This window comes from Castor canadensis, chromosome 1 (assembly GCF_047511655.1).
Source record: "Castor canadensis chromosome 1, mCasCan1.hap1v2, whole genome shotgun sequence".
Lineage (NCBI taxonomy): Eukaryota > Metazoa > Chordata > Mammalia > Rodentia > Castoridae > Castor > Castor canadensis.
Window position 1 is genome coordinate 202478231 of NC_133386.1, and position 134096 is coordinate 202612326.

At 53.9% G+C, this 134096-nt stretch overlaps 9 protein-coding genes and 1 non-coding gene across 34 annotated transcripts in view; 7 read left to right on the forward strand and 3 right to left on the reverse strand.

The window, feature by feature from the left end:
* The first annotated feature begins 7989 nt into the window (after positions 1-7989).
* LOC141416191 (U6 spliceosomal RNA) lies at positions 7990-8093 on the forward strand. Its single transcript, XR_012441017.1, has one exon. It is a non-coding gene; the product is annotated as a U6 spliceosomal RNA (small nuclear RNA).
* A 9180-nt stretch (positions 8094-17273) lies between these two features.
* Positions 17274-30331, forward strand: Scyl1 (SCY1 like pseudokinase 1). Of its 8 annotated transcripts, none has more exons than XM_074049004.1 (17): positions 17274-17464; positions 17821-17961; positions 18150-18499; positions 18932-19022; positions 19110-19265; positions 22556-22714; positions 23755-23862; positions 24417-24530; positions 26933-27088; positions 27647-27835; positions 27955-28030; positions 28293-28457; positions 28695-28837; positions 29457-29528; positions 29627-29833; positions 29918-29978; positions 30056-30331. In XM_074049004.1, the coding sequence occupies exons 1-17, from the start codon at positions 17354-17356 to the stop codon at positions 30199-30201; spliced, it is 2445 nt and encodes an 814-aa protein (XP_073905105.1). In that variant the 5' UTR covers positions 17274-17353; the 3' UTR covers positions 30202-30331. The 8 variants fall into 8 exon arrangements, with proteins under 8 accessions (XP_073905105.1, XP_020020494.1, XP_073905108.1 ...); XM_020164905.2 differs by having other exon boundaries at positions 30077-30331; XM_074049007.1 differs by having other exon boundaries at positions 29457-29522; positions 29640-29833; positions 30077-30331.
* On the reverse strand, positions 30230-45408 carry Ltbp3 (latent transforming growth factor beta binding protein 3). Of its 4 annotated transcripts, XM_020164904.2 has the most exons (28): positions 44669-45400; positions 42020-42349; positions 41670-41872; positions 41387-41492; positions 41108-41200; positions 40829-40951; positions 40242-40400; positions 39964-40146; positions 39265-39281; positions 39122-39194; positions 38899-38997; positions 37052-37177; positions 36816-36947; positions 36586-36714; positions 36243-36365; positions 35955-36077; positions 34280-34402; positions 33958-34077; positions 33150-33278; positions 32719-32886; positions 32451-32534; positions 32100-32228; positions 31862-31999; positions 31627-31767; positions 31318-31479; positions 31157-31237; positions 30944-31075; positions 30230-30840 (listed from the first exon to the last, which is right to left on the reverse strand). In XM_020164904.2, the coding sequence occupies exons 1-28, from the start codon at positions 44994-44996 to the stop codon at positions 30689-30691; spliced, it is 3906 nt and encodes a 1301-aa protein (XP_020020493.2). In that variant the 5' UTR covers positions 44997-45400; the 3' UTR covers positions 30230-30688. The 4 variants fall into 4 exon arrangements, with proteins under 4 accessions (XP_020020493.2, XP_073905102.1, XP_073905103.1 ...); XM_074049001.1 differs by lacking the exon at positions 31627-31767 and having other exon boundaries at positions 44669-45408; XM_074049002.1 differs by lacking the exon at positions 34280-34402 and having other exon boundaries at positions 44669-44861.
* Positions 45409-59649: 14241 nt separating this feature from the next.
* On the forward strand, positions 59650-61167 carry Znrd2 (zinc ribbon domain containing 2). Its single transcript, XM_020164768.2, has 4 exons — positions 59650-59745; positions 59839-59990; positions 60120-60204; positions 60787-61167. Exons 1-4 carry the CDS (start codon positions 59724-59726, stop codon positions 61128-61130), a joined length of 603 nt encoding a protein of 200 aa, XP_020020357.1. The 5' UTR covers positions 59650-59723; the 3' UTR covers positions 61131-61167.
* Positions 61168-61311: 144 nt separating this feature from the next.
* On the forward strand, positions 61312-63595 carry Fam89b (family with sequence similarity 89 member B). Its single transcript, XM_020164766.2, has 2 exons — positions 61312-62386; positions 62787-63595. Exons 1-2 carry the CDS (start codon positions 62096-62098, stop codon positions 63063-63065), a joined length of 570 nt encoding a protein of 189 aa, XP_020020355.1. The 5' UTR covers positions 61312-62095; the 3' UTR covers positions 63066-63595.
* Positions 63596-65387: 1792 nt separating this feature from the next.
* On the forward strand, positions 65388-81324 carry Ehbp1l1 (EH domain binding protein 1 like 1). 10 transcript variants are annotated; one of them, XM_074049037.1, is made up of 22 exons: positions 65388-65787; positions 68683-68740; positions 68955-69050; positions 69398-69451; positions 69544-69722; positions 69801-69943; positions 70393-70428; positions 70520-70585; positions 70674-70836; positions 70977-71718; positions 73183-73359; positions 73839-73996; positions 74081-74129; positions 74584-75264; positions 78376-78552; positions 78891-78960; positions 79081-79136; positions 79222-79345; positions 79586-79685; positions 80525-80598; positions 80679-80793; positions 80881-81324. In XM_074049037.1, exons 1-22 carry the CDS (start codon positions 65684-65686, stop codon positions 80978-80980), a joined length of 3522 nt encoding a protein of 1173 aa, XP_073905138.1. In that variant the 5' UTR covers positions 65388-65683; the 3' UTR covers positions 80981-81324. The 10 variants fall into 10 exon arrangements, with proteins under 10 accessions (XP_073905138.1, XP_073905127.1, XP_073905142.1 ...); XM_074049026.1 differs by having other exon boundaries at positions 70977-73359; XM_074049041.1 differs by lacking the exon at positions 73183-73359.
* Positions 81325-81700: 376 nt separating this feature from the next.
* Kcnk7 (potassium two pore domain channel subfamily K member 7) lies at positions 81701-84583 on the reverse strand. The gene is made up of 3 exons (XM_020164903.2): positions 84207-84583; positions 82321-82719; positions 81701-82109 (listed from the first exon to the last, which is right to left on the reverse strand). Exons 1-3 carry the CDS (start codon positions 84523-84525, stop codon positions 81904-81906), a joined length of 924 nt encoding a protein of 307 aa, XP_020020492.1. The 5' UTR covers positions 84526-84583; the 3' UTR covers positions 81701-81903.
* A 1551-nt stretch (positions 84584-86134) lies between these two features.
* Map3k11 (mitogen-activated protein kinase kinase kinase 11) lies at positions 86135-102140 on the reverse strand. Its single transcript, XM_020164900.2, has 10 exons — positions 100897-102140; positions 95888-96068; positions 95556-95704; positions 95274-95449; positions 94906-95149; positions 94306-94419; positions 93415-93550; positions 93228-93319; positions 87963-88328; positions 86135-86996 (listed from the first exon to the last, which is right to left on the reverse strand). The coding sequence occupies exons 1-10, from the start codon at positions 101636-101638 to the stop codon at positions 86659-86661; spliced, it is 2538 nt and encodes an 845-aa protein (XP_020020489.1). The 5' UTR covers positions 101639-102140; the 3' UTR covers positions 86135-86658.
* Positions 102141-103184: 1044 nt separating this feature from the next.
* Positions 103185-123592, forward strand: Pcnx3 (pecanex 3). Of its 5 annotated transcripts, none has more exons than XM_020164896.2 (35): positions 103185-104042; positions 104395-104582; positions 104804-104903; positions 105026-105065; positions 105166-105261; positions 105499-106626; positions 107085-107208; positions 107291-107469; positions 107911-108001; positions 108381-108516; positions 110163-110323; positions 111047-111200; positions 111438-111470; positions 111720-111891; positions 111996-112106; positions 112393-112484; positions 112627-112736; positions 112930-113035; positions 113143-113235; positions 113457-113607; positions 114330-114474; positions 114819-114996; positions 115981-116089; positions 116206-116335; positions 116795-116853; positions 116952-117167; positions 117888-118141; positions 120349-120579; positions 120765-120868; positions 121165-121312; positions 121413-121643; positions 121724-121998; positions 122337-122470; positions 122553-122851; positions 122928-123592. In XM_020164896.2, the coding sequence occupies exons 1-35, from the start codon at positions 103890-103892 to the stop codon at positions 123120-123122; spliced, it is 6126 nt and encodes a 2041-aa protein (XP_020020485.2). In that variant the 5' UTR covers positions 103185-103889; the 3' UTR covers positions 123123-123592. The 5 variants fall into 5 exon arrangements, with proteins under 5 accessions (XP_020020485.2, XP_073905119.1, XP_020020488.2 ...); XM_074049018.1 differs by having other exon boundaries at positions 110181-110323; XM_020164899.2 differs by having other exon boundaries at positions 110202-110323.
* Positions 123593-124481: 889 nt separating this feature from the next.
* Positions 124482-134096, forward strand: part of Sipa1 (signal-induced proliferation-associated 1) — a 12449-nt gene continuing 2834 nt past the window's right edge. Inside the window, exons 1-9 of one of the 2 annotated variants that reach the window (XM_020164890.2) lie at positions 124482-124617; positions 127270-128076; positions 128640-128767; positions 128850-129026; positions 131071-131245; positions 131838-131941; positions 132168-132325; positions 132414-133023; positions 133369-133643. In XM_020164890.2, the coding sequence (XP_020020479.1) occupies positions 127404-128076; positions 128640-128767; positions 128850-129026; positions 131071-131245; positions 131838-131941; positions 132168-132325; positions 132414-133023; positions 133369-133643 (2300 nt within the window). In that variant the 5' untranslated portion in view covers positions 124482-124617; positions 127270-127403. The remainder of the gene's footprint in view (positions 124618-127269; positions 128077-128639; positions 128768-128849; positions 129027-131070; positions 131246-131837; positions 131942-132167; positions 132326-132413; positions 133024-133368; positions 133644-134096) is intronic. The other variant, XM_074049054.1, reaches the window with a different exon arrangement.

Below are 134096 nucleotides of genomic sequence, written 5' to 3' on the forward strand. Positions count from 1 at the left end.
TACTAGAAAAGACTGTTAATTTGCTTGGAATTTAACAGACTATTAAAACCACAGCTAAGTAGCTCTAAGTTCTGCACTGATACAGTGACTAAAAGCATCTTAAACCAGTAAGAAAATAACATTAAGAATTGTAATGCCGGGTGGGAATGTGCATAACTGAACAAGTTTTTAGTGTCGGAGAGGGCTGTTGGGTGGGAATGCAAAAATTCTCTGCTAAGACTTTTTCAGGTGATCATAACAGATTTGGCCAAGGTAGCATCTTAGTGGAAGCAGATTCTCCAGTGTTCTTCAGTAGGGTTGAAAAGGTTTTTCTTTTCCTGAGGAAACAAAAGTTTGTTTCCTCAGGTTTTGCTTTTTAGCCTTTCCCTAGCTTTTAAAAAAAAAAAAGCAAAAGATGCTGGTGGTTGGCACTCCTGGTTTCCAGGACGGGGTTCAAATCCCTGCAGTGTCTTTGCTTAATGCTTGTTTTCAGGGCTTTCCATTTTCCTTGAAACTAGGCTCAGGAGGTGTGAGAGGTGTAGCAATGCCCTATTAACTATGAAGCCTTGGTGTTCAATTTGTCAGAACCCTGATTTGGTTGTACATAAATTCATATAAACAACTTCCTTCTCTTCCAGACCATCCCATGTGTCTAAAGTTTGGAGAAGCCTCACTGTTTAAGAACCATTGACTTAAAAATCTAAAATAAAAATTAAAGCTCTTGTCTGGGGTTGTGCCTCAAGTTGGTAGATCACCTGTCTAGCAAGTTCAAGGCCTTAAGTTTGAACTCTGATACTGCCAAGATATTTTAATTTTTCTGGAATAAAAAAATTTAAAGTTCTTGGTGTGGTTCTTTTTGTGATTTAAGATTCACTAACCTCAGGCTGTCCTCCAACTCATGGATCAGCTTCTATGTTGGGATTACAGGTGTGCGCCACTACATCATATAAACCAAGTTTGCCTGTGAAAAGATGGATGTGTGGGACTCCTTCCTTATTCCTATTTAATTAGTATGGGTGACCCTCATGTAGGGTGAGGGATTTAGGGGGAAGTGGTAAGAGAGTAGTGTGGGTAAGTTCCCTGAAAGCCCAGAAGCACACCCAAGGGAAATACTCCTTGATTTGTGTGCTGCTCATCCCTTGTCAGTGGCAGAAGATTCAGTTGGTCATTTGTTTTCCCTATTGCCTTATTGCCTGGTATTCACTAGGCTTGGTTATTGGCCTGGGTCCAAGGTGGCCCTCCCTCTTATGTAAGATCACCCCCTTGTCCTTCATCTTCTCAGTATTCCTGAGATGTTTGCTGCTGCTCCTGAAAAAACCCACTCCCTGGGGTGTAATATACACTCCAATAAATCAGCCTGTCCTAGAATTTAAGACTTGGACCTTTCTCAACACTGGGGAAACTGATGACAGCCACACATTTATCCCAGTGCAAAAAGGACGTCAACTAGTAGAGAAACTTGAATTCACCCCACCAAGACCTTGCGAAGGTGAAAAGCCATCTGTCAAAGCAGGAGCTGAATTTGAACCCTAGTCTATGGTGTTTCACCTGTTGCTGTAAATGTAGTGTGGAGCAATGGCACAGGCCAGTACCAAAAATCCCAGCTCTTCCCTTGGCACACTTGGGTTAGGGAGAAGCTGAACTAGACACTACTTGATACCCTAGCTAGGTGAAGGGACCAGTCTGTATTGGTGTCCAGCCTCAAGATCTTAAGGGAGCTAAGAGACGGGATTCCCTGGGGCCTCCATGCTTTCTGTTAGGCCAGGATTAGAAGTCCTGGAAACACCACAGATGAGAGCTACAGGAAGGGGCAGTAAAGTAGGCCAGAAGCTAGTTCCACACTGAGCACAAAACTGAACAAAGATTTTTCCAAAGAGGGGAAAAAAAGCCTCTTTCAAGAAAGGCTTGAGCTCAATCAGTACAAGTACACTCCAGGCTTGGCTTCTACCCCACCCCCACATAGGATTTGAACTCAGAGCCTTGTGCTTGCTAGGCAGACACTGCCACTTGAACTGTGCCTCCAGTCAGCCTCACTATGTAGCCCAAAATGGTCTCAAATGTTCCTCCTGCCCACAGCTTGCTGAGTGTTGAGATTCAGAAGCCTAGAAAACCCTGGCTCTTGGCTCTGACAAGCTGGGAAACTTGAGAATGTCCCCTATGTTTTTCAAGACTTCAATTTCCATTGTTAAATTAGGTTAATGCCTTGTTTGCCTGTTGTGACAAGGGCAATTGAACTGGAAACGGTGGGTTTAACTGCCATCTGGTGGATAAATGATTCACATGCATTGTCCTTTGAATAGGCCGTAACACATTTGTTCAACAAGCATAATTTTTTTTGACTGTGTGGGAATTGAACTCAATGACTTAGCTTGCTAACCAGGCACTCTTTCACACCTCCAGCCCTTTTTGCTCTGGTTATTTTGGAGATTGGGTCTTGCAGACTGTTTGCCAGGACTGGCCTCAAACTGTTATCTTCCTGATCTCATCTTCCCAAGTAGCTAGGATTACAGGAGTGAGCCACTGGCACCCAGCTTGCTTTATTACTTTTGAGATAGGCTTCGTGTTTATGCCCAGGCAAGCTTGATTCGAGATCCTCCTATTCATACTTCTGTTGCTGTAACTGCCCAGCTTGTTGGTGAGAAGGGATCTTGCTAACTTTTTGCTAGGGCTGACCTTGAACTGCAGTTCTGGTCTTAGTTTCCCAAGTAGCTGGGATTTCAGGCATGACCCACCAAAACCTACTGCCTCTTTCTTTTTTTTTTTTTTTTTTTTGAGACAGGGTATTGCTATGCTATGTGGCCCAGGCTGGCCTCAAACTTTTGATCCTCTTACTTCAGCCTCCCAACTGCTGAGACTACAGGCATTCACTACTGTGCCTACTTGAAGAAACCAGTTTTTTTTTTAAGAGCACTGTGTATGCTATTTATAAAATATTCTCAAAATGAAAACTAATCTGTGATCTGTGTGAGTCACTGATACCCTGGCTACCTGCAGCTTCCTGTACATCAATAAAACTGTGAAAGACAGGGTATGCATTTTTGTGTGGTGGCTCTGCCTATAGTCCCAGTACTTGGGAGGCAGAGATCAGGAGGATCACAGCCTGAGCAAAAAAGCAGATCCCATCTCAACCAATAGCTGGATATGGCGACGGGCACCGGTTACCCTGGCTATGAAGGAGCATAAATAGGATCATGGTCCAGGCAAGCCAGGCACAGACATGAGCCCTATTTGAAATAATTAAAGCAAAAAGTTTAGCATGGCTCAAGTGGTAGAGCACTTACCTAGCAAGCTCGAGGCCCAGAGTTCAAGCCCCAGTACCACCACAAAAAAAAAAAAAAAAAAAAATGGCAGGGTGGGCTGGCAGAATGGTTCAAGTGGTAAAGTGCCTGCCTAGCAACTGTGAGGCCCTGAGTTCAAACCCCAGTGCTGCCAAAAGGGGAGAGGGGTTGTACACACTCAAAAACAAGCACTTATCAAACACTGCCAAACCCTAAGAAGGTGCTAGAAATTCACAGGAGAACAAGTCTTGGATTCTTTAGCAGCTTCAAGTCTTGATGTAGAAGAAGTTTCAAGTAAAAAAATTGTTTATTTCTATCCAGCAATGTGAAACTCAAGTTCTGATCCTGGCTCCCATACCTACTGGCACATGCATTTGGGCAAGTTATATAACCTCCGTTTTTAAGTTTCCTTTGATTCTTCTGTTACAGAGGTTTAATACCTTCTCCAGGATGCTGTCCCCAACACTGAGGACCAGCTTACTCAAAGACTCTCAGAGCATTTCTTTTTTTTTCTTTTTTTTTTTTTTTTGCAGTACTGGAGTTTGAATGCAGGGCCTAGACCTTGAGTCATTCCATCAGCAACACCCCCCCCTTTTGTGATGGCTTTTTTCCAGATAAGGTCTCATGAACTATTTGCCCAGGCTGGCTTTGAATTGTGATCCTCTTGATGTCTGCCTCCTGAGTAACTAGGATTACAGGCATGAGTCACTGGCGCTTGGCTCTGGAGCATTTCTTGAGAATTGGGCACTGACAAGCGCAGATACAGTGCTCTACATCTGCAGGATGACTAGAGAGAGGCAGAGGGCCACCTGAGCTGAGCTTCAAAGAATGAACAGATGTGTGCCGTATTGGGGGAGGAGAGGGCACGTACCCAGGGAAGATATACTCATGTAACAAAAGAATCAAATAAGGCTTAAAGGGGTGACAAAATTTGCTGGGATTCTGAAGGTATAGAACCAGGGTGTTGTGGCAGTGAGCCTCTTCGGCAGGTCCAAATACCAGCCCAGGGAGAGGGAAAGCATGGCTTTAGGGCAGGCTCCCTGGTTTCTGCCTTTGGGGACTCGGGATGGGCAGCAGGTTGGGAGGTCCAGGGGCAGGTGAAAATAGGTGAATTTTGGACTGTCCAGTTTGGCCTGTGGATGCCTGAGTGGAGGTATCTGGTGGATGATTAGAGCAGACAGACCATAGCTCAGGAATGGTCCTTGGCTTCATTAGTCAGCTACATCAAGGTGGATTAGACCCTTTGGCATGAGCTACCAGCACCCTGATACAGTGACTTTTTTAAACCAAGAAATCCACTAAATTCAGTCTTATATATGGTGTTTTGATATTATGGTTCTAGGCAGAGACACACTGCTTTCTGAACACAAGTCTGGAACAATTAGAATCGTGGAGCACATTGGGCTGAACCCCAAGTTTAGCTCTGCCTGCCAGGAGAGAGCTGGAGAGAGAGGAAATGGGGACCAGGCCATGCTGGGCCCTTGCACGCCAAGGAGACTGATGCTCCCGTGAGTGAAATGGGGCTGTTGGAGGTCTTGGGTGGCAGAGTGATGTGACTGGTAGTCTTTGATCCCGTTGAGGAGGTGAGTCGTAGAGGGTGGATAGGGGAGACTGGCAAGGTAGCCACTGCAGGTGCTCAGGCACGAGAGGAGAAGGCATGGTGCGGTGGGGGACATAGTGGCAAAGGATTGCAGGGAATTGGAGCCAAAGTACTTGTTGACGGCCTGTGTGGGGAAGGAAGGGCTCTGACCTTGGCTTCTGGTCTGCTAAGGCTAGGCAGATTGGGGAGGAGCAGTTCCAGACATGTTCAGTGGGATGGAGCTGGGCTTGGTGGCTGGGTGGTGAGGGGGTATAGTTGGTGTGTAAGGCCCCAGACTCCAGATGCCCTGGGAGTACCGTTGCCTTGGCCAAACCACCTGCTAGGCCTTAGGCCTCAGCTTTAAAGCCCTGCCCCCTCCAAGCCACCCTCCTTTCCCCCAGACCATCTCAGTGCCTGTGCCCTACCACCAGTGCTGAGACAGAGCCTCCATGGCATATCTGCGGTTTGGCATCATAGACCCAGGGAGGGCGCAGGTCTCCCATGGAGGTGCTACTGATGCCCGGCAAACAGTGTGGCCAGGACAGCAGCCTGGCAATCCACAGGCCTGTAATTACACTGGCCTGTAATCTCACACAGCACATGTGCCAACCCACTCTCCCTATCTTGGCTCTTGGTATCTCCTCCTCCTCCTCCTCCAACCCACTTCTTTCATTTTCTCAGCAGGGAAGGAAACCCATACCTAGCTGTCCTAGCAGCCCAAGTGCTCTCAGAACATGGGTTCAGAAGAGAAGAGCCTGGATGGTCCTGGGCCCATCCTCAGCCCTACCCACCCCCACCCCAGGTCTGCCTTAACCTAAGAGAATGGCATGGCAGAGGTGGGGGCACAGGGTGGGGGGGCTCCCATTCCCAACATGAGTGGGATTGCCTTCTCCAGAGGAGTAATGTTATATGCAGAGATGGGGGGAGTCAACGAGTTCCTAGACTAGCCCTCCTTAGAACTGAGGTGGGTAACCTGAGCACCTGGTAGCCTAACCTGGGCCCAGGCAACTGAGAGGCACACACATGGCTAGTGCCATTCCCATCTCCAACCATGTGGAGCCAAGTTGGGTGGAGACAATGCTGTCCCTTCATCAGCATTGAAAAGATGTCATATATATATTTTAGGACATGTGATGTTTACTTTGTAACAAAATAGAAAAAATAAATACAAAATTTACTATTATTTGTACCTTATACATGCTAAAATTTGTTAGCAGGTAAACTGAATTACTTATTTAAAAAATAGCCTCTGCTTGCAGCTTCCACCTGGTCCCACCATGACCACCCTTTTGTAATTCCCCTCCCTAACTTTTAATAAACTCCATTATGCCCACATGTCCAGCCATGGATTCTTCCATGTGGGACACAAAGAACTTGGAAATCTTCTGAACCAGAGATTGCATTGTTGCTATTAACAGTTATGGGTTCTGGATCATAGTAATAGGCCTGAGTGTCAGCCCAACACCCCTACTTCCCACTTGTGACTCGGTGGGAGATAAATTCTCCTTGGTTTGTGTAACATCTTCTTCATATGTTTGTTATGAAGATGACATGAGAAAAATAAAATAGGAATATCAAACATTGAATATGTGCTCAAAAACATCAAAAAATAAATTAAAAAATATCAAGTAAGCTAGACATGGTGATGCATGCCTGTAATCCCAGCACTCAGGAGGCGGAGGCAGGAGGACCATGAGTTGAAGCCTGCCTGGGCAACATAGTGAGACCTCATCTCAAAAGATAAATAAATGAAGCCAGTATGTTGGCTCACCCTATAATCCTAGCTATTCAGGGGACAGAGATCAGGAGAATCATAGTCTAGCCACTCTGGGACCAGGTCTTATGTGTGTGTGTGTGTGTGTGTGTGTGTGTGTGTGTGTGTGTGTGTGTGTGGTACTGGAGTTTGAATTCAGGACCTACACCTTGAGCCACTCCACCAGCCCTTCTTTGTGATTTTTTTTTTTTTTTTGAGATAGTGTCTTGCAAACTATTTGCCTGGGCTGGCTTCGAGTCATGACCTCCTGAGTTGCTAGGATTACAGGCCTGAGCTACCAGTGCCTGGCACAAGACCAGGTCTTTATCTTTTGTTTGTTAGACTATTCAGATGCTTCCTATTCTGACTAGTTCTCTCTTTTACCTTGTTCAATTCATCATCCACAATTCTTTCAAGCTTAAGTTTAAAGAGTGTTGGTTTTGATATAAATATACTGCTTCACGTTCTGTAGGCACAGTCCATGGTGGAAGACAGGTCCCATCTTGCAGGTAAGCCATGCTTACTCACTTACTCACTGCTGACAATAAAGACTAGCAGGAGGAGGCAGGGAGCTGAGAATGAACGTAGGCAGTCTGGCACACATCCTCTTTCTCTCTCTCTGTCTCTCTGTCTTTCAGTACTCAGGGGCACAAGGTCTTCCACTTGAGCACTCTGCCACTTGAACAGTGCCCTAGGTCTTTTGGTTTAGTTTGATTTTCAGATAGGGTCTCTCCATTATGCCTGAGATCCTCCTACCTCCCCCTCCTGATGTGATTATAGCCATGTGTCATCAGGCCCAGCTTCTTCTTTCTTTTTTTTTTTTCATACAAAGCTTTTTATTATTTTTTTTTATTTTATTTTCATTAGTATATTATTGTTGTACCTGGGGTACATTGTGACATTTACAAAAATCCTTACAATACATTGTAGTTAAATTCACCTCTTTAATCATTCTCCCTTATCCCCCCACCCCATTCTTAGAATAGTCTCAACAGGTGTCAACTTTCCATTTTCACACAAGAGTACATAATATCACCCCCTTTCACACTCCTCCGCACTCTCCTCATACCCCCTCCTCCCACAGGTGCCAACTTCCAGACAGAAACTGTTAACCTTTCTTGTCCTTTGTTCTGGAAAAAAAAAATTGTTTTAGTTTATGTAAGATAGTTAGATAGGGAATTTCATTATGACATTTACATGTATACATGTATTATACCCTGAACTGGTTCATCCCCTCCATTGTTCTCCTTTCTACCTCAGTCCCCTTCTTTTTTTTGTGCTACTGGGGTTTGAACTCAGGTCCTCATGCTTGCTAGGCAGATGCTCTACCACATGAACCACTCTGCCAGCCCGTTAGCTCCCTTCTTACTGTGATTTCAACAGGTTAAATATTCTATACTGTGCTCACTTCGGCAGCACATACACTAAAATTGGAACGATACAGAGATCAGCAAGGCCCCCACACAAGGATGACATGCAAATTCATGAAGCGTTCCATATTTTTCAGGTTTGGCAGTAAAGGAGCTGAAGTGAACCAGACATACAGAACTATAGTAAAATCTTGAAGAGAAAAAAAAATTCTATAGTCTTTTTTTTTTTTTTTTCAGTGCAGGGGTTTGAACTCAGGGCCTACACCTTGAGCCATACCACAAGCCCTTTTTTGTGAAGGGCTTTTTTAAGATCAGATCTCAAGAACTGTTTGCCCCGATTGGCTTCAAACCATGATTCTCCTGATCACTGCCTCCTGAGTAGCTAGGATGACAGGCACCAGCACCCAGCTATATTCATTCTTGTATAGAAAATACATCAATCATATTCACCTTCTTTACTTCCTGTTTTTCCCCTCCCATTAGTGCCTTCATCTTAACATGACCTGTTTTTCAGTCTTGTTTTGGTGGTACTGAGATCTTGAACCCAGGGCCTCACACTCACTAGGCAGGTACTCTACCGATTGAGCCACTCCACCAGCCCTGTTTTGTGCTGGGTATTTTTGAGATAGGATCTCTCAAACCATTTGCCTGGGCTGGCTTTGAAACTTGATTCTCCTGATCTCTGCCTCCTGAGTAGTTAGGATTACAGATGTGAGTCACTAGCACTCGGCTTGTGTTTCTTTCTTGTCCTTTGTTGTTCAGGTGTCTATTCGTTGTTTAGTGGGATTTCTGCCTTGGTATTATGTCTATACATACATTATGCTTAAGTCAGTGTAACCCCCCTCCACTGCAGTTCCTCACCCAGTGCCCCTTATCCCATGTTGTTTAACAGTTTTTCCACTCACCATCTTAACATGACTTCTCTAGCCACTTGCAGCTGGGCGCAGTGACTGGGCTTATGACTGCTGGTGCCCAGGAGTCAGACCAAAGGAAGGCTTCCTGAAGGAGGAGGCATCTGAGTCAGGTTTGATAAAATGAGAAGACAGGAGGAAATTTGCCCCAGGAAGGGGCTCAGGGACTCAGGAAATGCCCAGGCAGGAGGTTGGAGGACTGCCTGTCGGTGGGTAGCCAACCTCTCCACATTACCCAAATATGACATGTACTGTGGGGCCACCCAGCTCTCCACTCAGCTTCTCTTCCCAAGCCCTTCCTCCCCTCGCCTTCGCCTTCTCTTGGCCCCTTTCCTCTCTTTCTGCTGCTTTGAAACGTATCTAATTTTATGTTTAGTCTTTTGGTGTTGCCTTTATATTTAAAACTAGGGCACCTAAAAACCCCACTAACGTGGGGGTGTGGACCCTCCTCCCCAAGGAAAACCCCAGCACAGCCCTGCCTTCTGCTGTGGTATAGTCAAGGATCTAATTCTCTCTCTCTTTTTTTTTTTTTTTTTTAGTACTGAGCTTTGAACTCAGGGCCAACACCTTGGGCCGCTCCATCAGCCCTTCTCTGTGATGGGTTTTTTCGAGATAGGGTCTCGAGAACTATTTGCCCTAGCTGGCTTTGAACCAAGATCTTCCTGATCTCTGCCTCCTGAGTAGCTACTGTCATTTTTTTTCAGTGAGAACTCTTTTAAATTTTATTTTTATTTATTTATTGGTAGTACTGAAGTTTGAACTAGGGGGTTGAGCAATGTTCCCAAGCCCTCCATCTTTTTTTTTTTTTGGTGATGGTATTGGGGCTTGAACTACCTCGTGAATCACTCTGCCAACCCTGTTTTATGTTGGGTATTTTTCAAGATAGGGTCTCGAGAACTATTTGCCTGGGCTGGCTTCAAACCCATGATCCTCCTGATCTGCCTCCTGAGTAGCTGGGATTACAGGCATGAGCCACCAGGGCCCGGCTAAGAGAATAACCAGTTGCTTCATATGTGTGACTGATTAGAATTACCAATCCTGGTTTCTCTGGTCACCTTTGCTTTTTTTGTTTTGTTTTGTTTTTCTTTCCCTTTTTTAGTTTTGAGACAGGCTGGCCTTGAGCTCAAGATCTTCCTGCCTCAGCCTCCTCACTGCTGAGATTACAGGCATGTACCAGCAGACCTGGTTTACCATTGGTTTTATTTATTTATTAATTATTATTGATGCATAACATTTGTGCATAATTATGGGGTACAATGTGCTACTTTGGTACCTGAATATATTATGCAGGAATTGAATCAGGATAATGATTATATTCATCACCTCAAACATTTACCATTTCTTTGTGGTGAGACCACTCAAAATCCCCTGAAGCCACAGAGCACAGATATTCAATGTAGCCACCACCAATTCCTACATTCACACTGTGTATGTACTGCACAAAGAGACTTGTCCTTCACATGACCTTTAGGGATTAAGTGGGTTCTCCAAAGATAGCCCACTACCACAATACCTCCTCCCTGTGGGGATGCTGGACTTCAGAATTTTGGGCCCATCTCTCACTGCCTACTTCAGAGGTCTTACAAATTGATCAAAAGCAGGTTTCTTCTTATAACCAAGCTATCTGGAAAACATTTCTTCAGCTCTCAATACTACATCTCACACCCTGGATCCCTGCTCTTGCAAATTCTGGGTTTTCCTCCTGCTCTCCATGTTATGTAACTCAACCAGGTTTCATTTTGCTTGTAAGAGCAGCTAAGGCTGCTCAAACGTCCAGCTGGCAGAGGTGGCCTCCAGCTGCTTAGCCTGAGCTCCTCCTCCTGGGTCTGAAGCAGGTGGAACACCAGCTGTGCAAGGCCCCTGTGATGTGGGACTGTCTCCTCAATTTTATTTTTGTGGAACTAGGGTTTGAACTCAGGGCTTCACACTTGTAAAGCAGGTGCTCTACTTCTTGAGCCATACTTCCAGTCCATTTTGCTGTGGTTGTTTTGGAGATGGGGATCTCATGAACAATCTGCCCAGGCTAACCTTGAACCTGATTGCAGCCTCCCAAGTACTTAGCTCCCTAGCTCCCTGTGGAGATTTTATATATATATATATATATATATATATATATATATATATATATATATATATATATATATATATATATGTATACTCAACAATTACATTTAGAACAGAGCATAATTTAAATAAATTAAAGTTTTAAATACTGTCTAAAATTAACTGGTTAACTCCTACATGATTTTCAACACTGTTTAATAGTAGTTTTTCTGTTTCATGCCTTAAATCTCATTAAATAAGCAGAAAGAATGATAATGATAGGCTCTTCCTAGGTAAGTCATCAACAAACAAAATGGTAGTAGTTCTTGTTATCTTGTAGTAGGTTAAGCAATAAATATTTTCCCTTGAAGTCTTTGGATCTCTGCTAGCAAAGCTTAAAGTTTCTATTTTATTGGAGAGGGAAGGGACCACTATAGACAAACAAAAGTTGTGTTTCCAAAACAAACATGCACAATGCATACATTTATGTAGTATCTATATAATTGTATACATAATAAAATTATATGGATATACAAAATATGTATGTATATGCATGTATACATGTATCTATCATGTTTCCTGTTTATAAAAGTAATTCACACTCATTGTGAAAACTTCACATACTACAACATAGAAATAAACATGTTGAATTGTATTATATTGTCAATATTTCCACTTTTTTTTTTTTTTGGAGGTGAGACTGGGGTTTGACCTCATGGGTTCGAGCTAGCAAAGCAGACATAGGCTCTACAGCTTGAACCATGCCCCCAGTCCTTTCCACCATTTTGCCTACCAAACACAGCAGCTTAAAATATTCAAGCTAATAGCACAGCAAGGAGAACTCCCTGTAATGTTCTTGTCCTGGAGGCAGCCACTGGCATTTGCTGTGTATTCCTCCAGGGTGAGGAGAATGTGTGTGCACATTTATAGTTACTGGACTTGTTATCACAATGATGTAACATAATTTTTTTTTTTAGTGCTGGGGATCAAACCCATGGCCTTGCACATGCTAGGCAAGTGCTCTAGCACTGGGCTCTACCTCTAGACCAATATAGATAATTTGTTTTGTGGTACTGGGGTTTCAACTCAGGGCCTACACTTTGAGCCACTCCACCAGCCCTTTTTCGTGATTTTTTTTTTTTTTTTGAGATAGGGTCTTGTGAACTATTTGCCCAGGCTGGCTTTGTTTGAAGTGTGATCCTCCTGATCTCTGCCTTCTGAGTAGCTAGGATTACAGGTGTGAGTCACCAGCATCCAGCTTTTTTTTTTCTTCATTTTTATTAGCATATATTCATTGCATAGGGAGGATTCATTGTGACAGTTCTAGATAGCCTTACGTTGTACATTTATTAAGTCGCCCCCACCATCTCTCCCCACACACCCTCTTCCTGTCCCTCTTAAAACAACTGCAAAATGTTTCATTGTTCTAGTTCTTCAACAATATTCTCTCACCTTCATCTCCTCCATTCACCCTCCCTCCCACAAGCACCCGTCCCCCAGGGTACCTATTTCACAATCCTGTCCTTCTATGTTCGGTATTTTCCAGATAGGGTCTCATGAACTATTTGCCCAGGGTGGCTTCGAACTGCAAACCTCCTGATCCTTGTCTCTTGAGTAGCTAGGATTATAGGCGTGAGCCGCCAGTGCCTGGCCAATATAGATCATTTTTTTTGCAACCTGCTTTCTAAACACTTTATAGAGCAAAGTAAACCCTAGCACTGGCTGAGCGATGACCTCAGGCCAGGCGATTCCCCCCTGTGGAGCCTCAGTTTCCTCCTCTGTAATATAGAGCTAATGATTCCACTCACTTAATCATTGCCTCTCAGCTCCAAATTAGCCTGTTCTGTGGATGGGGATCCGGGCGCTTCGCATTTTCCTTAGGTCAAGTGGCACAATGTTAAACTTTGCCAGCAGAGGGCGCTGAGAGGTGCTGCTGCAGAAAAAGTTTGCTTCTAGGTTTTGCCGAATTCCTCAGTTTATGGGGATGGGAGACTTCTCAGCTCTGGGGCCAGGGCAGCACCTGTCTCCCGCGGGACACTATGGCCGCCAGTATCCAGTGGCAGCTGCTTCCTCCAGCACCCCACGCCCACCTTGGAGTATGAAGTGTTTCTAGGGAGACCCTTCCCCACAAATAACGTTCCCTAGCACCTTAGAGGAGTATTTCCGTGGCCGCATTCTCTGCCATCCAACGACGCAGACATTCTCTCTCCACAGGGTCCGGCTGGGGTGGAAGGGGGCTCCTCCTGGCATCTCTGTCTCAGCCCTAGCGGCGGGGCTCCTTCTACCTGCTGTTCCTGTATTTTGGGCACTAGCCAATCCCTCATTACTCCAACTCCTAATGTAGTTAATTTTTTTATGTTAAACTTTTCCTATTTGAATGACGTGGTGGTTTCTCAGACTGACAGAGTTCCCTTCTCTATGGTGTTAAGACGATCAGAACCGCTTATTCAGGGAGAGCATTTCCTTCTGTGCTTGATACACAGGCAGGACATGGGCGGTATCACCACCACCACCAATTATCATCACCACCATCATTAGCATCACCATCACTATCACTACCACCATCGCCACTGCGATCATCCCCATTGCCACCGTCATCACTACCACCACCAGGTATCATCACCACAGCGTCACCAGCATCACCATCACGGAGCCGTGCAAATACCCACATCACAGCCTAATCATTAACTTGCTGTGGCGCCACAGATAGATTGGAATTACTTAACTCCCAGTGGACATTTGGGTTATTCTGACTTCCCATTATTACAAACAGTCCTTTTGTGTAGACAAAAGCCAGCATTTATTGAGCACTTAATAAACTGCATGTATGAACTCATGAATTCTCTCAATGTGCCTACTGCATTAGTTTCTTGTGGCTGCTGTAACAAATTACCACAAACTTAGTGACACAGAACAGCACCCACTCATATCACAGTCCAGCTGTTAGACGTGTCGCAGGGCTACGTTCCTTCTGAGGGCTCTAGGGAAGAGTCTGTCCTTGTTATTTTCCAGCTTTGAGAGGCCACCCACACTCCTTGGTTTATGACCCCTTCATCACTTCAACTTCTTGTTCCCATGGCCACATCTCCTACTACCTACTATTATCATCCCAAGTCCCCATTATAATGACCCTTGTGACAATTTCAGATGCCCTTGGATAATCCAGAATAATCTCAAATAATTCTCAAATTCCACATCTCAAAATCCTTAATCACGTTGGGAAAGTCTCAGCTCTTTTACCATGTAAGGTACCATATTCACAGGATCCAGCTATGAGGAGGTGAACATTTTTGGGGGGCATTATTCAGCCTACCACACCCATGGAATAGTTACTATTATTCTACCCATTTTACAGACAAGAAATCTGAGACACAAAGAATAAGTAACTTGCTCAAGGTCATACAGCAAAGCAAATCTAGGCAGTCTGGCTTCAGAATTCATGTTCAAATAATCACACAACCTTGTATAAACCTCCCTCCCATCCTCCACATCCTGTTTTATTGTTTTGCCATGGAATGTTCAATACAGAACATAACAATAAATATTCAGCTATACAAAAGAGTAGCCAGTGCTTCAGCACAAATAGGAGACATGGTTGTTGAGGGCTTTGGTTTTCTTTGGGGATTTTTGTTTTGACACAGGGTCTCACTATGCAGCCCAGGCTGGCCTAAAACTCTCTGTACTCCTACCTCAGCCTCCTGAGGACTGGGATTAAAGGCATTTGCCACCATGCTTGCTTGATTCTTTTGTTTTAGATAAATACTTAACACAACTTGGGTCTAACAAATGTTTGGTGCCTAGATCTGCTTAGCAGACCTTGCCTGAGGACCTAGTGATGTCATGGTTCCCCACTCCCCCCAGTAATCAATATGGAATCGGGGTGCCAATGGTAGAACATAATCACGATGAGTACTTTTTCAGAGCCTTCCCCAGCCTTCTACAGACATGATTTGGCCAGGACAATCATTGGAGTTTCTTGAAAGTCAGTGGTTTATAGTAAGTAGTCTACACAATTCTCTGAGTTTCCACCTTGAATATATCTGCATGTTTGAACATAGTTTTATATTTTCTTTTCTTTTTTTTTTCAGTACTGGAGTTTGAACTCAAGACCTTACCCTTACTAGACAGGTGCTATACTGCTTGAGCCAGGCCCCTAGGCCCCTCTTTCTTTGCTTTAGATATTTTTCAGGTGGTTGGTCCTGGGTCTGGCCTTGGACTGTGATCTTCCTACCTTGGGATCACAGGCGTGTGCTACCATATCCAGCTTTGAACATGAGTTTGCATAGAGTAATGTGTGAATGTGTGTATATGTGTGTGTGTGTGTGTGTGTGTGTGTGTGTGTGTGTGTTGTACTGGGCATTGAACCCAGGGCCTTGTGAGTTCTGAGCAAGCACTCTACCACTGAGCTATATCCCCAGTCCATATAGGACAAATTTTGAGAAGTGGAATTACTGGGGCAAAAGAGCTGCATTTACAAGTGTTTAACAGATATTGCCCAGTTGTCCTTCACATGGCAGTGCTAACTAATTCCCTCCAACAGTTTCAGAAATCTCAAATCCTTCTTTACCCCAACCCTCAGAGTTCGAGGACAAAAGATTGCTTAGATATACAAAACCAAAGAATTTTTACAACTTCTTATGAATTTGATTACCAAGAAATATTTCTCTTTCATGAAAGAAGAGGAATAATACTTAACTAATAATAACCACAAAATTATAATGGTAATAAAAAGAATAAAAACATGGTTACCAGCGGGGGCACCAGTGGCTCATGCCTAGCTACTTGGGAGGCTAAGATCGGGAGGATCAAGGTTCAATGCCAGCCCAGACAAATACTTTGAGAGACCCCCATCTCCAAAATAACCAAAGCAAAATGGACTGGAGGTGTGGCTCAAGCGGTAGAACACCTGTTTTGCCAGCTCAAAGTTTTGAGTTCAAACCCCAGTCCTACAAAAAAACAAAAACAAAAACAAAGAAGTATGGTTACCTTAACATGTTATTGGAAATTTTATTCCAGTGCTAACCATAATTCCTGCTTTGGTTTCCTCACTGAGACTTGAATATTCTCCTTCGTCAGAGACCTTTGTGGATCATTTTTCATCCCCCAGGCCATCTTCTGAAGATTTCTAGTTAACAGATCAGTTCCATCACTGAGCCTTTCTGATTGCTTCCTTTTAAGTAATTTATTTATTTATTTATTTCGTGGTACTGGGATTTGAAATCAGGGTATACCTGAGCTACTCCACCAGCCCTCAAGCTGTGATCCTCATGATCTCTGCCTCCTGAGTAGCTAGGATTATAGGTGTGAGCCACTGGTGCCCAGCTTTGGTCGCTTCTTTTTTATTTTGTATCCATGCCATAAGTCTTACAGTTTCCTTTTTTTGGTAGGATGGGGTTTGAACTTAGGGCTTCACACTTGCAGAGCACCTCCAGTCCCTGAGTAAGGCTCTCTCTTTCTCTCTCTTTTTTTTTTTTTTTGGTGGCACTGGGGCTTGAACTCAGAACTTCATACTTGCTAGGCAGGTGCTTTACTACTTGAGCCACTCCACCATTCCTCCTCCCTTTTTTTTCAGTACTGGGGTTTGAACTCAGGGCCTCAGCTTGCTAGGCAAGCGCTCTACCACTTGAGCCACTCAACTGGTAGCTGGGTGGCTGCCCCTGCCTTTTCTTTTTTTGTTTTGAGTCAGTTTCACAATGTAGCCCAGGGTGGCCTTGAACTCAATCCTCGTGTCTCAGCCTCTAGCTCCAGAGTGCTGGATTACGGGTGTGTGTACCACCATGCCTGACTGTAGCTGTGATTTCCCTTCTGTTCTGAGCAGCTGAACTGTGTCTGATCCCACTTCTGCACGCCTGTCTCACACAGATTCTTGCACGAGGAAAGAGAGGAAGCAAGTGTTTGTTAAGTAGCAGTTCTGTATTAGGTGTGGTGCAGATCACCGTTCACCCAGTTTATAGATGGGGAACAAAGGCTCCCAGAAGGTACAGGATCTGTGTGAGTTTCCGCAGCTGGTGAGGGGCTGAGTGAGGATTCAAACCCAGCTCCACCTGACTGTGGCAATCCCATCTGTCTCTTCTTAAACGCTTATTCTTACAACGCTGGGAAGTGGGCTCTATTACCACGCACCTTTTATATATAAGGGCACAGAGATTCGGACTTTGGGTGACCTGCCAAGACTGACCCTTCGGCTGCAGAGGGTTGGTCTAGACTCTGCCTTCTGACCTCTCGACCAGTCCCAGCCCCGGCTCCGCCTCTCCGGGTCAGGCCCCACCTTAGGCCCCGCCCCACAAGACAGACCCCGCCCCCTCCCTCAACCCGATCAGACCACGCCCTGTCTCCGCCCCCCAGCCCGGATAGGCCCCGCCCCCGCCCGCCCCGCTCCGGCTCGGGCGGCGGGAGGACCCGGAGCTGAGGCGCCCGAGCCCGCGGCGGCGGCCGGGACGATGTGGTTCTTTGCGCGGGACCCGGTCCGGGACTTCCCGTTCGAGCTCAGCCCGGATCCCCCCGAGGGCAGCCCACCGGGGCCCTGGGTCCTGCACCGCGGCCGCAAGAAGGTGAGGTTGGGCCCCTCTCCGCAGGCCGCGGCCGGCCTCGGCCTCGCCTAGTCCTCGCCGCCGGCCCCGCCGCGTCGCGCCCGGCTTGACGTGGTGACCGAGGCTCCGGTGCAACGGGCCGAGGAGGGGGGCGGGCAGTGCCAACGTGGCGGGCGGAAGGACAGAGGGACCGACGGCGGACAGGGCGGGGGTCACGTGGGACCCGGCTAAGTCCCTGGGGGGCTGACCTGGGAAGAGACCTGCCCAGAGGCCCTTTCCTTCCGTTCTGGGGACCCTGTCTGGGAGCTGGTGAGACCCAGGCTGGGTAGAGTGGACAACCAGTACCCCACAGCCCAGGCCGCTGTGTCCTCCCCCAGGCCACAGGCAGCCCGGTGTCCATCTTCGTGTACGATGTGAAGCCTGGTGCGGAAGAGCAGACCCAGGTGGCCAAAGCTGCCTTCAAGCGCCTCAAGACTCTCCGGCACCCCAACATCCTGGCCTACATCGATGGGCTGGAGGTACCTCCTGCCATCCTTCCCATTTCTGCCCCTCACCTTCTCCTAGACTCCCACTCCCTCTCCACTCTGCCTTTCTTTCAGTTTCCAACCCATGAGCCTCTGTAGTCCCAGATTTGATTTCCCATCTCCACTACCTCTCCCCCCATTCTACTCCCTGGCCATGCCCTGATACCCGTCTCCTTCCCCAGACAGAAAAGTGCCTCCATGTAGTGACAGAGGCTGTGACCCCCCTGGGAATGTACCTCAAGGAGAGGGTGGAAGCTGGTGGCCTGAAGGAGCAGGAGCTGTCATGGGGACTTCACCAGATTGTGAAAGCCCTCAGCTTCCTGGTGAACGACTGCAGCCTCATTCACAACAACATCTGCATGGCTGCTGTGTTTGTGGACAGAGCTGGCGAGTGGAAACTTGGGGGCCTGGACTACATGTATTCAGCCCAGGGTAATGGTGGGGCACCCCCCAACAAGGGGATCCCAGAGCTTGAACAGTATGACCCCCCGGAACTGGCTGACAACAGTGGCAGAGCTGTCAGAGAGAAGTGGTAGGTGATGGAGGCAGCACACCTCAATCTGCCCTTTGCTGGGGGCCCTTGCAGCCTCAGGATCCTAGACTAGCTGGCACGTCCCTGTGCCTGTTTCCTGCCTGACTGGGGAGAGAACCAGGGTCTCAGCAGTGGTACCCACTCCAGTGCTTCCAGAGACCTCAGGGTGGTCAGGGCAGGGTAGACACAGACTTCATTGCTGAGTAGTTCTGATTTTGAAAGCTGTGTGACCTGGGGCAGATGTCCTTGTTTCTCTGAGCCTTACTTTCTTAGTCCATTAAATGGGGTGGATGAAACCAGTTGCTTGGGGCTGATGGATCAGCTGAGGGACCCAACAAGGGCCGGCCATGCAGTGGGTACATGGTGCCCAAGGCAGGTTAGAGGCTGGCACTAGTGGGTGTGGGGCCCAAGCAGCTCTGGGTTACTGCACAGGTCAGCGGACATGTGGCGCTTGGGCTGCCTCATCTGGGAAGTCTTCAATGGGCCCCTACCTCGCGCAGCCGCCCTGCGAAACCCTGGGAAGGTAAGTATCTGAGCCCTGGCTGTTCCAGGCCCTTCCTTCCTGCCAGCCACCCCAACCCCTTCCCTGACACTGAGCCTTTCCCTACAGATCCCCAAATCCCTGGTGCCCCATTACTGTGAGCTTGTGGGAGCCAACCCCAAGTTACGTCCCAACCCAGCCCGCTTCCTGCAGAACTGCCAGGCACCCGGTGGCTTCATGAACAACCGTTTTGTGGAGACCAACCTCTTCCTGGAAGAGATTCAGGTGCGTGCCCCACTCACCTGGGCTTTGCCCTTTATTCCTCTCCACTGGCTCCCACCCCACTTTCAGGTCTCTCACAATTGGGCCCTCTGGAGGCATGGGCTGTGCAGTTATGTCCTTTGGGTGCAAAGCCTGGCTTCACCTATTCTTGCTGTGTGACTCCATGGCTGAAGCCCAGCCCTGATGACAGTGCCTGCTTCACAGGAGTACAGGAAGGAGTCTGTGACTTTACAGCACATGGTATAGTCCTCTTGGTGTCCAGGATTGGTTCCTGGACTCCAGAGGATACCAAAATCCACAGATGCTCAAATTCCTTATATAAAATGGCACAGTATTTGCATATAACCTCATTTTCCCGGGTTTGTTCTTTTTTTTTTGTGGTACTGGGGTTTCAACCCAGAGTCCTGTAGTTTTTATATCATCTTTAGATGACTTATAACACCTTATGCATGTCAGTGCTATGTAAACAATTATTATACTGTATTGCTTAGGGAATAATGACAAGAAAAATAAGTCTGTACATACTCAGTACAGACAGTATTTTTCCTCTGGCATATTTTTTATTTTATTTATTTTTTTAGGTGGTACTGGGGTTTGAACTCGTGCTTGCTATGCAGGCTTTCTACCTCTTGAGCCACTCTGCCAACTCCCCTGACATTTTTGATCTGTTGTTGGTTAGATCCACAGATATAGAGGGCTGCTCTGCTAGGGCACCTAGCAGCTCCATACAATGTCCCGGCTCAGGTCCCCATGGGTGCCATGCCCTGTTCTGAACCTCAGGGTCCATATCTGTATAAGGGGGAGTGTCACAGCATCTGCTGGCCCTGAGGATTGTCATGGAGAATGAAGGGGGGTCACCTTCTCTGACCTAGCCGTGTGATTCCCACAGGTGGCTTGTGAATCTGAAGTGGGACAGGAGGGTGACAGATACTCCAACAGACCTCAAAGGAGCAGAGTTGGGGGAATCTTGGCTAGTGTGGGGAGCAGGGAAGTCTGAAGGAGGATGGGAACTCTGAACTGCATCTTGAAGGAATTGCTGGAAACACTGGCCTCCTGGCCAGTGTGGAGGCAGCAGGAACTTTGTTACATGCTGTTCTTTTCACATGGCTGGTGCCACCAGGTTGCCCTTCCCCTACAATGTGTCCCACAGGGAATGGGCTATTTCTGGATGGCCTCCAGGAGACTGTGGGAGGGCAATACCCATGGGCCCCTCTTCCTGGTGTTGGGTACAACGGTGGAAGAACCCACACTCTTGATGTGTGATCTTGGATATAGTTTGGCCTCTCTGGGCCTTACCGTCCATCCCCCAACTTTGGAGTCACAGCCTGCCTCCCATGCTGGGTTGAGCTGCTCAGGTCCAGCCAGCTGTTCCCCCATCCCTAGCCAGAGATCACTTTCCACATAAGCAGCAGCTATGTGGGTAGGGATAACAGAGGGCACAGAGACTCTGGAATAAGGACTGCCCCCCATTTTTTTTTTTTTTTTTGAGACAGGGTCATACTGTAATAAGCCCAGGCTGGCCTTGAACTCTCCCATCCAAGTACTAACCAGGCCCAACCCTGCTTAGCTTCCAAGATCAGGCATGTTTAAGATGGTACAGCCATAGACTGGCCTTGAACTACCAATCCTGCCTTAGCCTTCCAAGTGTTGGAATTATAGGCATAGCCACCATGCCTAGTATCTGGTCCTTTTTTCTTTTTTTTTTTTTCTTTTGGTGGCACTGGGGTTTGAACTCAGCCTCCCTCTTGCTAGGAAGGTGCTCTTACCAGCTCTCTGGTCACTTTTATTTTCTAGACAGTCTTGCTATATATATAGCTCAGTCTGACTTCAAACTTGCTATGTAGAACTTGCTTTGTAATCCAGGCATTTTTTGGTCACTCTCAACTAGTGATCTTGACCATCAACTTTCTTCTTTACTCTTTTGTAAATGGGGGAATTATGCATCTCTCTCTTCTCTCTCTCTCTCTCTTTTTTTTTTTTTTAAACATTTGTTAGGCAGGTGCTCTATCACTTGAGCCACTCTGCCAGCTCTGTTTTGCATTGGGTATTTTCAAGATAGGGTCTTGTGAACTATTTGCCCTGGCTGGCTTCGAACCAGGATCCTCCTGATCTCTGCCTCCTGAGTAGGTGGTACATCTCCTTGAAGGGTATAATGCAGTAGAGGCTCCCTGACTACTTCTTAGGTGTGTATCTTTAAATAAGCTGTTTGCCCTCTCTGTGCCTCAGCTTCCTTATTGGTAACATGTGGATTGCATTGGTACCTACCTCATAAAGTTGTGGGGAGGACTACTGAAGGTACTACGTGTAAAGGTCTTAGCACACAATTTTCTCAGAAAGTTGGAGTTGGGATTATTACAGCTTAGGGAGGTTAGGAGAGCTGATGAAAAATTTTGAGCTGGTAGCCTGGCCCATTTTGGCCCAGGAGGGCCAGGTCTGGAGGGCAAATTGTACCTATTTCCTGTCTTCCCATGGTCCACTAGGAACTCCACCCAGCATGGAGTTGTGAGTGTGCTCAACCAAGCCAGGGCAGGAGAACCTTACCTCTTTCAGCCTCAGTTTCCTTATCTGGGTTTTGTGAGCAGTAGCGGTGATGCTGACAAAGGGTCTGGTCCCCCTACTTAATTCTCTTCTAGCTGTAGGTAGGTGGCAGAGATAAGAAGGATGGTTGCTAGTAGCTCATTATGTGTGTCAGACACTGCACTGGCAACTTTTTGTTTGGTTTGTTTTATGTTGAGGAAGGGTCTCAGTGTGTAGCCAGGCTGACCTCCAATTCTGTGATGCTGTCTCGGCCTCTCAGGTGCTGGGATTTCAGGCATGTACCACCATGCTGGGCTTGCTGGCAGTTTTTGGTTTTGGTTTTGTTTTTTTCCAGTACTGGGGCTTGAACTCAGGACCCAGACCTCGAGCCACTCCACCAGCACTTTTTTATGAATGGCTTTTTTGAGATTGGGTCTCTTGAACTATTTGCCCGGGGCTGGCTTTGAACCACTATCCTCCTGATCTCTGCCTCCTGAGTAGCTAAGATTACATGTGTGAGCCACTAGCACCCAGCTTGCTGGCAGTTTTTATATGAGTTTTCTAGTTGAATCTTCAGAACAACCATGTGAAGTGGTAGAATTACTCTCCCATTTTACAGATGGGGCACTTGCTAAAGGTCATAGGGCTAAGTGGGAGAGCTGGGCTTTGAACCTAGGTAGTTGGGCTGCAGAGCTCACAGCTTTGCTCCTGCTCCTGCCTCCCCTGTGGCTGGGTGCGTGTGATTAGACTCCTGGGCTCTGTCTTTGTTCCCTCAGATCAAAGAGCCAGTGGAGAAGCAAAAGTTCTTCCAAGAGCTGAGCAAGAGTCTTGACTCCTTCCCTGAAGATTTCTGTCGGCACAAGGTGCTACCCCAGCTGCTGACTGCCTTCGAGTTTGGCAGTGCTGGGGCCGTGGTCCTCACACCTCTCTTTAAGGTAAGCAGGGCCAGGAGCCCCCATGAGGGGGACCTGGAAGGTCTCAGGAGCCACTAAGCTTAGAGAGCTGGTCCTGCACATCCAAACTGCCAAGAGAAGGCCTTGAGGGTTGGGACAGCCCTGTCCTGGGACAGGCAGCCTAGTCAGGGAAGACTCAAGCTCATGTAAGGAGGAGCTTTCCGCCAGCATCCTGATGGTTCAGTAAGCCAGAGCCCCTGACCAGCTGCAAGGAGGCAGTGGAGACTTCTTGCCCTTGGGAGGAGAGACCCTGTGCCTCCACATTCTTTTTGTCTGCAGACCCCTTGCTTCAGAGTCCTGGTTCCCAGGACCCAGGGACCACCCACCTAGTACCCCATTTTCCTATTTTCTGTCCTGATCACTCAGCTCCCTTACTTCCAGGGACTGGATCCTCCCCCGTTCTTTAAACCCCTAGGCCACTCTCTCTCTCTCTCTCTCTTTTTTTTTTTTTTTTTTTTTTTTGCCATACTGGAGCCTACACCTTGAGCTACTTCACCAGCCCTTTTTTTGTGATGGCTTTTTTTGAGATGAGGCCTCACAAACTATTTGCCTGGGCTGGCTTCGAACCATAATCCTCTGGATCTCTGCCTACTAAGTAGCTAGGATTACAGACATGAGACACCAGCACCTGGTCCTAGCCTATTCTTACATGGACACCTGCCCTTCCCCACCCTGCCCAGCGAAGGAGACCCTTTCTCTTGAAGGCACTTACTGGAAGGGAGAAGACGGTCATCAAATTCTGTTAGGTGGACCCCACAGAAATTGTAGGCAGAATTCTGTGTGCTTGTGGTGCCTGATTATAGGGAGGGTCACGAAGCTTTCAGCACCCTCCCTAAAAGACTCAGAAATGTTAAGGCCAAGTATGGGCAGAGGAGGCTGCTGAAGATATGCTACCCTCCACTCTGCCATCACCCTATCCCTACCCTGGGGAACCAGCAAGAATCCTGAGTAAGTCCAGTGAGTTCCATGGTCATCCCGTCTTGAGGACATGGCTAAGTTCCATCTTCTGCTCCTTCCTTCAGGTGGGCAAGTTCCTCAGTGCTGAGGAGTATCAGCAGAAGATCATCCCTGTGGTGGTCAAGATGTTCTCATCTACTGACCGCGCCATGCGCATCCGCCTCCTCCAACAGGTGGGGGTCTTGGCCAGCCCCTGCCCTAGTCCACTCTCCCAGATCCCACCCTGGCTGCAGGGGAGGTACCTGCTTCACCCCCAGCCCCAGGAAGGTGGGTGGAGTTCCTGCCTTGGCAGTACAGAGCCCCAGAAACACCTGTCCTGAACATCTACACAGGTGAAGGGCCAGGGAGGCCAGGCTTTCAGAGGTACAGCTGGTGACAGAACTTATTACAGCCTTGGTAATGCCCCTTATCTCCTGGCTTAATCACTCTGGCCCTCTAGGGCAGGAATACAGTCTCCTGTCAACTCCAGGGCAACTGGGAGTATCGGATTGTTGGGATCTAGGATAGAGGACCCTGGTGAGCAAACAGGAACTGGTACCCGTCTCCTAGGTACTAATCCCTCCCCAACTGTCAAAGGCATCAGCTCTCCTGAGACCAAACATAGGCAGGAAGGGGCTCAGGAAGCTGACTTAGCTGGTCAGTGTCTTTGGAAAACCAAAGCCAGAGGGGTCCTGCACTGGGGGTTGGAGGGGCCGTCTGTGTTCTCACACCTCACTCTGGGCCACAGATGGAGCAGTTCATCCAATACCTTGATGAGCCTACAGTCAACACCCAGATCTTTCCCCATGTTGTTCATGGCTTCCTGGACACCAACCCTGCCATCCGGGAGCAGACAGTCAAGGTGGGTGTGGCCATGCCCAGAGTGTCCACCCCTGGTTTTCCAAGGCATGGAGGGGGGCTCTCCAGGCCACAGAGGCCTTGGTTTCAGCCTGTGAATATTAAGCTGTAGGAGGGGCTGTATGTACACATGCATGTCAGTCCATGCTGGAGTGCAGCCTTATAGCCCATGGGGGCACTGCAGGGGCATGGCCTACAGTACTTTCAGCAGGTGCACACTGAGATGTTCATTGCCCGGCCTGTGCCCTATGCTGAGATATACGTACAAGGCAGTCCAAAGCCCCTGTCCTTGAGCAGGACAGAGAGTGGACCTGGCAGACAGTAGAATTAGAAAATGGGTATTATGTGAGAAAATGAGCAGGGCTGTGTGGAGAGGGGGGTTTGCAGTTTTAAAAATGAGAATACCTTGATCTATGAGGTGACATGAAAGAAATGTTCTCTGCAGAAGGAATAGCAGATGCAAAGGCCCTGAGGCTGGAAGCTGCCTGGACTGCAGAAGTAGCAGTAAGAGATTTAGTGTGGCTGAAGGGGGATGGTGGGAGGTGGAATCAGCAGGGTAATGATGGGGTGGGGATCCTAGTGCCTTCAGTGGAAGTGAGGCCAGAGCCACTTGGAATGTGGAGCACGGGAGTAGCAAGGTCTGACTCATTTTAAAAGGACCACTATGTTGCTGTGTGGAAGGAAGTTGGGACACTGTTAGGGGCTGTTGCAGTGGCCCAGATGAGAGGTGGTAGTGGCAAGTAGTGGGTGGAAGGAAGGTGCCACATTCTGAAGACGGAACTGCCAGTATTTGCTGAGAGTCAAGGATGGCTTTGAGGCTTCTGGCCCTAGCTACTGGAAGGTTCTGAAGGTTAAGTTGCCATTTACTGAGAAGACTGAGGAGCAGGGTTGTAGGAAGAGGTGGGCCCTGGCTTGGAGGACTCTTCTTGACAGCCAGGTGATGTCCAGCTGGCCACAAGCAGGTTATGCATTTGTGAAGTTTAGGGGAGAAATCTGAGCTAAGGGTACACACTGGGGACTGTCAGCTAATAAGGGGGTATCTTAGCTTTCTGTTGCTGTGACAAAACACTGAGATAAACAACTTTAAGGGGAGGGGAAAGAGTTGTTTTAGGTCACCGTTCCAGAGCTTTCAGTCCATTGTACTTGACTCCATGTGTTCTGAGCATGTAATGAGGCAGTGACTCACCTCATGGCAGACTGGAGGCAGAGACAGAGGAAGGGGCCCCCAAGGACCCACTCCCTTCAACTGGGTTCCACTTCCTAAGTTTCCAACACCTCCCAACAGCCCATCAAATTGTGAACCAATGCACCAGTGGCTCTTGTCTGTAATCCCAGCTGCTTGGAAGGCTGAGATTGTGAGGATCACAGTTCAAGTCCAGCTGGAGCAAATGGTTTGCAAGACCCCCATCTCCAAAATAACCAGAGCAAAATAGACTGCAGGTGTGGCTCAAGTGGAAGAGTGCCTGCTTTGCAAGTGTGAAGCCCTAAGTTCAAACCCCAGTTCCATCAAAAAAAAAAAAAAAAAGTATAAAAAAATTGTGAACCAATGAATGGATTAATCCATTGAGGAGAACAGAGCACTCATGATCCAATCACTTCCCCAAAGCCCCATCTCTGAACATTGCTGCATTGGGGACCAAGCATTCAAGACATGGGCTTTTTGGGAACATTCCAAATCCAAACCATAACAGGGACATGTAAAGCCATGAAATGGGTAAGAGTGTTAAATATAAAAGAAGTCAGCTGGGTGCCAGTGGGTCACGCCTGTAATCCTAGCTACTCAGGAGGCAGAGCTCAGGAGGATAGTGGTTCGAAGCCAGCGTGGGCAAACAGTTCTCGAGACCCTATCTCGAAAAACCCTTCACAAAAATGGGGCTAGTGGAGTGGCTCAAGTGAAGGCCCTGAGTTCAAGCCCCAATACTGCAAAAAAAGAGGCCAAAGGATTGCCTCTGAAGACTCTGTACTTTTAAGATTCTGAGTGACCAGCAAAGTAAGAGGAAGACCAGAAGCAAAAGCTTCAAGGTGGAGAGAGAACTTGGGGGTGTTAGAACTGCTGAGAAGTCAAGTGTGATGAAGCTAAAGAACTGGACATTTAAATTTGCAACTTGGAGGTTATTGGTCACCTCAATCCGAGCCCATTTGATAGAGTGGGGTGTATTGGTATAAAAGTCTGAGTGGAGCACAGGCAGGAGAGAACAAAGGAAAAACAGACAGGAATACAGACTAGGTGCTTAAGGGGAGGACAGAAACGGGGATCCCCTTCCCCAACTTGCTGGGGAGGGCAGGCCCAGGCGGGGTGTGTTTGGCAGGCTGCTGAGAGCCAAGGGCCACCAGTTGCCTTTGCATTCTCCCTGGAAGCCATTCTTGCCCTGGCTCACAATACCCACTGTCCCCTGCACCCCACAGTCTATGCTGCTGCTGGCCCCAAAGCTCAATGAGGCCAACCTCAATGTGGAGCTGATGAAGCACTTTGCAAGGCTGCAGGCCAAGGATGAGCAAGGCCCCATCCGCTGCAACACCACAGTCTGCCTGGGCAAAATTGGTTCCTACCTCAATGCCAGTGTGAGTGTCCTGCACAGCTGCCATAAAACCATAGCCTTCTCTGGGGCTAGGCCCACCTTGTATGGTGGGCCCTCATCTTCCCAGAGACCTCACCCTGGGCATTACCAACTGAAGTTTGAGCTCCCAGAGGTAGGGTGGGCTGTGCCAGGTCACACAGCCGGTAGGGGGTAGATCTGGGATCTGAATCCAGGTCTGTCTGAACCTTAACCAGATTTTGTAAACATCGGCTCATGCTAGGCCTAGACAGTTAAGGGGACTACATGACCAAACCAGGTCAGCAGGGAAGAGGAAGAAAGGCTCATGCTCCAGCCCCAGAACAGCTGCTGTTCTGGCCCTACTGCCCTGAGGCAGCATGGAGCCCAGCAGTCTGGGAGATAAAGTTACAGGTAAATTCTCTCCATTTAAGTATATATGATAAATTCACACTTTTTAGACCCTGGGGACCCCACAGATGGCCCATTCTGGGAAGTAATAAGACGTGGTGGTTCTGGGCCCAGTGTTGACCCTACACTCAGGAGTCCTTTCTCCTATCTTTCCCCCCATCCTTCCCTGCCCCAGACCAGACACAGAGTCCTCACCTCCGCCTTCAGCCGGGCCACTAAGGACCCATTTCCACCATCTCGAGCTGCGGGTGTCCTGGGCTTTGCTGCTACCCACAACCTCTACTCGATGAATGACTGTGCCCACAAGATCCTGCCTGTGCTTTGCAGCCTCACTTTGGATCCTGAAAAATCTGTGCGGGACCAGGTGAGGCACAGCTGGTGCTAGGCCGTGGGGCTGGGGGTTTGAGGGATGTCCAGGTCCTGGCTGGCCTGGCAAGCTCTCAGACCCTGGAGCCACAATCTCTGCCCCTTGCTACCTCATAGGCCTTCAAGGCCATTCGAAGCTTCCTGTCCAAATTGGAGACTGTGTCAGAGGATCCTACCCAGCTGGCAGAAGTGGGTAAGTAGCCCATGCTTTTGTTCCCTCTCTCCCCTGCTATGTCCTTGACTATCATCTTGTATGTCCCACCCCCAATGGGGTATCTGAGAGCTAGAAAAACTATCGAATAGACTTGACCCTCCCCATTTCATACCTGGGAGGGCCCAGGCCTGAAGAAGGGAGGGGGCCACTACAAGTCACTCTATTTTAGAGCTTGCCTTTCTGTCACCTGTCCATGGAGCCTGAGGTACCCATACCTGCTTCTCTCTCCCACACTGACCAGAAAAGGATGTCCATGCAGTCTCCAGCCCTGGAATGGGAGGAGCTGCGGCCAGTTGGGCAGGCTGGGCCGTGACTGGGGTGTCCTCCCTCACCTCCAAGCTGATCCGTGCACACCCTACTGCTATGCCAGCTGAGACCAATGTGCCCCAGAGACCAGTGCCCGAGGGTGAGTGGCCCAGCCTGGCTGCATCAGTGCTGAGATGTCTATGAGATACTGACACCCAGGAGCCACTGTTGCCAGCCTCCCCCTGGGGTGGTGAGAAAGACATAGGGATGGCATGGGATCCAGTTCCTTTGTGGGCTTCCTTTCTTCTTGTCCCTTTCTTTTTGTGCCCTTTTCCCCTCAGCAACCTCAACCCTGTCCCAAGATCTTCCTGAAAACTCAGGGACCTCTATTCCCCAGGACATCCTGTTCCGCCTCCCAACCCTGTCCCTGCTACCCCCACAACCTCAAGCCACTGGGAGACACAGGAGGAGGAGAAGGACACAGCAGAGGATAGCAGTACTGTTGACAAATGGGATGATGAGGACTGGGGCAGCTTGGAGGTGAGTGGGCTGGGACCTTTCCAACTCAAAGCCACAGGCTGCCATTCCGGGAGCACAGATGGCTAGAGTCAAGCCTTTCCTCCTCGGCATGGTATCCCTGGCAGGTAGGCCTGATGGAGTTGGCCACTGTAGGCCAGAGCCATCAGCTGAACCTCCACTCAACTCCAGGGGACCCCAGTAACAGGCTGGGAAATGGGAGAATTGGCAGGAATTAGTTGGGCAGCCCACTGACTGCTCACTCTTCTCTGCACCCCATTCCTTCTCCACCTGCTTGTGTCTACCCAGTGCCAGGGTTAGCAAGGAGAGGCCACTCCCAAACCAAGCCTCCTGGGGAGGATGGAATGGGGCTGCCTGAAGGGGAATGATGTGGAGTTCTGGGCCAGTTTTCCAATTTGGCCCCCAGGGCTGTGGGGAAGGTCACAAAACATCTAGACCTCATCCCTTGCTTCATGAGGGCGATGGCAGGTAGGGGTCAGTGGATCAACTTTATAGCTAGGGAAGGAAAGGAGCAGGAAGGGTGGATCCCATGGCTGGGAAGGAGCTGGGACTAGCTTACTTGCCCTTTCGGAGGATGGGGGTATCATTCATTGATCATGCCCCGCTTCTTTCCACACTACAGCAGGAAGCTGAGTCTGTGTTGGCCCAACAGGATAACTGGAGTGCCAAGGGCCAAGCAAACCAAACTGTGCAGGTGAGCTGGGTCAGAAGGGAGCAGGGGGAGGGTGTTGTTCTGTGGGCAGGATCTGGCTCTTCACCCTACCACTCTATCTCTACCCCACTCTTCTGAAGGTCAGCCACACAGACCATAAATCCCTGGAGTCAGACTGGAGCAGCTGGGAAGCTGAGGGCTCCTGGGACCAGGGCTGGCAAGAACCCAACTCTCCAGAACCACCCCCTGAAGGCACACGGCTGGCCAGCGAGTATAACTGGGGTAGCACAGAGCCCAACGACAAGGGTGATCCCTTTGCTGCCCTATCTATACGTTCTAGCACCCAGGTACTGGTCCAGTGTGGGTGCAGATTTGGGTAGACCTCAGTGAGGAATTGGCCCCTGCTGCAGCAGCCTGCATTTCCCTTTCAGCCCAGGCCAGACTCAGATTCTTGGAGTGAGGACCACTGGGAGGGCCTGGAGACAGAGAGCCGTAAGTGCTGCCCCTAGGAGTCACCCAGTCCTGGCAGGCCCAGGGTGGGGAGCTGAGATCCGGCCACCCCTTAGCAGGCTCCCTCTTCCCACCCCCAGGACAGGCGAAGGCTGAGCTGGCCCGGAAAAAGCGTGAGGAGCGGCGGAGGGAGATGGAGGCCAAACGTGCAGAGAAGAAGGCGTCCAAGGGCCCCATGAAGCTGGGAGCCCGGAAGTTGGACTGAACCCCTGAGGGCCTTCCAGCCACGGAGAGGAGAGCCGTGGATGTATTTATTGTACAAAGCATGTGAGCCCGGCAGCCCGGCCGGCACATCTCGTGTATATAATCAGAGTCACAATAAATTCTATTTCACATTCCTGGCCCGGGCTCACTTTAGCTCCTCCGAGGCAGCTGGGATCTGGTGCTTGCAGTCCCTGCCCAACTGCGGATGTGAACATCAATTTGCTTTAAAAGCCAAGAGTAAATTAAAGAGGCACGATCCGATTTATCAGTTTCTAGGAAACGTCCTCAGGGAGGAAGGCAGACCCAATACCACCTGTGAACCAGGCGGGGCTGCTATGGCCAACCTCGGGTGCCGGGGTGCGGGAAGGGGTCTGTGGGCCCCGGAGGGTCTCTAGGTCCGTGTCCTGACCTAGGAGCAACACGAGAGTTCGTCCCCAGTGTCAGTGGGAACCCCTGGGAGATCGCCGCAGCGCGGGCAGAGGGCGGAGTCAGCGGCGGCGCTGGGGCACGCAAGCCCCGTGCGGGCGGCTGCGCACGAAGCCTGCCTTGCAGACGCAGCGGAAGGAGCCGCTGGTGTTCACGCAGCGCTCGCTCTTGCACAGCAGCCCGCGTTGGTTCAGCTCTCGGCATTCATCGATGTCTGACAGGTGGGAGTGACAGGTGCGGACCTCGCTTAGCATCTAGTCCCCGCACCGTGCCGCCCAGCCCCGGCCCCGCCCTTCGGTCCCGGACGCGCTGCTCACCCACACAGCGGGCGCGAGAGGCGTCCAGCTGGAAGCCGCCGGGACACTCGCACACCGCGCCGCCCGGCCGGGGCACGCAGCGGCCACTCACACAGCGGCACTCATCCGAGTCCTCCTCTGAGCTGTCCTCATCTATGCCGGCCGGAGAAACACGGACATCAACACCACCCTGTTAGCCACTGTCCCTGCCTCTGCCCCCTTGGCTTCACTCACCTCTCGAGGGCTTCCCCAGCAGCAGAGGGCTTGTGTCCCAGAAGGAATTGCTCTCACTCTGGGACGTTGGGCACTGGGACCCTGGGAGGGATGGAAGAAGGGTTCAGCAACGTCGGTGGACCCCGGCCCTCGCTCCTATACGCCCCCCCAAGCTGGCTCACCGGCCCCGCGCGGCGGGCACGGGCGGCACTGGGTGCCCCAGCCCCGGCCCTGGCGACAGCAGCAATCGTCGAAGGTGAGGGCGGGTCCGGCCAGGGGGCCCACACACATGCCGTCCTCTCCGCGCTGGCCCCAGCACACTTCGCGTCGCTCCGGGGCACGCTCTGTGGAGTGGGACCTGTGCATCAGGAAGAAGCCCGAGGCAGGGACCGCCCGCCTCCGTTCCACCCCACCGAGTCGGGGACCGCGGCCCGTGGCTCCACCCGACGGGCAGGGCCCCGGAATGTGCCCAGCCCGACCGTCGCCCTCACCCGCCGGGCTCTCGGGGAGCTGGCAGTCTTGGCCGGAGGGCCCGGGCACCCAGGGCGGGTGACACTCGCAGCGGTGGGAGCCCGGTAGGTTGACGCAGCGGCCAGGGCGGCAAGCTGCCGGGTCCTGGCACTCGTCCACGTCTACGGGCAGCGAGGGGATGGGTGGGGGTGGCAATCACAGTCCGGCCCGGGCCCCGTCCCCTCCCGCTCCTCCAGCTGACCAGCCCGGGCTCACCCATCTCTTCAGGGTTCAGACACTGGCGCTGCGCGGGGCTGTACTCGGCAGGAGGCGTGCAGGCGCAGCGGTAGCCGCCGCGCGTGTTTTCACACACTCCGTTCCGGCAGTTCGACTCGTCCAGGCACTCGTCCACGTCTGCGGGGCGGAAAAGCGCTGGTAGTAGGGGCACAGCCTGAGTCGGCAGTTTGCGTGTCTTTCCACCACTTCCCAGAGCCCTGGGGCGGGATGCGCTCACCCACGCACTCCAACAGGTTCCCGTCGTAGTAAAAGCCCTGCTTGCAATAGCACTCGTAGCCGGGCTGCGTATTCACACACTTGCCCTCCTTGCAGATCTCCGCCCCGAACAACACGCACTCGTCGATGTCTGCGGGATGATGGACCCATGGGTGCCCAGCCACCTCTGTCTTACCTGGCAGCTGGAGCCTCCTCAGCTCGGGGCGAGGAAGGGGCTTACCGCTGGAGGAAGCAAACTCGGCGGGGCAGGCCTCACCCCAAGACTAGTGAAGGGGCGGGGCCTATCCGGTGCCCGCCTGACCCAGCCAGCACCCCCCAACCAAACCAAACCTGGGGGCGGGGCGGGGCTTACCACGGTGGGCTGGGATGCCGTAGTTGACAATGTTGTTGTCCTGCGTGTAACCCTTTCCATCTGGACAGAGGCTGTGAAACTCAGCTGCGGGGTGAGAGAGGCCGTGGGGAGGGAAGAAGGCACGACTGAGCGCGCACCTACGGACCCTCGGGCACAGGTCGGAGCTCTGCGCCTCCTTTCCCAACTACCCAAGGGGGAACCAGTTCCGCCATTTGGTTTCTAAATGAACAAACTGAGGCTCTGGGAAGGGGCTTGGCCGGCTCCTGACCTGAGCTGTAGACTGGACAGGGATAGATTTCGCAGTGATCACCCCAGCCGGCTCCGAGTGAGCAGCAGCACTCCTGTTGGGTGACATTGGTGGCCAATACGCTGTCGCAGAACACGGTGTCATCGAAGTTAAGGTAGCACTCCTTTTTGTGGTGGGGCTGCTCCACCTCTGAGGAGGGATGGCCGCTCACGGTCATGCAGCAGACTGCCTTGGCCCTGTCTACCCTGCCCACCCACTGCATCACTGGTCCATCCTTTCTCTGGCTCGCTCCTTTGGTGCTAGGTAAGAGCCAGGCTCCTCCTGAGGACCCAAAGAGGTTTGGCAAAAGGGATTTCTTTCTGTTCCCAAATCCAGGGGAGAGGGATCAGGACCCAGCCAGATCCCCAGCTGCAGGTGAGAGGAGTTGTCTTGTCTGAGAAGGGGATACTCACCCTCACAGCCATGCTGGTCCTGAGTGGGCGTGAAGCCCTCATCACAGACACAAACATAGGAGCCCTGCAGGTTCTCGCAGGCTCCATGGGGCAGACACAGGCCAGGGTCCTGGCTGCACTCATCTATATCTGTGAGAGGCAGGAGAGCAGGAAGCTGGTGCAGGAGTGGCTTTGAGGAGACCCAGCTCCTCTTTCCCTGGGGTGTCCCCCAAGGGCCTCACACTGGTTCAGAAGCTGAATTTCCACTTTGATTTCAAAGTACACACAACAGAAGTCCCCTTGAATCTGTCTGTGTGAATGGGTGAGGTATGTGATATTCACTGTTGTCATCCTTCATCAAACCTTCAATGATCCCCACTGACAACAGAATGAAGTCCTAACTCTCAGCTAGGCATCTGAGTTTGGTCTCCCAATATCTTTCAGTCCTGTCACCTTTTTTGTTGTTATTCTTTGAGACAGCGTCTCATTATCTAGCCCAGGCTGGCCTCAAACTCAACATCCTCCTGACTTCATTTCCCTAGTACTGGAATTACAGGCGTACACCACCACACTAAACCAGTTATCTTCTTGGTAGTGGGGAATGAAGTGTAAGTGAGTTGATGGGTTAAGCACATAGTTAGCTCCACAGAAACAGTCATCATTACTGTTATCCTTGTCATTCAGGTGAACAAGTGGAAGGATGAATGAGTGTAGAATGGATGAATCAGTGTAGAGTGGATGGATGGAAAGACAGAAAGCACACAGTGTATTGAGGGGATTACTGTGCCCTGCTACTCCTCTCAGGCACCCCTCAACCAATCCCTCATACCTTGGCACTTCCTGCCACCCACCAGCCTATGCCCCTGGGGGCAGAGACATCGGTAGGAGCCATTGGTGTTGATGCAGTCACCTCCAATGCAGGCAGCAGGGAAGTCACACTCATCGATGTCTGTGGGAATTCGGGGGGGGGGAGAGCCTCAGGGTCCAACCCCATATACACAGCCTGAGGCTGCCAAAGCCCCCCACCCCCAGCCCTAGTTTGCTCCCACACCCGTATAACCACATCTGCAATCTAGATCCAGGCAGCAGGGATCTTGGGGGAGGGAAGGCCAGGGAAGGCCAGGCCAGTGCCCCAGCTCTAGAACCCGCACCCTCACAGTGGCTCCGATCTCGTGACAGATGGTATCCAGAGAGGCACTGACACTGGAAGGAGCCTGGTGTGTTGGTGCAGATGCCATTGTCACATATGTCTCCCGCCTCACACTCATCCACGTCTGCAGGGCACAGAGGGGTCAGAGGGCCAGGCTGGGGTGGTCTCAGGCCTCTGCTATTCTTTTTCTGTTCCTGCCCATGGCCTGGAGGACCCAAGCTGAGCCCAGCAGAGCATGTGAGAAGCATGGCACCCACACCCTACTCCCACGTGGCACACCATGCCCTGGTGGCCAAGCCAGGTGCTTCCTTGATATCCACCCTCACCAAACAAGACGCACCCTCCCCACCTTCTATCCTCATACTACTCAGGGTTCCCCCAGCCCCCCCCATGCCTGTTTCCACTGTCCCTACTGTTTGCTCTCCCTCATCCCCTCCTGCTCAGTTTTCCCCCCACCCGCTCCCTTGTGTGTCCACAAAGCCTCTGCCAGATGCTTCTTACCTGGTCCACCCCCCTCGGCTATACAGACTCACCTCAACATTCCATAGCCCACACGGTTCATGGTCCAGGGTTCCAAGTGTGTATGTCTGACCCAAAACTCCCAACCCATTGGGCCCAGCTTTTTCTGGCATCACCCCTTGAGCTGCCTACAGGAACCACCCACTCAACTTGCCCAACATAGAGTTTAACATCTTCCTTCCCAAATGAGCTCTATACAGAAACTGGAGAAATGGCTCAAGTGGTAGAGCATCTACCTAGCAAGCCCAAAACCTGAGTTCAAACCTCAGTACCATCCAAAAAAGAAAAAAGAAATACCAAATGAGCTCTCTCCCAGAGAGCAGCACCACCAAACCTGACATCTGGAGGGTCTGTCATTTCCCTCTCTCCTCTACCTGGACATTCAACCAACAAGCCCAGGTAACTGGTTCTAACATCACACCATTTCATGGCCATCTGTAAGTCACTACTCTCTTCCTGCCTACTCCTATCTGTCATGATGTTCTTTCATCTTTCTTTGCTTGGCTAACTCCCATTAGTCCTTCAAGACACGAAGTTTGCCAGTGTGGATGGTTCACCCCTATAACCCTAGCTATTCAGGAGGCAGAGATCAGGAGGATGGGGGTTGGAAGCCAGCAGAGGGAAATAGTTCTCCAGACTCTATCTTGAAAATACCCAATACAAACAAGAAAAAAAAGGGGAGGGGGGAGCTGGTGGAGTGGCTAAAGTGGTAGAGAGCCTGTCTTGCAAGTATGAAGCATTGATTTCAAACTCAGTACAACCAAAAAAAGAAAAAAGAAAAAAAAAGACAAGAGTCCGCCTTCCTACCCTTTTGGCCGGTATTTCCAGGGAGCACCTCAGCTGCAGTCACGGTCCCTAGGCCTAAGCGCTACAGTTTCTCTGAATTCCAGCTCCCAGCCCTCCTCCTGATGCATAATAAACTACTGCAGGGGAGGACAACTAACAACTCCCTCCCCAATCTTTAATACTTTTTTTCTCATTCAAACTTAAGTAAAATGCTTTGCAAACGCAACTTGTGTCCTAAGGCCCTTCACTAGTGAAACGTGCCATAAGATCAGTGAACTGCTGGATAAATTAGTCCCCTCCCATCCACCTGTTTTACCCACTCCCTGACTTCAGCGTGTGAATGGCTGGCCTGCAGGGCATGCTGGACTCACCCACGCAACTGCGGCCATCTGGCGCGGGCGTGTAACCCTGGGTGCACGTGCAGCGGAAGGAGCCGGGGAGGTTCTCGCACCAGCCAGACAAGCACGGGCTGCCCTCAGCGCACTCGTTGATATCTGTAGTGTAGACAACTCGCGTTAGACTCTGCCGCACTCGACCGTGCACAATAGAACGGTGGATGGGTGTGGCTTTCAGGAGGCCCCGCCTTCGAGCCCCCCGCCCCCCCAACCCGCTCGCGGCCTCTAGCTCCGCCCCCACTCGGGTCCAGACCCCGCCCTCACCGCGGCAGGCCCCGCCCCCCTGGCTGCGATAGCCAGGCTGACAGGCGATGCACTTGAAGCTCCCGGGTTTGTTCTCGCATTTGCTATCTGGGCAGGAGCCAGGGTCCCGGCACTCGTCGATGTCTGCACAGGAGGGAGAAGGAGGTCAGGTCTGGGGACAAAGAGGGTGGCCCGCCTCTCGGGGTCCTCGGCAGAGCCTCCCTCCGTCACAAATTGTGGCAAATCGAGCCCTCTGGGCTCCCGGACCCCAACAGCCGAGCAGAGACAAGTGCAGGCCTCCCGCCCCCATCCCAGGTCGAGGGACAACTGAGGAACCCCTTTTGGTCTGGACGGGTCCCCCCACCTTCGCACACCGGCGGCCGGGAGGTTTTGAGCCGGTAGCCAGGGTAGCAGTTGCACTTGTAGTGACCGGGAAAGTTGATGCAGAAGCCACCGTCGCCGCACAGGTGGGGTTTGGCGCACTCGTTCAGGTCTGAGTGGGGGAAAGGGGGCGCGACCCGGGTGTCGCAGAGCGCTCCGGAGAGCCCGCCCCACCCAGCAAGCTTAGTGCAGCCCCTGCCTGGCGGCGCTCACCCACGCATGAGCGCCCCCCGGCGCCCACGTGCAGCCGGTAGCCGCGGTTGCAGTGGCAGTTGTAGGAGCCGCCGGTGTTCATGCAGATGCCCCTTCCCGGGCCGCAGGGTTCCGCCTCGCACTCGTTCACATCTGGAAGGACCGGCGGACCCGGAGACGTAAAAAGGAAGTTGTGAGCCAGAGCTGCTCGCGGAGCCACCCGACCCCCGCGCCCGCGCGCCCGGTGCTGAGCTCACCCACGCAGTAGCGGTGCTGTGGGTGCGACCGGTAGCCCGGGTTGCAGTGGCAGGAGTAGTCCGAGGGGCCAGGGACGCACTCTCCATGGCCACAGATGTTCTGATTCAGACGACACTCATCCGTCTCTGTGTCACGAGGCACGCGCGTGTGTGTGGGGGGGGTGGCTGAGCAGGGTGCGCTCACTTTCTGCCACATCCCCTGGGCACAGGATCACAGTCCACTCCTACTGACTCCAATACCTGAGCTACCTCACATGGTGACCTCGGGTTCCTGGCACACCCCTATTCCAATCCTAGGATTTCCTCCACTTCATCCCAGAAAACCCTAATGCTGTGAACCCAGATAGCTCCAAATCAGCGCCTCAGGTCTCTGTCATCTCTGTCACCTCGATGCTATAACCCTTAGTACTTTCATCCCCACTCATTCCAAGAGTCACCTCAATACCTTAAACCCTGTAGCCTCGGATACACCATATCCTCTAGCCAGTGACTTCATCCCTTGCCCTAGGGACCTGGGTTTCCTATTCCTCCTCCCAAGGCAGGCAGAAGCTGGATTCCCGGGAATCCTAACGTGAACTATGGCCTGCACAGGGAGTCCAATGCAGCCCTCCCCCACCGTGTAGACACCAAACCCAGGATTCCTTGCCTCCTCCCTCTTCCTCCTGTTGGTCCCCACCCTGACATGGCATCCCAAGGCTTTGCTGAACTCTGCTCTGCCCCAAACCCACATGGCCTGTGGGCTTGGCAGGCTGCTCTCTGCCTGGAGAACCTCTCCATAGGCTTCCTTAATACCCTCCCCCAGGTGTCTTGTCCTCCACATTCCCACAGCACCCAGGACAGCCATCTTCTACCCAAGCCCTCACCCCAGGAGCTCATCTAGGCTCAGTTTCAGTCAGGTTGGCAGCTATCTTGTAGCCACAATGACATGACATGACATGGGCTTCAGTCTGGCTCAGCTGTGTGACCTGAGGCAAGTTACTGAACCTCTCTGAGCCTCAGTTGTCTCATCTGGAAAATGAGGCAAGTAATGCTCACTTCAGAGTTTGAAAAGGTTAAATGATATTTTTATATCTAAAACTTTTCAGACAGCGCCTTTTCACAGAGGGGTTGCTTAGTCTGAGCTAACAATTATTATGGTGCTCCTTGCAGACACTTCCGGGAGCCTCTGGCAGCAAGCCCACACCTGCTAACAAGGCCCCATGCACTGGGCTTCCCATGGTTCAGAAACACCGATCTCTGTGTGGTTTCTCCCTCTACACCTGTGATTCATACTTTTGTTGTTGCCCAAACTTAACTGCCCTTGGAATGTTCTTTTCCTCAACCTGATGCCCCTCCCTTCCCCACTTCTCCTCTTGGCATTTCCAACAATCTTTAAAACCCGTCACCCTAGACCTCCTTTCGTCTTCTTTGGCTTATTTTTTCACAGCATTTGAAACATACTAGATTTTTACTTCTCTGATTTATTTAGAGATCACTGCAGCATGGGGGCAGATCATAGTGAACTTAGGAGACCTAAGTAGGTTTTTACGGACTGATCTGTCATTTGTCTGCTCTGCAAGAACAGCACAGTTTTTATCTGTGTTTGTTCACTGCAGCGTCCCCAGCACCTCAACAGGACCTGGCACATAGCACATTCTCCATGATGCAGATTGAATGAATGTATGCCCTCTACCACACTCCAGGGCCCATTTGAGGCCAGGGTGGGATCCTGGCTGCTCATGGGGACTTCCCCAGTGCCCAGCCCTGCACAAGTGTTAGCCTGTTGGCAGTTGGAAATGATTCGGGGGTGTGGAGGGTGGGAAGGAGAAAACAGCCTGTCAGGGTGTGGCCCTGATGGCTGGCCTTACCTGTGACCTGAGTGGGGGCCATCTCCACTGCACTGCGGGAAGGGGGCAGGTCAGGCAGTAACCGGTGCAAGGGAGGTGGCGATGGGCGGGAGATCAACTCTGTGGACAACAACACAGGCTCATCAGAAAGGGAGAGTGACCCAAGTTCCCTTCTCCCCGCCACTGCAAATTGCCCCCAACCTCCCAGTGACTTGATCCCCTGTGGCTGCAGTGCCCAGCTCACCTGGGTAGGGCCGGGCTGGAGAGGTGGTGGCGGTGGGGTGGCTCTGCTGTGCTGACAGTTCCTCACTCACTGGCTGCAGGTGACAGCAGCATGAGTCCTCCCTGTTTCCTTCCCCCCTTCCCCACCTGGGCTCTCATACTCACTGGGTCCGTGGTCACCCCTAAAAGGGAAGAAGATGGGGATATTAAGTTGGGTGGGAGAAGAGATCAGGCCTGAGATGAGCAAATGGGCCTGGGTTAGGTTAGGTCTCTAAGAGTTCAAAAATCATGTCCCTGAGTCAAGAGTCAGGGGTTAGATCCTGGGGTTACAGTATGATTGCTTAGTGGACAGGGGCCAGGTCTGGGGAGCAATGGTTGAGTAAAGTCCTGGGGTTACAGATCAAGCTTTAGGAGAATATAGCTCATGGTCAGATTTCTGGGTCATGGGTTGGGCTTGGGTTGACATGGATTATGGGCCAGCATAGTGACACATGTCTGTATTCCCAGCTTCTAGGAAGACAGATATTTGGAAGGATAGCAGTTTGAGGCCAGCCCCGGACAAAAAGTTAGTGAGACTCCATCTCAACAAACAAGCAGGGAGGTGATATACTTTATAATCCCAGCTATTCCAAAGGTATAAGTAAGAGGAATGGGGTTCAAGGCTGGCCCCAGGAAAAAATGCAAGACCATATCGAAAAAGTAAGAAAAAGCAAAAAAGGTCTGGAGATACGGCTCCTCAAGTGGTAGACTACCAGCCTAGCAAGTGTGGAGCCCTGAGTTCAAACCCCAATACCACCAAAAAAAGGTGGGGGAGGGGGCAAAATGTAAAGTCATATCTGTAGATCAGGGTCACAAGAGTCAGACCTCTCTCTTCCTCTGTGTCTTCCGATGGTGCCCGGCTGGGGCTCTCAGGGAGCTGCTGGGGTTTGGGTGGCCCATCAGGGTGCAGGAAAAGGGAGAAGTCACTTTCACCCTGGATGGTGAGCGTCTGGTGGGAGGTGAGGATGTGGTACCCCTTCCCAGCTGGGCAGATCTCCTTGAAGGCAGCTTCGGTCCAGACAGTGGATACACAAGTAAGCGTTTCCTGAACAGGTGCATGGACAGACAGCCCCCCAGCCTGGCCCTACACGCCTCTGACTCACCGGTGCCATCTGCAGGGCAGCGCTGACACCGTGTACCCCACGCCTTGCCCACACTGCAGCAGCAGAGCTGGCGGGTGAGGCGTGTGGTCAGGGGGTGCTGGCACTGGTGCTCAGAGCTCACCAGGCGGAAACACAAGCTTTTCTCCTCCGGCTTGTCCGCTGCAGGGGTGAGGAGGGGGGATGATGACATGAGCATCTGGCCCTGAACACTGCTCACCTCCCTCTGCCCAGCTGCTCCGGACTTTGCTTCTCTGGTCCAGACAACCCTTGACTCCATGTGGCCCCTGACCTCATGTGACCCCTTAAAGAGATGTGACTACTGACACAGCTAACCTCTCATTCTAGCTGTTCTGGACTTTACCCCTCCTTCCCATCAAGCCAGTGATCTATAGGACCCTGACTTCATATAAACCCTGACCCCATGTGACCTCTAATCTCAGGACCTTGGCCCCACTGATCCCTGATCCTATCTGCTCTGAAGCACATTCCTCCTGCAGTCTGGTCTCTTGTCATCTCTGGCTCTTGCTGTTTGCAGCCTTGCCCCTCCCACCCACTCCCAGGACCTGGAGCCCCCTCCCCAGTCTCACCAATGCACTGCGTTCGAGAGGGGCCTAAGCTATGGCCAGGTGGGCAGACGCAGCGATAGGAGCCAGGGTTGTTGAGGCAGTCACCATGGCGACACATGCCCGGCATTGCGCATTCGTTGATATCTGTGGTCATCAGGAGTTTAGTCCCTCTGGTCTGGGGCCATAGGATGACATCAAGCTGCTCCAAGAACCTCAGGGTCCTGCCCTAGGCCCCTTTAGGACCTCCCCCAGTGACCACTGTCCTGTCCCACAGCCCACAGAATCTCCTGCTGGCCATACCCTGGCAGTGGGTGCTGTTGAGCCTCTTGTAGCCCTGTGGGCAGTCGGCACCCACCTCCCCACGCACAGGTCCAGGCTTCTGCACCCCTGTGTCTGCAGAGAGAGGACAGCATGAAAGGGGATGGAGGGACACCGGGTCTGCAAGAGGGAAAAGGCGCTGGGGAGGGCAGAGAAGATGGAGGGGGAGATTTGCTGAGCACTGGATTGGAGACTCCTCCTAGCTATAGGAGGATGAATGGTGGCCCTGTAGGGGATCCACCCCTGAACCCAATAACTCACACTGCAACTGGGGGCACTTGTGGCACTTGCTCTGGCCCCAGGCAGTGCCAATGCTCCCGCAACAGTCTTCCTGCTTGGTGAGGCCGGGCAGAGGGTTGCTGCCACACTAGGGAGAGAGGTGTGATAGGGGATCACAGATCATACAGTGCTCCGTCCCTGCTCACCTCCCTCCTGAGACCTTCTCTCCCCTGCTACCAACCTGGGGACCCCCACTTTTATGCAACCCTGGAGGAGTTAAGGAAGGGCGACCCTAAGCGACAGGGGCGACTGAAGATTTACTCACTGGTTGCTTGGGCAGCGTGTCTTGGAAGCAGCGGCCCAGGGGCTTCTGGGTGGGTGGCCGAGGGTGCGGGGGCTTGGGGTGCGGCAGCAGGTGCTGGGAGGGGGCCGGGCCTTCGGCATTGGGCCCCTCAATGCGGTGCACTTGGACCGAGGCCTCGGGTGGATGGTGGACACGCACGTTCACCACGGGGGGTGGGGCCTGCACTGGGGGCGGGGCGCGGTGGCCTCAGGGCTGCGCTGCGCAGACGGTTGCTGCGCTGAACTGCTCCAGGACCGGCCCTAGCTGGGGTGCGGCCACCCTCGTGCCCACCCACCTCGGCGCCCTTCCCCGGGTTGCCCGTCGCTTGGTACCTTCCGCTGAGATCTGCCCAGGCCCCAGGGGCACCAGGAAGGCCGCATGCTGGGCAGGGGGCCCCTCCCCCTGCCCGGGAGGATCCGCGATCACCTGCACCGCATAGATGGCGTGCTTGCTGGCCACAGCCTCGCTCTCCGGAGCCAGGGGAGGTAGCGCTCCTGTGGACAGGGCCCCGGCCCGGCCCAACCCTGGGCCTGAACCTCCGGTGCCCCCACCAGCTCCTCCAGCGGGCACCTGGCAGAAGCGTCCCGTGAAGTCCGGGGGACACAGACACTGGTTTCGGGAAGAACACTGGCCACCGTTCATGCAGGGCAGAGGGCACACCACTGAGGAGGGGAGATGGATCAGAACCCAAGCCGACCCCCAACACCCCCCCTTGGCCTTGTCTTCATTTGGAAACATCACACTGTCCTCTCTAGGTCCCCAACACCCTTATACTCATGGTAGGTTCTGGAATCTTAACTTCTCAACTTAAATCCTAGCTAGGCCACGTGGTCACTTGTGTGACCCTTACTTCCTCTGCCCTCCAGTTACAGTCTAAGCCTCTGTATCGTCCCACGAACCATCTCTCCTCCTCCCCTGCCCTCTGCCCCTCCCCCGTGTCTGGCCATGCGCCATGCTGCCCAGACCCTCCTGGCTTCCTGCCTCTTTTGCATGTCTACAATCCCAGCATACCAAGAGAAACCTGCCCGAAGCAAAGCTCTGGCATGTCACAACCCCCCTCCCCCAACACCACACTACTTTCATCCTTGCCTGGATATTTGAGGCTCTCCACAGCCTAGAACCCTCCCTCGGCCCATCCTCCTCTGCTGTTCTTTCCATGTGCACTCCAAAGGCCTAAAATTCACCTCCCTCCTACAAGTGACAATCTTCTAGTGGTTTTATTCCTGCCTTTCCTTCCACCCCAAAGCCCTGTCCCCCAATCTATATGGTCAAGTCTGACCCTTCTGGGCTCAGCTTCTCCTCCAAAGCGTGCCTTTTCTTGTTCCTTCTCCTGAGTTACTCTATACGCAGCTCATCTGGCGCTTGTTTGGTTATATAGTTCTGTCTCTCTCCCACACTAGAAGGGTGCTTTGGAGAGTAAGGTCTAGTGGGCTTCAGCTTGGGGGCTGAGGAGCAGGCAGTACATGGGGATGAGTGGAGTGACAGCAAGAAGTGAGACCTCTGTTTCTCACATACTCCTCACATACTCCTCACGTGTGCTTCCAGCCTTGGGGCCCTGAGTTCCTACGCCAGCCCCAGCCCTTCTCCTGCCTGCCCCAAGGCTGCCCCGCTTTCCAGGGCGGGAAGGTGGCCATGGTGCTCTCTTAGACACCTGAAGGGCCTAGTAGGATCAGCTCTGGTCACTGGTCATTAGGGTCAGGCTAAGAGCATCCCAGTTGGGCTCAGCCCATCCTGCCAGGCCTCTTGGGACCAAGCCTCACAGGGCAGAGAGAGGTGTGTCCTGGGCCGGGGGATGTAGGATCATCTCCTTCCTGCTTCCCAGTGAGTCACCCACAGCGGTGAGGGTGACCTCCCAGTGACACCCGCCCACTGTGGCCTGGGCACTGAGCCTGGGGGATGTGGGCAGCACGGATGGAGACAGCAGCCTGTGCAGGATGGCCAGGGGGCCTGGGAGGCCAGGCATACATAATACACTCACATGCACAGTCATCACACACACACACACACACACACACACACACACACATTTCTCACACCAACACAGGCTCACTATGTAAATGTTCCCTTACACTCCCTGACAATGACTGCAGACACACACCCCAGACAACACAGACACAAACTAATCACAGTGTGCCATGCCAAAGCCTGTGCATGCCGCCATACACACAGGGGCTGTGTGTACACACACCCGTATGCACTCACACACACACACACCGCCCATCTCATGAGAACTGTGAACCACATGAGCGGGGCTCCCTAGGAATGTGTGAGAGGGGCTGTTTTGCTGGTGCCATCCTGGGCTCGGCCTAATTACCCTGTCCAGGAGGATAATTACTGCTGGGACACCTCCCCCAGCCTGGCCCACAGAGCCCCAGGGGAGTTCATGAGGGAGCATGGGAAAAGGGGAGGCCTAGGAAAAGGAGGGGCTGACAACCTGAACCAGCCCCCACCTCCAGGCCTGCACCCCACTTCTTAGGCCTCAGTGCCTTGGCCTCTCAGATGTCAGTAACTAACTCCCTCCCCTCAGCCCTGATCTTGGCTCCTCCTCCCAGAGAACGCAGGTGTCTACCCCTGGCAGGCTTTACTTTATACATTTTTAAAAGACTTCTGTTTCTTGGAGGGAAATATTTACCTCCTTTTCTGAGATTTGGTGCACCTACTCACATCCCTTATACTCCCTGTGTGCTCCCTTTTAGAACCCAGCACCTTCCTGGACGCCTGTGTCAACCAGGACTCCAGCCAAGCACCCCAAACTGTCACTCAAAGCCTCAAAGTCCAGATATCCATGCGATACTCCCCCACCCCAACTCTGGCCTCCAGGACTTGCAGCCTCCCAAGCCCCCTGATCCCCTGCAGCCCTAGATCTCTGCTCTCTGTACCCCAGCTCCCCATCCCTTATGCCCAAGACCCCACTATATATCCGGGCTGGTCCTGGTGCCTGTCCTTCCCGGCTTCCCCCAGCCCGAGCCCCCGGCCCTCACCCACGCGGAAGCCGGAGCCCGTGAGCGTGTCGGTGCTATGGCCGTTCTCTCCGATGAGCGTCATGTTGGAGCCCTGCTGACAACTGTCCCGACACTGGCCCTTGAGACAGGTCCGCTTGCAGATCACGGGTGCAAAGACCACCTTGAAGCGCTCTCGGGCCAGCGCCCCGCCCCCGCCGGCGCCCCGCTCGCCGGCCGGCCCCCCCTCGGCCCCGCCGCCCGGGCCCAGCAGCGGCAGCAGCAGCAGCAGCAGCGCCAGCAGCCCCGCCGCCCCCGCCCCGCGCATCGCAGGGGCCAGGCCGCGGGCAGCCCCTCGGGGCCCGGGCATCCGGGGTCGCACGACCCCGGGGGGCGCGCCCGGGCGGGGGCTAGGGGCCCGGCGCCGGTGGGGACCGAGGACTGGGAGTTCGGGAGAGGGCAGAGAGAGAGAGAGGAGCCGAGGGAGCCGGCGGGGAAGGGACAGCAGGGGCGGGCGGGGGGCCCAGTGCGAGGCCAAGGGATGGAGGCTGCGGGGAGCGCAGAAATTTCCCGGCCCGGGAGAAGCCCAGCCAGGCCCCGAACTGAGGCCGGAGAGAGGAGGCCGGAGCAAGTGGAGGCGGAGAGGAGGAGCGAGGCGAGAGGAAGGCCGGGCGGCCGGCCCGCTCCGCGCCTCCCCCTGGCCGGGCTCCTCTCCCGCGGCCGCCGGGAAGCAGGGAGCGCGCGGGGAGGACGCAGGGAGAAGTGAGCAGTTGTTTTCCCTGGCTGGAGCGCGGCGCGGCGGCGGCGAGGGGGGCTGGGACGCTGGCCCTGGGCCAGGGAGACAGTTTTTTTTTTTTTCTGGCTAAAGCGTCGTCGCTGCCGCCGTGCGTCCCGGCGGGCAGAGGCGGGGGGGTGGTAGGGGGGCGCTCCCCCAGGTGCCCGCCCCCGTCGGATCCGCGCTGGGCCCTTTCCAAGGAGCCCTCACCTGGGACCCGCAGCCTGTCCCGCCAGATTCCTCCGGGCGGGGCGCGAAGGATTTTGTGCACCTCCGCCCCGCCGCATCTAAGCGGGAAACCGAGGCTGGGGTAGGTGTGGGGGTGGTGGGGGTGGTGATGGGCCGGTGGGCTGGAACCCAGCTCTTTCCCAGCCGCCCCTGTACATGTGGAGGTCTCACAGCCCCAAAGTCACTTTTTAGTACTGATTCTCTTCCTTTGAGGTCAGGTCTCAGGAGGGTCACCTTTTGGCCAGGGCTCAATGAGGTCCCAGGAAGAAGCCCATGGTGTCCGGAAGAGGAGCAGAAAGAACAAAGCTAGAAACGCAGCTTCCCTGCCAACTACCCCCCCCCCCATTTGGATGGCTTCCTGATGCCCACCCTGCCATCTCCCCCCGCCATCTTCCCCTGGTCTGGCGGGGCTGGCGGGCCTGGCTCCAGGCCCCAGACACTCTGGAATCGCCAAGGTCTGAGCTCAGGGCCTGGCCCCCTTCCCAGGCTAACAGCCGGAGGAGGGGGACGCTGCTAGAGGGTTCAGGGGGCCAGAAGGGGCACAGCAGAGCCCCATGGCAGGGGTTGGGGAGGGGTCTTGAGTTTGGTCAAAGCTGGAGAGAAGCCAGGCTTGTCCACTGGTCTGGAGGGAGGCTGTGTTGTCTTGGGGCCAGGCCATAGGATGAGTGCCTGGCAGGAGACCCCCAGGAGCCAGTGTCTGACTCACAGAACTCAGCAGGGGGCAGGGGGGCCAGGGTCAGGACCATGCCAAGTCAGGGTGGAACCAAACCCTCTCCCAGAGCGAACCAGGAGTGGCAGTCTGAGGGAGAGAGGGGTTTGGACTTACCTTCAGGCACACAAAGGAGCAAGTGGCTTTTACTCTGAGGGTGAGTTTATTTGGATAGCTTTGAGGCCGTTTGATGACCCCTGCTTGAATTGCACAGTGGCTCAGGCCCTTGCTAAGTATAGCCAGGGATGGAGATGGAGGCTGGATAGCCTGCCCTGGAGGCCCAAGAGCAAGTAGAGGTGGTGGAGGAGAGTGAGAGGGAAGAGGAAGGCCTGGGTTCCCCAGGGGAATCCAGAAGGGCTGTGAGTGGGACCCCCCCCCAGGCTGTAGTCACTCTGAGGCAGGAAATAATACTGAATGCTTACCACCTGCTAGGCATGGCTGAGCATTTTGCACTCATTTTTTTTCCCTCACACACTCTTGTGAACCCAGCCTTCCCCTGCCTTGAGCAGGCTGTGGCTCACCTTAGAACACAGAACAGTCAAACAGTCCAGGCTTGGAGTACTGATCTCTCCAAGCCTCAGTGTTCTCACCCATGAAATGGGATCTACTCATTCACAAACTGAAGCCACAACATGCCAGGTTCTTACCTGCAATTAGAAGCAATCCAGCCCCCCTAAAGCTCCTGTACCAGAGAAGGTGGGTATGTGACAAATCACTAACAACAGTGAGGAGCAGAGTCAAACCCTGGTGCCTCCAGAGAGAGAGAGAGAGAGACAGAGACAGAGAAAGGAACTCGGAACAAGAGTTGGGGTAGGACCCAGGGCCCAGAAAGTCCTCTGAGCCCAGTGGTGTTGATGACTCACATCTGTAATCCTAGCTAGTTGGGAGGCTGAGATTGGGAGGATCATGGTTCAAAGCCAGCCCAGGCAAGTAGTTCTCCATCTCCAAAGTAACCAGAGCAAAATGGACTCAAAATGGAACACCAGCTTTGTAATCATGAGGCTCTGAGTTCAAACCCCAGTCCCACCAAAACAAACAAATGAACAAAAAATAAGAAGTCCTCCAACAAAAGGATTTTTTAGCCGGCCTGGTAGTACAAGTCTGTAATCCCAGTACTCAGTAAATGGAAGCAAGAGGATTGTAAATTCAAAGCCATCTGGATCCAAGTTCCAGGCTTTGTTGGACTACATAGGAAAACCCAATCTCAAAAAAAAAAAAAGGACTTTTCCCTCGGAGGCTGGAAGATGATGCAAAACAAAGCCTGCAGGAGGAGGAGACTCAGGAGACTGAAAAGTGATATGCAAGAGCTGGGTACTAATGGGTGGCTCATGCATGTAATCCTAGCTACTCAGGAGGCAGAGATCAGGAGGATCACAGTTCAAAGCCAGCCTGGGCACACAGTTCAAGAGACCCTATCTCGAAAAAACCCATCACAAAAAGTGGAGTGGCTCAAGGTGAAGGCCCTTAGTTCAAACCCAAGTTTGCAAAAAAAAAGTGATATGAAGGTGAAAGGCGTGAGAAAAGAAATTCCATTCTTCCTAGACCAGTGGAGCAACAGGGAGGGGAAGAGAGGAGAGAACAGCAGCAGGTGGAAGGGAGCATGGTGCACAATTGGGGTTAATTTTCATTGGAAGGGACTGGATCCCAGCAAGAGGGAGCTCTGCTGCCTTCCTCCTGGGAAAGATGATACTGCTCAGACTTTGGAGCAGGAGATTTGGAAAGTAGAATCTAGAGACCTTGTGAAGTGGGAGGATGCCAGAGAGGGAGGTGACACAAATGACTCCCAGCATCCAGCCTGAGCCCCTGGGCAGGCAGAAGAGAAGGCGTGGGGGGGCAGCTCTGTTGGACCTGTTGAGTTTAAGATACTTGGAGTCATCCCAGGTCAGTCAACCGCCTAAGCCCAGGTGAGACAGGACTTGTAGCCTAGGGACTTCAGCTCAGTCCTGGCACACAGGGGACAGCTACACCATGGGAAAGAATGGCTCATCGGGGAGAGAAGAGGACCCAGGGGGAGGGAGGCAAGTCACCCTTCCCAGATTGGGGAGAGAAGGCGGAGTCAGCGGAGGGAATAAGAGAAAACCTGGAACCAGCACAGGAAAAGCATGGGGGTGGAGGGAGATGGATGTGGTCAACAGTGCGTCCTGCAAAGTGGCCAGACAACCCTTCTCCTGAGGCTGCTGCCGGACTCAGTGACCTGAGTGATCAATGAAAGTGCCCAGGCCAGCTTAGCCTGTAGTGATAGTCCACAAATGGGATCACCCAGGTCTTGTGGCCTCAGCAGGAAGCTTTGGGTGCCCTCCAGCCCAGTGAGTGAGTGGAGGTTGGAGGAGCTGTTTAGGAAAGACATGGAAACCACCTCTCTAGAAAAGCCCTTGGAACTGCTGAAGGGACTAGCAGGGGGAGCTGGCGCTGCGGCCCTGAGCGGACACCTGTCACAGACCCCGCCCCCTCGCAGTCTACAGGGAAGGAGCAGGAGAAATACAATTATCGTCTCCTCCTGCCCCCAGGCCCAGGGTCTAGGGGTGCAGCACCTTGAGGCTTGCAGCAGGAAGGCAGAGGATGCACAGTGGGTCCCAGCCAAAGTGAAAAGGTCCAAGATATGGAGCTTCCCTGCCTGCCCAGGTGTTCTAGCCTCCTCACACATGTGGACCCTCACTTTCCTAGGGACTTCTCCTGGAAGTCAAAGGAAACTGATCTTCACAGATATTGTAGATGATTAAGGCTGCTAACAGGTTTTCCTACAGCCGCCCTGCCGCCTCTGATCTCTCTTCCACTTGGTTCCAGAATCACCTAATTCCATTGCTAGGGATTAGCTCAATGGTAGACTGTGTGCTTAGCATGTGTAAGGCCCTGGGTTCAATACCCAGCACTGGGGAAAAAAAAAAAAATCCCTGCCTAAAAACCTCCTTTGCTCACCTGGGCCTTCCAGGCTCTTTGCTTCTCAGAGAGGCTAAGCTTGTTTTCTGCCTGGGGTGCTTTTCCCATCCTTTGTGTCTAGGGTTCCTGTTCACATCTTTCCCCTCTGGGTTACAACACCTGTTTCTTTCCTCCCTGGTCCTCATCAAAGCCTGAAACTTTTTTTTTTTTTTTGACTAGGTACTCCACCAATCCTCTGAAACATTCTTTAAGGATCTTTTTACTTGCTTATTGTTCATCTCATCTCTCTCCCAGGGAGGCACAATCTCATCTCCAGATCCCAGGACAGGACCAGGCACACAGGATGTACTACACTTTGTTGATTGAATGGAAAGAGACCACAGAACAACCGCCATTTGCTGTTATGTCATTTCATCCTTCCACTGACATTACAGGAGAAACCAAGTCTCTGAAAGATTAAACAATTTGACTCGGGCCCACCTGCTGAGTTAGACACAGGGATTGAACCCAAGCCTGCCTGATTCAATATCTATACAATGCTCTTGGTAAGAGAAATAGGAGATCCCATAAATGTCTAGAGATAGGGAATGAGGGCTTTTCTGGAATGAGACAGAGGGAACAGAGTACCCTGCCCAGGAAATATTCAGATTGCTCTTTGAGTTCCAAGGCCCAGAAAAGGCAAGAGACTTGGCCAAGTATACACAGTCCAGCAATGACAGAGGCAGGACTTGAACTCTTAATGGCACAGGCTTCTGATGCCCCACTAAGGAACTGAATGGCCAGGTGCTGGTGGCTCTTATAATCTCAGCTTGGGAAGCTGAGATTGGGAGGATCATGGTTCAAGGCCATCCCAGGCAAGTAGTTTGTGAGACCCCCCCCCACACACCATCTCTAAAACAACCAGAGAAAAACGGACTGGAGGTGTGATTCAAGTGTTAAAGAACCTGCTTTGTGAGCACAAAGCAATGAGTTCAAATCCCAGTCCCACCAGAGGAAAAAAAAAAGGAATTATTACAACAGCACAGCTGCAAGCTGCCTCATCAAAGCAGTGTCTCTGAAGGGAGACGGTTGTTATTTTCTAGAACTGATTATCCTGACTACACTATGTACCAGAAATTTGGGAAATCCTTCGATTTCTCTTTGCTTCTGTTTCCTCTTTTCTTTCTTCCTTCCTTCCTTCCTTCTTTCTTTCTTTCTTTATGGACTGGGGTTTGAACTCAGGGCTTCACACTTGCAAAGCATACGCTCTACCATTTGAGCCACACCTCCAGTCCATTTTGCTCTGGTTATTTATTTATTTATTTATTTATTTTTGTCTTTTCTTTTTCCGTGCTGGGATTGAACCCAGAGCCTTGCACATGCTAGGCAAGCGCTCTACCACTGAGCTGCATCCTAGTCCTCTGGTTATTTTGGAGAGCGAGTCTCATGAACTACTTGCCCTGGCTAGCCTTGAATCTCGATCCTTCTGATCTCAGCCTCCTAAGTAGCTAGGATTTACAGGCATGAATCATCAGGGTCTGACTTGTTTCCTCATTTCCAACAGGGAACAATGAGCTGATATTTATGAAGCTCTTAACAGGTGTCTGTATGTAGTAAGGCCTCAGTATATATCTCTTTCCATATTGTCTGGATCTGGAAGCCATGATGGGTCAAGTGGTGGGAGAGAGACTGCTCATGAGGGGAGGAGAATTACCATCCAATGGGAGGCTAACCCTGTGTCAGGCTCTGAACTACCTCCATGTGTCAGCTCTCTGAACTCTGTCTCCGGGAAGCTTCTAGGTTCTTAAGAAAGACATGGCTTTGGGAGTGGGAGCAGGAGTGGTAGGGAGGGAAGCTGTGAGTAGGTCTAAAGAGGAGGAATAGAGTTATAGAGGCCTGGAGGGAGTAATTCTGCCCTGAGGCATCTCTTCCCCAAAACATTGTACTGAAAGTAGCAGTTACCTAGTCCCTCAGATGTGCTGCTTAGTGCCACAAGTTGACGAGCACTGAGAGACAGGATTAGAAAAGGAAACAAGGCTGGGTGCTGGTAGCTCACTCTGTAATCTTAGCTACTCAGGAGATCAGGAGGATCGCCATTTGAAGACAGCCCAAGCAAACAGGGAACCTCTATCTTGAAAATACCCAACACACAAAAAAAGAAAGAAAAGAAAATACCCTACACAAAAAAAAGACCTGGTGGTGTGGCGTAAGTGGTAAAGTGCACACCTAGCAAGTGAGAAGCCCTGCGTTCAAACTCGAGTACCACTAAAAATAAGAAAAGAAAGAAAAAGGAAAGAAAGAAAATGAAACGAATCTGTCTTCATGCTTGATATGTATGACTATTTTTACTTTTTATTTTTACTTTTGCTGTGCTGGGGATTGGATCCATGGCCTAACACATGCTAGGCAAAGCTCTACCATGGAGCCTCACCCCAGCCCTTCTTCTTCTGCCCCACCACTCTTCTCACCCTCCACATGCAGGACAAGTCTAAGGGGGGCCAGAGGAGCACCAACTGCCAGGATGGAGCCATGGAGCCCCCGCCCTGCCACTTCCCAGCTGGGTAACCATCGATACATCTTACCTGTTCCAAGCCTCTGCTTCCTCATCTGCAAATTGGAATGATGACAAGACCTAACTCACAGTGCTGTCCTGAGAATTAAGTGAGCTACTTTCTGAGAAGCTCTTAGCTCAACACCTGGCCCAAAAAAAACACCGACCAAGAGGGCTAGGGGTGCGTCTGGTGATATGAACGTCATCGTCGCCACGTCCCCTCGGGGATGATGTCAGTGGGCTCTAATAGATGCCTGATGAGGAATGGGTTGCATTATGGATGAGGACTCCGCTTAGAGAACCCAAAGCCAGGAAGCATGCCTGCCCCTTGCTGTACGGGGAGATACTCTATCTTCCATGGCTCTTTCACTACCTAGATATCTTTGAAAAGAGATTCCAGAACAAACGCCTTGATGACAAAATGTGCAGAAACTAGAGGCCCAATAATACCCTCTCCTGTGTTTCTGCTCCAGCTTGGCTTTTGGTGAATTTCCCCATGAGCATGCCACACTTGGCAAACCTTACCAGTCTGATCAACGGCAGCCGAAACCAAATCTGTTCAGTGTGCTCCAGGCAGCAGTTAGGTAAGGCTACTGTCCACCGGACACCAAGCAGCAGGATGAGGCCAATTTGTAGTATTAACCTGGAGGATAAGGGCTTTTTTATCAAAACCATGGGGGTACATTATATGGTTTGTGGCCACTGTTGAGGGCATCAGAGAGAGGAATACACAACCAAGAGCTGCAGTTCAGGTTGTTTCACTGTCCAACAAGAGCGTTCTGGGGGACTGGACCACATTTAAGTTTGAATCTCCCAGGCTCCCTTTTGACTAGGTGGCCTCCTGGGAGTGCACTGACCAGGCCATCCAGCCTGGGGTCACTGTTGGGGGAAAGAAAGAAGTCTCACATCCAGGAATGGTGAGTGTGGAACCTGGAATTTTCAAAATTGGTTCTTATAAACATATATTCCTTTTGATCAGATCTTTACAGAAGATGTGGCCTACAGCAGATGGTCCCATTCTGAGGACAACTGCCTTCATTCAGTGTTTGAACTGTCTCACTAAGGTGTCCATGAGGGAGAAACAGATACCTTATGGAGTTGATAATTTTGTTTTGTTTGTAGACAGGGTCTCATTAGGTAGTCCAGTCTGACCTAGAACCCACTGTATAGCTGAGGCTGTTCTTGAGCCTGGGATCCTCCTGCCTCAGCCTCCCAAGTACTGGGATTATAAACTTACACCACACACCCAATTTGAGTCTTTTTTTTTTCTTGGGAGCACTAGGGTTTGAACTCAGGGCTTCACGCACTTGCTAGGCAGGTGCTATGCCACTCAAGCCATGTGTCCAATACTTGAGTTGATTTTTTTTTTTTGTGGTACTGGAGCTTGAACTCAGGGCCTGTACCTTGAGCCACTCCACCAGCACTTTTTTGTGAAGGGTTTTTTTGAGATAGGGTCTCTCCAGCTATTTGCCCAAGTTGGCTTCAAACTGTGATCCTCCTGATCTCTGCCTCCTGAATAGCTAGGATTACAGGCATGAGCCACCAGCCATGAGTTGATTTTTGAGGAGGCTGTCTCAGTGTTCAGAGATTCCATAAGCCTGAATGGTGAGGAGCACAATCCACCAATACCTCGACTATATGCTCATTGCTGAGTGGCTTTTGGGATAAAAGACCTACCATTGTTGACTTTAAATGGTTCAGAAAACTATAAAGTGACATAGATTCATCTCAAGAACAGCAGTAGTGTGGCTAGAGTTGACTGAGTGGACTCATTCAACCTGAGAAGTGTGGGGTGTTACCATAGCCCCCGTGGGGAATCAAAGGTCCCATGTGTTAAATTTTTCCAGAGTGGGCAGGGGAAATGCTGTCTATGCTGTCTGTGTCCTATGTCATCATAGGCAAACAGATGAACTTTTGGCAGAATCACAAGCCTGTCATGGAATGAAAGCCTTTGCATCAGAAGCATAGACTCCTTCCTTTGTACCCTCACTGCGATGGCAGATATGTTGCTATGTCTGGTATGGATGGATCCAGGCAGAAATGGAGACAATCCTGGCAATGCCGCGGCAGTGCATCCAAAATCACAGCACTCTGGACACCAAGGTGGGAGGATTGTGAGTTCCAGGCCAGCCTGGGCTACATTTCAAGACCCTATCTCAAAGACAAAACAAAACAAAAAAATCCAGCAGAACAGACCCTTACATAAGTATCTTCATAGTGATGTACACAGCTGATCAGCCAGGATTTGTTCTCACAGTGCACTGAAAATGTTGCTATCCATAGCCTTGCTCTTCTTCTTTTTCTTGTGGGACCAGAATTTGAACTCAGGACTTTGTGCTTGTATAGCAGGCACTCTACCATTTGAGCCACACCTTCAGTCCATTTTGTTCTGGTTATTTTGGAGACAGGGGCATGAGCCACTGGCACAGAGCTAGGATTCTTCTTCTTCTTCTTCCTCCCCTCCCTCTTCTTCCTTCTCCTCCTCCCCCTTCTTCCTTTTTTAAATAGGACAAGAATTTTATTTTTGTAATCTTCATTAATATGACCATGCTAAAAGTTCTCACTTGCTAGTCTTTAAATTAATTTCTAAGGCAATTTTACAGTTCATTTGAAAGGTGATATGACACACTCCTTTGACCTTAGCCACACTAGAACACAGGGAAAATTGCTTCACAAATGCTATCTTAGAAATGTTACCATAATATAAACAGGTGCCAAGCGATGGCTTACAACTATAATTTTAGGTACTTGGAAGGCTGAGATCTGGAGGATCGACGTTGGAGGCCAGCCTAGGCAAATAATTCACGAGACCCTATCTCCAAAATAACCAGAGCAAAAATGGGCTGTAGGTGTGACTCAAGTGGTAGGGCACCTGCTTTGCAAATGCAATAGGCCTGACTTCAAACCCGAGTCCTACCAAAAAAAAAAAAAAAAAAAAAAGAGGCTTTATGTATTGGGTTGGATTTTTTCCAGATAGTGTCTCACAAACTTTTTTCCCCCTGCTGGCTTTGAACCACAGCATGTTAAGTCTTCTTCTGTCAATCAGTGTGGTTTTAGATTGCCATGTAACTTGATTTTGTGCTGGGTGCTGGTGGCTCACACCTGTAATCCTACCTACTCAGGAGGCAGAGATCAGGAGAACTGTGGTTCTAAGCCAGTGGGGGAAATAGTTTGTGAGACCCTATCTTGAAAAAAGCTCATCACAAAAGAGGGTTGGTGGAGTGGCTAAAGGTGTAGGCCCTGAGTTCAAATCCCAGTACTGCAAAAAAAATTTTTTTAAAGGATTTCTTTATAGAGATCCATAATCCTGGAGACAAAAATAAACGTTATAAATCTGACTCTAACAACATACCCTGGTGGGGTTCATAGTGGTGTATGGAGAAAGGAAAGAGGACATGAGATCAAGGTACCAGGTCCAAGCATTATTAGAGACTCATCCTGACCATCAGTTACCATCACACTTCATATGGTGTCAGTATGATTCAATTTAATCTTTTTTTTTTTTGGCAGTATTGGGATTTGAACTCAGTGCCTCAAGCTTGCTATGCAGGTGCTCTACTACTTGAGCCACTCTACCAAGCCCCTCTTTGTAATGAATTTTCTTAAGATAGGGTCTCAACTGCAATCCTCCTGATCTCTGCCTCTCAAGTAGCTAGGATTACAGTCGTGAGCTCCTTCACCGTCTTCTCTGAATGGATGTGAGGTTGTCAGGAAGGAAGGGCTGGGCTGTAAGATGACCTACCTATTGCCATTCTTCATTGCCAAGCATGACACGTTCTGTCCCTCATCTGCATTTTAATGATTCATCTAGTTTTTGTCCATGATGGTGGTGAATTTTCCTCCATTTGTGCTTAACATGTGTGTGCACTTCTGTAAATGACTGTGTGAAAGGGGGTGGAAACTCCTGTATTTCCAGGATGAGTCATAGAACTGGTTGTTTCCAATGAGGTAGAGCTGAGGCTGACTGTGACGAGTGGCTACTCCAGTACCCAGCCCACCCAGAGAAGAGGTAGCAACAATCAGGCCCCTGCCTTTCACCTACTTCTATGGTACTTGACCTCCAAACACCTTCCTAATTCTTTCTTTAAACAGTAAATAATATCAAAAACCATTTATTTTGTTCCTTCCTATTATTGCTTATACTCTCTCTACAACAAAATTAGAGATAAGGGCAAAATAGTTTCTGCTGGGTATTGAGGGGGGGAGCGGGAGGGGGTGGAGTGGGTGGTAAGGGAGGGGGTGGGGGCAGGGGGGAGAAATGAACCAAGCCTTGTATGCACATATGAATAATAAAAGAAAAATGAAAAAAAAAAAATAAATAAAACCTTCCAGTTCCAAAAAAAAAAAAAAAGGAATGGTGGAGACTTGCAGAACAGACTACCCCTCCAAATGAGGACAATTACCTATAATGATGAGGCTGCACACTGGAGCAGGAGCAATCATCTCATAGAAACCAGATTGTTCCCCTCAAGTGATGACAATAACAAAAAATCTTCTCTGGAACCCCTCTTAGAACACTTGGACTGTGATAATGGTCAACCAGAACACACCTGTGACTGGGACTGTTTATGTATACCGTTGTCCCCTGCCTCCTGTTCTCTTGTCTACTTAAACCTATAACTCATGTCTGTAACCAAAAGATGGCTGAAGATGAGCTGAGTGCTTACTCTGCCTCTTTCCCATGGCATGTCCTGAGCCATGTAATAAACCTCCTTTCTCTGCCTTCAAAAAAAAACAAAAAAAAACATTTATTGCTTGGTTGGTCGTACAATTTGGTCAACATGTGTGCTACCAATTCCCTGGTGTTCCTTCAAAACCTATTAATAGGGCAAGAGGCATGGCTCAAGTGGTAGAGTGCCTGCCTAGCAAGTGTGAAGCCCTGAGTTCAAAATCCCAGTTCCACCATAAAAAGAAAAAGGAAATCTAAAAACATGTTAATCGGGGTGGGGGGTGAGAGTACATACCTGTAATCTCAGCACTCAGGGGACTGAGGCAGGAGGATCTTGAGTGTGAGGCCAACTTGAGATAAGTAGAGAGACACTGTACCAAGAAACCAAACAAACAAAAACATGTTAATCAGCCCTTGAGGTCCTCATCCTTTTTATTAAAAAAATACATTTCTGTCAGCATCCCCTCTCATTGCTGACCCGTGAACGGATTATGATTTCACTTTTTTTTTTTTTTTTTTTTTTGGTGCAGAGAAGTGATCCCAAGGCCTCACACCTTACCACTAAGTTCCATCCCCACCCCCTTTAGCCACAAGTTAAACTGGGCACAAGTTCATGGATGCTAGCAGAAGACACAGAATCCTCGGTCAAGACAAAGGACTTTATTACTCATAGCCAGCAGGCAGCATGAACATGAACACATCTGTGTCACTTACCCCTGCCTTGATGTCTAAACCGGTCTAACTCGCTGATGGACCCACATGGAGACCTGCATATGTGGTGAGCTCTCTTACAGGAGAGCCCAGATCTTTTATAATGGGCAGTGAGTATACCCCACCTTTGCTCTAGAGGGAGACATTTTCTCTGAAGTCCAAGACTGTTCATTATACAGAGGTCCCAGAAAAATAGTCCAGATGCTCATAAGACCTATGTAAATGTGAGACTGGTGGAGAACTGTCTCTTAGTGCCCCTTGCCTCACATCTCTGCACTGTATTTTTACAGTAGCCCTTCCAAATAGGAATATCTGGCCCTGTTTCACAGAGGAGATTTGAAGTCCAGAGAGGCAAAGTAAACTACTCCAGAAGACAGAGCCTGTAAGCAGCAGATCCAGGATTAAACCTAGGCCTGTGCCTTGTCCGCCCAATGGTGAAGCAGGGGGGGCCTGAGAAGAGAAAGTTTATGAAATTGAGTATTGGGAGAGGAGGCATATAGGAAGAATAGGAGATGATGAGGGGACCAAGGACCAACTCTGTAGTTTTGTGGAGATTGTAATAAGGACTTTGGATTTTTGCCTAAGTTTGATGGGGGAGATTTGCCAAATGGTTTTGAACAAAAGTAATATGAGCTGAGCGCCGGTGGCTAACGCCTGTAATCCTAAGTATTCATGAGGCAGAGATCAGGATGATCAAAGTTTGAAGACAGCCCACAAAAATAGTTTGTGAGACCCTAGCTCAAGAAAAAAACATCACAAAAAGGGTTGGTGGAGTGGCTCGAGGTGTAGGCCTTGAGTTCAAAGTCCCAGTACCACACACACACACACACACACACACACACACACACACACACACACACAAAACAAAATAATATGATTTATGTCTTAAAACAATTACTCAGAGGTGTTAGAGTGGCTCAAGTAGTAGAGCACCTGCCTAGCAAGCATGAGGCCCTGAGTTCAAACCCCAATAGCCCCACCAAAAAATCCCTAAAAACGATTACTCAGTTTTCTGCTCTGTAAAATGGGGATATTAGTAATCATGAGGAATAAATGAAAGGGACTAGGTGAGAAGGTGAGTGTGAACGTCTTAGTTGGTGCCAAGCTGAGTAGGCAATTGAGTGTGTATCGCCCATGACAATGACACAGGGGATGCACTGGGAGAATTAAGGATGGTACTGGATGACCTCGAGGCTCTGTGTATACAGGCTGGAGTCTAAGAGATGGTTCAGAGCAGTAGCTCTAGTCAGCCTGGCAGAAATGACTTGGGGTATAGACCCTGAGGTAGGTACCCTGCTGCCCAAAAGCCTGCTGGTGATGGGGAGTGGAAAGGGGGACACAGGGCTTTGCACATAGCAGGAGGCAATAAGGATGAGAAAATGGAATTCCTGGGGGGTCTAGCAGGAGGAGGATGGGGCACATGAAGGGCACTTCAGATAAGCTTGAGAAAGGATTTTCTTGGTCTTGGGGCATAGCAAGTGCAAGGCCAAGTAAGTACAAACACTGTTACCTCAAAAAAAAAAAAGAAAGGGGAAAAAAAAAGAGAAGTATATTCTGTCCAAAGGGTCTAGTCCTAGCATCTAGCATCTTTTCCATTGCCTAGGTTTACAGCCTCAGGGCCCTGCAGGTTGCACATCTGGGATCTCCATCTGGCTTCTCCAACCTAATAAGGGAGTGCTATAATGGAAAAAAAAAAATCAAACACAGAAGGGCTGGAACAGTAGCTCAAGTGGTAGAGTGCATGTGCAAGGTCCTGGGTTCAATCCCCAGCATCTCAAAAACAAGAGCAGAGCACAAAAGAGAAAATAAATCACTAAGGCCAATGTTCAGGGTTTCAACTTGCAACCCCTCCAAGAAGAACCTAACGGTCATTAGCATATGTGATCCTCACTCTCTCGAGGGCATCACAGCTGCGGCTAGAAGCGAAACTGCACCTGCCCGGCACAGCACTTTTCAGTTAGAAGTTTTTGAGGGCTTACACTATAAAAAATGGTTTGCTTAGGAGCAAGCTTTGCAACCGTCCTAGGCCGTGGTTGGGGGATGGACAGACTGGGACGCGATACGTGAAGGAGGAGAGAAGTGTTAAAATAGGCAGAAAGCGCCAATGATCCCTCCCGCCCTGGCCTCCCTAGCTGATCCAAGTAAGCTCTAGGCCCGAGGCTCCACCGCTCGTAAAGGGCGCCTGTGGCTGTGTTGACGGCATTGTCCCGCTGCCCTGGGCTCGGCCTTTGGAAAAAGGAAAACCCCCAGACAAGCGGAGGCCGGCAGGGACTTCTCAAACCAAGTGGTCCCGTCCATCCGGGCCGGCAGGAAAGGCGACCCTACGAAGACACTTCCCAGATTTGCTACCGGAGAAGCCACGGAGACAACCGTCAAAGTTGCAAGTTTGCGTCAGCTGAGCTCCGGCTGATAGACGCGCCTCCAGGGCTGGGTCAGCTCTGCAGCAGACACGCCCCATTAAGGGCAGAGTGAAGTCAGAGAGCCGCACGTATGCGTCACTTCCGCCCTCACCACCTGCCCGCATGGAAGGGGCGGAGCCACCGCCAAGGCGCGCTGCTTGTGCGCCACTTCCTGCAGCCCAGCGGCGACAACGGCAACATGGCCCTGAACGGCGCTGGTGGTGAGGACTTGGGCTGTGGGGGCCTGTGGCTGCGGGGTACGGGAGGCAGTTCGCTCCGACAAGACCTCGGTCCCTTGTGCCTCTCTTCCCTAGAAGTCGACGATTTGTCTTGGGAGCCTCCGACTGAGGCCGAGACGAAAGTGCTGCAGGCGCGACGGGAGCGGCAGGATCGCATCTCCCGGCTCATGGGCGACTACCTGCTGCGCGGCTACCGCATGCTGGGCGAGACGTGCGCGGACTGCGGGGTGAGGAGACTCCGCCCAGTGACTGGGGATGGGGCCGTGGACCAGGTCGCACGACCCTTTCTCAGCTTTCCCCTTTGGACCCTGTCGCATGGCATCTCACTCGTGCCCCGTGTGCTTTCTGGTCCTCAGACGATCCTTCTTCAAGACAAACAGCGGAAAATCTACTGCGTGGCTTGTCAGGAGCTCGACTCAGACGTGGACAAAGATAATCCGGGTGAGGGGCCAGGTGTGCCCGGTGGGGAAGCAAGGTGATGATGGATGCTCAGGAACAGTGGGCAGGGAGAATGACAGTGGAGTCTGCGTGGGGCTTGGCTCTAGAGAAGACCGTTTAGTAAGAGCTTTAAGCACTTTTCCCGACACGGGGTCGATTTGGGGCTCAATTGAGGCAGCTCAGTCTTGAGAGGGAGATGAAGGTAGGGCATAAATAACTGATAAAAAGTGGTTTGTGGCTCGTGGTGCAGTTCAGTGGTACAGTGCTTGCTTAGCATACACAAGGAAAAAACAGATCTGGACATGGTTGTATGTAGCTGTAATTCCAGCTCTTGGGAGGCAGATGCGGGAAGATTGTGAGTTCGAGGACAGTGTGAGGGATATAGTGAGTTCAAGGTCAGCCTGGGCTACATTGTGAGACCCTGTCTCAAAAAAAGAAAGAAAAGAAGGTAGAAAATGAGTGAATTGCTTTATAGAGGACCAGGAAAACCAGCATAAGCCCAGAAAGAGCAGAGCAGTAAAGAGCAGGTGATTCAGGAATGAGGTGGGCCAGGTATCCTAACCATTCCACGGACTTTCTTTTTAGCTCTAAATGCCCAGGCTGCCCTCTCGCAAGCTCGGGAACACCAGCTCGCCTCTTCCACAGAGCACCCCTCTGGCTCTCGGCCCACACCTCAGCCCCCAGTGCCCCGTCCAGAGCACTGTGAGGGAGCTGCAGCAGGGCTTAAGGCAGCCCAGGGGCCATCCACTCCTGCTGCACCTCCAAATGCAGATGTGGTGGCCTGCACACAGGCAGCCCTCCTGCAGAAGCTGACCTGGGCCTCAGCTGAGTTGGGATCTAGCACCTCCCTGGAGACTAGTATCCAGCTGTGTGGCCTTATTCGGGCGTGTGCTGAGGCCCTAGGCAGCCTGAAGCAGCTGCAGCACTAAGAGACCCCCACCCTGAGAAAAACCGTGTAGAAAAACAGTTGCTCCTGTGTGGTTTGTTCTGTTCCTGGCTCTGAGTGTGCATGCCAGCCTCAGCGCTCCTCATCTTTTTCTTTCTCTTGACCTCTCACCCTTCCACCATCTGCAATCCCTGATGCCCTGCTGAGTTAGTCAGGAGGAGGAGTAGGTAGAGGGCTGTGTGAAATCCCTATTCTAAGGAGGCCTTAGCGTCCTTAAAGACAGCAGCAAGAGGACCAGGTCACTAACTTTGTCTCTGGGCACATGCCCGTCGTGTCGTGTCGTTCCCCGCCCTCCACCCCGTCCCTCCTTATTCCCCGCCCCGTCCCCCGCCGGTCCCCCCCCCCCCCGTCCCCCAGCCTTTTCAGCCAATTCCAGATCAGTGAATGACATTTGGAGACCAGTCCCCCGTGGTCGCTTCCCCTCCTTCTCTTGAGCATCCTGAGTCTATCATCCTGTTTCACCTCATGCCATCGCAGGTACTCAGGACTGACAGAGGTTGCAGGGACCGCGTTCGTTGCACTTAGAGCCTAGCATGGGCTTTCCCCAGACTCCTGACTCCGCTTTTAGATCCTTTTCCTTAGGATGGTAATTGTGCAGTACATAGTGTGTAGGGGTGGGGCCAAGGAACGACGCCTACCTCTTTTGTTCTTTCCTCTTCCTTTTCCAGCTCTCCTTCTGTAGGTGCCCCTGTTACTTTTTCGCAGCTTCGCAGACGCGGTCCCACTGCCCTTGCCGTTTTAAGGGAGGTCCCGCCCACACAGGGGGGTGGGTCAGAGGCGGAGCCCGAGCGGGTGGGGGGGAACCGGGGAGAGGAGGGAACAAAGCGCGGCCTGCGGGCGGCGGCTGGGCTCTGCCTGCCGGGCCGCGGGGTGCGGGGTCTGCGGGCGGTGACCGGAGCAGAACGTTGGAGGGAAAGAGGTGGAATTGCCACCCGCGCCGGCCGGGTTATGAACGGGTTGCCGTCAGCCGAGGCGCCGGGCGGCGCGGGTTGCGCCCTGGCCGGGCTCCCGCCGCTGCCGCGCGGCCTCAGCGGCCTCCTTAACGCGAGCGGGGGCTCGTGGCGGGAGCTGGAGCGCATCTACAGCCAGCGTAGCCGCATCCACGACGAACTGAGCCGTGCCGCCCGCGCTCCGGACGGGCCCCGCCACGCTGCCGGTGCCGCCAGCTCGGGGCCTGCCGCCGGCCCACGCCGCCCAGTCAATCTCGACTCTGCGCTAGCCGCGCTACGCAAGGAGATGGTGAGTGGGTGGGCGCCGGGCCAGCGGGCAGATGGGGGGCTGCGGCGGTGGGCCCTGGTGGGCGGTTTGGGTCTCAGAGGTCTTGCAGAAGACACGTGAGTCACGGGTTTGCGACAATAATTAATAATAGCCACGTATGGCAATAGTTGACATGTGATTTTGGTGTTTTACTCGTGTCCCCTCACCTCACCCTACTGGATGGGTTTACTCCATTTTACAGATGAGGGTCAGTGACTTGCATAAAGTTTCACGGCTTGCAGTTACCATCTGTTGTCCCCCAAACTTTCACTTAGGAAGGTGCAGGTAGATTGTTGTGGCCTGGGCTGGGGGTCGTGGATTCCAGGAGAGGGGCTGGGGGTGGCCTGGACCCCAACTCCAGCCCACTGTCAGTTGTCTGCAGGTGGGGCTGCGGCAGCTGGACATGTCCCTACTGTGCCAGCTGTGGGGCCTGTATGAGTCGATCCAGGACTACAAGCACCTGTGTCAAGACCTGAGTTTATGCCAGGACCTGTCATCCTCACTGCACTCGGACAGCTCCTACCCACCTGACGGCGGCCTGTCTGATGATGAGGAGCCTCCCGATGCCAGCCTGCCCCCTGACCCACCACCCCTCACTGTGCCCCACACACACAATGCCCGAGACCAGTGGCTGCAGGACGCCTTCCACATCAGCCTCTGAAGAGCTGGGTGGGTGGGAGCGTACCCTGTGAAAGGCTCAGCTTGCCTGTCGGCAAGTCCTCAGACGACAGTGCCTGCTCTTCTACCTGTACCACCTCACTCACCTCAAGAGAGCAAGGCGTGCTCCTCTCAGGCAGAGCTGCCAAGCCCTCTCCTGGTTAGCTGGCACTGGGTGGGCACCTAGGTTGCAGCCTCTACCCACCACACTTCTCACATGTGTGCACCCCCCAGCTTGACCAACCCTCAGTCTGACGGTGGGACCCAATGCATCTTGCACTCCCCCTGGCATCTCTGGGATTGGGGTGAGTGCCTAGCTCCCATCTCTTTTTCACCTTTTGCTGCTATTGGCAGCTGCTGGCTCAGGGGCATCCCACCTGTGGTCCCAGGGTCTCACTGCCATGGACAAGAGCTCCAGGACCCGTCCCTCTAACCACCCACGGCCAGGAAGGAAGGCTAAGGCCCCATGCTGGATATTTAAGTTTAGGGGCCAGTTCTTGGGCGTGTAGATAAATAAATACTCTCTCAGCGTCATTGTGTTCTGACTGCCTGGCTTTGGGGCGGGAAAACGGCGGTTCCGTCCAAGTGCAGCCCGTGTTTCGCCAGCAGGTGGCGCTTGGGACTCCCAATTGAAAATCATAACCCGGACAGGGTGCGAATCCTCCCTCTCCTGGGTGGGGTTTGGAGTTTTCCAGGCTGGCGGGACCTGGCTCAGCAGCTGTGTGACTGCGGGCGAGTCACTTCCCCTTTCTTACTGGCGGCCTCGGAACCCAGCCCCCCCCCATCCAATTTGCTTTGGGCTTTCCTGGCCAGCGGGGAAGGAAGGAGAAGGAGTCGCCCATCTTGAGGAGCGAAACTTTCCACCTCGAGCGGAGGGCGGAGTTGGGGCACAGGAAATGGGTGGGCCGGAGCCGGCGGACTCAGGGGCCCCTCAGCGGGATAGGGGGACTTGCCCTCCGGAAGGGCCTGGGAGCTAGTGCCTCGTGGATGGGAGGACGAGCTGCGGAGGCCAAAGGGAGTGAGGCTGTAGACTCCCCACGGTCCAGACTATCCCTGGAGGGGAAATGGGGGCAGGGCGCAGGGCGTCGGTCCAAGAAGCTCCGCGGCGAAGCTATTCGGGGCTCAAGCCCCACTGTTGCGCACTGCACTAAAGTCTAATACAGGCCGCCCAGCTTCTCCCCCCGCACCACCCTGCCCTAGCACTAGGGACCTTTACGGTTATATGTAAAGGGCTTCCTTTACATAAAAGGTTTACAGAGGAAACAGGACCACACCGCTGGGATTAAGAGCCAAACCTGGGTGTCAAACCCACCGAAAGATGCTTGAACATTCTCGAAGTTGTGCGTTTAGGCGTATGGACTCATCCCCACTCTCTGCAGCACAGTCACTTGCCTCCTGTTTTTGCAACCCAACTGGCATTCCAGAAGATCAGACGTCCTGTTCTTAAGTCCATTCACAAACCTTGCAGAGTGTGCTGGCACAGAGGGAACAAGCTGATGTGTTGCCCAAGGGCAGTTCTCTTAACAGCTGGACCTGACATCTGAAGATGGTTATTACTGTGCAGGGCGGGTGGATAGGCGATAAGAGCTCTAATCTAGGTGCTAACATGATAGGTAACGCCCCAGAGGACTTCCCAGGGGAGGAAGAGCAAACACACCCAAACATACGCATGCACGAACACTTTCTCTGCCATGATAACGGATTCCATTTAATGAGACCTGTCAAAATCAGCCAAGCTCTGTGCTAGATGCTCAGAAAGCATTTACCTTTCAAAGTCTCAATAAAAGATGGAACTATAATTATCCCCATTTAACAGACATCAAAACTGAGGCCCAGAGTGTAAGCGCTTTGCCCAGTTGGTTGGATGTCAGAACTTGGACCTCCAGCAACTTGTGGGAGGTTGGAACTATCTTCGCTCTTGGCAGCTGAGGCGTCAAGTTCTGCGGAGACTAGGGGATGAGTGCTGCCCTCAGGCAAAGCCACCGAGATGGCCCAGCTGACTCGTTCTTTCCTCCTGTGCTATGAGGACAGCTGACTCCGGCCTAGACTCTCAGGAAGACCCTGAGCAAGTCCTTTCCTCTTTTTGAGTCTCCGTTTTCCTAGCCTGGGAAATGGGGCGAGTATGAGAAAGCTGCGGGCAGGAAGCGACGCGGCCCAGCAGCGATCGGGAGTTGCCCCAGCGCGCACCGGGTGGGCGCTGCTGTCGGGCGTCACCCCCTCCACGCCTGCTCTTCGCGCCCGAGTCGCGGCCCGAGGCCCGGAAGCCGGGTCGCCCCGCCTCTCGCGCTCCTGTCCCCGCTCCCGCCCCGAGCCGGAGCCCCGCCCGCTTTCCGACGGGGGTGCGGCTCCAGGAAACGGCGCGCTCGCGGCTCTGCGCTCCGGCCAGCCCGACGCGCTCCGCACCCCCCCGCCGACCCCGCGGGACCACCCGGCGCACCCCACGGCGACAGCGGAGAGCGCGGCCCCGGGTCTGACCCTTGGACACCCCTGCACGGACAGGACAGGCGAGACGGGAGACGTGGATGGGAGCCCCAGTGGCCATGGGGACCCGAGCCAGGCTAGCACTGGCTGGCCAGCGGGAGCCACGAACCTGAGAAGTGGGTAGCGGGAGCGGCGGGGACCATGACCTCGGTGTGGAAGCGTCTGCAGCGCGTGGGCAAGCGGGCCGCCAAGTTCCAGTTTGTGGCCTGTTACCACGAGCTGGTGTTGGAGTGCACCAAGAAATGGTGAGTGGGAGGAAGGCCCGAGGGACCCCCCTGATCATCTTGGGACCACATAAACTTGGGCCATTTGAGCCAGAGAGACCGCTGCCCTCCAGCCCAGTGGCCAAAGGAGCCACCACCCTAGCTTGGGCTCTGAAGGTCTCAGGCACAGAAATTGCCCGACCCCTAGAGTTAGGGGGAGCCTTCCGGGTGTGGGGGGTCAGGACTCGCAGGACTGAGAATCTGTGCCCAACATTTCCTCATCCGTGGTCAGGCTCTGGGGAAGGCGACTGCTTGTCTTGGGCCAGGGAGATGTCTCAGGGTGGTGCTGGAAAAGGAAGCAAGTTTTGAGGTCTACAGGTGGCCAGGGCTGGGACAGAAACTTCATCATCATATTCCAGCTCAGAACAAAGATGGTGCTCTCTTCTCCTACCCTCTTGTCGAGCCAGAGGACCCCCTTCAACCAGAGTGGGCGCTGGGAGGCTGGAAATGTCTCCACAATGTCCTTAAAAGGGGAAACTGAGCACTTGGAAGGATGAGAAGGAGGCGGAGAGTGGCTTAAAGGGGCCTAAGAGCCTAGTAGGCTTTTTTTTTCTGGTCCGGGAGTGGAGGGTCTGCAGAAGGCGGGCGAGGTAGTGGGGTGAGTGGGCAGCACATGAGAAGGTGCAGGCCCTGGCCTGAATTGCTGAACGGCCCGGGCATCTGGCTCACATGCCCCCTACCGCAGCTGCCCGGCCCCTGCGTCACACCCTAAATATATGTGCTCACTGGTGTCAGCTTCCCTTGACCGGATTAGGGCACAGCTGTGGGGGCCTCACCCGCCAGGCGGGGCTAAATTTAGGTTCCCAAGGGGAAGGACTGGGGTAGGAAAGGACTATGGGGTCTAAAAGAAGAGGAGTGGGCAGAGACTGAGAGTCCTGGGGCAGCCACTATCTTTCTGGTTTTACTCACACCAGGCCTGGTAGTGGGCCCTTTACTCAACAGAGGCCCAGAAAGGATGAGGACTGGCTGGGGTAACACAACACAGAGCTAGCACTTGAACTCTGGCCTCTGGCTTCTGCCCCAGCATCCTGGGTGAGGCCAGCAAGACGCTGGGCATGGTCCTGGTGAGCAGGCCAGGCCCAGAGCACAGGCAGTGTCAATGGGGCTGAGTCACAGGCAGCAGTGGGAGGGACTTCTGAGCTTCTTAGCCTGGAGCTCAGGACAGGAAGCTGCCCCTGCCCAGGTTGAGGCTCCCCAGGAGGGCGTGGCTGGCCTGAGTCAGGCTGCCAAGCCAGGCCCACCCTCCCCAGGCACCCCCTGTCCACTTCCCCTTTCTGGGAAGATGTTCTCTTGCTGGGCGAATGCCTGCAGTTTGGCGTTGGGAAAGGCAGCTCTAGGTCAGAGGCTCTAGACTCTGCTGTGTGACCTTGCCTGGCCAGCTTCTCTGAGGCTCACTATCCTCAAGGGTTAACAGGAGAACCACCTATCTTGGCTTGGCCTTCAGAGGGGCAGTGAGCTGGCCCCGACATGACCCGAACATGCTGGTTTGGGGCTGGGAACAAGCAGGGAGAGTTTTCGGTGCTGCCTTTGCCTAATCCTCCCTGCAACCAACCCCACCCTCTTGGGCGTTAGTTGGACACTAGCCCCAAGAGGCCCTCTCCCCTGGGCCCAACCACGTGTCAGCTCCGTGTCTGGGAAAGGCCCTGCTCAGCTATCTGTCTCTCTGCTTTGTTTCTGCCTCCTCCACACATCTGCATCTCCTCTGAGCCTGCCTACCATTTGCTGTCTAGTTCAGATGTCACTGCCTTGAAGTCTTCCTGACTTTTGCTGGGCACCACTGTCATCATCTCTCTGCAAAGCTGTGGTCCAGGGCTCTGGATTTGGGGAAGCAGGAGTCCTGGCTGACCAACCCTCCTTGGGGCCCTTGAGCTCAGCAAAGTGCTGGGCCTAGCAGGCCCTCTGTGCGGGGGAGATCTAACACCAAGCCTCTCTCATCCCTCCTCCGGTCTCAGCCCCTTGCACTTGCCTTTCCCTCTGTCTGGAGCCTGTTCTCATGCTCCCCCACTCAAACCTCTGCATAGGCACCCCATCTGAAGGAGATCCCAGGACTCTCCCACATCCCCCTGAAGTTAGCTTGTTTTTTGGTGACACTAGGACTTTAACTCAGGACTTCATGCTTGCCAGGCACGTGCCCTTACAGCTTAAGCCACTCTGCCAGCCCTGAAGTTAGTTCCTTAATTTATTTTCTGTCTTGCACTGCACTCTTCCCCCACCTCAGCCCCAGAAGGGTCTTTTTAAAACTTTTTTGGTGGTACAGAGGTTTGAACTCCAAGGCTTCAGGCTTGCAAGGCAGGTGCTCTACCCCTTGAGCCACTCCACCATCCCTGTTTTGAAGGGGGTATTTTCAAGATAGGGTCTCCTGAACTATTTGCCCTGGCTGTCTTCAAACCATGATCCTCCTGATCTCTGTCTCCTGAGTAGCTAGGATTACAGGTGTGAGCTACCAGTGCCAAAAGGGTCGTGTCTCTGTCTGTCCCAAAGGATCATGTCTTTGTTCTGTCCCAAAAGGGGTTAGGTTTATAGGAAGCACTCCACAAATATTTGCTCACGAATGGAGTTTTTTGGGTTTTTTTATCCCAAGCCTTTGTCTCTCTCCGTGTCTCTGCGTCTGTGTGTGCCTGTCTCTGCCTCTTGCTAACTTCTTCATTGTTCCTGTCAGCTCACACTGTCCAGGCCTTTGCCCTTCTGCCTTGGTGGCCCCACCCTGCCTCAGCAGCCCCACCCTGCACCCTGTGGCCCCAGATAAGAGGCTGCCTAGGTCCTCTCCTTTAGGGAAGGGACTAGGGTAGAAGGAAGACCCTGAGGGAGCTGGGAGGAAGAGAAGGAGATGGGGAGGCTGGGGTGGGCCTGACCAAATAGTCCTCCCCCAACCCCCAGGCAGCCGGATAAGCTGGTGGTGGTATGGACCCGCCGGAACCGACGCGTCTGCTCCAAGGTGGGGAACTATGGCAAGTGGGAGGCCAAGTTGGGGATGGGGCACGGGGAAGGTCCTGATGGGGCTGAGGGGTGAGTTCAGGTTCATATCAGAATCCACAGTGGGGAGCGGAGGAAGGGGTCAAGTTTGGAGATAAGGGCATGGAAGTGGGGGGGGGAGTTAAAACTCAGAGGAGGACTCTTACAGTCCTCCTCTATAAGTGTGTCCCTTATAGGCCCACAGCTGGCAACCTGGCATCCAGAACCCATACCGGGGCACCGTGGTGTGGATGGTGCCGGAGAATGTGGACATCTCTGTGACCCTGTACAGGGTGAGTCTCCAGCCCTTGGGCTAAAACAGGAAAGGACAGGCGGTTGTAGTGGTGGGTAGTCACTGGGCTCCCCTGGTAGGCTGCCGTCCAAATAGGGAATTAATTATCAATGGGATCAAGAATTATGGGGAGGATTACTCAGCAAAGTGGAGGTCTTCTTAGAGGGGGCAGCACTCCAGCAGAAGCAGCTGGGATCAGAAGATGGGACACAACCCTAGGGGGTGGCAGGGGGAGGGGGAGAGGAACAGCATGTGTGAAGGCCCCATTGGCACTTCCTGAGCTAGCATAGGCCCATCTCCCTGCACTGCCTTCTGAAAGTCCTGGACTCACCATGTCCCTCTCCCTAGGACCCCCATGTGGACCAGTATGAAACTAAAGAGTGGACATTTATCATTGAGAATGTAAGTGCTGAAGTGGGCTGGGGTCTGGGGTCTTGGGGACTTCAGGGCAGCACTGATGCTCCCCTTCTGTTCCCTTATCCTCTGCACCCAAGGAGTCCAAGGGGCAGCGGAAGGTGCTAGCTACAGCTGAGGTGGACCTGGCCCGCCATGCTGGGCCTGTGCCTGCCCAGGTTCCACTGCGCCTGCGGCTGAAGCCCAAGTCAGTGAAGGTGGTGCAGGCTGAGCTGAGCCTTACCCTCTCTGGGGTGCTGCTGCGGGAGGGCCGTGCCACGTGAGTGCCCACCTGCCCTCCTTGGCCCTGGCCTGTGATCTCTGATCCCAACCCTCATCCATGACCTCTAACCTCCAGGGATGATGACATGCAGAGTCTGGCCAGTCTCATGAGCGTGAAGCCTAGTGATGTGGGCAACTTGGATGACTTTGCTGAGAGTGACGAGGATGAGGCTCATGGCCTGGGAGCCCCTGAGGCCGGGGCCCCAGGCCCCCAGCCAGGTGTGGGCTCACAGCCTGGCATGGGTTGAGACTGCCAAGGCATAGGGGGTGGAGGCGACTTGGGCCACAAGCCACTGTCTGTGCTGGGGCAGGACCAGCTCATGCATGCCCAGTGAAGGGAGCTCATTACTGCCCAGCAACCCTGATTGTCCCAACTTGGTCCCGTGATGGCCTTGGTCTTTGGTTTAGTCCTGCAGGATGGGTTCCCAATTCCCCTCATGTCCCTGGCCCTTTTACTCCTGGGGTAGCTTCCTGTCCAGCTCCTACCTGACCTGAGAAGTCAAAAGCTCAAGAGTGAGTTGCAGTTCAGTCACCCTGTCCCTGATCACCAGGGTCCTTCTCCATCACTTCTGCATCTTCAAGCTTTTTTTCTGTCTGCCCTTGTGGTTCTCTCTCTGTCTCCCTCCCTCCCTCTCTCCCTCCATTTGTGGGCCTATCTCTTCTAGCAGGTGGGGGCAGTGCCCTGAGGCTGGGCTGTTTCCCAGGTAGGCTCTGTTTTTAGTTGGGGGGCGGGGGTCCAACCCGCAGGGCCCTGCCATGGGCTGACTTTGCCCCTTCTACCACCCCCACCTCCAGATCCCCCTCGAGAGCTGAAGACACTTTGTGAGGAGGATGAGAGCCCAGTACAGCCCCAACAGGCAGGTGAGGTCTAGGCTGGGATTTGAGGTTGGGGACTGGACCCAGGGTCACAGGGCCCAGTTTTCAGCTCCCCTTCTCATCCCCTGCTTAGCTGCCAGCCCTTCTAGTTCTGAGGATACCAGCCCCACCCCTGTGAGTGCTCCTGCACCCCCGGCCAGGGCCTCCCGGGGCCAGGGGTCAGAGTCGGCTGCTGTAGCTGGGGGCCAGGAGGGGCCTGAGGCCCCAAGGCCCCCAGGAACCCCACTGGAGACAAGGTGAGCTCTGTGGAACCAGCCCCACCCACCGTGAGGAACTCCCCTGCTTCCAGTGCCCTAGCAGTCTGAAGGGTGGGGGGTGGGACCGAGGATAGGTCCTACAGAAGCCCCCCAAACACTCCCTCCTGCTCTTTCTTCAGGTCCTCAAGGCAGCCAGGCCAGGACATGGTCCCCACCCCGGCCCCTCGGCTCCGGAAAGGCTCTGACGTTCCCCTGTCCCCAGTCCCCCAAGCGGGGAATGAGGTCCCCAATGCCTCAGAGGCTCCCCCTGAAGGAGTGGGTTCTGGGGAGACCCAGACCCGGAGAAGCCCTCAGGAAGGGCCCGAGGTCCAGGGAGCCAGGCCAGGCCCAGACATTGAGGATGCAGGCTCTAGAGACACACTGGGAGGACAGGGATCCAAGGATGAAGAGGGGGACACTGGGGACAGACCAGAGACTAGTGGGGAGGACACTGAGCAACAGGCAGGAGTCAGAGAGGTGAACACTAAGAAGTCAGTGGTCACAGCTGGGGAGGCTGAAGAGAGTTCAGAATGTAGTCAAGTACATGCTGAGCAGAGGTCAAAGGTGAGACATGTGGCCATGGAGGGACCGGGGGCTGCAGGGCTAATACCTGAGTCAAGACTCAGGGCAACTCTTGAGGCTCCACCAAGGGGCTCTCCAGGGAAGATGGGGGTCAAGACCCTGGAAGAGGCTCCCACAGGCCTGAGCCCACCCCTGACACAGACTGCAGAGCACTCTGGGCATTTCAGTAACCTCAGAGGGGCCAGGGTTGCTGCAGGTCAGGAAAGAGAGGGTGCAGAGGTGAGGGGCGGAGCCTCTGGTGTTGGGAGGACAGGCCTGGAGCAGGGCCCCTCTGCTGGAGCAGCAAGCACCGGGCCCCAGGTGAGCAGGTTTCAGGGGACCCCATCACCAGCTGATGAGGGGGTGATATCTCAGGATCTGAGGACCTGGGAGGCAGAAGCAGAGGATTCAAGGCTCCTAGGAACAGAGACTGAGCTGACACAGTGGGAGGAATTGAGGGCACAGAAGAGGGGAACAGACTCTCCAGAAATAGAGACTGGGACAACAGAAGCTGAGATTTGGGGGGCCCAAGAGACAAAAGCAGCAAGATCAGGGGTCCTGGAGTCAGAGGCTGCTGGGACAGTGGAGTCAGGGGTATTGGGGACAGAGACTGAGATGGCAGAGTCTAAGGTATTGGGGACCCAACAAACAGAGGCTGGGGGTTCTGCAGAGATTGAGATACTGGGGAATCAGGAGATATCTGGGGGTCTCAGGGTACTGAGGATGAAAGCTGAGATATCAGAATCTGAGATATTGGGGGCCCAAAAGACAGAGGTAGGAGGTTTTGGGGTATCAGAGACAGAGGTTGGGGGTACAGAGACTGAAATATTGGGAAATCAGAAGATAGCAGCTGAGGGTTCGGGGGTTCTAGGGATAAAAGCAAAGATGGCAGAGTCTGAGATATTGTGGGTTCAGGAGTCAGAGGTAGGAGCTCAGGGGATTCCAGGGACAGAAGCTGAAATAGTGGAAACTGAGAAATTGGGGAGCCAGGAGATAGCATCTGGGGGTTCAGGAGCCCCGGGGATACAATCTGAGATAGGGGCCCAAGAGACAGAAGAGGGGAGCTCAGAAGTTTCAGTGGTAGAAACTGGGACAGTAGAAGCTGAGATATTGGGGACCCAGGGGACAGAGGCAGGAGACTCAGGAATTCTGGAGATAAAGACTGTAATAGTAGAAACTGCAATATTGGAGAACCAGGAGATGGCTTCTAGGGGTTCAGGAGCCCCGGGGATACAATCCGAGCTAGCAGGGGCCAAAGAGACAGGAGTGGGGAGCTCAGAAGTTTCAGTGGTAGAAACTGGGACAGTAGAAGCTGAGATGTTGGGGGCCCAGGAGACTGCAGCTCAGAGTTCAGAAGTTCCAGTGATAGAAGCTGAGCTAGCCAGGGACCGAGAGAGAGAGTTGCAGGATGCAGGGCTCTCAGGACCAGAGACTGGAGTGGCAGATGCTGAGGTACTGAAATCCCAAGGGACAGAGACTACAGCTTCAGAGACTGAGGAGGCAAAGGCTGAGATTTTGGGGGTCCAGGAGACTGGAGTCTGGGGAGCTCTCAAATATGAGGCTTTAAAAGTCCCAGTTACTAAGCAAAGAGTTTTAGAGTCCCAGGAAGCAGAGGCAGAGGTTTCAGGAGTACAAGAAGTAGAGACTAAAGTTTTGAGGGTCCAGGAGGCAGAGGCTAGGGCTTTGGATGTATCAGAGGCCAAATCCGAGGCTTTGGGGGCCCAGAAAACAGAGATGGGGGTTTTAGGGCCCCCAGAGAGCAAATCTGGTATTTTTGAGACCCAGGAAGCAGAGTCTGGGGTCTTGGGAACCAAGAAGGGGAAAGAAGCTGAGGGAAGCCTCCCAGAGGCCAACCTGACAGAAGCACAAGTAGCCAGTGGGGCAGGGGCTGGGGAGCCCAGGCCCCTCGGGGCTTCTTCCCCAGAGGAGCCTGAAGAGGACAGGAGGCTGCCGGGCAGCCAGGTAGGGATGGGGGCCGCTGAGGGCCCAGTCTGCTTCTTCCCACTAACCTGGGGCTGAGCGAACAGCAACTCTGCATGGACCCACCTGGTGGACTGAGATGGGATAGGATGGGGGGGGGGGCTCAGCTTCAAGAAGCCCCCTCATCCCCTCCTCCCTCAGGATGCCTTGGCTCTCCCACTCTGGCTTCCCTGGGCCGCATGGAGCTGGACACCCCTAAGCTGATTTTCTGGGCTGACCTTGAGGCGTGGCTGCTGGTGACCTCTGATCTTGCCTGGGGTCCACTGACCTTTAGGTGACCTTGGCAGATAATCCCCCCAGCTAGAAACTCTTGCCTGGCCCCAAGGCCCTGATTTATGGTCTCTGAAGACCTCTGTTAACTCAGACCTGGGGCTGTTTTGTGCCAGGCCTAGCACTTCCCCAAGGGGCAAAAGGCACAGATACCTAGAGTATATCTTCTAAGTCCACCCGTGTGTCCCCAGGCACCGCCTGTCCTGGTCAGCTCCAGCCAGTCCCTGCTGGAGTGGTGCCAGGAGGTCACTGCTGGCTACCGTGGTGTCCGAATCACCAACTTCACCACATCCTGGCGCAACGGCTTGGCCTTCTGTGCTATCCTACACCGATTCCACCCAGACAAAATGTGAGCTGCAGGAGGGTGGGGATGAGTGGGGCCTCCTTAAGGGAGGGCGGTCCCATCCACCTCTGACCAGCACTCTGTCCACAGCGACTATACCTCGCTCGACCCGCTCAGCATCAAACAGAACAACAAGCAGGTGAGATGGGGAGAGAGTCAGGGCTAGAGGGAAAGGGTCAGGAGCCAGGCTCTGGGCCTGAGAATTGACCTAGAAGGGGGGATGGGGGGGGCGGGCTGGCTTTGGGGCATGTTTTTACCCTACGTTTTACTTTTGAGCATTTTGAGCATTAAATGATTTGTTTTTCTTAGTTTTGTTCTGGTGTTTTTTGCTTTTTTTAAAAAGCATTATCTTCCTCCTAGATTTCTTTTTTTTTCCCCAGTATCACCTTTTGGTTAGGGGTGTACAGTGCAGTTGCTAGGTAACACTAAGGCAGGCCCTGTTGCTAGATTTCCCTCCATCGGAGGGTGAAGGCGTTGCTAGGCAAACGCTGGCACGCAAGTTGCGGGGACTCCCTGGGTGTCCAGCTTGGGTCTGCAGTGTTGCTGAGTAACGTGGGACGCCTCCGCTGACCCAGAGCGCACACTTTTCCTAGGCCTTCGATGGCTTCGCCGCTCTGGGCGTGTCGCGACTGCTGGAGCCAGCGGACATGGTGCTGCTGGCCGTGCCCGACAAGCTCATCGTCATGACGTACCTATGCCAGATCCGCGCCTTCTGCACCGGGCAGGAGCTGCAGCTGGTGCAGCTGGAGGGCGGTGGCGGCGCCGGCACGTACCGCGTGGGCAGCGCCCAGCCGAGCCAGCCGGACGACCTGGACGCCGACGGCCTGGCGCAGCGGCTGCGCGAGCACGGGGCCGAGGCGCCCAAAGAGCCCAAGGAGGCCGCGAACCGAGGGCCGGGGGCGGCACCCAAGGAGCCCTCCCGGGGCAAGGACGCGGGCTCCGCCACCAAGGACGGCGAGGCCGAGGCCACCGGGGAAGCGCGCCCCCCAGAGGCCGCGACCGACGGCCCCGGATTCCGGGCGCCCGTGGCCCCCGTGGCCCCCGACCAGGGGCTGGTGAACGGGGCGGGGGCGCCGGGCGGTGGGGCTGGCGTGAAGCTGAGACGGCCGTCGGTCAGCGGGGAGGCCGGGCCGGTGCCTCCGCCCAGAGCGCACGGCTCCTTCTCCCACGTGCGCGACGCCGATCTGCTAAAGAAGAGGCGATCGCGGCTGCGGAACAGCAACTCCTTCTCGGTGGATGAGCCGGACTCGGGAGCCGCAGGAGCCGGGGCTGCGGTGAGTGACCCGCCCCTGCAGCTCTCGAGAGTGGGGACAACTCACGGAGTTGAGTCAGGACTGGTGTGGGAGTGGCAACGTCAGATTCTGATTTTTTTTTTTACAGTACAGGGATTTGAACTCAGGGCTTTGCACTTGCAAGGCAAGCGCTCTACTGCTTGAGCTTCCAGTCCAAGGGTGACAGCTTCAGAGCAGCGGGACTCAGCTGCATGCTGGGAGGCACTTCATTTTTATGTTTGCAGTACTGGGGATTGAACCCAGGGTCTCGGGCTTGCACTGCCATTTGAGGAAAGGAGGGAATAATCTGGAAAGACTTTCTGGAGGAAGCAGTGGCCCTGAGCTAGTGAGAAGATGGCGGGTTTTCCCAGGTGAAAAGTGGGAGAGGATAGTGAATCTTTTTTTTTTTTGTGGTACTGGGATTTGAACTCAGGGCCTACACCTTGAGCCACTCCACCAGCCCTTTTGTGTGTTGGGTTTTTTTGAGATAGTAAAAGCTGTTTGCCCAGGGGCTGACTTCGAACCTCGATCCTTCTGATCTTTGCCTCCTAAGTAGCTAGAGTTACAGGTGGGAGCTACCGATGCCTGGCAGATAGTGATTCTTAAGTGGAGGGACTTGTGCAAGCAAAAATGTGACAGCAGGAAAGTTAAGGGTTCCTTTAAGAAACTGCCAGTCATGTCCCAAAAGGCCCTAGATGGTGTGTGAGGCCAGGCCGAGAGCAGGAGCACTGAGTGTAGGGTCAGAGGCACAGGGTTGAGACTGTGGATGAGACAGAGGGCATCAGAAGCCTTGCCCTTAGGAGACATGGTAGGCAGGTGTCAGTGGGATACAGCCACCTCTAGCTCTTCTGGTTAATTCATGTCAGGGGTTCGTTCAATCCTAAAGATGCTCCACTTCCCAGCATCTGTTCTTTCCAAGATCTTCTCCAGCCCCTGCCCCACAGGAGATATTTGAAGACTCCTCATTGGCTGCCTCTTGCCCCCAGTGAGAGGTGGCTTGGCCTGGTCACACCCTTGGAAGCTCCCAAGGACCTGGAGTAGGATGAGGTCAGGCACCTTGAAGCTGGGGTGGGGCAGAAGCAGCTCCATGAAAAGAGCTGGGTGCCTGCCCATGCAGCCTTGCAGGGCTCCCTGGAGGAGGGGCCATACATCAGGGTATAGAAAGAGGAATTTGGGTCAGACATGAGGAAGAAACATTGGAATTCCCATCAAGACTGGCATGAGTAAGCTCAATTGTTGCTGAGGTTAGCTTTCTCTACCTCCTGTCTGTCTGCTCTGTCATTTGGGCCCTCTGTGTAGGGCTAGCTCTTGACTCCTCACAGTGCCCCTTCTAAGGAAGAATTAGCACCCCATTTTACAGATGGGAACACTGAAGCTCAGGAAAATGAAGAGGCAAAGGGCACTGATGCCTGTGTAAACCCAGGTTCTTTTTTTTTTTTTTTTTAATACGGTGAATTTTAGTACTGTATAAAATTAAATGTTATACAAGTACATATGTCTTAAGATTTTATGCATACATCCATATACATATATCAAGGTAAAGTTCAATACAAAAAAATAGCATTCTCTATAGCCAGTGTTCTACAGAAGTAAGACTGCAAATCATTTCATAGTCAAATGAGATTGCAACACTAAGGCAGGACAAAGCAGAAGCAAATCATCCACAGTACATTATAAACCCAGGTTCTGAGTCTGATCTCTTAAATGACCCCCTCTATTGGGGCCAACACTGTGTGACCCTGGGTGAGTCACTTAACTTCTCTGTGCTCTTTCCCTGAAGGTGACGAGCAAAGGCATGAAAGTCCTTTGCAAGGTGGCATGCAGAGTGTCAAAAAAGGTTGCTTTATGTTCCCCCAGATGCCTTTTGGAGCCCTGCAACTGCGAGGTCACGCAGGCTGGGATTTCTTGCCATTCTACATATAAGGTCACAAACAAGCCCAGTGTGAGGGGGGAATTTTTTGGGGGGATTAGACAACCCTGGCCCCTAGACTAGGCCCTGAATGAGCTTTGTCTCTGACCCTTAGTTTCTTTCTCTGTAATGCGGGGTTGGTCCCTGCCTCATGGGGTTGTCAGAAAAGATAAATGCACCAGTATGTGTAAAGTGCTAAGCTAGGCCCTGCCTCTCAGGGAGATGTGCAGAGCCAATAGCATGACGAGGGGGTGGAGTCAGAGCTGTCCTGGGGAGGCCCTGGGACATCCTCTGCCCAGCGGGGGGAGCAAGGCCAGCTTCCTTAGGCTTCAAGTTCAAGGAGGATACAGAGCTGGGTGCTGATGGCTCACGCCTGTAATCCTACCTACTCAGGAGGCGGAGATCAGGAGGATCACAGTTCAAAGCCAACCCGGGCAAATAATTGCTGAGATCCTATCTCGAAAAACCCTTCACAAAAATAGGGCTGGTGGGGTGGCTCAAGGTGAAGGCCCTGAGTTCAAATCCCCAGTACCGCAAAAAAAAAAAAAAGAAAAAAACAGAAGCGATTGGAAGGAGGGGTATGAGCCTGAGGGGCCTCTGCAGGAGGCAGCTGAGCAGGGCTGAGGAAGCTTTTCAGGGAAGTGAAAGTTCATCACTGTGAAGAGAGGATAGCAAGCATCCTTCTGGGGCTCTTGATGGGAGGGGAGCTGAGGCCTTGACAGTGAGTCTGGGGGTTAAGAAGGGGTGTGGAAGCCAGTCACCAGTGACTCACACCTGTAATCCTAGCTATCTGCAAGGCAGAATCAGCTCTGGCAGATAGTTCCAGAGATCCCATCTCAAAAACAAAGCCAGGCTGGTGGAGTGGCTCAAGTGGTAGAGTGCCTGCCTGGTAAGAAAACCACACTGACCTAAACCAGAGAGGATGGCACCTGATCCAGAGTTGTCCAGAGTTGCCTCTCAGTGGGTAGACTTAAACTCTTCTCCCTATCCTGTGGCCCAGAAGGGTGACCAGAGCAGCATCTGTCAAGGAGGGGGGCAGTCTGTCAGCTGAGCCAAAAGTTGGGGGCCTCCAGGGAAGACAGTCCCAGCAAGTCCCTGGGAGTGGGGCACATCCGGATCCAGCCTTGGAGCTTTCAGCGTAAAATTCTCAGGTTCAGTCAACCTGTCTGGTTCTGGTGGTCTATGAGGAACACTGCTGGCTCTAGGTATGGAAACTGATAATGCGGGAGGCGCCCCCTTTTGGCCTGGCTCAGGACTGCCTAGCTCCAGAGATAAGGACCTTATCAAAGCAACTCAGTAGCACCTTGAAAGACCCTCTCCATGATGGAGATGCCAGCACTGACAGGAGTCAGGTGGCCTGCGTGGGCTCCGTGGAGAAATGGGTGAGAGGGGGGAAGGAGGGGCTCCTGCCAGGCACTTACCAGCCTTTCACCACTGACTCACCCTGTGAGGTCCCAGTTACCAGCCCAGCCCCAGGAAGGAGGACCTGGAGGTGGAGAGGTGGGTGTGGATGGGCCCAGGACCACAGGCCGGGGAGTGAAGGCCTGGCCTTTGCTTCAGGAGGGACTTTACCCCAGGAGGAGCACTGGAGAAGTGGTTGGGCAGGCAGGGTCTGGTTCTGAAAAACCTGCCTGCCTCTCCTATGTGTGAGATGCTCTGGCTGGCCCCAGGCTGGGCTGTCAGGAGTTCCTCCCAGCTTTAGTGACCTCTTTTTCCACAGGAAGTCCTGAGCCCTGACCCCAGCCCCGCCCCTGGCACACCCACAGCCACAGGCCTGCAGCAGCCCCCTGGTGAGTAGTTTTGGAGCGGGTGTGACCCAGCTTAGCTCAAGCTGCTCACAAATCCTAGGCTGGGGACTTCCTGGGGCCATGTACTGCTTGCAGGAGCCTTAGCTTGGTCTCTGTCTGCAGGTGGAAGTCCCCCCTCGGAGGAGCCACCCCCAAGTCCAGGAGAGGAGGCTGGACTGGTAAGGAGGGCTAGGAGGAGAGAACTGTTACATGGCTACTTCTTGGGCAGGGCCTGGGCTGAGCCCACCCTGCCTCCCTTTTCAGCAACGGTTCCAGGACACAAGTCAGTACGTGTGCGCAGAGCTGCAGGCCCTGGAACAGGAGCAGAGGCAGATAGATGGGCGGGCGGCCGAGGTGGAGACGCAGCTGAGGAGCCTCATGGAATCAGGTGGGGTTGGCACCCGGGATCCACTCCTCACCCACCAGATCTGCCTAGCCCTGCAGCTCCTCCTGAGCCATCGTGCCCATTTTACAGATGGGCATGCTAACCCTGAGTGGGGAAGAAGCTTGCTGGAGGCACATAGCTCAGGCTTCTGGGATCCCACAAGGAAGCAAGCCCCCTTCCCCAAACCCCAGCTGCTCTGCTCTGACAGGAGGCAGTCCTGGTGATTGTCCTGGCTTGATTCAGGTGCCAACAAGCTACAGGAGGAGATGCTGATCCAGGAGTGGTTCACCCTGGTCAACAAGAAAAACGCTCTCATACGGAGACAGGACCAGCTGCAACTGCTGTGAGTGCCAGACTCACAGCCCAGGGCCCCGCCTCGCCGGCCCAGGCCCCGCCCCGCCAGCCCAGGCCCCGCCCCCTACCCAGGCCCCGCCCCCAGCTATCAGAGTTGGTTGAAGACAGAACCTTTGCTTGCTTTGGTTAGAATTTATTCACGGCTTTCTTCCTTCTGTAGAGATCTTTTTTGAAAAATCATTACTTAGCCACCTTATTTTTTGTTCTGACTTACTGTATAAAATTTATACTTCTTAAACAGGTCCTACATTAATGAGAAAACTGAAGCCCTGAGCAAACTATGACCAGGAAGGGCAAGGATAACGCCCTTTGGTTTGACTCTGTGATTTTACAGTAAAGAAAGCAGGGCCAGAGAGATTCGAGACCCTGAGCGGGGGTCACAAGCCACCCTCTAGATAGTTGCCTCAATCGTCCTACGTGGAAAGGTGGCTTTGCCTCCCTTTTGCATTTTGGATAATTTTCCAGAGCAATTTTAGTCCACTCTTTCCTTCCAAATGATCCTCTGGATTGTTTATTTTATTTTTTGGCGGCACTGGTGTTTGAACTCAGGACCTCAAGCCTGCTAGGCAGACGCTCTTACTGCTTGAGCCACCCCACCAGCTGTTTCTTATTTTAAAAGAGGGAGGTGGGCTAGGGTGAGGAAGACAGCATATCCAGTAACTTAAGACCAGTAGGAACAAAAAAGAATTCTGAATGGGGACGGGGCTGAGGTCGGTCCAGCCTCTATAAAACCTCTGCAGAGAGGTGTGAAAGGGACGCAGAGTGGTCAGAGCCCTGGGCACTCCCTCCCTGTCTTCCTTTTCATGACCTGGCACCCCTGCCTCCCAGCATCGAGGAGCAGGACTTGGAGCGGAGGTTCGAGCTGCTAAGCCGAGAGCTGCGGGCCATGCTGGCCATAGAAGGTGGGAGTTGGGGCCGGAGGGGCAGAAGGCAGGACAGAGCCAGGGTGGGCACCTCCTAACTCGGGCTCCTCTGCTCTCAGATTGGCAGAAAACGGTCGCGCAGCAGCATCGGGAGCAGCTCCTGTTGGAGGAGCTGGTGTCGCTAGTGAACCAGCGGGACGAGCTGGTGCGGGACCTGGACCACAAGGAGCGCATGTGAGTGGGAGCGGGAGGGCGCTGGGACTTGGGGAGGCCCCAGGGCTCCCGGAGGGCTGGGCCTGACTCGAACCCCTTCCTTCCCAGCGCCCTGGAGGAGGACGAGCGGCTGGAGCGCGGCCTGGAGCAGCGACGCCGCAAGCTGAGCCGGCAGCTGAGCCGGCGCGAACGCTGCACGCTGAGCTGAGCCCGCCTGGGCCGGCCGCCGCCTTCCGCCGTCCCCGCCTCCCTCCCGGCAGCTGGTGCGGGATCGGCGCCCCGGGCCTGCGCTGAGCTGCGGAGAACCGGGCCCTGCGGGATGCCGCGCAGGGCCGCTGCGTCCCTTCACCGGGCGGGGGCAGACCCCAGGCCCTATTTATTTGTCCGTATGAGTGTGTGCACGAGTGTTCGCGGCGGCCTACCCAGCCCGTCTCGGTCTCCGATGGCAGGGCCCTGGCCGGCCACCACCGCACAGGGATGTCGTGGAGACTGTCGCCCGCGCCCTCCTCTTCCTGTGCCTCCCTAGCAATAAAGTTGGACAAGGACACACAAGTGCAGCCCTTTTTCAGGACAACTTGGGCTTCAGTAGGCGGAAGAGGGTGGGACTTAGGCAGATAATGATGACTCTGCCATCATAAACAGGACCAGGCCAGCATGGCAGTTCCCAGATGCGCGCTGAGGAATTCATTTGGAAAGAAAACAGTCCAAGCGGGGCGCTGGTGACTCAAGCCTGCAATCCTAGGTACTTGGGAGGCTGAGATCCTGAGGATGGTGGTTGGAGGCCAGCCAGGGTAAATAGTTCCCAAGACCCCATCTCCAAAATAATCAGAGCAAAATGGACTGGAGGTGTGGCTCAAGTGCTAGAGAGCCTGCTTTGCAAGCTCAAAGTCCTGAGTTCAAACACAAGTCCTATCAAAAAACAAAACAGTTGACTAGTTCTCATTTTATTTTGTGGGGGAGGCTAATCCAGGGCCTCACACATGCTAGACAACCCATTTTTTTTTTTTATTAGCATTATTTCCTGAGGTCCTCATCCACACACCCTCCCATCTCCATGTTCTTCCTCGGGCACTTCTGATGGCCTCAGCCTCCTTCATCTTAAAGGAGCTGAAGTCCGTCTCCTGACTCCTATCAGCAAGCTTCATCCTGTTCTGAGGTGGGGACAGCAGGAGGTAGGGTGCTCAGATCCAGCTCATCCTGGCTTAGGATGCCACTTTGGTCCTCTGCTGTCATAGGGCCACTGGATCCAAAGAACTTCACCATGGCACGGATTTGTGGCAGCTCAGAGAAGGTCTCCACGGCCAGCAGCATGGCCAGGAGTCCTAGAAGCAAGTAACCTGGGGAGGAGAGGTTGCTGTTGGGGTGCTCATGATACTCCCCAACCACTTCCCAGTGAGCTGACCGACACTGGCATACACCAAACTTAGTACTGACACCAGGGCTCACTGGACTACAGCTCCTCTCCCATGCCCTTCCACTTGTAAGTGGCAGCCTCCTAGTTTATGGGAGTCATAGTCCAGGCTCCTCTGCCCTCCTCCCTGGACTCACCAAGAAGTGAGAGCTGGCCAAGGTGGTAAATCACGGGATGCAGGTTGCGGTCCCACCCGGGCAGCAAGTCCCCCAGGCCGATGGTGCTGAGTGAGCCAAAACAGAAGTAGATGGCCTCCAGCAGGCTGCAGTCACCCTGTAGACCCCACAGCACCAGTGCTGGCAGCAGCATGAAGACGCTGGCCACCAGCAGACCCAGTCCTGCAGCCTGCAGCAGTGCAGCCCCGGCTGGTGTCAGCTGCCAGCGGGCTATTACCCGGGCACTTGGACAGCTGAGTACAGGGAGCAGGTAATGTCGCAGGGCTGCCACAAGTACTAGGGAGGCTGGCAGCCCCAGGGCTGCGTAGACCACACAGAAAACCTTCCCACCTGCCGATAGTGGGGCCATGTGGCCATAGCCTGGAGAAGAAAGACAGCCGGCATTGAGCTCTTGAGTAGATTGCCTGCTGGGGCTCTCCTGTTCTCCTAGGCCTCTGCAGAAGGCTGCCCTCTGGTGGCCCAAATTGCCTGAACTCTTTAGGGTCTGCTCTTCCTTCATTGGGTATCCTGGGTGAGTCCCTTAATCTCTCTGGGCCACTCTTGTCTTTTATGGAAAATGAAAGGATGAAGGCCTTTTGTAGCTGGGACAAGTCAGAACTGCTCTCCTGACATAGAGATCCCTTCCTTCTTCCTCTCTCCCTTCTTCCCTCCTTCCTTTCCTTCTTTCTTTCCTTTCTCTCTCTCTCTCTCTCTCTCTCTCTCTCTCTCTCTCTCTCACCTTCTTTCTCTGCCATACAGAGAGCCTGGGTTTCATTCTTTCATCTCTCTCTCTTTTTTTTTAAGTGCTTAAGATGGACCCAAGGCCTTAGCATGCTCGGCAAGTTCTATACCATTGAGCCAGCCTGCTCTTGACTTTCTGAGAGATTCCTGATTCCTGGCTCTGCCCTTAACCAATACTACCAAATCACAACCGGTGGAATGTCACCCACTCTTTCATATTTTCCTGTGTGCCAGGCCTTGAGCTGGAATCTGAGTTTGCCCAGGCCCTGACTTATGGTGGGGAAGGTGAGTAGGAAACACGAAGGACTGCAAAGGGCCAAATTCACAAGAGAAGGCATTTGGGGCTGGAGAAGCATAAGCAAGGCACGGAGGGGTTTGAGAGAGAGTAGGGCATGCTAGGAGAACAGGGTCAGCTGGTTCAGAGGTTGCAAACTCCAAGGCTCAGATGTGAGATAAGAAGGAGTGGAGGGGACTGAGGGGGGCTGGAGAGCATGAGCTCTGTCCACAGACAAGTCCCATGCTGCTCCAGCCAATATGTCATCGTGAGCCATTCATTCATACTGGTTTCCTGAGTTTCCAAAAGAAGCTGGAAATACAGATTTCAATTCAAAAAGTTTTGACAGTTTGCAGGACAACAAAACAAAAAACCAGGGCTGTAGCCCTTTGCTTTATTTCTCTCGGCCTAAACACATGCTGCCAGGAAGTCCTTCAACATTTGTCTCTGCTCCTTCTTGCCTTGGTTAACAGCTCATCTGAATTTCTTCTCCTACACTCCCTCCTGAGTCAGTGGTCCTGATCTGTGCTTCCTCCCATATTCTTCCATCCAAGAATCTACCCCCTGTGTGTTCCCTGCTTTGCCTCATGCAAGGAGTCTGGGCACCTCTCCTGGGTCTTAAACCATGCCTAGGAGTGGGGCTAGTGAGGCCACGCCCCTCCTGGCAGCTGAAGTGGAGGCACCAGTTGGGGTGCATTGGTGTGGGGAGTCCCAGTTGTGATGACAGGTCTGATAGAGCCTGGGCTTTGCCTGGTACTTTGGGGCTGGGGGAAGGGTACACCCTCCAAAGCTCCCAGGGAGTCATGGCTTTAGAAGCCTCCTCCTCTTGGGCTGCCTGGGAATGGTGGCCTACCCGTGGTGGTGAGGATGCTGGCAGTGAAGAGCAGGGCTGAGGGAAGATCCCAGTTGCTGGCCTCTGAGTCGTTCCCCAGGCTGGAGACTCCATGGGCCTGTGCTTTCAGGGCCGCGCCCAGCAGCTTCTCCAGTGCTCCAGGTGGCAGGCAGGCTCCATACTCTGCCTGGAAGGTAGCCAGCTCAGCCTTGAGCTGGACCTGAAGCTGGAGTGCTAGAGGGCCCTCCAGAGCCTGGAACACCATAGCCCCAAGCCCCATGGCCAGCAGGTGGGCCACAACCAGAAGCAGGTATCGGGCCCAGGGCCTCAGACCCCCCATAGCACAACACTGAGTCTGGGTGCTGTGGGAGCTGGCTGCTCCACCACAGACACCTGGGAGGGGCTGTGCAGGGCGGGGCTGCAAGGTGCTGCGTGGGTGGCTGGGACAGAAGTGGGGTGAGCTGTATGGTAGGGAGTACTCCTCCCAGTTTCTGGGCAAGACATAACAGCTTAGGGCAGTGGGGGTAGGTGGAGGAAGGCATTCTGGTGAGGGTGAAGGCAAGGTGGGGAAACCCAGGTCTCTCAGAGAGGGTCTCACATTTATTCGATTTCATGTTTACTCAGTCACACATACCCCATTTCACTCATTCAGACACTAGGGAAGAGGACAGACACTGGTCTCTTCCCTCTGGTGCTCATACAAGAAACCTGTGAGCAAAGCAACATGTCAACTTCACACTGTCCTAAATTCCATGAAGGAAATGTTCAGGTAATGGGAGTATTCTGGGGAGGAGGGCAGGGCTGGCTCCCTGGGAAAGTTCCTCTAAGGAGGTGACATTTCAATTGAAAGTGAGAATGGGCAAGAGCCTGGAGTGTGGGAGGAACAGGGGGCTGGCCATGGGGAGGAGGTAAGGACACAGGCCTCTGAAGACATGTGCAGCCCAGGGAGAACTCTGCGAGAAGGTTGGGGGGAAATACGGTGGCATACTGAGTGTAACTATGGTGACCTGGGCAGAGGGTGGGAGGAGAAAGGTGGGCTTTAAGATGGAAGCAGCAGAGACAGGGAGAGTGAAGTGAGGGGACTCAGATTGCCCAGAGTACTCTGGGTAGGTGACACTGTCAAGTCCTTACAGAGGACTCCCTCCTGCCATCTTGCCTCCCTGACCTGCTAGACTATAGATGGGGCCTGGCTGCCACGGAGTGCTGGGGCAGGTGGCAAACCATAAACCACAGGAGTGCTGAGCTCCAAAGGCCAAGAAAGGATCTTAGCCTAGGACATGGAGTGGGAGAGCACGGAACCCCAGTGTTGAGTATGCTGGGGTGGTCACTCACCAGGAGAAGGATGGGCTTATGCCACCCAGAGGGGCTTTTTTTTTGTGGTACTGGAGTTTGAACTCAGGATCTACACCTTGAGCCACTTCACCAGCCCTTTTTTGGATGGGGTTTTTCAAGATAGGGTCTCGTGAGCTATTTGCCAAGCCTGGCTTTGAACCACAATCCTCCTGATTTCTGCCTCTTGAGTAGCTAGGATTACAGGTGTGAGCCACTGGCACCCAGTGGGCTATGGGCTTCTGAGGTCAAGGTCACAGATCTGCCTAGAGTGGGGACAGTGTGGCTGGGGAAGATGTCCTAGGGAAGGTGACATTGCAGCTGGGCTCAGAGGATAGGCAAGGACTAGCCAACAGAGAAGATTGGGAGCAAGTAGTTACTTGAACACACAAAGATGTAGAGTGAACAAAATCTGGCAAGAGTGAGAAGGCAGGTAAGGCCAGTGTATATGGTGATAGAGAGGCTGAGATAGGCCCTAAATGATGGACCTAAGCTAGTGGGCTTGGTCCCAAGAGAGGGGTGTGGTACAAGGCATTCTGGCCCAGGCTATCTGCTTGTTGTGCTAGAGGCATGAGGACACTGGTTCACCTCTAAGAAAGATGACAGGATGAATCTGGGAAGAGAGCTTACAAGTTTATTTGGCTTCTTTGGAGCCCCAGGCCAAGGCCCTAACCTTGGCTGGAGCAGCAGGAAGGCACCCAGAGAGCCCCGCCCCCCAATGACTCCCAGGGCATGGGTCCAGAAACTAAGCCCTGGGGCAGGGGCCACAGTAGCAGGACTTGGTCAAAAGTGCTGGTGACAGCTAAGGCTGGCCCCTCTCCCTTGCACCTCCCCTCCTCCCTGTGCCACCCCTAGGGCAATTCCCTGAGACAGGCTCTGGTCCTCCCAACCAGTTGGGTACAGTGTAAGGCCCCAGTGGGGCAGGTAAGTCAGGGGGACCTACAGGTTGCAGGTGTGGGGGGTGCAGGTCCCCCCATCCAGTGTGAAGGTTTCCTGTGCAGTGTAGTGTTCCTGACCCCCATGGGGGGGTGGGGACGCTGGGGGAAACCAGGCAGCTACAGAGGCCTGCCTGGTGCCCATTCCAGTGTTTGCAGTGGCTCCTCTAAGGCAGCTGGAGCGTGGGGGGGTGAATGGCCTGGCCCACTCATGGCCCTGCCTCTGGTGCCCATGGGGCCTGGGCACCCATGTCTTTGGTCTGCGCTCTACAGTCCTGGGGGCCTCCCCGGAAAGGGTTGGCAGGTGGGGAGTCCCAGAAGGGATCTGAGTCTGGGAACAAGGTCCAGGGTGCCCGTCGGTGCGCAGGCTGTGGCGAGGGCAAGGGTGAAGGCCGTGGCCCAGCTGACACGAAACTCCATGGGTCAATGCGGCTACGAAGGGGTGAGGGCCGAGGTCGGCTGATGAGGCCTAGTGGTGGTGAACGTGGGGTGCCTGGGGTACCAGGAGCGGAGCGTGATATTCCTGGCGGGGGTGAAACGGTGCCTCCTATGAGGGTGAAGAAGGGGCACAGAGTTAGGCAGTCACCAACTCCAAGGTATCTCCAGAGAGCACTCCCCTGCTCTGGGCCTCAGCTTCTCTGTGTTCATAGTGAGCTACTTGACTCTTAACTTCCATGGCCCTGTTTGTGTGCTCCACAGTGCACCTGTTTGCTGTGAAGTGAGCCTGGTGTCTGGAGCAGACAGGCATTCTACCCAGCTACTAAGAAGCTGTAGGAGCCCTGAGCCCCTGAATTTCTGTGCTTTAAAATTTTTCATCTAAAAAAAAAAAATGGGTGTCAGCCTGGGGGTGGTGGTTCATGCTGCCATCCTAGCTACTCAGGAGGCAGAGATCAGGAAGATCGTGGTTCTAAGCCAACCTGGGCAAATAGTTTGTGAGACCCTATCTCAAAAAGAAAGGGTCTAGGGGGGTAAGGGAGGTGGGGGTGGGGGAAGGGGGAAGAAATGACCCAAACATTGTATGCACATACGAATAAAAAAAAAAAGAAAAAAGGGCTGGTGGAAAGGCTCAAGGTATAGACCCTGAGTTCAAAACCCTGTACTGAAAAAAAAAATGGGTATCATAAGAGTGCTAAACAGATTGTTATGATAATCATTTTTTGCTATGTATCCCAGGCTGGCCTTGAATTTGCTATCCTCTTGCCTCCAGCTTTGGAGTAGCTAGGACTACAGATGTATATGGCCATGCCTGACCTTGTTATGATAATTAAATGAGACAATCTCTACAGAACTGCAAACTATACCAGTAATCAACCAATGGGAGTCTGTCGTCATTATTCTTCACTTCTATTACTTCGCAGCTGGCTTAGACCACCCCGCCCCTGACCACTGCGTGGCTGAACTTAGAACACAACTCTCTACAAGTGTCTCCAGCACCCCATAGTCCTACAAGTCCCCAGCCACTCCTCCCCTCTCCGGTGGCCACCATCTTGGCATGGGCCCTAGAGCCACTCACCATGGGTCTCCTCTCGCCGGGGGCTCTTGGCAGATGGTTGGCCAGAGGGGATACCGAGGTCTAGCAGTAGGGGCCCAGGGGTGTGCTGGCTGTGGCCATCAGGCGTCTTGGGAGAGAGGCGGATGAGCGGGACAGAGGGCGGCTGGGTGGGGCAGGGTGTGGGCGCTGGTGTGGGTGGCACTGGTGTGGGCTCTGCACGCTCGCGGTTTAGGCCTCCAGGTGGCTGCAGGTCGCGCCCAAGGCCCAGTGAGGCAAGCAGGGCAGTGCCACGCAAGAGTGCGCGCTGGATCAGCTTGGGTGTCCCGGAGCTGCTGCCACGCTCTGCAGGGCCCTGCCGCCGTGGCTCCTCGGGCTCTGGGCTGTGACCTGCAAGGAAGCAGTAATGGCTCAGGTTAGACAGAGGCCGGTGCGTGTTCCGGGCGAGGACCCTGGGACTCCACAGTGGCCTTGGAACAGGACTGAGTTCTATTTCCCACCAACATCTTTCCTGGCTCCATGGCACTGGCAATTTAGCTCCTCCATCAACACATTCTCCCTTCCTTCAGAGGGGAGCTGGGAAAGCGCACTGCAGGCCAGGGAATCAGCAGAAAACATGGGAGGCAGGACAGGATGACAGAAGAGGCCTCAATAGCCAACGAAGGGCAACCCCCAGGTCCAGGCACAAACTGGGCCTATTGACTGGGACAGCACCCTCTTCCCTGTGCCCACTCCCTTACTGGCTGGCAACCCTGGTCCTTCTGCACACTTGCTCTCACTCAAGCAGTAGCTTGTTTGGAGCACACAGGTCAACTCCAATGTACACCGTAGACCTGAAGAAACTGAGGCTCAGAGCAGTCAGTGCCCTGCTTGAGGTCACAGCTATTTTATAGCACATGTTTCTGACAGACCTGAGTTGGGTGGATTAGAGGCATTGTGTTGTCTGATCCTCTTGCCCCAGAGGCTCCAGGCCTAGAGAAGTTAAGGGCTTGCATAAGGCTACACGGCCAGTGGGGGGGTGGACCTGGCCTCATTCCAGGTACTTTGACCTCCGTCACTTCCCTACACACACTATCCTAGATTTCAAGTTTTTGGACTGGGGTTGGCTTCTAGACCACCTGGGGCACCAAGTAGCACATAGGGGCCTCTAGGAGGATAGCCTCCCCAAATCTGATTTTGTCCGATCCCTCCTTAGCTTTCCATCCACTCAAAGAAAAGGAAATCCAGCTTCCTTGGCTGGGCTGTAAAAGTCCTCCCTAGCCTGGTCTCTTCTGCCTTTGCCCTCCTTCTCCAGTGAGGCCTGCCTAGAGAAGAGCTCTGGGTTGGCTGTCAGAAGGAATTTAAGACTGGGAGGTGTGAGCTTCTGCTGTGATTAGGACTTGGCCTGGAGTTCTCCTTCTCAACCACAACTCTTACCCAGGCTCCCTGTCTATTAGCTCTCTCCCCCTCCCCCACCCTTGGTCACTGCTACTCAGGGCCCAGGGAATCCTTCTAAAATGCAAACCTGCTAAAGACAGGTTTCCTCTCTAAAACTTCCCATCAGCTGGGCATGATGACTATAATCCCAGCTACTCAGGAGGTGGATATGGGAAGGATCACAGTGAGACGCCAGTCAGGGTAAGATGACCCTATTTCGATCAGTGAGCCAGGTGTGGTGGTGCATGCCTGTGGTCCCAGCTATGCAGGAGGCCATAGATAGGAGTATCTCGATTGGGCAAAAATGGGCAAGTCACAACCTGAAAAATAACTCAAGAAAAATAAAACGGGGACAGTTCTGTAAGAAGATACTAGGAAAAATAATAGGTCTTAAAAAATCAAATGTAGTTTTGGGAACTCCAAGTTTGCCAACTACAGGAACCCCAAAGTTTAAATGAAATGATTTAAAAAAAATTGTTGAAGTGAAGGCAGAAAGTATAGCTCAATGACAGAGCACCTGCCCAATGTATGGAGGGTGTGGATTCATCCCCAGCACCACAATAAGTAAATAAATAAATAGCTGATGCAAGATTGGTGGGGTGAGAGTGGGGGTGGGGGATGGAAAAGAAAGAAACGAGAAAAGGGCTGAAGGCATGGCTCAAAGGGCCTCCTAGCAAGAAGGAGGCCCTGAGTTCAAACCATAGTACTGCCAACTTCCCACCGCAAAAAAACCAAATAAACAAAAACTCCCCATCCGGCAGGCCCTTCCAGAACTGGCTCCTCCTACTTTTCAAGCTTCATTTACTTACTCACTTAACATCTACTGACCCTTAAACCCTCTGCAACTGTCACAGGCCTGAGACTCCCTGGCTCTCATCTCTTCTCTGAGTTTAGCCAGGTTTCCTCTTCCTTCTGGTGGCATGTTTCCCTACCTCACTTCAGTGACTTCTTAGCTGAGATTCATCTCTGTGAAGCCTTCCCAGAATCCACCTGAACCTGTGTGGTTATTGCTCATGTTACGCCTTTACAACCTTCATTCCCAGCACTTGCTAATCTCTACTATATTTGCTTTTTGGTTTTTTTGGTGAAACTGGGGTTTGAACTCAGGGCTTCATGCTTGCTAGGTAGGTGCTCTACCACTTGAGCCATTCCACCAACCCTTTTTTGTATTGGGTATTTTCGAGATAGGGTCTGGTGAACTATTTGCCCCAGGCTGGTTTCGAACTCAATCATTCTGATCTTTGCCTCTTGAGTAGCTAGGATTACAGGTGTGAGCTACCAGAAACCTGCTATAAATTTGCTTATTTATAAATCTGACTCCTTCACCAAGGTCAAGGCATTGTTGATCTCTATCTAGCATGTCGATGACTGGTTCATAATGAATAAACACATGTCTGGGGAAAGAATCTGTTCTCGTAATCCTTGTACCAACCACATGAGGTGATGATTCTCTCTATTCCACCAGCGAAGACACTGATCATTTATGGTGAGTGAAACGGAAGAGAGGAGAGATGTGTTTAAAATAGGCAAGGGAGGGCTGGAAATTGGCTCAGTGGTAGAGTGCTTGCCTAGCATGAACAAGGCCCTGGTTTTAATCCCCAGCACTGCAAATAAATAAATAAATAAATAAATAAATAAAGTAGGCAAGAGAAAAGAGACAAAGGAAAATGACAGTGGAGGTCAGTACACAAGAGAGTGAATGGAAGAAAGTTCCTACAGTCAGTCCTGAGAAATGGAGGTTCCCAAAGTTAAGTGACTCATCCAAGCTAATTCAGGCAGGATTTTAATTTGCCTGTAAGCTTCCTAGCAGTCAAGAATTAACCAACCTTGTTTAGGAAAAAGCAGTGTGAATATTCTTGACCCAGAGATGAAGGTGAAATAGCTTCCAAGGGGTCTTGGAATGGTTAGTGGCTCTGAGTTTTTGTCAGTGTAGACCGGATGCACTCTGCCAATGTGGAATGCACTGCAACCAGAATATCCAGCAGGGAACAGAGTGGGTGACTGGGGAATCACCAATGGTGGCTTATGCCTAGGACACTCACAGAGTCTGGGACCACTGTGAGATTCCACTCGTTGATTCTCAGCCAGGCTTCTGACTCTGGGTGGTTGGGAGGTCAAAGTCACAAACTCTTATGGGCCCAGGTGGCAGCTGTAGTAGAGGCTTGGTCTAGGGGAACCACATCCTCAGTCAGTAGCTAGGCAGGGGGAGGTGGTGTCGTTTCAGGTAATGTGGCGAATTTGAGGAAAATGGGGTCCATGTCCTTTTGTCCCCGCCCAGGAGGTCAGAGGGCTTTGTAGAACATAGGAACTGTTCTGAGCAACACACCTGGGTTGATAACACCTCAAATTCTCCATGGCCTTCTGGCCTGGTACATTCTAGAACAGATGAATCCAATCCCCTTGGCCTTTCAGTTTTCAGTTCAGCCCCTGCAGCTCAGCTAGCTCAGTGCAATACAACTACTGGAGTGAAAAATGTTCACTCCAGTGAACCAGGTGCTGGGGGCTCACACCTATAATCCAGCTACTCAGAAGGCAGAGATCAGGAGGATCAAAGTTCAAAGTCAGACCTGGACAAATAGTTCGCAAGACCCTACCTCAAAAATACCCAACACAAAACAGGGCTGGCGGAATGGTTCAAGTAGTGAAGTAGCTGTCTAGCAAGTATGACACCAAAAAATAAAAAGTGTGGTAGGAGGAGGTCCAGGGCCCTGCCACTATGAGGCCAGAAAGACCTGGGTTCAAATACCTACTCTGCTGCATGCCTTACAGTAAACCACTTAAGCTCTCTGTGCCTCACTTTTCCCTTCTGTAAAACGGAGCCAATAATAATAATATCTACCCTACAGAATTGCCTGGCTCATAGGAGACAGCTTGTTGATCAAAGCAGGTAATCATGGAGGTGATGGCTAGGTGGGTGAGGTCAGAGGGGTGAAGTGAAATCGTATGGTGAACAGAGCTCTGGTCTGAGCCATTAGGCAGAGTGCTGCATTCTAGCTGTAAACAGGAGATAGAGCTAGGGCTCTGAGGATAGTTCCGAGATTGATACAGGGACCCATAGGTAAGGGAGGCCACAACTTTAGCTCCTGCCAAGGCTGGGCAGTGTGGAGCAGAGCCCTCCTCACTCTGATGCGGAGCCCTGATCTCTGCCAATGCTCCAGCTTCCTAAGTGGTTTGTAAATGAGGATCCCTTTCTCAAGTGAAAGGTTCCCAGGAAGCTGGCTGTGAGATGGAAGCCAAAGCCTCTCTTGGTTCAAATCCTTAGCTGAGGGTTTTAGGTAGGTTATTTCTCCTCTTGGAGCCTCAGTGTCCTTATCTCTAAAATGGGGACAATAATGCCATCTTTCTTGCAGGGTTGGACAGAATGCCTGGCACACAGTAGGTGCTGTTATCATCATGGAGAACAGAAAAGCCTGAACCTTCCCCCTTGCAGTGACAATGAACCCTGGATCTCTGTTTGCTCAGTCTTCTTATCCTCTTCCTCACCTTTGGCCTCCTCAGAAGGGATTCTGTGAGGCATAGCATGGAAGCCACTTGTCTGGCTCTAACTCATATGGGTAGTTTCCTTCCCCTCTCTGGCTCTGCTTCTCTCAGGTACCAAATGGGTGGAACCACTCCTTGCTTCCTTTCCTCCCACCGCCTGTGGGGAAGGAGGCCTGGTCACTGGACCTGGGCTGTGTTCACTGGCTATGGGCCTGCATGTTAGACCTGAGTTCTAAGACTGGCTCTGTCCTGTCTCAGCCTCAGATTTCCAGTCTCTAGAACAAGAGCCATCAGAGCAGGATTCCTGCCCTGCCTGCTGGTTTCTCATGCTGTACCCCAGTGCCTGCAGAAAGTGCTCAGCAAGATCCTGTTAGGGGAAACAAGGCCACTCACCGTTGAGTGTTGGGGGTGTGGAAGGAGGTCCTAAGGGGGGTGAGTCATCTGAATCCAGGTACCACGTGGCTTCGTCCATGCGGGACCTTCTCCTGGAGAGAGAAGGGCAGGGAGAAGTGCTCTGTGAGTCTCAGAATTGCAGGGTAGTACAATGCTGGGGTTGGGGTGGGGGCACTCAGTCACTTACCTCCCATTCTGGGCCTCTCCAGGCTTGGGGGAACTGGGACCCCAGGCCCAGCATGCTCGCCGCTCTCCATTGCTTGAGTCCTCCATTCGTCGGGGGGACTGGCGGCCCCATGCCTGGCCAGGCTCTGCAGGCTCCACTGTAAGGGAACCAGATGGCATCTGAGCTGATCCTTGTCCCTTCCCCCTTCATGGTAATCAGGCTCCAGGGGGCAACTCTAGAAGATGGGGGACAGGCTAGGTACATCATCCCCAGGGTGGGCTTTGAGTGGGGTAGATGGGCAGGGTCCTGGGACTAGCAATGAGGTGGGGCACCTCATTAATTCTTCAGCTGACACTTGCTGGTGAGAAGTTGGCACAGAGCCCGGTACTTGGAAGCTGAGAGCGGGAGGATACAGGTTCCAGGCCAGCCAGGGCAAATAGTTCCAGATGCCTCATCTCCGAAATAACCAGAGCAAAATGGACTGGAGATATGGCTCAAGCAGCCGCAGTGCTTGCTTTGCAAGGACGAAGCCAGAGTACAAACCCCAGTCCACCCCTGCCCCCCACCCCAAAAAAAAAAAACAGCACAGTGATCACAGTGATGCCAACTGCCTGAGTTTGAGTTTTAGCTTTCCCACTTACACCTACTGGCTGTGCAGCAAGTAACTTTTTCTTGTTTCTTGTCTACAGAACTTAAATAGTGATGATATGTACCTAACCAACTATTGTAAGCAATTAATACTAGAAAAAGATAAATAAAATACATGTTTCTTGGGGGAACTCAGAGTAACTATCCAGATGGAGGGGAGAGAATCTGGAAGCAGGAGGGAGAGGAGACAGTGGGTTCCCCTCCAGGGATAAGGTCTGACAGGACTAGGAACTGGGGGGACAAAGGGCAGGCTTCGTGTCTTACACTGGATGGCTCGGAACCGAGGAAAGGTGGGTGAGTCCCCGGCCCCAACCTCGAAGACGTTTCTCCTCCGGTCAAGGCCAGGTGAGGCCTGCACAGTGATGCGGTGCTTGAAGTCTGGGAATGGGAAAGGAGGGAACAGGTGCGGGTGTGTGAAGGAGAGCCCGGACCCCAAACCGCAGGGGTCCTCGGGAGGTTCCCAGGACACGCAGGCAGGGGCAAGGTGGCTATGTGACTGCACAACCTCACTGCCTTCCTGGGCCCCAAGCTCTGGGTAAGGAAAAGCGACTGTCCACGCTGCCACTCGGGACTAGCCTGGCAGGCAGAGGTTCCCCGCGCCGGGCGGCTCCGCCCCTTTCCGGCTGCAGCCACTCCCAGACTGACATGCAAATATCTCCGCCAGAACTCGTCCACAGACGCAAAATACACCGGGTCCTACCCCTTCTAGTCCTCAGCTCACCGGACTAACACACTACACCAATCCCACTGCGGCTAGTAAAGCATGACCCCACCCCTTCTCACACGCAGCCAATGGGCTCCGCAGTCCCGCCCCCTAGCACTTGCAGCCAATGGCCGGGAGGCATCCTGGGGCCCACCCCTTACCCAGAGGCATGCTGATGCGCTCGCCGCCGTCGCGCGCTCGGAGCTTGCTGCGCTTAAAGGTGCCCCGGCGGCGGCGCACGTGGGGCCGTTCTCGGTCCACTTGCTGCAGCAGCAGCGTCAGCTCGCGCTCGAACACCTCTAGCTCCCACTGGGCCAACAGGTGTTCGCGCCGCCGCAGCTGCTCCGCCTGTGACCGCTGCTCGCGCGCCGCGCGCGTCAGCTCCTCCTCGCGGCTGAGTAGTTCCTACGCCGGGGACGTGAAGGCGGTGAGGTCAGTCCGCACTGACCCCGGCGCCCACCCCCATTCTCTGCCCCACCGAAGCTGGGGAGACACTCTTTCCAACCCTAGGTTCCTCCATTCCTCGTACCTTTTCCTTGGCCCGCAGCTCGTCGAAAAGGCCCTGGATCTCACGTTTCCAGCCCTCCTGCATGGAATGGAAGGAGTCCCGCGGCATTTCCCGCAGGACCTGCGCCTCCAGGGCCTCCAACTGCTGCAGAATGGAAGCGAAGTCTGGCCTGCGGTGGGGGTCCTGTGCCCAGCAGTCTAGGGGCACGTCAGGGAGTGGGGACAGAAAATGGAGGTCTGTGAGTAGATGTGACCTGGGACGGGGAGTTCTGCCCCTCCTCACTTGCCCGTCCTGTCCTCTTACCGGCCATGAGTTGAGCGAAGGGCTCGGGGCAGGTGGATGGGATGGGCAATGTGAGCTTGTTAACAGCCACACCGTAGGCCACAGCAAGACAGTCAATACCTCGGTAGGGCACCTCCCCAGTCAGCAGTTCCCACAGCAGCACCCCAAAGCTGTGGGCGAGATAGAGCTGTGTGTCCTCTTCTGCCCACTTATTGCTATTTCACCCCAAAGCAAGGAGTAACTGGGTCTGGGCCCCTTTCCCTGGGCTCAGCCTGTCTCTCCACCTCTAGACTTGAGAACCACTTCTGCCCTTTGTGGACTCATAGCAGATCCCAACCCTACCCTGGCCTCACCTCCAGACATCGCTGCCCTTAGAGAAGGTTGAGGCCTTGATAACCTCGGGAGCCATCCAGGCATAGGTGCCTGCAGCACTCATTTGTGTGGTTTTGTGCCACTCTCGGGCCAGGCCAAAGTCGGTGATCTTCAGGGTCTTAAGTTCCATGTCATCACCCTCAATGGGCTGCAGCAGCAGAACTGGGGAAGAAAGATTGTGGGTGTTCCAGGATAAGATGGTGGGGAAGGGGAAAGAGCTTCTAGCATCTGATTCATCTGACAGCTGTCCTGGCCAGGTGTTGGATCTTGACCTGGAAAGCTCACAACTGGGGGGGTGGAGTGGAATCAGACAAAATAACAATTCTGGGACACATTTACTCAGTCTCCTACAGGCTAGATATTTTACACTCAGTTCTAGCATTCAAAAAGAAAAAAAAAAGGTTGTGTGTGGTGGCTCACACCTGTAACCCCAGCTACTTAGGAGGTGGAAATTGGGAGGATCAAGGTTTGAGACCAGCCCAGGAAAAATTCCAGACCCCATCCAAAGAATAAGTAAGCAAAAAACGGCTGGAAGCATGGCTCAAGTAGTATAGTGCTTGCCTAGCAAGCACAGTGCCCTGAGTTCAAGCTGCAGTATGCAAAAAAAATGAGGTAGGTATTATTCTTATTTTACAGAAGAGGAAACAGCAGGGAAATGACTTGGCCAAGATTACAGAGCAAATAAAGCAGAGATTCCCACCTGCTCTGTATGGTTCCAAAGCTGAATGTTCTAACTTTTCCCTCATATTGCAAGAAATAAAAACTGGCAACGTGACATGTTCTCAGTACTTGTGGCTCTGGTTTCAAGAGAAATTAGTGAGTGGCTTGGTCATTTTGCCAAGGCAGAAGTTTAATCAGAACACCCCTGGGGATAGGTGAGACAAGGAAGGCCAGTAGGCACCACGGGTCCCCAGTACCCTCAAGCACATGGTGGCTAGGGCAGTCACTCCCAGCAGAAAGACTCCAGAAGATATCCTCTGAGGGCAGCTGGGTGTGAAGTGGGGGGTGATGGTTCTTGGTCACAAAGGAGGAGCTTGCAACCAATGTAGGAGTGGATGGTCAGACTTGGCAGGGACTCTTGGCTTCAATTCAGACAGGGCCGCTATACTTGGTACAGGGAGAAACAGCAACCTGCACATTTCTTGCTCTGTCAAAAACGGCTCAAGTGAGAGAAGTTTTTGTTTGTTTGTTTGTTTCTGTACTTGTACTCTGCTGGCCCTTGAGAGAAGTTTTAGAGGGGATAAAAAAGAGAATAAAGTTGGACTGGTGGAGTAGCCCAAGTGGTGGAGTGCCTGCTTAGCAAACATAAGGCCCTGAGTTCAAACTCCAGTACCACAAAAAAGAAAAACAAAAGAACGAAGTCATAGAATCATCAAGGGTCTAAAGGGCCTCTCCATGGTAGAGAAGTGACATCTGTTCTGCACATGTGTCAGGGTCCACCCCTTAGCTGTTCTGCACAGGGTGTCAGTGATGTAATAGAGTAGCAATAGGTAGTGGGGGTGGGGCAAAAGGGAGGGAAGGGCACCTACACAGCCAAATGAGTCAGGGAGGACTTCTCAGAGGAGGTGGATAGACCAGATGTACATCTTTGAGGGCCTGAAGCTACACTCCCTATCCTGCTACTGGCCATGCCTTGGGGCCTCATGGGGGATCTGGCACAGTTGCCCAAGCACTCCCTGCTATCCTCACCTCTCAGGGCCTGGGCTGCATTTCCTTGAGGGCCTTCCTCTCAGCTCTGTTGATTCTGGGGCTTCTTGGAGCTCAGCCTGTCCCCTTGGCTGCCTCAGCCTCTTCCAGATACAGCTACCCTTCCTCACTGGCTTCTCCCACACTTGGAGCTCTAGACCAGACAGTATACAATTCAGCTGCCCATCAGCTGCTCCATCTGGTTTCCATATACTCTCAATAATCTTTATTATTATTCTGTTCCTGGCAAACTTTCTTGTAATTGGTCCTAATTCAGAGAATGGTCTCAAGCTGGGTGCTGGTGACTCTTGCCTGTAATCATTGCTACTTGGGAGGCAGAGATCAAGAGGATCCTGGTTTCGAAGCCAGCCCAGGGAAACAGTCAATAAGACCCTATCTCGAAAAAAAAATCACCAAAAAGGACTGGTTGAGTGGCTCAAGCGGTAAGAGTGCCTGCCTAGCAAGTGTGAGACCGAGTTCAAACCCCAGTGCTGCCAAAAAAAAAAAAAAACAAAAACCCAAAATAAAAGCTACTCCCCCCCGCAAAAAATAAGAGAATGGTCTCGAAATCCACCCACTTCTCTGATCCAGACTGGGGCTGAGTCCAGCACAATTTAGTAAAACTGAGGATGGCAATAAAACCCACCTCAGAGGGTTGTAATGGGTATTAAACTGGTTCACACTCTTTAAAGCCTTTGCTTGGAGTCTGACATCTGGCAGGTGCATCCTAAATCCCAATTGCCCTAGAGATTCTGTGCTCACTCCTGGCCGGTCCACTCTCTCCTCTTCACCTTTGTTCACTCCCTACTTCCAGCCTCACAGCAGCCTCTGGTCTGGCTGCTGGAGGAAGGCTTAGCACTAGACCAGTTGTCAGTCCTGCGCAAGCAACAGGTTTGGGGGAGGAGGGGAAAGAGCGCACAGATTCCCTTTTTGGAGCCAGGGCCCACCTCTCCTCTGAAGACCAGCACTTGCTACCTCCTGACCTTGTCTCTGCCACCCATGGGACTTCACAGACTGGCAATGCGCTTTCTGCACCAGTATCTCAAGCAGGGTGGCCAATTTCCTCCTTTTTCAGTTGGGTAATCTGAGGTCCAGACAGGCGTAGCAAGTCACCCAAAGTGTCAGGACTTCTTCGGGCTTGTGGCCTTTCTGTTCCCTTCCCACCCCTAATCTCTTGCTCCTGCAAAGGCTGTTATCCCGTTTTTTTCTCCAAGCTGTCGTGCCGCCTGGTTGGGCCTTGACCTTGTCCCAACCTAAGTTACTGTTCTGGTGTGTGATAGAGACCTTGGGTGTGGGAGGTCAGTGGCCACCTATAGCCTAAAGGCTTAGGGCTGGGGTAAGCCTACAGCTTTTTAGGCCCCTGCTTAGGGGTCCTTTGCCTCTGAAAGGGACATGGTCACTCGTGCCCCCCTCCCACAGTTAGCCTCTGTGGGGCTGTGGAGTAGCTTGGGCAGCTCACACCTCTTCCGCTTCCCTCCATGGTCCCTACTTCTCCTTTCTGGAAGGCCTGGGCCAGGTCTCCAACTGGGAGGAGGGGGTCACTTGGGGGCGAATTGGGGGAGGTCAGGCCCAGGCCGGCTGGCTGGTCAGTCCTGTGACTCGTGGGCCTGGAGAATTCCCCCTTCTCTCCCCGCCAGGCTTCCTCACAAGGCCGCCATTGTCCAGGAAAATCACACCATTGTTTCCTGCCTTTGCCCCCCCCAGCTCAGGGACTCCCCCCACCCCAATCCCGCAGACAGCAACTTAGGCCTAGGCCTGGGGTCTGTGAGGTTGGATGCCAGGCTCAGAGGCTGAGGGCACCTTGTCTGCCTTTCACCACCATCCAGACTCTGGGAGGGAAGCAAGGGAATTTAGTGGGGGATGTGGGGGAGCAATCCCTGTGCCTTCCTCTCCAGAAACCCCTCCACCCCCAGCTCTTTCCTCCCCTGCAGGCAGCTGGGCTAGGGAGGGAGTAGGGGCTGGAGCAGGGGCAGGAAGCCAGGCCAGGGGCAGCAGGAAATACAGGAAGCGGTGGGGAGGGTGGGGAGCAGGGGCCTGGGCTATTGTTCCATTTTTTTCTGGAAAGAGAACGGAGGAAAAACAGAAGACAGGAGCCCCCACCCCCTGGGCCTTCGGGGAATCCCCCTCAGGCTAGGGCAGGGAGTGGGGGTCCTTCAATGGCTAGGGCCCTGGTGTGAGGCTAAGACAAGCCAAGTACTCCCTACTATAGATGAGTGTGTCCCTTGGCCCCTCCAACCTTGGCAAGGACGTGGATATCACTGGATCCCAGTGTTCTGCTTTCCCCAGTCCCTTATCCAAGGCCAGGAGGCTCAAAATATTCATCCCCTTTAAAAATCTCTGTGCCTGTCCAGTGAGCTCACCGAGCTGTCTCCCACCCCCTTGCATTTCCTACTGCTGTCTAGCTTTTGTCCTGGGTTCAGGGCCCAGTTCCTGGTGTCCCTCATGGTCAGGTCCTGCCTAGACACCCAACCAAGGGCTCTCTACTTAAATGCTGCCTAGAGCGAAGCTTGCCCTCTGAACCTGTCATTCACTTATTTGGGCCCATGATGGCCAGTGTGTGGGGGGCCTGAAATGGCTGGAGGTGGTCTTCCTTAGTCAGGTATTCCACCACCATAAGTGCTGATTCCAGGCTGGGCCCTCTTTCCATCCTGCTCTCGAATGTCCACATCCATGGCTGAGGACCCATTGTGCTAGGCATCATGCACCAGGGCTTCCCCGGGCTGTTAAGCCATTTCAGCCTCTTGATCACTCCCTTTTTAGGGAGGCAGATATTGAGGTTCTTAGTTGAAATAACCAAATAAAGGTCATATGGCCAGGGAGGGGTGGAGCAGGCCAACCTTGATTTCTTACCAAGGAGGAAGGGGGTTTTCTCTCTGAGATCTCTATCCTAGAGGAGCTGCCTACCCTGAGGGGAAGTATGAGAAGAGAGCACCACTATCATGAACGTGAACTTCAGAGGAGGAAGATGAGGAGTATCAGCCTCCAGGAGGCTTCCTTGAGGCGGTGAGCACGCTTATGCAGCATGCTGACGGCTCACAACTGATTGCTCTCATCAACTTAAGTTGCCCAAACTTCAGCTACAGGTTGGGGTCAAGGACGCTTTCCAGGTGAGGCATAAGTACTCTACCAGGTGCCTGGGATTCCTGCTTTGGGGTCAGGGTAAGACCCTGGCCAGTTGGGACTCCCCAGGCAGAAGCTCTGGCCTCCAGCAGATCCCTGGCTAAGTTTAGCTGAGGATTAAGAGGTGTGAACCTGGGCCATGTCTTCCCATCCCCTTTCCCCATCCATGCCCCAAGAAACTCACTGTTGTTGGACTTGAGGTCTCGGTGGATGACAGGCACCAAGGCCTCACAGTGCAGGTAGTGCATCCCACGGGCAATCTGCACAGCCCAGTTGACCAGCACATGGGGAGGCACACGCCGCCCAGCCAGGGCGCGGCTGAGAGGCCCACCTGCTGCATATTCCATCACTAGGCATAAGTTTGGCTCCTCCAGGCACACAGCTTTGAGGGCAATGATGTTCGGATGTGCGAGCATGGCAAAAAGCCGGGCCTCCTGACGAACGCTCTCAGCTGTCACACTGATGTCTTCATCGGGGTCCTGGCGAGCTGCCTTCACAGCCACCAGCTCCCCTCGCCAGCTGCCACGGTAGACCTTGCCGAAGCCACCAATGCCGATCACCTCCTCCAGCCGCAGCTCCTGGAAGCTAGCCACCTCGCAGGGGGGTGGGCCGCCACCCCGAGACACATAGTTGGAAGGGAAGATGCCCACCTGGCCGCCCACTTGGCCTGCCCACCAGCCCTCATCTCCTGAGATGGCTGCATCCCTGGATAGCACCTCCACACGGTCGCCTTTCCGCAGGGCCAGCTCGTCCTGCCCGTTGGGCTCATAGTCAAACAGGGCTGTCCAAACAGGGTTGGCATAAGCTGCCGCCTTCGGGGACCCTTCCGGCCTGCCTCCTCCACCACCCCCCCCACCGCCCCCGCTGCCACTGCCATTCCATGACCCCAGAGGGCTCTTGAGGAAGAGGTTCTTCAAGGGCTCCATGACCGGGAGCCGTCGTTGGAATGTGTGTGGGGTCCTTCTCCGGGTGCCAGTGGTCCCCACCCTTGCTGGCTGCTGAGGCCCTAATTCCGGAACCAGGGCATCCGGGCCCTGGCCCTCAGCCCCAGACCCACGCCTCTCTGGGGAGCCAGGAGTGCTGCCTCCCGGCCCCCCGCATCTCGGGCTTCTGGAGGAGGGCACCGAGGGCAGTGTGGTCAGGCTGGAGGGGTGGGGCCCGGGGGCCTCCAGTGCCTCACCATGGCTGACTTGGAGGGGCTGAGCGTCCCTCAGTCCCGGAGTAGTCCTGGGAGTCTGGATCCGGTGTCTGCCGAGTGTAAGGTGGGGCCTGCCAGGGGCAGCGTCTGGACTCGTTAGGTTTTTATGCTCAGGGATGGAGGAAGAGTTCCTAGTTGGGCCGGAGCTGACTCTTCCCGGCCCTAGTGTCTTTGGTCCGACGGCTCCGACCCCGTTCCCTTCTTCCTCCTCCCTTTGTACTTTGGCCCCGGGGGCGGGAGGCAGAGGTGGAGGGTGGAGTTTCACTTTTTTCCGCTCTTCACTCTCCTGCAGGAAACAGCATCAGATGACGCGGGCGGGTTGCACCGCTCCCCTCCCGGAGGCTCTGGGCGGCTGGGCCTGGGAGTTCCCGGGGAGGCGTGCCAGGAGAGGCAGAGAAGGAGGGCAAGGGTAGCCCCGAACGCCCAGCACAGTAAGCTTTGGAATCTAGGAAGAAAAGCCCCAGCCTGGGTGCTCCGCTGCCCAAGGAGGAAAGTGGACCTGCAAAGACGGGCCATCCCTGCCCTCTGCCCTGAACCGCATCAGCAAAACGGGTTACAGAACCGTACTTGGGAAGGCGGCAAGCCCGAATCTGATCTTGATTGCAAAGTTGCAGGACTGACTGTGTGATCCACTTTCTCTGAGCTTCATTCTTTTCATGTATGAAATAGGGAAAAGAAACTCCGCTTTGCACAGCTACTGGGATGGGGATGGGGAAGACTGGAGGACCGACGGAACTGACTAGACCTCAAGCTCTTCAAACGGACTAAGGTTCTCCTCTTCCCCTTATCTGGGAGACAGTATGCTTCTTCATGTCCCTTCCCCAGTGGGCGGAAACCTGAGACTTGTCCAAAACTTTTTTCAGGATTGCATTCAGAATAGTTGAGTGGCCCTCGAAACCGCTGGGTAGGGTTGACCCCAATTGTCTTGATCTGTCACTTTAAGAAAGACGACGCTGTACTATTCGACTATTTCTGCCTGTTCCGGACGGTCGCTCTCTATACAGTAGGTCTGAGTTCTGACCCGGAAATAGAGGCGGCTCAGGGTGAGAGACGATCGTGACGTTGGAGGTCTTGCGCTCAAAGAGGCCGCTCTAGAAAGACGTGATCCAGCGATCCAAACTCTTAGTAGTAGCCCTGGGTAGTCCACGCCTCCATTTTTTTTTCCCTGCCTCCTGTAACTCATTGGAAGAGCTTTCCGCCAATTACTACGCGGTTACCCAATGGCCAGTCAAGTATCCCTTGGGTCCGCTCAATGGGCTCCTCCAGGTTGGCCCGGCCTGGGATTGCGCATGCGCAATCTCTTCTACTCTTTAGACTCTTTGGACCTGGACTCTGCGCACGCCCAAAGGGAATTTTAAGAGGCTAGTCGCACTGCTACTGCTCTGCGCTTGCGCACTTTTGCCGTCGGGTTTTCCTTTTCCGGGTCTTAACTGTGTCTATCGGGCGCATGCGCCACTGCAGGCTGGCGGCTCGCGGCTCCTTCTTCCGGCCTCCCCCTTGGGCCGGCACCGGCAGAAGCGGGGCGAACGCGGAGCCCCAAGCGAGTGACCTACGACCCCGGAAGTGGACCTCAGGGTCCCGGGGCTTTCCCCGGTTGGGAGCCAAGGGAGCCGTCGCCTGCACTCCGGGAGCATTCACTCCACGCCCACCTCTGGATGTCGCCGACGGGTGCCCAGCCCGTGCCCCGCGCCTGTCTTCTGGCTCGACCCCTTCGAGCAGTTCTGGGCCACGGGTGGGGGCCCAGACCCCGCCCCTGATGCAGCTCCACCCCCGCGCCCGGGCCTCACACCGCTGACTGCCCCGGCCGGCCCCGCCCCCTGCCCGCACCCTCGCCCCGCCGATCCCCTCCCCCTCTGGGGGAGGCCATGGCGTGAGCTCGAGGCCGGGCCCCGGGGCCCTCGGGCGCCAGGCGGGGCATGGGCCGGGGGCCGCCCCCATGAGGGTCCCGGGACGGGGGCGCGCGCAGCAGCGGCGGGACCATGGGGTCTCAGGTGTTGCAGATCCTGCGTCAGGGGGTGTGGGCCTCGCTCACTGGCGGTTGGTTCTTCGACCCGCATCAGAGCACCTTTTCCAACTGCTTCCATCTCTATGTCTGGATCTTCCTGCTCACCTTTCCCTTCTTGCTGTACATGGTGAGACCCTGCCGCCACCTGTGATTCACTCCAGGAAAGGGAGGGCAGGTCACGAAGGGTGGATAGCCTGGCAGGGATTCTCGGACACGTTTTGGGTGCTGGGATGTGGAAAGAGAAGAACCACTGTAGAGTTTGGGTGTGTTCTTTGGGTCGGGTGACCTTGAACCCCCAATTTAATCTCTTCCCAGTTAAGCAGAAGACAGAGGCTCCTAGACAGGGTCTTTGTGTGCTGGTTGTGTGAGGAGTGATGAAGTCTTGTGAACTCGTGAATTGTAGCCATGACAGTGGTGGCAGGTACACCCCAAGGAAGCAGAGCTTTATGAGAATGTACCTAACTTATTGCCACCGCCAGGTCCTGCCTCCCAGCTTGATGGTGGCTGGTGTGTACTGCCTGGTGGTGGCCGTCATCTTTGCTACCATCAAGACTGTGAACTATCGGCTGCATGCCATGTTCGACCAGGGCGAGATTGTGGAGAAGCGCAACTCTACTATGGGGGAGCAGGAGGAAGAGCCTCCCCAGGGGGACAGCAGTCTGCCCAGGTGGGTGGGGCAGCAACTGTGTTGTAGGTCGAGGGGCCTTGGTGCCTAGGCCTGAGCCTTGACTGTGGAGAGGGCAGAGCCATCATTGGCTCCAAGCAAATGTGAGCACTGTCCTGTAGTCTGCTCTGGAATTGTAGAAGGGAGGAAGAAGGAGTGGTGAGGACGATGAGTAGTAATAAAGACGGGAGACTAGTTTAAAGCTGTTGTCTTTGTGTTATCAGGGACCCTGGTGTGGAGATGACAGTGTTTCGGAAAGTGAGTTCCACACCCCCAGTACGCTGCAGTTCCCAGCATTCTGTGTTTGGCTTCAACCAGGTTTCGGTGAGTGGACCCTGCTCCCGGCTTCTCCCACTGCTTTCTTTTGAGCCAGTCCCTGTTGTGGGCATGCCCTGGATCTGCTTTTGGCTCTGTTAGCTCCTTTGTGTTCCTTTCTGTCTGCTCAGGAATTGCTCCCTCGGATGGAAGACTCTGGGCCCCTCAGAGGTAGGTGGCTGCTGCTTAGGACTGGAGCATGGTGGTGTAGAAGGGGATGGCACAAAGCTACCCCAGGGTCCTGCTGACACCTCTGGTGCCATGATTGCAGACGTCAAGGAGCTGGTGCGGGAGCAGGGCAGCAACAATGTGATCGTGACCTCTGCCGATCGAGAAATGCTGAAGCTCAGCTTACAAGAGAAATTGAGTAAGTGTGCACAGTAGGGCAGGGGCTTGTGGCGGGGGGAGTCGAGCTGTCTTGGCCTTGTATCACCATAACTTTTGTTTCATTCTGGGGCTCCCTTCATACTCTTGGAAGGGACCTTCTCAGCGTGCCTGCCCTAGCCATGCTGTCAGGGAAAGCAGAGGTTCTGTGAACTCCCTAGTCCCTAGATTCCTGGGAGAATGCCTTTCTCTCATTTTTTGTGTTCCTTTTTTCTGACAGTTGGAGACCTTCCCCAGACGCCCCCAGGGGCTATCCCAGACCCCTCTCTCCCCAGCACAGAGTCTTCGGAGCGTTCTCCCCTGGCTGGAGATGGACCTCCTTGGGGTGGGAGCAGTATGGCTGACACTCCTATGAGCCCCTTGCTGAAGGGCAGCCTCAGCCAGGAGCTGAGCAAGAGCTTTCTTACTCTGACCCGGCCTGACCGGGCACTGGTAAGGACCAGCAGTCGACGGGAACAACGCAGGGGAGCAGGAGGCTACCAGCCCCTGGACCGGCGGGGCTCTGGTGAGCCCACGCCTCAGAAAGCCGGCTCCTCAGATTCCTGCTTCAGTGGCACAGACAGGGAGACATTGAGTAGCTTCAAGAGTGAGAAGACCAATTCAACACATCTGGACAGTCCACCTGGTGGGCAAGCCCCTGAAGGCAGTGACACAGACCCCCCCTCTGAGGCTGAGCTGCCCGCCTCACCAGATGCTGGGGTTCCCTCAGATGATACTCTGCGTTCTTTTGACACAGTCATTGGAGCAGGGACGCCACCGGGCCCAGTTGAGCCGCTCTTAGTTGTGCGGCCTAAGGACTTGGCCCTGCTGAGATCTGGCAAACGGCGGCCACCCATGCGGAGACACTCCCCACCTGGCCGTGCCCCTCGACGGCCCTTGCTTGAGGGTGCAGGCTTCTTTGAGGATGAAGACACCAGTGAGGGCAGTGAGTTGAGCCCATCCTCCAGTCTCCGATCACAGCGCCGCTACAGTACCGACAGTTCCTCATCTACTTCCTGCTACTCCCCAGAGAGCTCCCGGGGTGCAGCAGGTGGGCCTCGGAAGCGTCGGGCCCCTCATGGGGCTGAGGAGGGAACTGCCGTGCCTCCTAAGCGGCCCTATGGGACCCAGCGGACGCCTAGTACTGCCAGTGCCAAAACGCATGCTCGAGTGCTGAGCATGGATGGGGCAGGGGGAGATGTCCTAAGGGCTCCCTTGGCTGGCTCCAAGGCTGAGCTGGAGGCCCAGACAGGAGCGGAGCTGGCTGCCGGTGAGCCTCTTGTGGTGCCTGCTGAGGCTCGTAGGGGACCTGCTGCCAACCAACCTGGCTGGCGGGGGGAGCTGCAGGAGGAAGGTGCTGTGGGTGGAGGTGAGTGCTGACCTCGGGTAGGTGGAGAAGGGGGGCAAGGATTTGGGCAAAAGGCAAGCTGGAGCAGACCTGGTCAGCGTCAGCACAGCCTCCATCTCAGGTAGCAGATGGACGTGGACTTGGTTGGTGATTGATGTTGTGGGCCATGCCTTTTGGGTCAGCAGGGCTCAGCTGCCTGGCTCCAGGTACTGTGGTTAGCACCTGAGCCTCTGCTCCCTGAGGACTCTCATCATCCATGCTTATTCTCTTGACCACTAATGGGGCAGGGCAGATCAGTGTCATCCTCCCATATGAGGAAACCAAGGCACAAGTGGCTATAGATGACCCGGCTGGGCCCCCAAGCCAGTATTGCTGCACTCGATCTAGTCTGTAGCTCCATGCTGGAGCACCTGCCCCATTCCAATCTCGGGCTCTTTTCGAGCCTCTGTCACTTATGCTTGGGGCCTCTCTCTGGGCAGCCGCTGAAGAGACAGGCAAGCGGGACCGCTCCAGCAGTATGTGGCGGACCCAGGCTATCCGGAGGCGCCATAATGCAGGCAGCAACCCTACTCCTCCAGCCTCTGTCATGGGCTCGCCACCCAGGTGAGCCTCTGTTACCAGGTCTGTAGGGCAGAGGGGCCAGCTGGCACTACCTGGTGCTAATCCAGTGATGTCCCCTCCCCAGTAGCCTGCAGGAGGCTCAGCGGGGTCGGGCTGCCTCCCACTCCCGGGCACTGACACTGCCCTCTGCTCTGCACTTTGCCTCTTCGCTGCTCCTCACCCGGGCTGGTGCCAACGTTCACGAGGCCTGCACCTTTGATGACACCTCTGAGGGTGCTGTGCATTATTTCTACGATGAGAGTGGTGAGCCCTTCCCTTAACCTGCCTAGCACCACCTCTTTCTCTGCTACAGACAGTGTGCATCCACCTGGCAGCAGCACTCCTGATTGCTTACTCTTCCCTTGGCTCTGTGGCAAGTGCTGTACCCATGCTGTGTGATGTCATCCTTGTAGTGTCTCTGAGGGGTGGGGGTCATTATCCTTGCTCTGCTGCTGAGGAAATGAGATGCACCTGAAGTCACAGGCTGAGCAATGGGGTGGAACTGAGAATCAAATCCAGGGCAGGGTAACTGCAGGGCCCAGACTCTTGACTTGTAGGCCCCTTCCTGTCCAGCTTTTTGTTCCTAGGGGCTGGACTGCCCTGCCAGGGGATACATTATGGGTTTCTTCCTCTGATGCCCATGTAGGTTGGGTTGTGGTGCTCCTGTCCCTGATATTCTGCCCAATCTCCCACACCCCTCTTCAGGTGTCCGGCGTTCCTATACCTTTGGCCTGGCTGGTGGTGGCTATGAGAACCCTGTGGGGCAGCAGGGGGAGCAGGCAGCCAATGGAGCCTGGTAAGTCTTCAGGCTTGGCCTCTTGTGAGCCAGTGCCTGGCAGGCTGCATTTCTGGGAATCACCTTGAGCTTATGGTTCTTTCTCTTTCTTTGTTGGCATGGGGCAGAGGTAGTTCACACCTGGGAGCGGGGGAGGATGGGATCTGTGAAGCACAGTATCTCTAGTTCTGATACTTCCAAGCAAGAAGCTTCCAAGAAGCTGAGGACTGGCATCCTAGAGAAGAAGCACAGCCTCAGTGTATGAGCCATCTTCCTCCTAACCCCAGCACTCCTGTCCCTTGGGCCCCCCAATCATGGGATAGGCAGATCTGCCTGGCCTTGACCCCCACCCAGTCCCAGGGCTCAGTCATGGCCTTGATCCTGATGGTTGTACCCACAGGGACCGCCACTCACATTCCTCCAGTTTCCATTCAGCTGATGTTCCTGAGGCGACAGGAGGTCTGAACCTTCTGCAGCCCAGGCCAGTTGTTCTACAGGGCATGCAGGTGCGCCGGGTGCCCCTGGAGATCCCAGAGGTAAGGAGCAGCTGTGCAGGGCTATGCAGGGGGATGAAGGAAGGTGGGGTAGGTGAGCAGATCACTGAGGCTGGCCTGGGTAGAGAGCTCACCCAGGTACCGCAGGAAGGGGCAGGCCAACCTGAGGGAAGGTTCATGGGTTCTACTGTGTCTGTCCCAATCTTTGATGGCCAGCAGAAGGTACACAGCCCTAGGAACTGAATGACTCAGGAAGTCATATGTTTGCTTATGCTGCAAATGTGTCTGGAGTACCTTCCTTATCCTGGAGGGGCCTTCAGTTAACAGGGACTATAAAAGTGGCAGTTCAATTTGCCAAATTGTGACAGTGATGTTCCCCGAACCTGGCACTTGACATGTGTGGTTGTTAACGCTTTTTATCCCAGCATAGTTATTGATAGACTTCTTTTTTCTTCCTAAAGATACTCCCGTTACACAGTCAATCTAGTAATAACGGAAGTAACAAGAACTCATAAAACAGCATCTCTGCTATAGTCCCAGCTATTCTGAAGGTTGAGGCAGGAGGATGGCAGTCAGGAGTTGGAGGCCAACCTGAGCAACATAGTGAGGCCCCGGGCAACCCGGACACAATCTCCTGTTAGATGCAAGGGAATAATCCTTGCATCTAACACCCAAGGCCACAAGAAAACTAGGAGTGGTGCTAGACGCTTCCATGTGCCCTTCCCTAATTTATTTATTCTTATTTATATTTTGGGGGGTACTGAGGTTTGAACTCAGGGCCTGTTGCTTACTAGGGAGGTGCTCCATCACCTGAACCGTGCACCCAGACCTTTTTTGTTTTAGTTTTTTTTAGATGGGGTCTCTCATTTTTATCCAGGGCCAGCCTCTGACCACAGTCCCACCTATGCCTCCTGCATAGCTGGGATCATAGACATGGGCCACCACTACCCAGCTTATTTCTTGAGGTGGAGTCTCGCTAACTTTTTACCTGGACTGGCCTCAAACCGTGATACCTGGGCTAGAGGGATGATTCAAGTGGTAGAGCACTGTGATCCTCCTGATCTCAGCCTCCCAAGTAGCTGGGATTACAGGCATGAGCCACTGCCACCAGCTTATTTTTCATAACCATCATGTGTGATCAACAGCATGGTCCAGAGGCAGGGGTTGTGGATCTCAGGCTCTCCATTCCATCCGTAGAATCAGGCCCATAACTGTCCCCATAAATGCTTGATGAATGAAGGGAAGATGAAGCCCAAAAGAGCTGAAGTTGTTTGCCCCAGGGACCCACAGTTCTCCAGTGTTGGCATCCAGGCCTGTCGGGTATTCTATGCTCTGTAGCACAGGGGTCACAGTGACAGTAGTGGCTCCGTCTTGGAAGAGAGAGCATTTATGTGAGGTCTTGAAGGGCAAGGTGAATTTTGTGGAGGATTCTTCTCAGTGGGGAAGGTGGATGTGGGAGTTGGTGACTTTGGCTTCTGGCAGTTCCCAGGAGCCATTGAGCCATGTCCTGGGAACTTGGAGCAGGGAGAAAACTCTCATGATGGGGGGTCATGGCAGGACATGGGGCCACTAGACAATGGAGACTTCCAGTACTGAAGGATATGGTCAACTAGGCTAGGGTGCTGGGGGAGGGTGGCAATAGGCCATGGGGGTGGCGGGGCTGACAGTCGCGGCTGTGGGGACTGCAGTTTGACCTGCTGGACCAGGACTCCCTGCACGAATCCCAGGAGCAGACACTGATGGAGGAGGCGCCACCCCGTGCCCAGCACAGCTACAAGTACTGGCTTCTTCCTGGCCGTTGGACTTCTGTGCGCTATGAGCGGCTTGCCTTGCTGGCTCTGCTGGACCGGTGAGTGCCCACCTGCCTTGGTTCCCATTTCACAGAAGATCCTAGAACCTGCCAGACTCTGAACTTGTGGAATTAAGTCATGGCATCAGAGAACCTGACTGCACCTGGTGACTGGTGTATGCAATGGGTTTCTTTAGGCTCCTCTAGGGTACAAAGGGTACCTTAGGGTAGGGGGTGTTGTAATAACCCTTCTCCTAAACCCTTGCTCAAAACAGATTATTCTTATACGGAGTGCTATAAACTAAACAAGTTCACAAACATTTGTCTTGCTTTATCCATTTCTCAGGAGAAACAGAGACCCAGAAAGTCAGTTCTAGAAGTCACATGACTGCTGTTGTCTGCTGTAGAGAACTTGGGACTAGAACTCATATCCTGGCTTCCTGTCCATTCACTTTTCTCCCAGCACTGTGACTGGGTGCTGGTGAAGAACTACCTGTGTACATGTTGTGGCATGACTGATATGGCATGCACACTGTAGCCATGAGTTAACATGAGCTGGAGTCAGTGTCTAGAGGAGTAAAGATTAGGATTCAGGGTAGCAATAGGATGGCTTTCCAGAGCAGGTACAACCTGACTTTCTCCCTTTGAGGTCGTAGGTTTGGATCTTCAGAGGCCAAGAGGCTGATACTGACAGAAGCCTAGAGATGTTTCTTTAGGACAGAATCCTATCTCTCCCACTCCCCCTACTAGGTATGGCAGGCCCTGACTCACCTGTCTTTGCAGGACACGGGGGGTGATGGAGAACATCTTTGGCGTTGGACTGAGCAGCCTGGTTGCCTTCCTGGGGTACCTGTTGCTGCTCAAGGGCTTCTTCACTGACATCTGGGTCTTCCAGTTCTGCCTGGTCATTGCCTCCTGTCAGTACTCCCTACTCAAGGTTAGGCCTGACTCCCTGTGTCTCCTTCTCACCCAAATTGCCCAGACCTTCCACTTCCCCCTACTCCAACTCTGGGAGGTGTGAGGTAGGGAGCAGGTGAGAACACCAGGACTCAGGACAGTTCAGGATCTGGTCCTGGCACTCAGCACTGCCTAGTGGTGGAACTGAGCAGGTCCCAGGGCCTTACCCTTCCATGGGCACCAATTCTTGTAGTCAACATAGTCTTGTCTCCTGCAGAGTGTGCAGCCCGATGCAGCATCGCCCATGCACGTGAGTATCTGTGGAGCAGCACCTCTGGCCGGGAGTTCCTGGGAGGAGGTCATGGTGGAGGAGGGGCAGAGCTCCTCACCACCTCCACACTGCTCTGCTTTCTAGCTTGGACCCATGGCCAGGCCTGGGGCACCTAAGTGTGTGCATGCATGAATGTGTGCATGCTTGTGTGCATGCATGAGTTTGTGTACATGCCTGGAAGGCACTTAGTGGGGAAGACCCAGCAGCTCACTGGTTATAACTCTCCAGGGCCATAACTGGGTAATTGCGTACAGTCGGCCTGTTTACTTCTGCATCTGCTGTCTGCTCATCTGGCTGCTCGACGCCCTGGGCTCAGCTCAGCCCTTTCCACCCATCTCCCTCTATGGCCTCACACTCTTCTCTGCCTCTTTCTTCTTCTGTGCCCGAGATGTGGCCACCGGTGAGTCTGGGCAGGGCAGAGGCAGCCCAGGGGAGTGAGCCCCAGAGGGTGGGTGGAGGAGAGGCTGGTAGGTTGACTGGGCCTTCATTCCCTGTCTTGGCCAGTGTTCACCTTGTGCTTCCCGTTCGTCTTCCTCCTGGGCCTCCTGCCCCAGGTCAACACCTGCCTCATGTACCTGCTGGAGCAGATAGATATGCATGGCTTCGGGGGCACAGGTACGATGCTCAGAAGTGGCTCGGAGGTTGGAGAGCAGCATGGGGCCAGTTGGATTCACGGATTGGGTCTGTGTCCCAGTCCTGCTGAGCCCATGCTGCATCTATATACCAGGCCTTTCCCTAGGCAAGCAGTTTCAACTGAGAATGCTAGAGGTTCTGAAGATCTCTGGGCTAGGGTGGTATCCCAGGAGGTCAGCCTCTGAGAGTTGAGGGGCAGTGGGGCAGGGGTGAGGTGGGGATGCCAGCAGGGAAGAGCTGGGTTTTGTTTTCTCCTTCCTAAATGCAGCTGCCACCAGTCCACTCACTGCAGTCTTCAGTCTCACTCGCAGTTTGCTGGCTGCAGCCCTGCTCTATGGCTTCTGTCTTGGGGCCATCAAGGTAGGGGTGGCCAGTGGGTGGTTGGTATGTTGAGACCCATGGGGTTGTCAGGACAGGGCTCAGCAGTGGCTTCTCACATGGGTGCACCCCTACCCCCAAGCTTACCCTTGCTTCTCCTGACCAGCATGAGTTCTTTCCCCAGACTCCTTGGCCAGAGCAGCACGTCCCTGTCCTCTTCTCCGTCTTCTGTGGCCTCCTGGTGGCGCTGTCCTACCACCTGAGCCGGCAGAGCAGTGACCCCACTGTGCTCTGGTGGGTGCTGCATGTGCCTGTTCATGCACACACTTGTGTGTGCTCCGTGGGTGTGTGTTTGTGTCTGTGCATGCCAGAGGTTTGGGATCTGTGGGCCAGTGCATGTGCCTGTGACCAGTGGATCCTGGTCTCCGGGAACTATGCTAAGAAGTGGCTGCCACCCCAGCTTGGTCCTTGACTCTTCCTCCCCCAGGTCTCTGGTCCGGAGCAAGCTTTTTCCTGAATTAGAAGAGCGGAGCCTGGAGACAGCCCGGGCTGAACCCCCAGACCCACTGCCAGAGAAGATGCGCCAGTCAGTGGTGAGGTGGTTGAGGGGCTTTGGCTGGGAGGTGGTGGCATTTGCGGGGCCTGGGAGGGGTGTGGGCTCAGAGCAGCTGCAGCCAAGTTGTCATTCTTGGTCCTGTAGCGTGAGGTCCTGCACTCTGACCTGGTAATGTGTGTGGTGGTTGCTGTGCTCACCTTCGCCATCAGCGCCAGCACTGTCTTCATTGCCCTGAAGGTTTGTGCTGCGCGGGCCTCCTTCCTCAGTCTTCTGTTTCTTTTTTTTGTGGTACTGGGATCGAACCCAGGGCTTTGTGCATGCTAGGCAAACACTTAACCACTGAGCTACATCCCCAGCCCCTTCCTCAGTCTTAACGGGAGCTTACAGCTTCTCAGCAGCCCTTACCTGGTCTGGTGGGCTGAGCCCTTGGGCTGAAGTGTGGCCTTTCCCTCTTGCAGTCGGTGTTGGGTTATGTATTGTATGCACTGGCTGGATCCGTGGGCTTCTTCACACACTACCTGCTGCCACAGCTCCGCAAACAGCTGCCCTGGTTCTGCCTCTCACAGCCTGTGCTAAAGCCTCTGGAGTATAGCCAGTACGAAGTGCGAGGTAAGTGCAAGAGTTTCATGAGTCCTCCAGCCTGGCTGGGTGCAGTGGCTGACACCTGTGATCCTAGTTAACTTGAGAGATGAAGATCAGGAGGATCATAGTTCAAGGCTAACCTGGGCAAAAAGTTCAAAAGACTCCATCTCAACCAGTTAAAAAATAAATAAAAAGCTGAGCACGGTAGCATATGCCTATCAGCTTAGCTAACGCAGGAAGTGTAAAATAGGAGGATTGAGGTCCAGGATGACCTAGGCATAACTGTAAAACCCTATCTCAAAAATAACCAAAGCATAAAAAGGGTTAGGGTGTGGCACAAGTGGTAGAGAGTCTGCTTAGCAAGCATAAGACCTTGAGTTCAAAAACCAGTACTGCCAAAAAAAAAAAAAAAAAAAATCTTCCAGCTTGTGTTTAAGCATCTTAATATGTCGGGTAAAGATCATGTTCCTTGTTTTTTTAATAGGAGATTTTGTTCCTTGTTTTTTTAATAGGAGATTTTGTTCCCCTAGGCCCACATCTCCATGTGGCTTCCATCAGCTTGAGCCAAGGGCTTATCCATCAGAAGGGCCTCCAGCTCAGTGTCACTATGTACTGGGTCCCCTCATTCTGCTGTACATGACCTTTGCCTATTACCAGTGGGCATCTGAGAGTTTCTTGTCAGCTTTGTTTTCCACAGATAGCAAAACTGGGCAAAGCACCTGCCCAGAACCCCTGCCTTCTCATTGCAGGTGCTGCCCAGGTGATGTGGTTCGAGAAGCTGTATGCCATCCTGCAGTGTTTTGAGAAGTACCTCATCTACCCTGCTGTGGTGCTTAATGCTCTCACAGTGGATGCCCACACTGTCGTCAGTCACCCGGACAAGTTCTGCCTCTAGTGAGGACTACTTTGCCCTCCTCTGTCCCATAATCTACATCCCCCTTTGATTTCCATTTGGGAAAACTTAGGCCTAGAGAGGGAATGGGTAGTGCCTAAGATTGCCCAGCAAGCCAAAGTAGGATCCCAGCTCCTGGGATTCTACTATCCGTTGAAGCAAATGTGTCCCCTTTACACTTCTAGAGGTACTGAGCCTGAGAGTCACTGGTCTAAACGAACAGGTCAGCCCAGCAGAGAGCTCAGTCTTGGGGTTGTGCTCAGCCAAGTAGGCGAGGGATGGGATATAGGTATCCACAGTTCCCTAAGCCTCTCCCCATCTCTGAACATCTACCTCTCACCCCCAGCTGCCGGGCATTGCTGATGACTGTGGCTGGACTGAAGCTGCTGCGCTCAGCCTTCTGCTGCCCACCCCAGCAGTACCTGACTTTGGCTTTCACCGTCCTACTCTTCCACTTCGACTACCCACGTCTCTCCCAGGGCTTTCTGCTCGACTACTTCCTCATGTCTGTGCTCTGCAGCAAGGTGAGCTACTGGCTACACCTCAGATCCAGACAGGAGCAGAACAGAACTCTTCTGCTTGCCAGGGTTGGGGAGGATATCCCAGAGGACTGTGTCCCTGTGCCCACTATTCCATATCAGCCTTGCTTTGGACCTTTGCAGCAGATCCTTGAAAATTTCCTCTGCTCATCTTGCAGAGAAGAGGCTGAGGCTTAAAGAGGGGAAGTCTCTTGCCTCAGGTCCTCCAGAAACTTGGGGTCAGCCAGGAGCTGACTCCAGGTCTGTCTAACCCCACAACCACCTTCCTCAAAAACAGTTAACATTGCTAGGACGTGACCTTGTCCTCTGGATGCCTCAGCTTCTGAGCTCTGCCCCTCTGCCAACCCTGGACCAGTTCAGAGTTGAGTTTCAGCAGCCTTAGGGCCTGAGTGTATAGATGCTCTGCCAGGCTCTGGGATTACCTACTCAAGGATTGGGGGTCTCTTTGAATAAATAAACATACCCCACACCCTACAAAGCCTGCCTTGGTGGCTGGGACCCTACACAGGCCTGAGACTTTTTTTCTCACTCAGGCATTTGGTTCTCATTTACTGGCCTGGCCCAAGTTTCTGAGTCTGTGTGCCCTTCTGAGGGCTGGGCTTATGGCTGTCTCTTGACGTTCAGTATGATTATCCAGGCCTAGCCTCACTAGTGACTGAGCTGCGTGTCCTGAGCAAATCATTTACCTTTTGTCTCTTTTCTGAACCACAGCTTCTCCATCTGTGAAATGGGGGCAGCAATGGGAAGCTCCCACGGTCGTGTTAATTAAATGACTAACACTCTTTTAGAGCTCAGTCAGGAGTTGCTTGTGGTATCTGGTGCCTCAAGCAAGTCCAGAAAGGGCTGGGAGAAGTCACGGGCAGCCAATGGGTGACCTCAAGACTCTGAATGAGGCCTGATGTCTGGAGGCTTGTCATAACCCCACTACGAGTGACCCTATTATATGTCTTTTATCACTGACCCTGCCAGCTGTGGGACCTGCTGTACAAGCTGCGTTTTGTGCTGACCTACATCGCACCCTGGCAGATCACCTGGGGATCGGCCTTCCATGCCTTTGCCCAGCCCTTCGCCGTGCCACGTATCCAGCTGCTGCCCCCTTGTGGGTGGGGTATGGGGCTGCTGCCCAGGGTTGCAGGTGAAGGAGAGGGAGGCGGGAGGTCCTGTGTGCCTGCTGCCTCCTTGACTTGTGCCCAGACTCGGCCATGCTGTTTGTCCAGGCCCTGCTCTCGGGTCTCTTTTCCACACCGCTCAACCCCCTGCTGGGCAGCGCTGTCTTCATCATGTCCTACGCAAGGCCCCTCAAGTTCTGGGAACGTGACTACAAGTGAGTCTCACTGGAGACAGAAACAGGTGCCCAGTAGGGCAGGGAGAGAGGGTCCTTGGAGCTCAGGCCAAACAGCATCCGAGAAGGGATTCTGGGTGCCTGCAGCTAGGGTCTGAGCACTTGGCTGAGCTGGGGACACTTAAGGTAGCGGATCCAGTGCAGGCAAAACCTGCACCAGGCTAAGGCCTCAGGGAGGCATTTGGACTTGGATGAGAGAGCCCAGCCTCCCCACACCTTGGCTGTGTGGGTCTGGGTAAGCCCCCTTGTGTCCTTGTGCCTCCTCTTTTGTGATAGCCACAGTGGGACTGTCATGAATGGCATCTGCTCACAGCACAGGGGTGTGGCCTCCAAGAGGACCCGGGAGAGCCAGGGCTGACAACACATGCTAATGGACAGGCAGGACTTATCACCAGACTCACCCGCTTCACCTTCTGCTCACACATCGCTCTCTCTATACAGCACTAAACGTGTGGATCATTCTAACACCCGCCTGGTGACACAGCTGGACCGGAACCCTGGTGTGTACCCAGTCATCCAGGAGCATAAGGGCAGGGCCTCCCCTGGAGGGAGCCTTTCTTATTTATCACTTTGACCATTTGTCTGTTCTGGGTCCCAGGCGCTGACGACAACAACCTCAACTCCATCTTCTATGAGCACTTGACGCGCTCACTGCAGCACACACTGTGTGGGGACCTGGTGCTGGGCCGCTGGGGCAACTATGGCCCTGGTGACTGCTTTGTCCTGGCCTCCGACTACCTCAATGCACTGGTGCACCTCATCGAGGTTGGCAATGGCCTCATCACCTTCCAGCTGCGTGGCCTTGAGTTCCGGGGTGAGCCACAGGGTAGAGCCTGGGGGGGTGGGCATAGGGTGCTATATGTGATGGTGTGTCGGGGCTGGATTCCAGTCCAACTTGCTCTGGCTGGCCAGATGACTTCAGGCAAGGCACTCTTCCTCTCTGGGTCTGGGTTTCCCAGTCTGTGCCATGAGGTAGCTGTGCCTCTTCTGGTCATGTACCGCCTGGATCCTGCTTTTGGGTCCATAGTGACTCTATAGGTTGCTGTGTTGAAAGCTGGGGCCTGGGGTTCTGGGTGCCGATGCCAGCTCCCCCGGTGTGCTCCGTGGTCAATCTGGGCTTCTTTTGGGCACCATAAACAGCCCCCAGCAAGGGAACAAGCTTTTTGCTCTAAGGAATGCATATATGTTGATGCCAGCTTCAGAGGAGGCCATAAGGGTACAAGAAGCACTAAGTACAGCTCGTGAGCACCATGACCTTGAGCAAATCACTTTGAGTTTTAGTCTTTGCCTCTATAAATGGGGGATCAAGCCCCTGTCTTCCCTACTCCCTCACCTCTGGCAGCTGGGAGTCAGGAGGAGAAAGAGGCTCACTTGTTAATCTATTCATTCAGTAACTTTTACTCACAGCATCCAGGGTGGAGGATGAGGATGAGTGACAGCAGGTCTCCTGTGCCAGGTTGGGTACTTGCTTGGTGGGGGGGGGGCAGGTAGGGATTGTCCTAATGGCTCCTGACTGGGCACCCCTCCCCCACAGGCACATACTGCCAGCAGCGTGAGGTGGAGGCCATCACTGAAGGTGTGGAGGAGGATGAGGGCTGCTGCTGCTGTGAGCCCGGCCATCTGCCTCGGGTTCTTTCCTTCAATGCTGCCTTTGGGCAGCGCTGGTTGGCCTGGGAGGTGACGGCCAGCAAGTACGTGCTGGAGGGCTACAGCATTAGTGATAACAACGCCGCCTCCATGCTGCAGGTCTTTGACCTCCGCAAGATCCTGATTACCTACTATGTCAAGGTACAGTGGATAGGTGCATTGCTAGGCAGCAGGGTCCTCTCTGGCCAGTGCTCACTCACTGGAAGCATGCCAAACGCTATCCATCTTCTGGAATGTTAGGATCCTGTTTTGTTCAAAGGAGACATAGGCCTCAGAGTTTAAGCATTTGCCCCAACAGACAGAAGAGGCCCTGATGGCTCTGATAGAGTACCCAGGGCTGTGAGCTCCCTGTCACCCCCTTCAGAAATCCTGCCTTGAGCAGTGAATGTGAGAGACAGATGGACAGTTCATGTACAAGATCCCCTTCCAGACTGCTGGGCCCAGTAGAGGCAGTTGCTGAGGTCAGTCCTCAAGAACCCCAGTCCCCGTCCCACACCCCACCCAACACAGTGATGATGGGCTAATCACAGGAGTTGTTGCCAAGCAGCACTGCTTACCAAGGGGCAAACTCTGTGCCAGGTGCCTCTCTTGAGCTGGGTAGACCTCTCCACACTTCCCAGGAGCATCCCTGCAGCATCTCCGTAGCATGGAAGTCAGTTCACAGAGGTGAAATGATGGGCTGAGGCTCCAGAATTAGGAAGACATAGCAGGGTTTGAACCCATGCTTCAGCTTAGGGCTGTAAGCCATATCTGAGAGTCTTGAGACCTGTTGGGGGTGGCGGGGATGGTGAGGCACAATGTGAGGTGTAGAAGGAGCCCTGAGCTGGGAGTTCTAGGGGTTCTGAGCAGCTGAGAATGTCACCTCCTTTGTCATGTCTCAGTTTATCCCTTGAAAAGGAGGTTTTTTGTGGGTCGGTGACATGACAAGAATGATGAGCCTTTGCGAGCCAGTGTGATGGCCCTGTTACAAGCCAAGGAAACAACCCACAGACCCACTCTTGCAGGCAGCGGGCACAAAAGCAGGAAGGCACACACACTGTCAGTGAAATGATCCCAGGCAGCATATTGGGTGCAGCCAACCCCAGGGAGTGCTCCCAGCAGGAGCTGTTAGTGGTCTTGACCCTATTTTCCTTATTTTCCCCTTGAGAATCATTCTGAGAGAGCCATAAAATTCAATGGCAGTGGCAAAAGTTGGCCATGCACTAACATGTGCTAGGCCCATTCCTTCCCTGCCCCCAAAGTGTTCCTTTTCTGGGTTTTCTGGGGACTTTGTTGGTGTTAAGACTATAGAGATGCTCTCTAGGTAGGAAGGCCAGTCTGAAGCCCAAAGCTGCCCTACAGCCATGCTGCCTCCATTTACCCATTAGGTTTTTGTCCTTTCTTGGTAAGGCAGCTGCCTAGACCTCCTACCTGTCAAAGCCATGCCGGCCCCCATGTGTGTGGAACGGATGAATCCCTCACCCCCATCATGTAACCATTGACTCTGTCCTCAGGTAGCTGTTTTAGGACTGGGCTCTCCCCAACTTGTACCCTGTCTGTTTAGCCCAGGCTTTTGGCCTCTCTGTGACCCACCACAGTGACTCTGCTAGATTCCCTATGCCCAGGCATCCTCTGTTCATGGACAGCTGCACGAACTTCTTCAGCCCAGGCTTCTCCGTCCCTTACACCCAGGAAAAGGGTCAACTCCTGACTCCATCTGGCAGCTGTCCACACTGCATATCCATCCCAGATGTGCCAGCTACCTCCTTTCCAAAAGTTCTTTGTTTGCACAGCCCTTGCGTCTTAAGGGAGCCAAGAGCTCCAATTATAGCACAAGGTGTGTGCCTCTGGCTGTTTTCTGAGGATAGGTCCTATGACTCTCATGCTTCATTTGCCTAAAGGGACCCGTGACTCAGGGCACGTATGCTCCCTGGCCTATAGGCAGCCTACTAATTCAGTCTGACTTTCCAGGCCCTGAGATCTGGATTTGATATTATATTCAAATTTCACCTCAGTCTCAGCTGCTATGTGGCTGTCAACTGTCCAATTCTCAGTTCTTACAAATGGGCCACATTCTACAACTGGCAGGAGGAGGCAAGCAGATGCTGCCTGTGAGCCCCTGCCACAGTGCAGGACCCTCTGCTCTGTGCTAAGTGGGTGCACTTCCTGCTGGTTTTCTTGTTTCTGCAGATCTAGGGGAGGGGAGCCCACTTGCCCATGTAGCCTCAAGGAGCCAGGCTGAGCTGCAAGAGGTGGACCTAAGAAGTCCTGTAGCTCAGGCTGGGAAGAAGTCTTTTCACCCCTGCTTTATTCCCCTAGTGCTGGGGCTGCACCCTCCTGACTCCCAATACCTCCCCCTCTTCTCCCAGAGCATCATCTACTATGTGAGCCGCTCCCCAAAGCTGGAGGCCTGGCTGAACCACGAGGGCATTGTGGCTGCCCTGAGGCCAGTGCGGGCCCCAGGCTATGCTGACTCAGACCCCACCTTCTCACTGAGCGTGGATGAGGACTATGACCTCCGTCTTTCTGGCCTCTCGCTGCCCTCCTTCTGCGCTGTGCACCTAGAATGGATCCAGTACTGTGCCTCTCGGCGAGGCCAGGTCAGGCCACCACTACCCTGGGGCTATCCCACCCCAGGCTTTGGGAATCTGGACCTGGGCTTACCACTGCTTCTCCTCCCCGTTCACACTCAAAGACTCCCTTGACCTGGGCCCCAGCTCCTACCCCTAAGTTCCCAGTCCTAGATCTGAGCTGGGCTCTGGGGATGGGGGTCCTTGTGCCATAGCCCGTGAACCAGGATTGGAACTCGCCGCTGGTCACGCTGTGTTTTGGCCTATGTGTGTTGGGCCGCCGGGCCCTGGGGACAGCCTCACACAGCATGTCTGCCAGGTAGGTGCCCACATCCAGCTGAGCCTACTGCTCTTCTCCCCCCCACCCCTCCATGAAGAGCTCTGTGTTTCTGGAAACTTCTTAGTGGTGTGTCTTGTCTTGTGTAGACAAGGCATTTCCCAGCCATGACCTGACTTGCTCCTCACCACCCTGTGAGGGACATGAGCAGAAAATGGCCTCCTTAGCAAAATGAGAAAACAGGCCTAGTGTGAAGAAGGGTCTGAGCTCAGATCAGTTGGAAATCTAAGACTCTGGCTCCTCCCCACCTCACTCACATGTTCCTCCTCCCCACCTAGCCTGGAGCCTTTCCTCTACGGCCTACACGCCCTGTTCAAGGGGGACTTTCGTATCACCTCCCCACGTGACGAGTGGGTCTTTGCTGACATGGACTTGCTTCACCGAGTAGTAGCACCTGGGGTTCGAATGGCTCTCAAGCTTCACCAGGTGGGAGAGGAGTGTGCCTGGGCAGTGTGGGCAGGTGGTGGATGAAGCCTCACCCCATGGCAGGAGCCCCTGACCTCCATCATCCTGTCTTTTCCACTAGGATCACTTCACATCCCCAGATGAATACGAAGAGCCAGCAGCCCTGTATGATGCTATTGCAGCCAATGAGGAGCGGCTGGTCATCTCCCACGAGGGTGACCCAGCCTGGCGCAGTGCCATCCTCAGCAACACGCCTTCTCTGCTGGCACTGCGTCATGTCATGGACGATGCTTCTGACGAGTACAAGATCATCATGCTTAACCGGCGCCACCTCAGCTTCCGAGTCATCAAGGTGGGGCAGCCCTACTCTGCCCCGTAGCCCAGGCTCCCCTCCCTGTCATCAACATCCTGACCCTCTGTGACCACACACAGGTGAACCGAGAGTGTGTGCGTGGACTGTGGGCCGGACAGCAGCAGGAGCTGGTGTTCCTGCGCAACCGCAACCCCGAGCGGGGCAGCATCCAGAACGCCAAGCAGGCACTCCGTAACATGATCAATTCCTCCTGCGACCAGCCACTTGGCTACCCCATCTATGTGTCGCCCCTCACCACCTCACTGGCTGGAAGCCACCCCCAGTTGCGGGCGCTGTGGGGTGGCCCCATCAGCCTGGGGGCCATTGCCCGCTGGCTCCTGCACAGCTGGGAGAGGTGAGCCCTGGCTGCCACCCAGCTCGTGAAGCCTCATGAAGGGATGATGGGCTGAGCTTCCAGAGGAGGAAGCAAAGGTGCAAGGAAGTGAGGCAACTCCCTCTGAGATCCCTGAGTGAGAAGCACTAGAGTCTGGGCTTGAACCCTGAGGTGTGAACCCCTCTCAGAGGGGTCCCCTTTCCCTTAGAGCTGCCAGTGGCCTTTAGTTTTAAGCAAAAGGTCCTGTGAAATAGGCAGCAAAGTCTCTTGAGATGAGGACCCTGGGGCTCAACGATGTTAGATGACTTCTGGTCAGGCCTATGCCCCGTCTAAACCTTTCCCCACCTCCTCACCCCCAGGCTTCATAAGGGCTGTGGCGCTGGATGTAATAGTGGTGGCAATGTGGATGACTCTGACTGTGGTGGAGGAGGCGGCCTAACCTCCCTCAGCAATAATCCCCCTTTGGCACACCCCACACCTGAGAACACAGCAGGTGAGCAGGCAAGGCTGGGCTGAACAGTGGGGGAGGACCACAGCCCAGCTGAGGTCTCTGCTCTCTTATCTATCTCCTACAGGGAGCAGTGAGCAGTCCCTCCCGTCAGGCCCTGGCTGGGGGCCACGGCCCTCCCTCAGCAGCTCTGGTGATGGGCGGCCCCCCCCTCTGCTACAGTGGCCTCCCCCTCGGCTCCCTGGACCACTCCCTGCCTCACCTGCTCCCACTGAGGGTCCTCGGCCCTTACGGCCCCCTGGCCCTGGTCTCCTCAGTTCTGAGGGGTTCAGTGGGAAGTGGAGCCTGGGGGGTCGGAAGGGGCTGGGAGGATCCGATGGGGAGCCAGCCTCAGGGAGCCCCAAAGGAGGCACCCCCAAATCTCAGGTAAGGGGTCTGTGGGAGGGGCGGGTTCTAGAAGGCTCATGTCTGCTTGCCTGCCAACCTGTCTTCTCTCCTCTAGGCGCCTCTAGACCTCAGCCTCAGCCCTGATGTCAGTTCGGAGGCCTCACCCTCCAGAGCAACCCAGAACATTCCTTGCTTGGACAGCAGTGCCCCTGAGAGTGGCACACCCACCGGGGCCCCAGGTGACTGGCCTGCTCCTGCTGAGGAACGCGAGAGCCCAGCTGCACAGCCCTTGCTGGAGCATCAGTACTGACTGGCCTGGCGTCTCCCTGGATCCTGTCCTGGGACTCAGTGACTTAGACTCCTTCTGCTGCCTTGGCCTTCTCTGCTGGACCACAGAACTGAGTGGCTTTGGCTCCCAAATCTGAACCTTGACCTCTGGCTGCCTCAACCAGAGTACTGGAACTGAATGGCCCGGACCTCTGACCTTGACCCCTGGTCTCTCTCCCTAATCCATGGCCTGGGTCCCAAATTGAGGCAGTTAGCCTCCCAGCTAGGCCCTAAGAGCCAAACCCATGGGCTGGTCCCTCTTTGAGCCCATAGTCAGGACTGACTCTGTCCCTGGGCCTGGCACTGCCTGCAAGGCTGGTCCCCTTGGCCTGGACCTGGGGCCTAAAATGTGGCAAGGATGGTTTCTTCTTTTTTTTTTTTTTTTTTTTGTCATTTCTTTTTTTTTTTCCATGCTTCAGAGACTCCAAATTAATAACACTATTTTTGATTTTGGTTGGCAGTTTTTTCTTCTACCTGGGGATGGGTGCAGGGTGGTGGAGGTAGCCAAGTCAAAGCAGATGAATGCAAGAGGGTGAAGGATGTAGGGCTGAAGAATGATGGATTTAGAGGTCATACCAAGGTAGGGAGCAAATAGGAATGGGTCCCCTCCCCAAAGCCTGTTTCCTTTGTGAGCCTTAATGCAAAGGTGGTTGTGTCCATTTTCCAGTCCTCTGTATTCAAAAGATTTCTAGCTATGGTGGCTCCCACATTTATCAGCTTTGATTGGGCCAAAGTCTCTGAACCTCAGTTGTTCCAAGCCTTAAAGAGGTGATAGCATCTGTGTAAGGTGTTTTAAGAACAAATGAGAAGGACCAGGAGTGGTGATACATGCCTGTAATCCCAGCTTCTTCAGAGGCAGAGGGAAGAGGCTCCAGTCCCAGTTTGGCCAGGGCAAAAGCCCAGTAACCCTATCTGAAAAATAAGCCAAAAGCGAAAAGAGCTGGAGCATGCGTGGCTCAAGTGGTAGAGCGCTTCCTGGAGGAGGCTTTTAAGTTCAAACCCCAGTATCTCCAAGAAAAGAAGAAATGGGCGTGTGTAGAGAAGTTACTCGAGGTTCAGTACGGAGCCAATGCTCAAGGAAATAGTCAAAGTGCCTGAGCACCTGCGGTCTGTCAGGCCAGTGCTGGACACTAGGTGGCCTCTAGCCCTCCCCATTGGTCTAGAAGGCGGGTGCATTTGTTTCCGTTCCTCGGCGAGACGCGAGCGAATTAGAACAGTGGCTGGAAGCCCGGCAGCCCTTCTGGCCTCAGACTGAGCAAGGCTGACCATTGCCCGTCCCCGAGTCCCCGCCCGTGCTTCCCCAGGCAGGCAGCACCCGGGCGGCCCAGCCCCTCCGCGCGAGGCCACGCCCCCGGGTTGGCCACGCCCCCAGGCGGAGCCGGCTGGCGGAGCGGTAGCGGGAGAACAGACAGCCGGACCCCCGCGCGGCAGGCGGCGGTGGTGGCGGCGGCAGAGGCGGCCGGGTGAGAGCCCCAGAGGTACGGCGGGAGCAGAGGGCGGGAGGTACAGCGGTCGGGTTAGACAGGGGACAAGGCGGCCTAGCTGGGGGTCCGGGTGGTGTGGGGAGGGACGGGCTCCTCGCCGCCTGTCCCCTCCCAAGCTCCCTCAGGCTCCGGCTCAGTCCGGAGTCAGCATGTCCAATCCCTTGCCTCCGGCCGGCGGCTCCCACTCCCTCCCCTGCACGACGGCCTAACCCCGCCGGGGAGCCACTAAGTGTACTCATCGGTTCCCGACTTCTCAGTGGCGCGGGCAACTGCTGCTGAGTTGGGGGGCCCTCCTCCATTCGGGGGCTTCCCTTTTTCCTGGGCGTTCTCTTCTCCAGCCCTTGCACCCTGCTCCCCATTCCCGGGCCTGGCCTGGGAGGAAACATCTGTCGCGCCCCCTGGCAGCAGAAATAGGGTCATGACCTCCAGATGTGCTGGGAAGCGTCCAGCTCCTTCTCCGGGGGCAGTCAGGCCTTCCGGATCTGTGGGGGCGGGGCCGCCCCTCTTCCCCCCAGTGACACAGGCTGTGAGGAATGTCCTGGCCTCAATGGACCCTGTGTGAAGCTGTAGTAGTAGGATGGGGGGCAGAGCCCAAGAACACCCCTTAAGACTGGGCCAGAGCAAGAGGCAGCCTATGGGCTGGGCTGCACACATTCACAGAGCTCACTCACACGTGTACAGAACTCAGCCCACACACAGCTGGGCCTGCAGGGACCCCCCTCCCTCCTTTCTTGCCTTACCTTCACTCCTCATACTCAAAATCCAAGCCCAAGCCTGCATGTGCCCAGAGTATGGCACATGGAGTTGGGGTAGCACCAGTCTCACACAAACACACACACACACACACACACACACACACAGGTGGCCAGCTTCACTGGCTTCATCCTCCTTTCAGTCTCCCAGCAGTCTTGGGAGGGAGCAGGAATAGTTAAGCCCCTTTTAGAGATGAGGAAACAGCAGCTCAAGGTCAGCATCAGAGCTTGTCCTCTGAGAAACTAAGGAAGGAGCGCCCCTGAGTTTTGAAGGCCTACCCTTATTTGGTTCTAGAGGCCCAGCTGAGGGGGGCCTGGAACTCCTCCCCCAGCCCTCTTCTGGCTTAGCCCCATAAGATGTCACTGAATGAGGTATGAAGACTTACCAGCAAATGCCTGCACTTGCAGTAATGGTCCCCAAGCCCCTGCCCTAGCTGCCCACTCCGGCCACAGTTCACCTAAGGGTGGTTTCCCCTTCATGCTCTCACACTACCTTTTGCACCTGCCTCTTGCCTTACCACATTTCCGCACTTAGCAGGTCTCTGGGGCCTTGGGTGTCTCAGTCTTACATCCTGTGTGACCTTGAGACTGCACTCAACTCCCACTTGCCCCACACCTACACACACCGGCACCGGGACAGGACTGGCCAGATGCAGCTGTTAAGACTCTGGATATGGACAGACCCAGATTTTTTGTTGGTGGTGGAACTGGGGTTTGAACTCAGGGCTTCGCACTTGCAAAGCAGGCCACACCTGTAGTCCATTTGGCTCTGGTTATTTTGGAGGTGGGGGTCTCAAAGAACTATTTGCTGGGCTGGCCTTGAACTGAGATCCTCCCTGATCTCAGCCAACCCCTCCTGGCTCCAGATTCAAATTGTAGCTCTAACATGGAATTGCTTATTGCTTGCTGGAATTGCCTTCTTATCTGGACCCCAGTTTGGCCTTCTATCACAGTGGGTCCACATCAGTGAGCCCAGATAGGCAGAGGTTTACATAGATTTCAGTTCTCGCACAGGGGCCTAGCCAGCGTTACTTCCTCTTGCCCCCAGGCATGGACACAGTAACCTGCAAGAGGGTAGGCCCAGGGGGCTGGTGGAGTGGCTCAAGTGGTACAGCACCTGTCTAGCAAGCGTGAGGCCCTGAGTTCAAACCCCAGAATCACCACACACAAAACCACACACGCACAAAAAAAGGGTAGGCCCAGGCCTGTCCTTGAGGTCAGGGTAACCTGGGTCCCATGACTGAGCTGGTGTGACTCCAGCACCTTCCTCAGGATGTGGGGGCCAGGTAGGGGGCTGGGCCCAGAGTTGGAGGCATTTCCTGTGTTGAAGGAAGTCCTCTTGCCATTTCTGCTGCCCTGCAGCCATCCTAGGAGCCCTGTGTCCTTGAGGTTTTGAGGCTCTAGGAACCAGGGCGCTGCAAGCAGGCCTTGGGTGCTCAGCTCCTCAGGGACCCTGGAGGAAGTGGGAGGTACAGGGAGGAAGGTCTCTGGGGACAGGACGTCCTCCCTTTGTCCAGCAGGCAGAACCCAGACACCCGTGGCCCCATGAGTTTCCCGTCCTGGCCAAAACCAGTTGTGTGTCCCCTTGGGCCAGGCTTTAGTAAGGACCCTTACTCTGAGCCCAGCCCACAGCCACGGTGTATAGGTGGGAACTGGGGGACCCCGGCAACCCCAGGGCTGCTCAGACTCTAGGACAATCAAGGCCAAGACCCCACAGCCAGCCTCTGGCCCTGCCCAGTGCTAAGCCGGGGAGGGGGCTGGAAACCTCAGCCCTAGGCAGACAAGGAAGTGGCCAGGAAAGCGGAAGCAGCTTTGATGGTCTCAGAGGGGGCCGGAAGCCAACGGGGGTGGTAGAGGACTAGGCTGGGGGCCTATGTTCCTGTTTTCTCCCCAGGCACCTCTGAGCAGCCCCCTCCTCCTTCAGAGCAGGATCTGCTGCCGTAACCTCAGCTTGCCGGCTGGGCACCAAACACCAGTGCCTGCCAATGCTGCCCGGCCCCCAGAGAGTCAGGCCCACAGAGCACACCCATGTGGGCTGGTGGTGTGGGGAGCCCTCGGCGGGGCATGGCCCCTGCACCTACTGATGACCTCTTTGCCCGTAAGCTTCGCCAGCCAGCCCGGCCCCCACTGACACCACACACATTTGAGCCAAGGCCAATCCGGAGCCCACTTCTGCGCAGTGGCAGTGATGCAAGTGAGGCCCGGCCCCCAACACCAGCCAGCCCCCGGGCCCGGGCCCACAGCCATGAGGAGGCTAGCCGTCCTGCCGCACCCCCCACTCGGCTTTTTACTGACCCACTGGCACTGCTGGGGCTGCCAGCCGAGGAGCCAGAACCCACCTTCCCACCTGTGCTGGAGCCCCGATGGTTTGCTCACTATGACGTGCAGAGTTTGCTCTTTGATTGGACACCACGGCCAAAGGGGACAGGAGGCCATGCAGAGGCCAGCTCTGGGACCCCAGCCTTGGCTGAGGACCAGGCCACCAGCTCAGACCTGCTGCTTGGAGCACCTGGCTTTGTGAGCGAGCTTGGGGGTGAGGGTGAGCTAGGTCTGGGTGGACCAGTGTCCCCACCTGTGCCTCCTGCACTGCCCAATGCGGCCGTGTCCGTTCTGGAAGAGCCACAAAACCGGACTGAGGCCTACAGCCTGGAGCATGCAGACCTAGGTGCTGGATACTACCGCAAGTACTTCTTCGGCAAAGGTAAGGCCAGGGGAGAGGCAGGTGGGGGTCTAGGGCAGAAGTCCCATTGCTTATTGTACACCCAGTAGGGGCTTGTGGGCTGTCCTTTTCCTGTAAGGTCCCTAGCCATAAGAAGGAATAGGAGTTGAGCCAGGACAGTGCTGACCCCTTCTAACTACCTCTTTAAGGCCAAGCCCTGGTCCCACACTCCACCCCTCTGATCTAGTTCATCCTCATAACCCTCCCAGCTGGGGAGAGTTTTCCTGTCTGTGAGATGAAAACTCAGGCCTAAAGGCCTGGCATTCAGAAACCTGCTCTCCTCGTTGCTGTGAAAAATGGGACGCTGGGCTTGGAGGGGAGCATATAGGTGTTATAGATGGGGCCAGGACATCATCTCAGCCCTGGAGCAGTCAGGCACTGGCCCTCTGGGAAGGTGTGATGTGAACAGTTCTGAAAGGATGGGACTTAGTCTAGGGTCCACACTTGGTGAGGTGGGGCCTAGGGCAGGACTCTGTGATGGGTGGCCAAGCTGGGGGGTGGGTTGCCTTGGGGCAGAATCAATTATCCACTCTTGGCACCCCCAGAACACCAGAACTTCTTTGGAATGGACGAGGTGTTAGGCCCAGTGGCAGTGAGCCTGCGGCGGGAGGAGAAGGAGGGCAGCGGAGGGGGCACCCTGCACAGCTACCGTGTCATCGTGAGGACCACACAGGTGGGCTGGAATCATGGGATCAGGCTGTGGGTTCTCCCCTCTGTGCCCTGTATGAATTCTGAGCTCTTTACCACCTCCTCAGCTCCGGACCCTACGAGGTACCATCTCAGAGGACGCACTGCCACCAGGGCCCCCAAGGGGCCTGTCCCCAAGGAAGCTTCTGGAGCACGTGGCACCACGGCTGAGCCCAAACTGCCTGCGACTGGGCTCCGCTTCTCCCAAGGTGCCACGCACACTGCTTACGCTGGATGAGCAAGTGGTGAGTAGCCTGGAGGGAAGAAGGGTCCAGCCTCAAACAATCTGGTCTGAACTCAGTCTGCCTAGCTCCTTTTCCTGACCCTGACCCTGACCCTTGGTTGCACATTGACCCCAGGAGAGCTGGTTCACCTCCAGTGTTTTGGAGAGAAGAATCAGAGGTCATCTAGAGCCTTGCTTGTCAGAGTACGTCTGTACAGCAGCAGCATCCATAGCATCCTGAGGCATTTTAAAAAGACCCCAAGGTGATGCATATGTTCTTTATAGCCCTAGAAGCCCCGGTCTGACTGACCCCCAGTGCTCCAAAGTTCCCTCATCATTCCTGACCAATTTGCCTTGCAGTCCCTACTTGGTCTCCTCTCAACATGGGATGCTTGCTCCATGCCAGAGCTGCCCATTCTGCTTTAGTAGTCAGGCCAGTTGGAAGTCCTTCCTTAACCTGTGCTAAAAGCCACCCACTACCCTGACTCTCCTCCTCTGTGTTGTCCAATCTATCAGTTCTTATACCTTCTTGGTGTTAGGCCTAGAATAGATGCTGGGACAGGTTCAGTCTGGGTGCTTACCTTGAGTAGCTCACTGAAGTTTGAGAGAGACCGACAGAGGACAATGGAAATACAGGAGCAGTATTCAAGTGAAAGGGGAATGAGAGTGGTCTGTGGGCACAAAGGTAGTGTTGACAGCTCTTCCTTGGCCAAGGCTTCACACCATGAAGGAAATGCAAGAGCTCAGGCCAGCATGAGCTGGTGTTTTCTGACAGACAGAATTGAGCAAGGCTTTCTAGGCCAAAGAAACAACTTGCATGATGGTTTAGCGATCAAATGCATGTCACATGCAGCTTAGGGTGTGTGGAGGGCTTGTAGGAAGGACATGGGGCAGGCTTCTTTTTGGACCCGTAGGCACTGGGGAGCCATAGAGGGATTCCAAGCAGATCTAAGAAGCAACATGGCCCTTTGGCTGCAACATGGGCACTAGGCTGGGGGAGTAGGGAGGCCAGGCTGAAGACTGTTGCTATTGACTAGGCTAGACATGGTGGTGATAGTGGAGGAAGTAACAGTCCAAGGATAGAGCCCTTGAGCCTGACTGAAAGGTGGGGAGGGCTGAGAGTCCTAGCTTCTTGGCCACCTGGAGTGGTGTTTTTAATGGAGCCAGGAACCCTGGAGGAGGAATAAAGGACATGGAAGTCACAGCAAGGAGGTGAGGTGCCAAGGTACTGGAAGAGCATCCAGTAGCTGGGGAAAAGGGATCTGGAGTTTAGGAGGAGTCTGGGCTAGAAGCAGAAATGGGGTGTCATCCCATGGAAGTGGCTGCGCAGCCACTGAAGGGAGAAACACAGGTGAAGAGGCCCAGGCAAGGTGAAATTCCAGTTGTACCCCATGCCAACTGTGGCCAAGAGGGTGCCAGAATGAGACCACATCTGTGGGTTATAGGGGATGTTGGGGTTTATTTAAATTAAGGTTTTGATGGTGCTGGCGATGAACCCAGGGCCTCAGGCATGCTAGGCAAGTGCTCTACCACTGAGCTTAGCTTTGAAGAAGGAAGGTGAGAGCTGGGGAGACCCCAGGTTTGCTTGAATGGGGTCAGAGAGCCTTTAGCTGTTCAAGTTACCCACAGATGGAAAGGAACTGGGAGTTGGAAGAGTGTAGAGGGGATGAGGAGCAGAGATGGCTTAAGACCTCAAGAGGCAGGAGAGGGGGGTGCCTTGAATTTGAGGGAGGGGAGGATAGTCTAGCCTGTTGTTATCCTAAGGAGGATAAAAACGTGGACAATGACTGAGAGTAAGTGTACTGTATATGGGGTCCTTTTCTATTGTCACTAAAGAACCAACCCACTCCCAACCTTCCTGAACATAAGGAGGACAGCCTGTACCACTTGACTGGCCAAGACACAGAGAGGGCTGAGAGGGCTGAGGGGGCTACACCTCAGAACCACATACTGAGGCAGCCCAGTCCCAGGCCAGTGAGCGATCATTCCTCACAGCGTGGGGTGGGGTGGGGTGGGGGGCTCGTGGAGACTAACACCTATGCCTCCTGCCGTCCCCTCCCCACCAGCTGAGCTTCCAGCGCAAGGTGGGCATCCTGTACTGCCGGGCAGGCCAGGGCTCGGAGGAGGACATGTACAACAATGAGGAGGCAGGAGCAGCCTTCATGCAGTTCCTTACCTTGCTGGGCGACGTGGTGCGGCTCAAAGGCTTTGAGAGTTACCGGGCCCAGCTGGACACCAAAAGTGAGGCCCAGGGGGGCTGGAGGGGCAAGGGCAGACCCATGCTGAGTGGCAGAACTTCTTTATTACTCTCTTGTCTGATTGGCCAGGGGCTGGGACTGACGGCTTCAAAGGCCATCTGTGGCTGGGAGAAGGGACTGGGACTATCCCCCAAGGCCCAGGACCCTAGCCTGAACTGGGCACCATCCCTCCATCTAACATTCCAGAAGCCCATTCTCTGGAGGAGTGCCCCTGCCTCCCTGGATGGAAGGGCTCTAGGATCCCTGGGAGCTGATTTTACAGAGCACTTGCCTAGCTTCCACTCTCCCAGCATGCCCCACGTCCTCAGACCAACACCTGTCTTCACAATACCTTTATCCTGATCCTTCCTCATCCTGGCCTAAGACTGAAACCTGTGGGGAGGGGGCAGAGACCTGCCAAGGCTGAGGATCTTGAACCCTGTGCCCTGGCCATTGGGCTGGTGACATGAGGGAGTTTTCTACTTACTGGCTGGCACTCAGGGCATGGAGGCTCCTGAGTGCCGGCAGGTATGGCAGGTTCAAGCCGTTCACACTCGCCTTGCTCTCCCTCTGTGTCCCTACCTGCCTGGCCACAGCGGATTCCACTGGCACGCATTCCCTCTACACCACCTACCAGGACCACGAGATCATGTTCCACGTCTCCACGATGCTGCCTTACACCCCTAACAACCAGCAGCAGGTGTGAGGGGGCTAAGTGGGGAACCATGGTGGGTGCTGTGTTGGGTACGGCAATATCTGAGCCTTGGCCTGAGCTCTGCTGACGCCCAACAACCCTCCTCTCTGGCAGCACCTTCCCAGACTTCCACCTCGGGCCTTCCTTGGGAGGTGGGGGGCCACTGGTGCCCAGGCTTCACCCTGCCTTAAGGAGGGGGTTTGGTGTCACACAACCCCTCTCACATCCCTAGCTCCTGAGGAAACGCCACATTGGCAATGACATCGTGACCATCGTGTTCCAGGAGCCTGGCAGCAAGCCCTTCTGCCCCACCACTATCCGTTCACACTTCCAGCATGTCTTCTTAGTGGTGCGAGCACATGCTCCCTGTACCCCGCACACTTCATACAGGTGGGTGCCCAGGTGGTCCCAGGTCTCTCATGGGCACGGATTCCTGGACCCTCTCTGCTGTCCCTCACTGCAGCCTCCTTCCACTCAGGGTAGCCGTGAGCCGCACTCAGGACACTCCGGCCTTTGGGCCTGCTCTGCCTCCTGGTGGAGGCCCCTTTGCAGCCAATGCTGACTTCCGGGCCTTCTTGCTGGCCAAGGCGCTCAATGGTGAACAGGCAGCGGGTCATGCACGTCAATTCCACGCGATGGCTACGCGCACGCGCCAGCAGTACCTCCAAGACCTGGCCACCAATGAGGTGACCACTACATCGCTAGACTCTGCCTCGCGCTTCGGCCTGCCCTCTCTGGGTGGCAGGCGCCGGGCCACCCCTCGGGGCCCTGGTGCTGAGCTGCAGGCTGCGGGTGCGCTGATGTGGGGCGTGCGCGCAGCGCCCGGGGCGCGGGTCTCGGCGGGAGTCGAAGTGGGCGGTCCCGACGCCTCTGAGGTGCCCTGCCTGCTGGGCATTTCGGCGGAGGCATTGGTTTTGGTGGCGCCGCGGGACGGTCGGGTAGTCTTCAACTGTGCCTGTCGCGACGTGCTAGCCTGGACCTTCTCGGAGCATCAGCTTGACCTATACCACGGCCGCGGGGAGGCGATCACGCTGCGGCTCGACGGAGCTCCGGGTCAAGCCGTGGGTGAGGTCGTGGCGCGCCTGCAGGTGAGCCTGAGAGGGAAACCGAGGCCCAGGACTAAGCGCCGGGTTGCAAGGTAGCTGGCCGCCTGGGGCCCTCTGGCGTCGGGGACTGAGCCTGCCTTGGAGCCCCCGCCTGCCACGCAAGGGCAAGGCCAAGGTGGGGCAGAGGCAGCCTGGGAGCTTGGCAGAGCTGGAGCAGGGTCTCGGGCAAGAGGCCTCGGGTCCCAGAGCCTCCTCTGTCGGATGGGTGGTTAATGCTCTCCACGCGGGGTGTGGACAGTCCGTGGGGACGGGCGGGACCCGGGGGTGGGGCTGGCGCTGAGAGGCCCGGCCTGGCCCCGCCCACTCCCGCCCCTCTCCGCCCCGCAGCTGGTGAGCCGTGGCTGTGAGACGCGCGAGCTGGCGTTGCCCCGCGACGGCCAAGGCCGCCTGGGCTTCGAGGTGGACGCCGAGGGCTTTATCACGCACGTGGAGCGCTTCACATTCGCCGAGACCACGGGGCTTCGGCCCGGGGCGCGCCTGCTGCGCGTGTGCGGCCAGACGCTGCCCCGCCTGGGTCCCGAGGCTGCAGCCCAGTTGCTGCGCTCCGCGCCCAAGGTCTGCGTCACCGTCCTGCCCCCGGATGAGAGCGGCCGTCCCCGCAGGTCAGGGCGCCCGGGACGCCGGGAGGTGGGAGAACTGGGCAGCTGGCCGGCTGTCGTGTCGCCATCAGCATGCTCTCATCGTTCACATGTGAATGCTTTCGTTCTTGAGAAAATCCCGGGTCTCGTGCTCTCTCTGAACTGCACCTTACCTACAGAGTGGAACTGATAAGCACGCGCTTTCACGGCTCAAAACATCAAATAACCCCCACCATCTTTCTAAAGGATTACCAAGCGCACACGCACACCATGCGCACACACTTCGTTACTTACCTAAGCCCACTATTGGCAAACTTTCTCTCTAAAAACTTTCTGGGCTAGCCAGTCTCTGCTGAAGTTACCCAACTCTGTCATAGTAGGTAAAGGAATAAGTACAGCTGAGTTCCACTGAAAGTACGTTGGAATATTCAGATTGTATACAGACGTTCCTTGTTTTATGAAGAGGCTGCTGCTGAT

Bases quoted from the DNA above. Each gene is read 5' to 3' on its own strand.
- Fam89b (XM_020164766.2), top strand. From the start codon at position 62,096: ATGAACGGGTTGCCGTCAGCCGAGGCGCCGGGCGGCGCGGGTTGCGCC. The intron at 62,387-62,786 runs GTGAGTGGGTGG...AGTTGTCTGCAG, and splicing joins CCGCGCTACGCAAGGAGATG to GTGGGGCTGCGGCAGCTGGA.
- Znrd2 (XM_020164768.2), top strand. From the start codon at position 59,724: ATGGCCCTGAACGGCGCTGGTG. The intron at 59,746-59,838 runs GTGAGGACTTGG...TCTCTTCCCTAG, and splicing joins GGCCCTGAACGGCGCTGGTG to AAGTCGACGATTTGTCTTGG. The intron at 59,991-60,119 runs GTGAGGAGACTC...TCTGGTCCTCAG, and splicing joins AGACGTGCGCGGACTGCGGG to ACGATCCTTCTTCAAGACAA.
- Pcnx3 (XM_020164896.2), top strand. From the start codon at position 103,890: ATGGGGTCTCAGGTGTTGCAGATCCTGCGTCAGGGGGTGTGGGCCTCG. The intron at 108,002-108,380 runs GTAAGTCTTCAG...TTGTACCCACAG, and splicing joins CAGGCAGCCAATGGAGCCTG to GGACCGCCACTCACATTCCT. The intron at 122,852-122,927 runs GTAAGGGGTCTG...TCTCTCCTCTAG, and splicing joins GAGGCACCCCCAAATCTCAG to GCGCCTCTAGACCTCAGCCT.
- Ltbp3 (XM_020164904.2), bottom strand. From the start codon at position 44,996: ATGCCCGGGCCCCGAGGGGCTGCCCGCGGCCTGGCCCCTGCGATGCGC. The intron at 41,493-41,669 runs GTGAGTAAATCT...CTCTCTCCCTAG, and splicing joins ACACGCTGCCCAAGCAACCA to TGTGGCAGCAACCCTCTGCC. The intron at 30,841-30,943 runs GTGAGCAGCGCG...CCCACCTGTCAG, and splicing joins CTCTCGCGCCCGCTGTGTGG to ACATCGATGAATGCCGAGAG.
- Kcnk7 (XM_020164903.2), bottom strand. From the start codon at position 84,525: ATGGGGGGTCTGAGGCCCTGGGCCCGATACCTGCTTCTGGTTGTGGCC. The intron at 82,720-84,206 runs GTAGGCCACCAT...TTTCTTCTCCAG, and splicing joins CAGCATCCTCACCACCACGG to GCTATGGCCACATGGCCCCA. The intron at 82,110-82,320 runs GTGAGTCCAGGG...TCTCCTCCCCAG, and splicing joins TGGCCAGCTCTCACTTCTTG to GTTACTTGCTTCTAGGACTC.
- Map3k11 (XM_020164900.2), bottom strand. From the start codon at position 101,638: ATGGAGCCCTTGAAGAACCTCTTCCTCAAGAGCCCTCTGGGGTCATGG. The intron at 93,320-93,414 runs GTAAGTGACTGA...TTCTCTCTCCAG, and splicing joins GGAGAGGCCCAGAATGGGAG to GAGAAGGTCCCGCATGGACG. The intron at 86,997-87,962 runs GTGAGTGGCTCT...TCACCCTCATAG, and splicing joins CCGGCGAGAGGAGACCCATG to GAGGCACCGTTTCACCCCCG.
- Ehbp1l1 (XM_074049026.1), top strand. From the start codon at position 65,684: ATGACCTCGGTGTGGAAGCGTCTGCAGCGCGTGGGCAAGCGGGCCGCC. The intron at 68,741-68,954 runs GTGGGGAACTAT...TGTCCCTTATAG, and splicing joins ACCGACGCGTCTGCTCCAAG to GCCCACAGCTGGCAACCTGG. The intron at 79,686-80,524 runs GTGAGTGCCAGA...CCTGCCTCCCAG, and splicing joins CAGGACCAGCTGCAACTGCT to CATCGAGGAGCAGGACTTGG.
- Scyl1 (XM_074049004.1), top strand. From the start codon at position 17,354: ATGTGGTTCTTTGCGCGGGACCCGGTCCGGGACTTCCCGTTCGAGCTC. The intron at 24,531-26,932 runs GTGGGTGTGGCC...TGCACCCCACAG, and splicing joins TCCGGGAGCAGACAGTCAAG to TCTATGCTGCTGCTGGCCCC. The intron at 28,838-29,456 runs GTGAGTGGGCTG...TCCACACTACAG, and splicing joins AGGACTGGGGCAGCTTGGAG to CAGGAAGCTGAGTCTGTGTT.